General features: G+C 51.2%; 9 protein-coding genes across 15 annotated transcripts; 7 read left to right on the top strand and 2 right to left on the bottom strand.

Moving 5' to 3' along the window:
- The first annotated feature begins 3,969 nt into the window (after nt 1-3,969).
- LOC120642078 (dimethylnonatriene synthase-like) lies at nt 3,970-6,148 on the top strand. The gene is made up of 2 exons (XM_039918472.1): nt 3,970-5,149; nt 5,250-6,148. The coding sequence occupies exons 1-2, from the start codon at nt 4,091-4,093 to the stop codon at nt 5,934-5,936; spliced, it is 1,746 nt and encodes a 581-aa protein (XP_039774406.1). The 5' UTR covers nt 3,970-4,090; the 3' UTR covers nt 5,937-6,148.
- A 14,528-nt stretch (nt 6,149-20,676) lies between these two features.
- On the bottom strand, nt 20,677-28,514 carry LOC120642077 (protein RCC2-like). Its single transcript, XM_039918471.1, has 16 exons — nt 28,102-28,514; nt 26,526-26,587; nt 26,393-26,460; nt 26,093-26,214; nt 25,313-25,418; nt 25,123-25,174; nt 24,918-25,035; nt 24,807-24,837; nt 24,605-24,628; nt 24,392-24,516; nt 23,355-23,436; nt 23,065-23,187; nt 22,912-22,965; nt 22,763-22,832; nt 22,151-22,181; nt 20,677-21,316 (listed from the first exon to the last, which is right to left on the bottom strand). The coding sequence occupies exons 1-16, from the start codon at nt 28,331-28,333 to the stop codon at nt 20,979-20,981; spliced, it is 1,638 nt and encodes a 545-aa protein (XP_039774405.1). The 5' UTR covers nt 28,334-28,514; the 3' UTR covers nt 20,677-20,978.
- A 3,837-nt stretch (nt 28,515-32,351) lies between these two features.
- Nucleotides 32,352-37,510, top strand: LOC120642075 (serine protease HtrA-like). 4 transcript variants are annotated; one of them, XM_039918470.1, is made up of 11 exons: nt 32,355-33,021; nt 33,122-33,366; nt 33,445-33,579; nt 33,650-33,765; nt 34,625-34,903; nt 34,987-35,120; nt 36,185-36,302; nt 36,387-36,479; nt 36,579-36,656; nt 36,751-36,863; nt 37,140-37,510. In XM_039918470.1, exons 2-10 carry the CDS (start codon nt 33,351-33,353, stop codon nt 36,838-36,840), a joined length of 1,059 nt encoding a protein of 352 aa, XP_039774404.1. In that variant the 5' UTR covers nt 32,355-33,021; nt 33,122-33,350; the 3' UTR covers nt 36,841-36,863; nt 37,140-37,510. The 4 variants fall into 4 exon arrangements, with proteins under 4 accessions (XP_039774402.1, XP_039774401.1, XP_039774404.1 ...); XM_039918468.1 differs by having other exon boundaries at nt 32,352-33,021; nt 33,122-33,579; XM_039918469.1 differs by having other exon boundaries at nt 32,355-33,366.
- A 2,508-nt stretch (nt 37,511-40,018) lies between these two features.
- Nucleotides 40,019-45,485, top strand: LOC120642074 (GTP cyclohydrolase 1-like). Its single transcript, XM_039918466.1, has 2 exons — nt 40,019-40,400; nt 43,955-45,485. The coding sequence occupies exons 1-2, from the start codon at nt 40,163-40,165 to the stop codon at nt 45,133-45,135; spliced, it is 1,419 nt and encodes a 472-aa protein (XP_039774400.1). The 5' UTR covers nt 40,019-40,162; the 3' UTR covers nt 45,136-45,485.
- A 903-nt stretch (nt 45,486-46,388) lies between these two features.
- On the top strand, nt 46,389-48,197 carry LOC120642073 (flavanone 3-dioxygenase 1-like). Its single transcript, XM_039918465.1, has 3 exons — nt 46,389-46,860; nt 47,154-47,582; nt 47,678-48,197. The coding sequence occupies exons 1-3, from the start codon at nt 46,480-46,482 to the stop codon at nt 47,999-48,001; spliced, it is 1,134 nt and encodes a 377-aa protein (XP_039774399.1). The 5' UTR covers nt 46,389-46,479; the 3' UTR covers nt 48,002-48,197.
- A 13,906-nt stretch (nt 48,198-62,103) lies between these two features.
- Nucleotides 62,104-66,533, top strand: LOC120640376. Its single transcript, XM_039916206.1, has 3 exons — nt 62,104-62,694; nt 63,757-65,454; nt 65,505-66,533. The coding sequence occupies exons 1-3, from the start codon at nt 62,104-62,106 to the stop codon at nt 66,531-66,533; spliced, it is 3,318 nt and encodes a 1,105-aa protein (XP_039772140.1).
- Nucleotides 66,534-79,136: 12,603 nt separating this feature from the next.
- Nucleotides 79,137-80,294, top strand: LOC120643156 (auxin-induced protein X10A-like). Its single transcript, XM_039919673.1, has one exon. It carries the CDS (start codon nt 79,262-79,264, stop codon nt 79,700-79,702), a length of 441 nt encoding a protein of 146 aa, XP_039775607.1. The 5' UTR covers nt 79,137-79,261; the 3' UTR covers nt 79,703-80,294.
- A 5,119-nt stretch (nt 80,295-85,413) lies between these two features.
- Nucleotides 85,414-86,417, top strand: LOC120643155 (indole-3-acetic acid-induced protein ARG7-like). Its single transcript, XM_039919672.1, has one exon. It carries the CDS (start codon nt 85,470-85,472, stop codon nt 85,941-85,943), a length of 474 nt encoding a protein of 157 aa, XP_039775606.1. The 5' UTR covers nt 85,414-85,469; the 3' UTR covers nt 85,944-86,417.
- Nucleotides 86,418-87,529: 1,112 nt separating this feature from the next.
- LOC120642072 (5-methyltetrahydropteroyltriglutamate--homocysteine methyltransferase 1-like) lies at nt 87,530-94,317 on the bottom strand. 4 transcript variants are annotated; one of them, XM_039918461.1, is made up of 14 exons: nt 94,265-94,317; nt 91,283-91,636; nt 91,105-91,192; nt 90,406-90,533; nt 90,133-90,324; nt 89,830-90,029; nt 89,584-89,747; nt 89,379-89,459; nt 89,129-89,295; nt 88,945-89,050; nt 88,564-88,814; nt 88,396-88,467; nt 88,176-88,305; nt 87,530-88,098 (listed from the first exon to the last, which is right to left on the bottom strand). In XM_039918461.1, the coding sequence occupies exons 2-14, from the start codon at nt 91,306-91,308 to the stop codon at nt 87,730-87,732; spliced, it is 1,974 nt and encodes a 657-aa protein (XP_039774395.1). In that variant the 5' UTR covers nt 91,309-91,636; nt 94,265-94,317; the 3' UTR covers nt 87,530-87,729. The 4 variants fall into 4 exon arrangements, with proteins under 4 accessions (XP_039774395.1, XP_039774396.1, XP_039774397.1 ...); XM_039918462.1 differs by having other exon boundaries at nt 91,108-91,192; XM_039918463.1 differs by having other exon boundaries at nt 91,298-91,636.
- Between the last annotated feature and the right edge of the window lie 46,154 nt (nt 94,318-140,471).

Below are 140,471 nucleotides of genomic sequence, written 5' to 3'. Positions count from 1 at the left end.
TCGGCGCGAAGCCATCGAAAGATACAAACGCATTGCCACCTACGTGGCAATTTTCCCTGTCTTGGGGAGAAGCGCGCGACGAAGAAAGGCACCGAGCCCCTAGCTGACGCAACAGCGAGGCTGCTAGGGATGCGAGGAACAGTCCCCCGACCACACGGGTCCCGCAGGAGGCTTTCCTCGCGAGCCTTCTGCTAGCGTCTTCTCCACCGAAGACCACGCGGGAGGTCGAGCTGGCGAACAGCACCCTCCGCACCGTCTCCCCGAGAGCAACCTTGTCACCGGGGGGGACGAAGCGAAAAGCGGCCACCAGACCTGGCACCGGTGCCACGGACGGGCGTCTCCATCCCCCTTCAGGGTAGGGGACATCGCAGGAGCACGACCCCGCGGACCCAATGCTCTTCTGCTGATCCCACCTGACCTGAGGGATGGAGCGCACGCCCACTCCGGTCTTCCCCTACCGCTCGCAAGCATTCTTCTAGCGCCAAATGCCTAAAAAAGCCAGGCCACCCCATCTGGGGGCCGGTCACACGAAGGCAAAGGAAACATTAAAAGATCTAGGCAATGCTGGAAGAAAGAGTTGGGAGATTGGGCAAGAAAGGGAACCCCACGACCCCTATTTATAGCTGCACCGGGCATAAAGCTTCAAGCTTGTCGAAGAGCGGAGGCTTGTATCGCCCATGACGACGCAGCACTCCACGAGTAAAAGATGCCCTCGGTCACCGCACCGAGACACGACCGAACAAAATAAAGTGGAGCTGAGCCCCTGGACGCTAAGCGGCACAGCGTCAGCTCAGGCCGACCGCCCTCGAACGGCGCACCGCAAGGCAACCAGGGAAGGCAGGGCCAAGACCCTGCGTGCGGGACAGCATGATGAAAGCGCCAGCTGTCAAGCAACGGGCACCACCGTCGCCCTGGCCCCCCTCAGCGCGCGGACACGACTTGTCCTTCAAACGAACAAACAAAAGGGCGCGCGCCTCGAAGTACACCCCCCACGGGCGTACTACCCTGACCGGCGTGTTGTCGCATCCGCCGGGCTGGTGCTCAGGTGCGTCTGACGGATGCACAAGCACTGACTGATCACGTCAAAAGGGAAAGATCGCAGAAACACCCTTTGGCCGAATCCATCGACTCGACCAAAGCCTCGGGGGCTACTGTCGGGTGCCACAATTAGGGACACCCTAATTGGGGTACTAAGACCACTTTTAAAAACACAAACTCCCGATAAAACGACTGAGCCCACAAAGGCCCATGGCCTACTTCTCCCTCAGAGGAAAGGGAAGGACTCAAAGAAGCCCAGCATGCGGCCCATTCGCATCCCCCTCAAACCCGCGGGGCGATCTCCGCCTCGCTCGAGGGTCCCTCTCAGACCCGCTGGCCAATCTCCGCCTCGCTCGAGGGTAGGGGATCTACCCTCGAGCGGGTGGCCAATCTCCGCCTCGCTCGAGGGTAGCGGATCTACCCTCGAGCGGGTGGCCAATCTCCGCCTCGCTCGAGGCCATCTCTCGGCACAAGGGACAAACGGCCCCGCCGCCCAGCCGACCGCCGTACGAAGGCGTTAAAGGCCAGCCACTCCACCACGGCTCAAAGGACGGGCAGCGTCAGACTGCCACACCCGCAGTGGATGTGACCGGCGCCCCATTCGCAGACCCCGGTCACCGCTCAGCCACCCCTGTCGCTGTAGCAACACTGTGGGGCATTCAACGCGGCGCAAGACAAGGTGGCACCGCCCCCGTTACTGTTCTGCCGACACCCACCATCCGGACCCATCTCCCGCTGGGGGTCCGACGATGTCACGTGTCCTTCCGAAAGGGGCACTCAGCACGCACGGGCGAGACCCAGGACCTCCCCCTTATGGGGTCCGGGACTTCAATGCGCTCCCGGACTTTCTAGTGTGCAGGCCCGCATTCCGACCGGGGGGTCCGGGACCGTCCGGCGCCATCTCCGCGGGACCAAGGATGAAATCCAGGACGATAGCGACGCGCGCCGCCTTCCCACAGTACACTTCCTACAGTGTTCGACCACTGTACCCCGCGATTTAAGGGAAAACGACGACTTCCATAATCCCACTCATGTGCACCGCCCTTCCTTGTGACTATAAAAGGAGGAGGTGGGCTTCCTTAGGCCGGGTTGGAATCGGGTTATCTGATTTTACTCCTCAGAGAACTCTCAGCACTACTGAGCGCTCATCTCAACCGACTCCACTTCTAGCAGAGACTTGGGAGCTTCTCTCCCTCTCTCGTCTCGCTTGTAACCCCTACTACAAGCACCCCGAGTGCAAGATAATACAGTGCCCTCGCACACCCCCTTTGCTGGACGTACGGCCCCGCGGCTGGAACTAGGATAAAACCGTGCGTTACTGTGATTGCCTCTTGCATCACCATCTGGGACGAGAAAACACGCATCATTTACTAGTTGGGATCCGGGCCCCCGGGTCGGGACACCGACACCCCCGGACCTTCTGGTGCGCACACCCGCACTCCGACCAGGGGGGTCCGGGGCCGTCGCGCGCCACCACTACCGAGGGCACATGCAAGACCCTAATTTGTAGGGCCCACCGAAGGCCACCACGCCAAGTACCGTGCACCAGCAATGACTACGCCGCCTGCGGGGGGTGGCAGGTCGACCGCCGCAATCTTCACAGGACCAAAGACGATATCTAGGATGACTGCGACACGCGCCGCCTTCCCACAGTGTACTTCCTACAGTGTCCGACCACTGTACCCCCCGCGATTCAGGGGAAAACAACGACTTTCATACTCCCACTCATGTACGCCGCCCCTCCTTATGACTATAAAAGGAGGAGGTGGGGGTCTCTCCCTCTGGGGCTCGCTGTTTTTGGCTGGCTGCTCTCTCTAGCTCTCTGGTTTCTCTCTTCCAAGAGGACGTTCAGGGACTACTGAGCACTCATCTCAACCGACTCCACTTCTAGCAGAGACTTGGGAGCTTCCCTCCCTCTCTCGCCTCGCTTGTAACCCCTACTACAAGCACTCCTAGTGCAAGATAATACAGTGCCCTCGCACACCCCCTTTGCTGGACGTACAGCCCCGCGGCCGGAACCAGGATAAACCGTGCGTTACTGTGTTGCCTCTTGCATCATCATCTGGGATGAGGAAACACGCAGCATTTACTAGTTGGGATCCGGACCCCCGGGTCGGGACACTGACAAAGATATTGGAGGGTTTAAGGTTTGTACCCATCCTAGAGTCCTTTGGACAAAAGACATATTAATCTCCTTGGTTTTGGTGGGGGCATTGAAATTAAACAATTGATTAACTAAATAATTCACCAACAAGGAGTACATAAATCTTTTCTCTACCTCCATAATTTGTCTAAAAAACTCAGAGCTCCCTACATTTCAGAATCGAGGGAGTACTAGTCAAGTAGTTATGGGCAAGACACTCAGGCAGGAGCAGGACCAAGGTACCCGGTCCCCTCATTCTCATATGGCTCCTAATGCTAGATTCCATGACTCCCCATTCCATCGGTTGTCTTTCAACACTTAAAGCAAGATTAATAATACAGTCAGTTGCTGATGGTAAGAATCTTTGCACTCTATCTCTCAGCTCACTTGTATAGTCGTTAGTTTTTTTCTATTAATATATGGCCTACTTATTTCTCTTATAAAATTCCTTGGTTCAGTATCGAAGCCGGTTGTAAGTTTACAGCCTGCTTCTCGTCTCTCCCCTCTCCTTTTCTCCCCTCTACCTCAACATTCAGCCTGATTACAACCTTTTATAATATTTGCTCTTCGACCCGATCCGACACAAGTCAGCTGGACTCGGCTGACCAGACCTAGGATATAGATGGGTTGCTGGCAGAACCAGAACTACTAATTTTAGGCAACCGGAGCAGTGTATAATTAATTCGCTAATCTCCTCTCTGGATCGACACTACATCGTTGTCGCACGAATCGTAGCCACACATGTTGCACGTGTTTGGTAGAATAATACTAGGCCCAAATGTATCGCCTGCAACCCCGATCCACGTACGTACAGTCCACAGTCCACACACTGCCGATCTCAGTAGCGAGGGGCGTACAACGATCGACACCGACACCGGTGGCCGTAATCGAGCCATCACGGCCGGACGCATGCAAATCCAGATACCAGGCCAGCACCGATCCGAGTGTACAATGCCAGCTCCAATCATATCGAGCACCCATCGCTCTTCAATTTTGATGGTACACGCCCGTGTCCTGCATCCCACCCGACCGATGATGATGGAGCTACCAGCACCGTCGCCGACGACATCCTTCCTCGCCGTCGTGCTCGCCGCCGCTCTCTTCCTCGCGTCCATCCTCCGCCTCCGCGGGCGCGCCGCGCGCAAGTACAACCTCCCGCCGGGCCCCCGGCCGTGGCCGGTGATCGGCAACCTGGACCTGCTCGGCCCGCTCCCGCACCACTCCGCCCGCGACCTCTCCGCGCGGCACGGCTCGCTCATGTCGCTCCGGCTCGGCTCCTTCCCCGCCGTCGTCGCCTCGTCGCCCGACATGGCCAGGTTCTTCCTCAAGACCCGCGACCTGGCGTTCGTGGACCGCCCCCGGACGGCCGCCGGCAAGTACATCTCCTACAACTACTCCGGCCTCTTCTCCTCGCCCTACGGCGCGTACTGGCGTCAGGGGCGGAAGCTCTGGCAGGCCGAGCTCTTCAACGCGAGGCGGCTCGCGTCGCTCGAGCACGTCCGCGGCGAGGAGGTGCGCTCCATGCTCAGCGACCTGCGCGCCGCTGCTGCGGCGGCGGCGGCGGCGGTGGCGCTCAGGGAGCACCTATTCATGGTGAACCTCAACGTCATCTCGCGCATGGTGCTGGGCAGGAAGTACATCGTCGATGGGGCTGGCTCGCCGTTCACGCCTGAGGAGTTCAGGTGGATGATCGACGAGATATTCTTTCTCCACGGCGTGCTCAACGTCGGGGACGTGATCCCGTGGCTCGGCTGGCTGGACCCGCAGGGGTACGTCAAGAGGATGAAGAGGTTGGCCAAGATGGTTGATCGGTTCCTGGAGCACGTGCTGGACGAGCACAACGAGCGGCGGCGGCGCGAGGGCGAGGGGTTCCTTGCCAGGGACATGGTGGACGTGCTTCTCGAGCTCGCCGACGACCCCAACCTCGAGGTCCCCATCCACCGGGACTGTGTCAAGGGGTTCATTCTAGTAAGTATAGTCTATTTTCGCTCACCATGGTAACTAGTCCTAGCTGGTTATTAGTAATTGCCAATGGCGGCGTACGTACGTGCTCACGCACGGCACGCAGGACCTCATCGGCGGCGGCACGGATACCTCGGCGGTGACCGTCGAGTGGGCCATGTCGGAGCTCCTGATGAACCCCGACGTCCTTGCCAAGGCCACCGAGGAGCTGGACCGTGTCATCGGCCGCGGCCGCCTCGTGGAGGAGGAAGACATGCCGAACCTCCCCTACGTGGAGGCCGTCGTGAAGGAGACCATGCGCCTGCACCCTGTGGCACCGCTCCTGACGCCGCGGCTGTCCCGGGAGGACGTGTCCGTGGGCGGCTACGACATCCCGGCAGGCACGCGCATCCTCATCAACATCTGGGCCATCGGCCGCGACCCGGCCGTGTGGGAGGCTCCCATGGAGTTTCGGCCGGAGCGGTTTATCGGCCGCGGCGGCGGCGTGGACGTGAAAGGGCAGGACTTCGAGCTGCTGCCGTTCGGGTCCGGCCGCCGGATGTGCCCCGGCATCGGCCTCGGGCTCAAGATGGTGCACATGATCCTGGCGAACCTGCTGCACGCCTTCGCGTGGAGGCTCCCCGACGGTGTGGCGGCGGAGGAGCTGAGCATGGAGGAGACGTTCGGGCTGACCGTGCCCCGGAGGGTTCCACTTGAGGCCGTCGCCGAGCCGAAGTGCCCTGAGGCATGCAGATTTGGCTCACCTCTATGCTGTGCCCTGAGGCATGCAGATTTGGCCTCCACATGCGTATAAGACATGCATTGCATATGCCCTTGTGCTGATAAAACTTCGTCAAGACTCAAGACACCTCTATTGGCTCTATAGTACTAGTACTACTACTACTCTATTGTTGTTTTATGTGCTGTAGTGGATTACGTGTAGTTTCACTAAATTTATGCATCCTATGTATTTTTAAGCCAAGCTATTGATAAGGTTATAGAAAACATCTGGTTTGCATCCTCAAATTATCACAAAAGTTTAATTTTCAACTTTAAACTACCGGATAACAAAGACCATCCAACTATTAAAACCGGACAAAATAAATTTATCACCTTAGGTGGGTTTGAGGGTCGTTTTCCATTTTATGAGAATTCAAAATATTCTAATCTAAACTAAAAAATTCATAAGTAATTCATTTTAAATTAAAAAATGAAATGGGTATAAATTTTTTTCTAAAAATGTAACCTATCTATTGGTATGATATTTGCTAGTAATTCTACACCATGAGTAGATTCATAGAATAATAGACATTTATTTGAACAGGGATATGCATTCTGGCGCACTCAAATCGTCCACGTACCGCAGAGAAATGAATACAGTAGGAAATAAATAGCGATTAGTAGAGTGCATATGCACAGCCGGCTGACCAAATTAGATGCACAGAACAGTCCAAATAATACTGATCGAATGCAATAATTAACAACTTAAACTTAAACCACAGCTTCTGCACTTAAACCACAATTTCTGCACTCAACCAGTACACTCAGACTGCCTGCTGTAACCAGAATTAGAGATGAAAGTAGAAATGGAAAAATCCCATACCGACCAACACCATATCCCGTATATACCGACCGTTTACCGCATTTTCAAAAAAAATACGAAAACAAGAAAAAATACAGTAAAAATCGGCAAAATCGAAAACGAAATCGGTTGAGCTATTCTCCCAATCATATTTTCGGTTCCCGTATTTATCCGAGATATTCCCGTTTTATTTTACGGGAATTCCCGTTTTAATTGAGGCCACACATATGCCGCCCAGCTGTTTCCTCTTACATGCTCCCAGCTCTATTATATAGACCACCCCGAGCGTCACTCACTCTGTTCAGCAGCCTCTAGCTCAACAGTATTTTCCTCTTACACCGCTCCAGCACCATTTTCCAACCACCAGCCAGCCAACAATATTTTTCTCTCATACCACTACAGCTACCAGCTCCAGCTCCAACCCAGCAAACAGAGCGACTCTTGTTTAGCTAGACGAGGTGGGACAAAACTGTGTGCTGTGAGCAACCTGCCAACTTGTATAGGCTGCTGCTGCTACGGTGGGCCGCGATGGGCCTCTACAGGTGAACCGTCGGCCTTTTTTTCTTTCTTTGTGACAGGCCAGCTCGGGCTGCTAGGACTGCAGGCCGCCGGCCAACGTAAACACGGAATTTCTATCCATCTTCCGAAAAAAATAAAATTATACATCTTCCATTGTTGGAGATTCGTGCATAAAGTAATAGATGGTCAGGATCTAAACAGCTACGTGGTGACCGGGTGCGAAGTGGGCCGAGCCAATAGCGGACGGAGCATGTGTGTGTGTGGGAGGCAGGGAGGAGACGTTAGTAGTTGAGTTGGTACGTGAGGGCATGTCTACATCGAATCTCAAATTTCGAATGAAAATTTCTCCTAGACCATTCATCTTTTCTAAAATCTGTTTGAAGAATATTATTCGTTGCATTTAATGCTGCAAAATGAAATCCAATATGTTATTGTATTATTTAAGTTAGCATTTCAACATTTTAATAGACTAGTTCAATATTTCTACTATATTATTCCAACATTGATAGTATATTATTTCAATATTATTTCCAAATAGTTGAATTAGTTTTCCCAAAGTGTTGAATTAGTTGTTTCAAAATGTTGAATCGGTTTAGAAAATGTTGAATACGGTATTACCAGAATTAGAGTAGAAAAACAAAAGAAAATAATGGAAATAGAGCACCATGCTCATAAGTTCATGCCTAGGCAGCTAGGCCTTGCAGCAGCGTCTGTCAAGGCAGCGAAAAGGGAAAGGGGATTCACGGGTATTCTCAAGCATTCACGCATTGTTACTACCCGATTCGGCCATGATCTGGGCTATTTTTCATGGGCCTTGCGATTTCATGGACTTTCCTGTCGCACGAAAGGTGGAGCAATTGCTAATTGGACTTTTTTTGGAAGCTGATTGGGTTTAAAGATACATCTCTTATTTACCTTCCGGAAGCCATATAGGAGGACCCACGTAAACAGACCAGCAACGTTCATTTTTTTTATTTGTTTATATTATCTTTCTTTTTAGCTGTAACTATAAAAATATTTTGATATTTACTTCTCATTTAACTAATTATGCCTACTTGTGACGATCTGCAGGACAATGATCTGAACCTTGTCTAATGCATATCATATTCTCTTCTCTTATAGTTGTATCATATTCTTTATGTCGTAACCTGTGAGCACTATGGTACAATTTGCTTGTAACTTTTGAAGGGATTAATGATTCGTAATTCCTGCTTTTGAGTACCGGTTCCCGACCGTTACCGATATGTCTCCGATCGAATTGTACCGTTTTCGATATCCCGCATAACCGATTCTGTTTTTCCGACCGAGCTTTCCCGTTTCCGCTTTCATTTCCGAATAAAAATATGAAAATGAAAATGGTTAGGGTATTTTCCCGACCGCTTTCATCCCTAACCAGAATCGATTACACGGGAACTCTCGCCAAAAGACGAGCACAGGTGATTACAAGCAAAAGCAGAGTTCAAATTAATTTACTACAGAGTTTAACACAAGCTTCCGAAATAAATTACAATAAGGTTTTACAATCTAGAGTTACATTTCAAACATCAGAGTTCAAACACATCGGAAATAAAACAGAGTTTAAAACAGAGACCCAAAATACAATATGATAACTACCATCAATGACAAAAGACGAGCTTCACATCTTGCCCACTGATGTGAGGCCAATCTTCCCGTACTTCACGGAGAAGACGGGACCCACTCGACAGTCCAACCCGGAGGAAGAGACTGACCAATCTCAGACGCGCAGATCTCCTCGAAGTCTTCTGGATCACAGCCTGCTCAGAAGGGGTACAACTAAAACCCTGAGTACTCTAATACTCAGCAAGACTTAACCGTCTATGGACATACTTAGCCCATTACCTAGACATGCAAAGCTCTTTGGCCCTGGAGTTGTTTTGCGGAAAAGCTACTAATACTGAATCCTTACTTTCAATATTTTAGCTCCAATTGATTTGACAGCTACAAACTAGGTTCGCCTATTTCTCTAGAGCATACATGGTTGATCAGATTATCTTTTAGTAACATACAACTCAACATTTTCATTCCAGTCTCATTCCACTTCTTTACTATGATGTGACAGAGAGATGAAGGTTCTCATATCCGCGAGTCACGGCGAATCGATCCGATTTAACCTTGCAAGGTGGACCTAACTCACATGCCAAGTGTGACCCCATCGGGTCACACCGAGCAAATGTTACCACGATTACTCTGAAGCCTGAATCAAGCCCGCCAGCACCTGGATGATGCACCCCGCTCGTGCGAACACCCGATGAACCTGTGCACGACTTCACCATCCGTCGTCCCTACCCAGCACCGCAGGTTGAGAATCAGAGTTCGACGCAATTTAGGTAATTAGTTTACCGGTTTCGACTACCTCCTACTCCCGGCATGTGGTCAGTACTGTTCAATCCTCGATCAATAGTGCCAACAACGGTACAGTCCTCAATCGACATAGGTGGAGTCTCGGTTTTTCCTTTATTCCATAGTCATGTCCAACTTTCCTCCACCCGGTCTCCACTTTCAATCATACAATACTTTTTTCCCATAACCTTCTGAAATAACAACCCTATATCTCGCGGGTGACAGGAAATCACCCGTCTTCTACCGAATCTTATTTACGCGTAGCAGTGCTATCGTCCTGCACATACAAGTAGAGACACTGGAGTAATCTAGGGATTATGCATCTAGGGTTCCATACAACTCCTAGAAACTTAATGCAGAAGTACATAATTTAATAACACTTTGTAAATTTAAAGTAAGGGTTATGTTCCGGGGCTTGCCTTGCAAGTCAGTGGGGTTAACAACATCTTCCGGAGCTTGCTCAATGGCTTCCTCGATCTGCTGCTCTCCTGCTGGGGGCTCCTGGACCGGCTTAGCAACTAGCTCGTAGACGGCTTCATTCGTGACGTCTACACGTATGAAAAAGGATGTCATGCAATAATTAAAATGGTGCAACGAAATGATATAAGTGCTCATGATGCGATGCATTTCAAAGCAATGCAATACACACAAAGAGAGGCACGGACCAAACTTTAAAAGCATTTACGGAGCAACCTCACAACCATGGTTACGACAGAAATGGTTTAGAACTGATGTGCAGTCTTTGGTTCTAATGTCTTTTAGCCTGAAGTGTTTCCTATCAAGCAAAAGTTACTAAACCCGCTTCGAAGGATTAAACACAACCCTAGAACAACATGGGTCAAATTATCCAGGGGCTTGTTTTGTTACAAAAACACATACCTGAAAGAATTAACTAACAACAATTATAAAAGAAAAGAGCATAGTTAGGAGCAAATTAAAAGCAAGTACCTAACTTGCAGATATGATCAAGCCACAAGAATTTATCAAAATAACATGATTTTGATAAAGCATGCCACATATTTTTTCCAGCATTTATTTCTGATAGAAAGTATTTATTTTAGCTCTAGCAAGGTGTCGCGGGCTTTTGGGGGTACCCACAGCCGGGTGGCGGAACGCACCCGCCTATTCCCTGAGGGGGAGTACTCGGGGAATTGCCAAGCTATTAGGCCGATCTAGCTCGGGGGCAAGAACGCAAGAACACACGACATTTAGAGTGGTTCGGGCCGCCGGAGCGTAATACCCTACATCCACTGTGTGGTGTATTGCACTTGTATGAATGAGTCTATCCTCTGCCCCGTCGGGGGTTGAGTCATTCTCTAGCGGGCGTCCCCCTTTTATAGTGCAAGGAGGACGCGTACATAGGTGTTGGACCCCGACAGATGGGCCCAACAAGGAGGTATACTATACTAAATAGACACTAATGGTGCTACAATGATAGAGAATCTCTTGCCGGATTTGTTTCATCGTCCTGTAGACTCTCTGACCGAGGGGGTCTTCTCCTTTCCCATCGGTGAGGTGCCCATTGAGGCAGTGTAGGTTGCGGCATAGACTGTGGGTCTACCTCGTAGGAGTTATGATATTCCGTTGCCGAGCTGTTGTGTCTAGCTGGCGTAGCAGACTGATGAGCGTGGCGTGGGTGGCACCAGTGGCTGCACTGTGCGCCTTGGTAACGCACGGTCAATAGTATAGCCTGGCAAAAGTCACCTCGGGCTCTACAGCAGAGCGCACCTTCGTCTACCGCATTGAATGTGGTAGGTGGGCGAGCCTTCCCGGGGAAGCATCGCGGCCGCGCGCGCGTGCCGCCACCTGCGGACACGTGGCGGCTCCGGACCCCCCGGGTGGGGTGCATGTTTCCTCCCCGCTGAGGGGTCCGGATAGTATGTGGGGGTCCGGAACCCCGAGGGGGGGTCCGGGGGCCCCGGCCATTTTGCCCTGAGGGCTTTCTTCCCCGGGACACGTGGCGACACCGGACCTACCCCGAGCGGGAAGCGGGTTCGGTGCCGTTGGTCTGGTGAGATGGAGCCAGAGCCCAGGGGTCCGGCTGCTCAGCTTTTTAGGGCGTAGTTACTGATAACTACCCGAGTCTTGACACGGCAAGAGGGGGTACCCCAGTTCTGAGGTACCGACAGTGGCCCCCGGGCCCACCTTGGGAGAGGTACAAACCCGCATGTGGGGCCATTATCGCGACGCAATGCTGATTGCGTTGGCGTGCTCATGTCGAGAGCGGGTGCTCCGGACCCCTTCAAGGCCGTAGCACTTATCGGCAGGTTCAGGTACTAGAGTGCTTACCGCCGGAGCGGGCCACCGGAGTGGACTTGGAGCAACCGTGGCGAGCGGTCTCCGCCGGAGCGGGCCACCGGAGTGGACTTGGAGCGACCGTGGCGAGCGGTCTCCGCCGGAGCGGGCCACCGGAGTGGACTTGGAGCGACCGTGGCGAGCGGTCTCCGCCGGAGCGGGCCACCGGAGTGGACTTGGAGCGACCGTGGCGAGCGGTCTCCGCCAGAACGGGCCACCGGAGTGGACTTGGAGCGACCGTGGCGAGCGGTCTCCGCCGAAGCAGGCCACCGGAGTGGATTTGGAGCAACCGTGGCGAGCGGTCTCTGCCGGAGCGGGCCACCGGAGTGGTCTTGGAGCGACTGTGGCGAGCGGTCTCCGCTGGAGCGGTCCACCGGTGTGGCAGAACCGCCTAAATTATCCCGGTTCAAGTGCGCAGGCCATCACCATAAAGGCAATATTAGCTCAAACGCACTTCAAACGGAACAATTTTTGGTCTGTCGGGTAACGTCCCGATACAACCACCGATTCTCGGATCGAACAAGCATACCCCGCACGAAGGCGAGTCCAGAGATATTACAACTACAATTTTTACAACACAAGCATAATAAAGATTACAAACTGGTTCAAATGATTATTACAAAACCAACTTAAGTAAAATAGCTATACAAGCCACAAGTGTAAAGCTTCAGGGTTTAAACAGCGGAAGACGAAACACGACGACTACAACACGTCGCAAAAGTATACCAGGCTAGCCCAAGCATGGTTTTACTCGTTGTAGTCATTGCCGGTCGCAGACGTATCCCACTCTACGGACCAGCCAGGAGGCAACGAGCAAGGATAGGTCAAGCTAGCGATCTGATCCTCAAAAGTCATACCTGAAAAAGGGTTTCAACAGCAAGGCTGAGTATTCTAATACTCAGCAAGACTTAACCGTCAACGGGTATAAGTAGCCCACCTTAGCTAGACTATGCAAGGCTTTGTAAGGCTCTGGTTTTCCTTTGCTGAAAAGCAATAAAGAGTAGGTCCTTACTTTCAAGTTTTAGCTTTCAAGATTCTAGTAGATTAACCATTCTATGTAAGCAACTATCATCCAATCATGGTGGAACTTATAAGCAAACATCAAGATTGATCATATTATTGTTGCTCTTATTACTCTGTGTGGCAGATCAATCAAGCAGTCTCATTTCATCGTGAGAGGCGGACGATTCTGAATCGAAATTCAACCTTGCAAGGGTAACCTAGCACACACGTCTGGAATACCGTCGGGTCATTCCCAAACAACTGTTGACCTTTCTTTCCGGCTTATGGATAGTGCCACTCTCCCCGACTACAGGGCTCCAAGGCCGAACCTTGTCCCTTGAAGTCGTAGTGTTGTGCAACATAAAATAAAACCTATCCCTAAGAGAGAGTGGGAGGTATATCCACTCCCCGGTCCAATCGGCTACTAGGCTTGCCGCGTACCATATTTACGGCATGAGGCTAGTACTTTCAAAAACTTAATCGGCACTACCACACACCGTGACCTTAGCAAGTTCATCAATACAGACGGGGTCTCACATAAGGTCATGATATCGAACACAACCCCGTCCGTTGTCCTTACATTGATAACAGAAAGTAAACAGGCAATTCCTATAAAGCTCGCGAGTGACAGGCAATCACTCGACTTTTATCGGTCCTATAAGCTTAGCAAGTAGTCGAACTTAGGTCTAGTGTTCAGTACATAGGTTCCTAGGATCATGCATCTAGAGTTTCAATTCAAATCCTTTGAACTGTAAATGCACAAGTAAGTAATACAGTAAATGATATTAATTTGAAATATAGGTTATGTCCGGGGCTTGCCTTCTCGGTAGTTGCTAACTATTTCAGCTCTAGGCTCTTCCGAACTTTGGTCCAGGGCTTCAATTAGTTCAGCAGTGTTTACTTGAGCTTCGAGATCACCTCCGTCAGACTCCGGAATCAACTCGTACGTCCCGTCCGATAAGGCAGTCGTGTCTATATGTAATGCAAGAACAACATTATAAACATATATGGGCAATCATTTATAGAGTAGTTAAATACCAAATTTAACTACACAAGGCATCATGATCAACAGCACAAATGAAGTTGACTAACTTCATAAACAAGTGGGGGTGATTTCCTATACAATTAAGTCATGGTTTGCAAATAAATCAACAACTCAGAGTACAAATAGTAATAAATTCTACCAAAATTACACTAAACAGAACATGAATATACTAAGCTACCCTGCAAAAATCATGCCAAGAAATGTAGCCATTTAATCACAACAAATCATTTATGCAGGCAACACCTAGCACAAGCTTGAATTATACAGGTCAAACTAGAGCAAAAAAGAAGCTAAAAATTTAACAGGAGTTCTACACAGGGATGATTTATCTACTGTGAATTTTTCATGATTTTATCAACATAGAATTAATTCTGAGAAAATAAACAAAACAGACATCAGTTTAGAAAGATTCAATTTTAGCTCCTGTTATATTCATGAACTAAGGCTAAAACTTCCTGATCAAGCTAATATACTCCATATGAACACTCAGGAATATTATCAGGATTTAAAAAGAATAGAAACTATTTATCATGAATAACGTATACTAAACAAGGATTAAATCAAATAAATAGCTACAGCAAAGAACTGATCATGAAATTTTTATACCAAAACTAGTGTAACATGATTCAACCACCACAAAACTTTCAGAGCAATACAAGCTTTCAAGCATCAGATAAGAAAAAGATTAAAGAACAAGTATTTATATACCTAGTAACACAAAACAAAATCTACAGCAAAAACTTGCAACTAAAGCCTAACATATTATGGTTCTACTGCATAGAGCTCTTCAAGAGGATTCCAAAACATCAAGATTTGCTATTTTATGAATTTCCTATGAATTAATATAGAATTTCAAAGTTTGCAGCAAACTAATACAAACAAGTCCCTGCGGGCACTATTCCTATGAGTCACTGACTACGCAAATAACCCCCTGGGGTTTTTCAAATTCAAACCCCGATGTCCCTGGCCGGGTCAGAGAGGGGAGGCGGGGTTTGACCGGCCGTCACCCGGCGAGGGGGTCGCCGGCGGCGAGGGGAAACAGGAGTGGGGGCTAAAGGAGTCCAAGGCGCACCTCTGGGTGCTTGGAATCGAGGCTAGGGTGGTCGGAGATGGGGTGTCGACGGCGAGTGGCGGCTTGCGGGCTCGGAGCACGGCGGCGGGGTGGCTCTGGTGGGGTTCGGGTGAGGGGAAGTGGCCTGGAAGTTGCGCGAGGGCGAGGTGCGGCTAAAGGTGGGGGCTGTAGGGGTGGAGCGGGCCTGCAGTGGCGGCTCCGCGGCGGGGTGAGCTCGCCGGTGTTCCAGCGGGGCGGCGGCGGTGTTCTGCGGTGTGGGAGCGAGGAGAGAGCAAAGGAGCGAGTGAAATCGACTCCTGGGGTTCTTGTAGGGCTCGGGCGCTCGCTAGAAGGGCGCGGCGGGCGCTGTCCAGGGCTATCCACGGTGGCGTCGCGGTGGCGGCCGTCGGGGTGGCTCTGGAAGCAGCGGGGCGCGTGGCTCGGCTAGGGAGGCTCCAGCGCGAGGCTAGAGGGCGGTGGAGGAGGTCGTCCGCGACGCGTGGGTGCCAGCGCACGGCGGATTAATGGCCGGAATGGCCGGGAAGGCGTCGGCGGCGACGCTGTCGGTGGCGTCGGCGGCGAGAACAGAGCAGGGAGGTGGGAGATGGTGGTAAGGGCCGATTTGAAATTTCCAAAACTTCCAGGGACTATTCTGTAAACCAGCGATAACTTTTAAACCAAAGCTCAAATGGAAAAGTGCCCAACATGAAAGTTGTTCAACTTTTCAAGATATACAACTTTGATGTTGTGAAAAAATTTATTTGACCAAAGATTCAAGAGATAAAATTAAAATCATTGAAGGGATTTTGAATTCTAGGAAATTTGTCTTTTTCAAAGCAAATTCACTTCAACTCTAGACTCAAAAGCAAAAATGGCTGCCATGCAATAAATGCACTGAATTTTGCAAAAACACCCTCCACTAAAGCTATAATTGCTCGACCTATTCAACACAACTGCAGAAAGGACCTTGCATAAAATCATAATTACACATATAACCTTTATATTTACAAAAAGATCCTTTTGAAGTAATTCAAGCACATGATGCATAGCAAACATACACAATTACTGTTCAGACACCCAATTAATTACTGTGCAGACACCCGGGGTGTTACAACCGGAGTGGACTTGGACTGTCGCTATCGATCCATCGAGATACGTATCCGGACCTGGCGGTATGGTACATGAAACCAAGCCTTATACTAGAAAGGAGCCCGGGACACCTAGGAACAGCAGCCTCGTATACTAGGGGACTCGTAACAGGGCAGTGAAGTACGCAGGCTTAGGGTACATTACCAGACTAAGCTGCGCGGAGCTTCTCTTCCCCAGGATACGAGCACCACTTCTCCTGAGCAGGTCCCTAGGGGTCCGAAATGCCTTTCAGCTAGAAGGGGCATTCCAACCTGACCACTAGCCATCAACTCAATTTGGATCGTTAGCGAATAATGCAAGCTGATCAGGCGAGTGCTGCTAAGTTAATGTAAAGATAGGACTGAAGACGCAAATCTCCTTTATTTCTTGATTCGTGGTGTACATCAGAGATTGGGATTACGAGGGCGGACCTCTACCGCTCTGGACCACTTGCTGGTGTCGCCTGTTCATGCGATAAAGCCAGAGGTCGGGTTTACAAGGGCGGACCTTTACCACTCTGGACCACATGTAAGCACCATATTATTATAAAGGAGAAATACATTCAATCCTATCTAATGTTAACCTTCAGCCGTCGCCCTGTGAGGCATGCACGCCCCTGGTCGGAGTGGAACTGACACCTTGGAGATTCCTCAGTTGTTGGGCGAAGGCGGCCTGGACGTGCTTATACAGCATCATCCAGCATCACCTCGGGCCCTCCTTTGCCCAAGAACTGTTTCATGCTTAGTTTGCATGAGAACAAATTCTTTGACTTTGAATGGGAGTGGCCCTGCTGTTGCCAGCTGTCGACCGGGGCCAGCCTGACTCCACAATCGCAGAGGATGGACGGGTGCTCGTTTGGACGAGCACGGAGCGTGGAGAAGGGCGGTCGTTCGCCGGCTCCTCCTTGGTGCTGGTCGAGGGCCCCCGCGCTTTGCGGTGGGGGCTACCGCCTGTCTGCAGCAGCTCCAAGGGAGGCCCGAGCCAGTCGAGAGAGAAGGCGACAGACATCCTTCCTGAGCCACAGCAGTCGGCTCCGGCTCCATCTTGAGAGGAAACCTTGAGCCGACACCATGCCACCGCAGGGGGCCCCCGGTGGTTGCTTGAGAGAAAACCTTGAGCCGACACCGGGATACCGCAGGGCGACGCGTAGCAGGCGCCGCCCCTGCGCACCATCATGCCGGCCCTGAGGTGTCGCAGTGGCGACACACAGCAGGCGCCGCTGCCGTGCGCCACCGCATCGAGGACGCTGCTGTCTCGGCGTCAGGGCTTGCGGCGCAGGCAACACCGTGCCACCCTCTATCTTCTCGTCGTCGTTGCAGAGGATGAGCTCAACCTTAGAAGCTAGAAGGTGGGCGAAGATCTGGCCAATGCTTGCGCGCATCCCCACGGACGGCGCCAAATGTCGCGGGCTTTTGGGGGTACCCACAGCCGGGTGGCGGAACGCACCCGCCTATTCCCTGAGGGGGAGTACTCGGGCAATTGCCAAGCTATTAGGCCGATCTAGCTCGGGGGCAAGAACGCAAGAACACACGACATTTAGAGTGGTTCGGGCCGCCGGAGCGTAATACCCTACATCCACTGTGTGGTGTATTGCACTTGTATGAATGAGTCTATTCTCTGCCCCGCCAGGGGTTGAGTCATTCTCTAGCGGGCGTCCCCCTTTTATAGTGCAAGGAGGACGCGTACATAGGTGTTGGACCCCGACAGATGGGCCCAACAAGGAGGTATACTATACTAAATAGACACTAATGGTGCTACAGTGATAGAGAATCTCTTGTCGGATTCGCTTCATCGTCCTGTAGACTCTCTGACCGAGGGGGTCTTCTCCTTTCCCATCGGTGAGGTGCCCGTTGAGGCAGTGTAGGTTGCGGCATAGACTGTGGGTCTACCTCGTAGGAGTTATGATATTCCGTCGCCGAGCTGTTGTGTCTGGCTGGCGTAGCAGACTGACGAGCGTGGCGTGGGTGGCACCAGTGGCTGCACTGTGCGCCTTGGTAACGCGCGGTCAATAGTACAGCCTGGCAAAAGTCACCTCGGGCTCTACAGCAGAGCGCCCCTTCGTCTACCGCATTGAATGCGGTAGGTGGGCGAGCCTTCCCGGGGAAGCATCGAGGCCGCGCGCGTGTGCCGCCACCTGCGGACACGTGGCGGCTCCGGACCCCCCGGGTGGGGTGCCTATTTCCTCCCCACTGAGGGGTCCGGATAGTATGTGGGGGTCCGGGACCCCGAGGGGGGGTCCGGGGCCCCCGGCCGTTTTGCCCTGAGGGCTTCCTTCCCCGGGACACGTGGCGACACCGGACCTGCCCCGAGCGGGAATCGGGTTTGGTGCCGTTGGTCTGGTGAGATGGAGCCGGAGCACAGGGGTCCGGCTGCTCAGCTCTTTAAGGCGTAGTTACTGATAACTACCCGAGTCTTGACACGGCAAGAGGGGGGTACCCCAGTTCTGAGATATCGACACAAGGTAAACTAAACATAAACATATGTACTCAACAGTGCACAGCACCAGCACATGAAATTTTTACGGTGGATTACACATACAAGGAATGAACTACTGCCTAAATTTCACGATTTTTGGAGCAACAGAACAATCGATACAAAATAAACCAGCTTAAGCACAAATCAAAATTTTAGCAGGGGCAAAACTAACATTTAACAAGCATGAGTATTTTTCCTCTAAAGATCTTGATTCAAGCAAACTAATAAAATTTAGTTTACATTTTTAGCATTTTTCTACATTTTTCTGCAAATTTTCAAAGTTTCAGCAAATTAAACTAGAAAGAAATAAAGGAAAACGAGGTCATATTGCATATAGGCCCTTAGATCTAAAACTTTCTCACATCTGGGTCCCTGAATCTTTCACTTAACCCCCTACTCTCTTCTCTCTCTCCCCACGCGCGCACACAGAGGCCGGCGGACATGGCTTGCCGTGGCCCTGGGCGGCACCCGGCGAGGCGGCGCTGCGCGGGGTGGAGGCAAGCCGGAGGGGGGGGTCGGGAGGTGCGGGGCCCACCCAACAGCGACAGCCCGGCAAGGCGGCGGCGGCGCGTAGGGCGGGGCGGCGGCTGGCATGGCGGTGGCGCGGCCACTCCGGCCAGCGCAGGGCCAGGCGGCGGCGCTGTGGGGCGGGGCAAGCACCAGCGCGGCCGGGCGGTGCCAGCGCGCGTGGTGGCGCGGCCCGGTGCCGCGCGAGCACTGCTCGCGGCGTGTGGCTGCGGGAGTAGGGGCGGGCCGCCGGCGGCGCGACGGCATTCTGGCGCCGGTAGCACAAGAACCCGAAGGGAAAGGGGTTGGGGAGGATGAGGGCGTCGCGTCCGAGCTCACCGCGGCCTCGATTTAGGCGGAGGATGGCCGGAGGACGAGGATCGACGGCGGGGCGGAGCTTCGGCGGCCAACAATGGCGGCCGCGGCGGCACAGGGGCCGATTCGGCCGTGGATTGGCTCGAACGGGCACGGGATGGGGCGGAGGTGGAGGGCAAGGCAAGGGAGGTCGGGGTGCGAGGGGTCGAGCGGGGGCGATGAGGTTTGGCCGGAGGGCGGCGGCGGCGAGCTTAGCTCGTGCTCGGCTCGGCGTGAGCGCGAGGAAGGAGGGGAGGGGAAAACGAAGACTGCACCGAGAGGAGATAAGCACGAGCTCGCAGCGGAAGGGGTCGGGGTGCGATGGCCGACGCATGGACACAGACGTCGAGAGCGGCGGCGTGCGGCGCCGTCACGGCGTGAAACAGAGAGAGGAAGGAGGAGAGATTGTGTAATGGCAATTTCGTAATTAGATCAAAGTTCAAAATTTCATTTTGTAAACTCAATTTTTCTCCTATTTTTTAATGGAAACACGAAAAATTTTGAACATGAAAGTTGTAGTGAATTCGAAACTCTACCACTTTCTTTTCAAGCACCACTCCATTTGAGGCTTAGTTCAAAAGTCAAATTTGAATTTTTGAAGAAAGTACTTTGTTATCCTGTTCATGCTTGAATTTAAATTTTTCCTAAATTTTTGTGTAGCAACTTGAAAAACCACCAACATGAAAGTTGTTCACAGTTTAAAACTCTACAACTTTGTTTTTAGGCAAAAATTCATTTGAGTAAGAATTTAAAAGTTATTTTCAAAGCATTTTTCATTGGATTTGAAAACTAGTCATCATTTCATGTGTTAACAACTAGCAAAAATGTAATTAAATGATTTTATGCATGCAAGGTTAGTGTTAATGACGATATCAAACACACGATTAACTCTAACTACAGGTGATTAACACCTGGGTTAACACCTGGGGTGTTACATTAGAGGCCTAGTACCGGTCGTCAGAGAATAAAGCAGGTGAGGGACAGGCCAACAGCGTCAACAGGCTCATCTAAGCCCAGACTGGGGCACTACAAAAGCTAGGACAAATAAAACCAAACCCTCTTCAGAAGTTCAGATCAAGCAGACACTAGAACGTGCTTTGTCATATCCACACAATGACTGAACATAGCAAGATCATGTGACCGGATATGACAGCCTTGGATTCTTCATGCTTCGTTGACCGCCACAAGACAGCCTCAAGGGCACAAGGTACTGATGCTTAGCCCAAGGGACAGTATGATTGAACAGGATAAATCACTCTATTGATGGGTCCATAATAGCCTAAAACCAAATGTGAGATTAACATCGACATGGAACAGATGTACATGTTAAAGCATTTCTAGACTTACAATCAGATGGAACACTCAATTTGGAAAAAGGGGGCAAAAAAGAGATGAAGTTTTTGAATAGCTGCAATTGGCGAAATTGAGGTACGGCGGAGGCTTTGCTACCAAAATTAAATCTTCAATGGTTGGATCACATCAGGTGTTAGAGATCACTTGATCTGACTTCAACACCACCTTAATGCAGACCATATGATCACTTCCGGGGTCTCCCTCGTTTTCCACCACGTCCACCTGAGCTTCCACCTTTCTGAGCAGGGCTCTCAGTTTTCTTAGGGCGGCCTCTACCTCTTCCAGATGGCTTTGCCTCAGGAGCTGCCTTTTTGCCTCCCCTGACTCTCCCCCTATTAGAGGGTTTGTGGCCACGCCTACCCTTGGCCTCTTCTATTTCTCCGTTCTCATCATCCCCACTTTCATCCTCATCATCTTCCTCTTCTGATTCAGAATCATCCTTGGTTTTCTTGCGCTTGTTGGCACGTGAATTGGTGCTGGCAGATGCCTTCTTGGTTGCTTGCACCTCCACCTTCTCCTCTACTGCAGTGGTGAATTCAAAACCATCCATAAGCAAGACAAGGAAAACAGCAAATGATACCAGCGAACCAAGTTTGAGTAGGTAAATAGGTGTATAGTACTCCATCCGTTCATTTTTAGTAGGCATATTAGAATCTGAAATTTTCTTATGAGGTATACTTTGACCACCAATTTCTCTTACAATATATCAAGTGCTAGAAAGTTAATGTCATATTTAAAGATATTTGAAATAAGAATATATTCATATAACTTTTATACACTATAAACATGCATATAATTTGACTCATCGTTGGTCAAATTGATTAAGTTTGGCTTTTTTAAAATTCTATAATACACCAACTAAAAATGGAGGGAGTATTATACAATTTGCTCTTGAGAACATACGGTTACTATTTAATAGTATTTCATCGTCCTAGACATGAGAGCAACATGAAACAATCATAAACTTGGTATCTTTCATTAAATTGTTTTCAACTAATGATAGCTCAGGTCCAAGTGACTATTTGGATCCAAAAATAGGCAACGCACAATACAATTCAAATGGAAAATGGGTAGCCAGTTGGCCTCCATGTTCTCTTTTGTAGTAGTATAATTGCGATCTAGGGTACTGGGGTAGGTCTTCATGGTAAACAGGTTGGCCTGAACCCAGTGTGCCCTTAAATAGATGCCACACGGGATAATGTTCAGGTTCAGGGCAACTAAATTGATAATTAAATTCACTTACATGCAGAAAAAACATTAATGATTTACAAGGTTTACAGCAATACCCTTCTACAGTCTATTTTAACCAGCATTAAAATGTCTGTGTTATTCCAAAACAAATGAGGGAATACAAACCTTCAGTTGTATCACCATCATAAATCTCCAGCTGAGCATCAAAAAAGATGTGTATTAAAATATAACAATTTAAAACTGCAAACACCAAGCACTGAAGGATACAAAAGGCTAACATGACATCTGCATTGCAAGGTAATAAAAGAGTGCTCGATGTTGAAACATGTTACTATAAATCCAGGTTGACCAGGTAAACTTGCAATCTCATCCCATATGCTTCATCTTATTGCTAAAGGATATAGGTCATTCGGGAATATATGACTACAAATTTCTCATTAGGAAATAATATATCAAATAAAAGCCATGTTAAATAGACAATATTTGCAAGACCCATTCATTCAATTGTGAGCTCCAAGTTATCTCTAATTTGTTATTTGATCGATCACATTTTGATTCAGTCGTTGAGCAGGAAAAAAAACTTGTTTACAATCAGATTATCCGATGGACAACTCATCATAGGTGGAAACTGTGTTGATGCATATCTTTATGGAAAGGAGTCTAAGGACAGGTGGTGATTCAGACCCATTTCTTGTTGCATGATCAAACGTTCAATTGAATGTGTAGCCTAACATTAAGCAACTGAAAAGTCCATGCAACAAAGTGTTCTTAAGTTACCTTATCAAGTCGATCACCAATATTTGCCCTGTCCACAACAATTAGAGACAGTCCATATCCACAACCGACACTGGAGAAAGTGTTCTCAAATCATTATAGACTATAATGTCAACAGGGAATGAAAACTGACATTCATTTAGTGTAATTACCTTGTAACATGCATTCCCTCAAGAATGTCAACCTTTTTGGGATTTGCAGATGACCTACAGTACAAATATATGGAACAGCAATGGCCAATTAGACCAGTATAATGAGTGAAGGTTTTTGTACAATCAACATATTCTATTTTTATATAGACATACTTCTGCCCATTAGGCCCATAACCAAGTTCTCCATTCTGGGCAACACCCCAGCTTATGCATGAATCATCAGCACCAACAACATGGTGCATGTTACCAGAAGCCATGCAGCGAATATTCCAACCACTGAAGCAAAAAAAAATCATAGATTAAGCAGATAACTCAGGATAACAATGTTACATCAGGCAGCTAACTGTGATAAATAACTAAACAGCCTCTCAAGAAAAGACATGCAATAACATAAAGTGGTAGGTTTTGGAATTCTGCATTATGGTGACAAGTGTGTAAGGAACCTTAAATCCATTACAGGCTTCGGATACATCCAATCATCGCCTGTATTCTTCATCTTTCCCCACATGTACAACTGTCCACCACCTAGCAATCAAACCAAATAACCAGAAATTAATAACAATGTTATAGATTATAGGTTTTGCAATACAACCAGGATGTTCCTAGTTAGCAGAGTTCAAACTATACAGACAATGCTTTTCACAAGCAATGAATAGCAGCCGTATGTGAAAGAATTTTTTCATCAAACAGGCATAAAATATTAAAATCCAACATGGTTTAAGTATAGACCAGATTACTTCAAGGGTAATGTCAGATGCCTCATGGTGCAATTGACACTAGAACCAAGCACAAGTAGAAACATTAGGCCTGAATAAGCAAAACATATACATATGCCCTGCATAATTCAAAAAAATATTCACCATAACATGATATAGCATAAAAGTCATTAAACTACAATCATGACAGTTAACCAGAGGCTCACAAGTCACATAGTGTCACAAGATTCAATAGGCTTGGAATAAATAGCTTGATCAGCAAGCAACCTGATAAGCATTTTATTTGCACTCCTAAATAAATGGAACAATGGGTTATATCGGCCGCTGTAATTAACAAGATTTTTATTTCCCTATTTTATTGCAAGTGAACTTTTATATTTAATACAACAACAAAACCATTTTTAGTCCCACGAAAGTCAGGGTATGCTAGATCTGAAGCAACATGAGCCACCACTAAAAAAAGGAAAAACTATGCATAGTGTAAATTCATCAAGTAACCAAGTATTGAGAGCAATTGTTCTACACTTCTACTACAGATTTCCATGAGATGAGCACTTACATGTATGTTCAGAAAAAGAAACTCAGGTTTAAAGGCACACACATGGAAAGTTATGGAGACACGGAAAATTCCAAAATATGATACATGAAAAAATGCTAATATTACCAGCACTTATCATTTATGATAGTTCATGCAAACAACCAAGATAGCGCATAAACCTATTATCCCAATGGTCCAAATAGCATCAGAGCTAGCTGCGCCATACCAGCTGTGCATGCAGAACTTGCAGAACCAGCTGAGACAATAGCATTAGGAGGCAGAACATTGTGCTTCTGGAAGATTTCTACAAGACGAGGTTGCCATTCATCCTTCTGTTCCCTGTGGCCCAACCTAAATAAAAAAGCAAGATGTTATATGAACCACCTTGGTCTTGGACAATAACATTGCTAAAGTAGGATGCATGCCCATAATATCATACCTTCCATATCCACCAAAACCCCATCTGCCAAACACACAAAAAAAAAACACAGTAAGGGAAAAAATAGAAAACCTCAGAACTGGAAAAAAAATGTTATATCCTGCACATATGTGGACTGCATACAGCATATACAGAGGAACTCATGCCTCTTAACTACTTCAGTTTTGAAAATGTGTAAATAAGTGGTGAATAAAACACATACGTGTAAACAAAGCCACTGGAATCAACTGCGACTGCCACATACAAGTAAAAGAAATAGGGTTGAATCAGTGTTAATCATGATGACTCGAAAGAATGAAAGAAGAAGAAAAACCTGTATGATTAGTTCCGCATGCAACTTTGACTACAGTTTTCCCAGAAAATGTAGCAATCGCTCGTGGGCGGGGCTGAGGATCATACGTCAGCTTGACAGACGAATCTTTAGCATTGTACTGAAATAGCATAAATCAAATCATAGTGAATAAATAATAAATTCAAAGAATAGTCAACCTGTGCAAAAAAAGGGAGTAACAGCTAACCTCATTATCAGTTCCATGCCCGAGTTGACCATATTGGGGAAGGCCTGCTGTACTGAATAGCAATATAGCATAGAAGAATAAAATACTGCCTCAAAAAAACTGACGAACAACACCCACTAACTACAGCCAAAGCAGATATTAATCAAATGAGGTTCAAGATTTCTAGTTTTGAATTTCCAGTAAGACATACAGTATAGAAGAGCCTTCCACTGATGACAACCAGACTGTAAAATCAGCTCCACATACAGCATTTGTTGCTTCGGAAACGATACAGGGCACTGGCGATGACTCAATTTCTGCAGCAATCGTAGGAACCGCAGAATAACAGCAATATGTCAAATTGATGCCAGAGAAAATGTTCACAAGATTCTCAAGACTAATTAATGGCATTGGACAATTGTCTTACAAACAGGTTATTAAAAAAGTTAACTGCAATAATTAGTCATTAGGGGTAAAAGGAACATATGAAATGTCATTCCGAACATGTTCCAAGATAAATTTGAGTTCACATGAGCAGTGGCAGAGCTAAGATTTGAAATCAGAGTATGCCTTTTGTGGCCACCGCCACCCGGGCACCGGCCAATAGTCCGTCGCTCCTCAGGAAACATTTTTAACTAATGGGCTGGTCCGATTCTTGGGTATGCCAGGGCCAACCTGGCATACCATGTAGCTCCATCACTGCACATGAGACGCTACATCAAAGTACTAGCGGCGCATCAAACAGAATAGGGAAAAAAGAATTTCGGTTAACATATTTAAATGTAAGCAGAGATTTAAAACACATAACAATCCTTCAGAACCAAAATGGTATGTGCAGGTACTTCTGTGGTTACTCATAACAATCCTTCAGAACCAAAATGGTATGTGCAGGCACTTCTGTGGTTACTCATAACAATCCTTCAGAACCAAAATGGTATGTGCAGGCACTTCTGTGGTTACTCAGAGATAAATAAGAAGTAATGGTACCAACCATTCCTCAAGGAGCCCGTCCCTAACTGCCCATGCTTATTGTGGCCAAAAGAGAAGGATTTCCCATCATCAGCTACAACCACTGTATGGTTTCTGCCAACGCTTGCTTTGATGATTTTGTATCTGCAGGTACAACAAGTGTATGTTAACGTATTGGAACACAAAAAGACAATATTTAACGCCTTCAAACCACTCATATTAATCATACTTCCTAATCAGGTCATGAGTCTACCAACACTACACACAGCTGTTAGCAAGAAAACTGCAGGTAAAGAGTTCACTTTTGTACGCAATATCTTACTTTGATAGTTGTGAAACAACAGTTGGCAGGTTACGCAGAAGAGTATCCCCATGCCCTAGCTGTCCCTTCTGCTAGAAAGCAATAGTGTTAAGTAATACGGGGCACAAACGCAACTATCTATTCAGATTTATACCTCATTGCGACCCCATGTATAACATCTGCCTTCAGCATCCAAAGCAACACAATGGCAAGCAGCTGGGAAAATGATAAAACAAGTTGTTAGCAAAGACTGAAAAGTCTATCAAGTTATTAAGCGAAAAATACACAGCATGGTAAAGTAACATATGTGTTAATGTAGAAGAAATATAATGTCACAATTCACAATACTGCCTTAATTATTCACCAAACCATGTGTGAGGTTACTTTTAGAAATGAACAGTAAATTAGGGTTTTCCATCTTAAGAAAATTCCACGCCGCGCTGTTACAATACACCCCAACCCCTCCCAATATTGACCCCTCCTCTCCCATGCCCCAGGTAGTGTCAAACCTCTTGCGCCACCAACAAGCACTCCTGGCCAACTGGCCTCCCCATGCCACCAGTGTTTTAAAGGCGAGGCGAGCTGGGTCCGCCTGGACGCCTAGGCGACGCCTTTGAAACACTGCATGCCACCTCTGGTCCATCCCTCCAAGTGCACAGAGGGCTAGGGGAGAAAAGGATGTAGAGGAGACAAAAGGTGTTGGGGGTAGAACTGGGGCACAGGGCCCCGACTGTTTGGGCTTCCATCACTTCACCACTTGTTTTTGGTCCAAGTAGACCGACCGACCCATATGTATTTGTTCACCTCCTCATCCCGTGCGCGCATTGTTTTTCTGGGCAGCTTTTAGTGCTTCCACCACTTCACCTCTTGTTATCCAAATTGATTTCTGCCCCTACCCCGTGAACGCCTTTTGTTTCTTTTGGACAAAGTAAGCCTACCGAACCCCCCCCCCCCCCCCCAAACCCCGCAGTGTCCGTGCAGGCTCATCATGGGAAATACAGGAACAAGTCACTGCTGGTTAGTTCTTAACACCTTATAGTCCTAATCGAATCCAATTTGCTGCTATTTCAATTACAGCTTTTGATGAAATTACAAGGTTAAAGGCTTTAACTCCTCATTCCTTTTGCACTTGTTCCCTAAACTAATCTTGTCGAATGTTCATAATTATTCCCTAAGAAGGCAATACTCTATTGGCACATTATTTTTATAATTCCAAGCAGCTGTGCATGCCACCCGATTGTTCAAGTAACTGGCTAGAATTTTTCAACATTTTCCACACATGACTGATGATTGAAATCCATCAAAGGGTTGTATCTAGGTTCACTGCATTATTCGATTCAATATGTGCCAAAATTACGAAACACCAACTAACAAGTTCTTTTGCACTGCCACGTTGGTGCCACTAAGGCTGTACTGAAAAGTTCGACCTATCAACTATGATGGGACTGCAGTATCATATTTTTGCGGCCATTTCCTGTACATTTGTTAAAACGAGGCAGGCTAACTTTTCAGCGTGAACTCATCCAATGATCCAACCACTGAAAGCAACCACCAACTCCAAACAAGGGACACAGATCAACTCGATCTGCCTACGTTTGATTGCATTTATCATCACAAACTAATCTAAACATTTCTATGCATCAGCTGGTTCCAGCTCCTCCATCCCGCCAAAAAAAAAAGAACTAGCGCACACATCATCTCAAACGCGGGCAAGGATGCCGGGAACTCACTGCAGCCAGAGCCGACGAAGCGGATGTCGACGCCCATCAGCGGCCGCAATCGCGTCGGGGACACCAGGTTGCCCTGTGCCCCGCCCACCACCTTCCGGCCCATGGTGTCGAAGCTCGTCCCACCGCAGTACAGCAGCTCCCAGCCGGAGGCGCTGCCCTTCGTCTCCGCGTCCTCGTCGCCCTCGGCGGCCGCGGCCGCGGCGTCCTTCTCGGGCTCGGCACTGGCCGACATTATCACCGGCGGTGGCGGCGGAGGCGGAGGATTTCGATCGGAAACCCTAGATTTGGTACGAGGAAGCGGGGAGGGGAAGCAAGGGATGGATTTGAAACAAGCGACACTCTAGATTGAAACTTTCTGCGAGCAGGTGGGTGCAGTGTGGATATATAGTACACTCGGTTTGGCCAGTGGAGCCGGGCTAATTAAAGAAGACCGAGAGATATTTCAACGCTGCCATCGGCGAGCATGACTTGTGGGCCAATACTAGTTGGTGGCCCACTTGTCATCGATTTTGGTTCTGTTTTCCTCCATCTATGGTTGATTCTTTCACATGCCCATGGTTGAACTTTTTTTTTCTTTTTCCTTTCTCGGGGTTTATCCCATATTGTTTCCCTGTACGAACACTAGAGGAGCATATTTGCTTCGTTCGTTTTTAATAAGCATCTTAGGGTTCTAGAAAGTCAAATACCATAATTTTTCTATCATCAATTATATTTTAATTCATCATTGATCTTGGAGAAATTGTCAGTATATTATAAGACACATTTGATCAAAGCATAACTCGAAGGACTTTTTCAAACTATGACATGCGGAATAGAGATAGTAGCTTTTTGTTCATTCCATAGACAATGAAAAACGAAATTGGCAATAAGTTAAAACTGTAGATTCAAGAGTTTTTCTAGTTTATATAGCGTCTTTCAGATGAAGTTTATCCTGATTCCTAACTGTGGTTGTCGGCATAAAGACAAGATGAATGGATGGATGATTGGTAGTTTGGATGATGCTGGTAAAGGAATGTGAAGAGATGATACGTTAACGTAGCGGCGATTAGAACTTAGAAGACACAATACAAGTCCTCGCCGAGTCCTATGCAAGGTTAACCTAACCGGTGGGAACCGGTCCGGTTTGACCGGTTACCGGTCAAACCGGTCCGGTCCGGTTCCGGTTCCGGCCGGTACCCAACCGGTCAAAATTCAAATTTTAAATTTGAATTCAAAAAATGAAAAATTCCCAAAAAATTTCTAAAAATACTTCAAGGTGTGATGAATCTAATGGTGTCAAATTTTCTCAAAAATTCATTCATTTAGTACAGTTTGTGAGAATTTAAAGTTAAATCAAAAAAGAAAAAAAAATGGGTCGGCCCATGAAGGCCCACCGATCAAACCGGTCAAACCGGCCGGTAAACCGGTCAAACCGGTCGGTAAACCGGTAAAACCGGCCGGTAAACCGGTTGCACGGGAGCGTTTGAATTTCAAACCGGTCAAACCGACCGGTAAACCGGTAAAACCGGCCGGTAAACCGGTCAAACCGGCCGGTAAACCGGTCGGAACCGGTTGCACGGGAAAATTTGAATTTATTTGAATTTGGATTTGAATTCAACCGGTTTCCACCGGTTACCGGCCTAACCGGTCCGGTAAACCGGTACCGGAGGGCGGCGGTAACCGGTTTCCGGTTGGGAAATAAAACCCTGGTCCTATGGCGACAGCATAGTCTTAGATGAGGGTCGCGAAGTTATGGAGATGACGGAGGAGGAGAAACAAGGAAAGTTAAAAGAAGAAAAGAAAATAGTACTCATTTTATTTTAAATTATTAGTTATTTTAACTTTTCTAAATTTATACCTTTGTTATGCATCTAAATTGTACTAACTACCGTGAAATTAAGCCGATGAGCCATACGATGAAGCTTTGGGAGAGGGTTATCGAGCATCGCCTAAGAAGAGTGACAAGTGTGACCCAAAACCAATTTGGGTTCATGCCTGGAAGGTCAACCATGGAGGCGATTTTCTTAATACGACAATTGATGGAGAGATATAGGGAGCGGAAGAAGGACTTGCACATGGTCTTCATTGACCTTGAGAAGGCATATGACAAAGTAACGAGAAATGTCATGTGGTGGGCTTTGGAGAAGCACAAAGTCCCAACTAAGTACATTACCCTCATTAAGGATATGTACAAGGATGCGACGACGTTTGTCCGGACATGTGATGGCAACACCACTGACTTTTCTATTAACATAGGCCTACACCAGGGGTCAGCATTGAGCCCTTATTTATTTGCTTTAGTGATGGATGAGATCACAAGGGATATACAAGGTGAGATCCCTTGGTGTATGCTTTTTTGCTGATGATGTGGTGCTAGTTGACGAGAGTAGGGCAGGGGTTAATAGGAAGTTAGAGCTGTGGAGACGCACGTTAGAGTCGAAAGGGTTCAGACTTAGTAGGACCAAGACCGAGTACATGATGTGCGATTTTAGCGCGACTAGGCATGAGGGGGGAGACGTTAGTCTAGATGGGCAAGTGGTGGTCCAGAAGGATACTTTTCGATATTTAGGATCGGTGCTACAAAAGGATAGCGACATTGATGAAGATGTTAGGCATAGAATTTCAGCTGGCTGGTTGAAATGGCGGCAAGCTTCTGGCATCCTTTGTGACAAGAGGGCGCCACAAAAGCTAAAAGGCAAATTCTATAGGACAACAATTCATCCGACGATGTTATACGGTGTTGAAGGTTGGCCTAAAAAAAGCGACATGTGCAGCAACTGAGTGTAGCAGAGATGCGGATGTTGCGGTGGTTTTGCGGGCACACAAGGAGGAATAGAGTCCGGAACGAAGTTATTCGGGATAGGGTCGGGGTGGCACCAATTGAGGAGAAACTTACTCAGCATCGGCTGAGATGGTTTGGACATGTCCAACGAAGGCCTCCTGAGGCGCCGGTGCGTAATGGGGTTCTTGAACGGGTCGATAATGTAAAGAGGGGTAGAGGTAGACCTAAACTGACGTGGGATGAGTTGGTTAAGAGAGACCTTAAGGATTGTAATATCTCTAGAGAGATAGCTTTGGATAGGAGCGCTTGGAGACTAGCTATCAATGTGCCTGAACCTTGAACTTATTTCTTCCGGGTTTCATCTCTAGCCTACCCCAATTTGCTTGGGAAAAAAGGCTATATTGTTGTTGTTGTTATGCATCTAAATATAATATATATGTAGATAAAAACTATAAAATTTAGAAAATTTAAAAACGATTAATGATTTGAGATGGAGGGAGCACTAAGACCTTATTTAGATGCGTGTGTAATGCTTTTGAAATGAAATCTTTGCACGTTTGAAATACTAAACATAACTAATTACAAAACTAATTATAAACTCATCTGTAAATTACGAGACAAATTTATTAAAACTAATTAATCTGACATTAGCACATATCTACTATAGCGATTTATTGTCTAATCTGACCCAATTAGGCTCGTTAGATTTGTCTCGTAATTTACAAGCAAACTATGCAATTTATTTTTTATTTTATCTAGATGTAATACTTTATATATGTCTGGCAAGATAATTTTGCATCTAAATAAGGCCTAAGATAATTTTGTCTCGTAATTTGTTATGTTTTTGAACTATATTTATTGTTCCATTTATGTGTTCAAAAATTTGATGCCACGCATAAGATTTTTTTTAACTAAACATGGCCTAAAGTGTCGAAAATCCTTGCGTGTGTCTGTTAATTAGCAGCAGCGATGGAGACAGCTGCTAGAGTTTTTTGCCCTTGCATTCCCCTTCGAGGCTTCGGCGTTCCTACTTCCCCACGCGATTTGCCCACCTCCGGCATTGCGCTCTCCTCTGGCATAGGAGCTTGCTCCGGCAGCCCAAGACCCCCACGCCCCGACGCGCGTGGGTCGCCGCCTGCCCGCGGGCCGAGGCGCTTTGCTATGGAGCAACAAACGGAAGGAATTAGGCTAGAAAAAGGAGAGCTGGGATTCGTGTCGGTGTCGGATTCAACTTCAGGTCCGGTTTGTGCTCCAGCATACTTCAACCAGGTATGCTCTCTCTGTCTCTCGCTTCCATGCTCTGATCCAACCCACGGCGGCTCGAGCGGCAAGGAGAGGGGGAGGCCACCAGCAAGGCAAGGCTGATCTCCGCTAATGGCGGCGAGGAGAGGTAGTCCGGGCTCGCTGGCGGACGCATTAGAGCACCACCAGTAGAACCGGGGCCCACTCAATGGTGGGCTCCACACATGAAAGGACGCGTCCTGTTCTATGTGTGAGACCCGCACAACAATAATTTCATTTCCTCAACTACCTTCCTCTCCCACCGCACGGACGGCCTACTTCGTCTCGCACGGAGTTCGCCGCCGAGCTTACAAAAAAAAAAAAAAGAGTCTGCCGCCGGACCTGCCATCCCCTGCCTCCCCTCGTTCCCCGTCCCCTGCCTCCTCCGGCCTTCCTCGCGCGCCGCAGTCTGCTCCTCCGCCCTGCTCCTCCATGCCTGACACTGTCGTTGTCTCGCGTCTGCCCCCATCATCCGTCCACTCTCGATCTGGATCTCGCGGTGGAAGTCCCGTGCCTCCCCTCCGCATGAAGGAGGCAGCAGCAGAGCGGCGGGCGCAGCATCATCTGTCGGCAGCGAGGCCGTGGCGGGCGGGAGCGGCGGCGGCGGTGACCAGCCGTCCTCGTGGTCGCGACCGGCGCCGACGTTGTCGACTGCGTCACGGAGTACGCGCGCCGCCAGGGCCGCGGCGTCTGCGTTCTCCAGAATCGCCCGAACTCCGATCTCCGCTCCGCCTCCTACCTCTTCCAGCCTTCCTCTCGCGCCGCAGCCTACTCGCCGGGAGAAGGAGTTGGGATTCCAGACTACGGCGGGAGCACCAACGGCGGGAGAGAGAAGACGATGGTCCCTGCGAAGGAGCGGGTTCGATCCAAAGGAGCAGGTTCTCCATCGATCCAAGCCCCCAATGTATCGTACTCAGTTCCATCCTCGTATTAATTGCATCGACCCGTCGTCGAACCGCACACTGCGGTTGCTCTTAGAAACAAAACAATCGGGAGACCAAGGGCCGGTTCCTAATAAGAGGATGAAGATTGAGGCGGCGGCGGCGGAGTTGGTGGGCGGTAGCACCACTACTGCCTCCGAGGCGAAGCAGCAGGGGGACACGGCGGCGGCGGCGGCAGCAGCAGCAGACAGCTCCAGTGCCTTACCTGCTGCATCCATTCCTAATACCACGTCGCTTCCTCCTCGCTGCCAGCCAATCCACATGTCATGCGTCCTGTAAAAGGTCACTTCTTCTCAACTGAAAACCCGGAAGTGTTCCTACTGCACAACTGACTCATGCTGCATCTTTTGTTGCACCTAGATCCTCGTGGAAATCTTCCTACTCTGGTGAAACTCAAGGACCCGGATACTGCTGAGAGTGTCGCCAGCTCAAGAGACAAGGCGCTGGTTCGGGATGCCGCACGCTCAACCGTCAGCGTCTCCTCCATTGCGCTTGGTAAAATTGGGTGTGGAACATGTACCTGATTACCTCCTAACTTTATGATAACGTTCACATCTGTTTGCAGATGGGAAGGTCACTTACCGAGGGACTGGCATCTTCATTGGTTGGAAGGAGAACAAGAAGTGCGCTAGAGTATTGACTTGTTCTGAAATTGTACATGGACTTAATCCCAACAATAAGGTAGTGACAAAGCTTTCTATGTTCAATTTGTGGAGCTTACCTTAAACTTTACAGATTAGTGTTGACTTTCACTGGTTGTGGCACAATGGCAGACTTCTGCATAATATATTTATACTCAGTTATCACATCTGTCACGTTCTTTCTCCAATCTTTGACATTTCTTGCAAAATACATACTAGTGTAATCCAACCAATGCTCAATTCTTTGTCAAATGATGTTTTCTACTTTGCACTGTAGTGGTTGCAGCCTGCAGTTAATAGTTCATTCTCTTGTGCTTAAGATGTACGTCCCTGTCACGTGCCTCAGCTTGCCTTATAGAATTGAGATGTTTTGTGCTGTACACTAATTTAGTACCTCGCCTGTATGTGTCCGCCTTGATGGCTTGAAGTACCAATTATGTTCATGTTTTCCTGGTATTTGAATACAGTAAAGACGCCCACAATTATATCATCTGTTCATTTTCGTTTTAGATCTCAATCCTACTTTTTCATTCTAATTTTTATTTTCTGATGTATTGCCATTCAGATACTATGATGTCCATGTAAATATACTTGCATGCCTATGTCTTGTTTTCTTTTCATTCTTCTGACATGTTAGGTACAGTTTACACCACAGTTTCGTTATGCTTACCTCCTATTGTCCTTTCGTGCTCTCTTTCCATTACATGGACACACTACTACTGGATTCAACACACTTCCTGTGCCCCAAATTATGGAATCATCTGCTTATTGTGCACATATTAAAGCTATGTGTTTGTTTCTCTTTATGCAGTTATTTTTTTGCATGGTACTTATCTGATCGGCTATTTTCTTGATCCTGTAGCACTGTATTCTAATCAAAGCTCATTTTACCCTTTCAGCTACACATTTGCTTGCCAAATCGGAGCATCTTTGAGGGGCAACTTTTGTTCTTCAATAAGCATTATGACATTGCTTTATTGGAGATCTCGTCAGATTCAGACTTACCTTTGCAGCTCCCCACTTTTGGATGTAACCCAAACTATGGTCAGGATGTTTTCATTTTGGCTAGGGGCGAAGAGTCTAATCTGATGGCCAGGCATGGGAGGATCTTGTGGTCTGAAGATCCAGAAAATTTAAATCGCAACCACCTCATGCTTCTTAGCTGTGAACTTCCTGAGGTAATAATTGTGTATTATTATTTCCCAGCACTGTATTCTTGTTTCGTCACGCAGCTTTCTTAGTAGTATTTTTTTCTATGCAGTATGTCACTGGAGGACCAGTGATTGATCATGAGGGCAGTGTCATTGGGATGACATTCGATAATGTTGGTTCACATGCTAATATTTTTGCCATCTCCACCATCCTCACATGCATTGAAATGTGGCTGAAGTTCAGGTTCGCTAAGACGCTAACCTTTTCTCATTGTTGCACTGATGTTATAACTTGGCTAATATCTATAACATCTAATTGGTTTTAAAATTCTACATATTTTTTTGAGTTATAAGCAGTGATGCAGCAATTTGTTTGATGTTTATAGAGGTTTGCATTTTAACACTTTACTCACTTAGCTGAGCAACTTGCCCCTTGCTCCATGTATAAATATATGTTATCATGTTTAATGATTTACTTCACTTAGCTGTGCAACTTGCCCCTTGCCCCATGTAGAAATATATGCTATCATGTTTGAAAGTGGGAGCTTGCATACTATCGAAAGTTGAAAAAGCTGCACGAGACATTGCTGCTAGCGTGCTAGGTAGACAGGAAAATTGGCTAGTGGCATTGCCGTCATACATGCACAAGCTTGGATCTGTTAAAACCCATCTATCAGAATCATTAAGTATAATGCCATATGCTCAGACTTTGGACAAGTACCAATGTTATCTGCATTACCTGGTATTAAGTGCAAACCTGCTATTGGCTGTATCCACTTGAACAAATGTGGTCTGTTTCCTGGAGATTACTGAATTTGTCTTAAGTTGCTAATGCCTTCTGAAGTCAAATCTAACATGAGGAGCTCGAATGGTTGCTTAAAAATGGGTCATCCATATTTAGTCAACATAAGGGGCTATCTGGGGAGAAAATCAATTTCAATTGGTTCTTATAGACAATCTGCCTTGTTTTGAATGGTGCCTGGTTAAAGCTCGGTTAGTGAAAGCCATGGGAGAAAGAAAATAAACATATCCTGTTTTTAGAATTATGACCCTGAAGTATTATACTAAATAACCATTTTTCATGCACAAAGTTGTTGCCATGTATGATATTGAACTAGAATTAGTGGTGTGCCCTTAATTTAGTAGTGGAAATATCACTTGAAAACCAGTAGTATTTTCAGACAGATCGAATGATCCTTGAGCTAATATATCGTTTAAGTGACAATGACATGGTCTTATGGAACTGCTGCCTTTGGCTTCTTTGTGGTTAAATTTTGGAGCTGATTGATCGAGTACAACTTATTTCAGTCGTATTGCTCGCCCCGTACATGATTTGAGTTTAAGGACTGTGGAGCTGCTGGATGTGTCGCTCCAGGAGGTGATATCTCTTGATCACAACATCAACAATGGCTACATTGTAGATGAGGTATGACTCTTATGTTCAGTGTGTATGGAGCTCTATTTAGACTATATATACAGGTTAACACTATAATTCTTTTAACCTGTCTAGGTATCAATTGGTTCTACTGCTGAGAAGCTTGGCATTAGAAATGGAGATGTGATTGTTTCTCTTGATGGGCTGTGTGCTCAAACTCTACCTCAGGTGAAAATTGCATCTAATATTTGTGGACCCCCTAATATTTGTGGACCCCTTGCATCGAGAAGATTATCTATTGCTAATACGTTCAAATTTTGTCTGCAGTTGGAAGATTATCTTCTCTCTCTTGGTTGGGATTTCTTGCAGGGAAGTACTGATTCAAGCTCCACTGTAGATCTCAAGGTATGTTTGAAAACATGCAATGTAGAAATGTTGAATGTTCATATTAATTGAAACTAACAAGGAGTATTAATTTGTGTTCCTTTGGTTCTTGTAGCTTGAAGTTTATGATCTCCTCGAACGTGGTACAAGAAGCATCTCCTTGCCCGTTGAATTCTGTGATGCTTCAGATTCAGAATCAGAATGAGAAAAATACGAAACCAGCATACTGTAAGTGCTTTCTAAACTTTTTTCTATCATTTTCTTGTGCACATTTTGCCCTCAATCACTTAGTCGTGTCATAAGCAAATAGCATAGCTTTATTCTTGATACTGCTCTTGGTATTACATGGCTACAAGCATATGCTGGGGCAAAGTGAGGCCAAGGCTCCTGAGGTGCACGATGTGCATCCATGTTCTATGTTGTCGAATTTTGATGGTTAAAATTTGTTTATATTAAAAGACTGGCATGGAATTATTTTGCGATATCTGACATGTGGGATTTCAGGTTTATCAGTGCCGAGGACTTCATATGGTGATGCAACATAGCGATGGAACCTTCCCTCTGTCTCATATTTCGCTGCAAAAATATCATCCCTTCTATTTATATCCTCCTGGGGATGTATGGATAAGGATATTAATATTGGCGCACTGTGAACTTATTGACTGTGTAATGCAGTAATTAACTCACTGTTTAGCTAATCTCTCCTACATTAGTCCTGCTGGTTGGTATGTTATAATCTCCGGCTACGGTTCTTTGTCAATGTGCTCATTTGTAAATAAAGTTGTGGCCATGGCTACCTGGCTCCTATTTGTTCTTCTGTCAGTTATAGGCCGGCTGTTCAATCCGGCTTCCTATTGGTGAGTAATTGGAATTGATTTGCTGGCTCATACCTTCCTCCTAATAATAGCTGTGTGCTCGCAGGAGTACATGCGAGTGCCAATAACAGCGGCAGTGTGCAGCTACTCTGGTGTTTTTTTAACTCCATCCACTTGACAACAGGATGCTTTCCCTCAGTCTCAAATTTTCAGTGACAACCATGCATGCTTACCCTAAGCAAAGGCAACGGTTTAACTTTGTTCGTTCCATCGTCGGTGTAACTTTGCTGCGATTACGAGGATGGCACACGACTACTCTGCTATCACGTGCCAAGTTAGGTTCGCACACGTGACATGTGCAGGCAGCAGATCGAACGATCGATGCGTGCGTGCGTGTATATGCATGTGCCAATAACATGGCCATGCTGGCATGTTCAGTCGCCTCCAATCTTGTCTTCGTTGCAAGTCCCGCTCTATTAGTCAAGGCTGTAGCTAGGCATGTTTGGTTGTTGTCAAACTTTGGAAGCCGATTTGACACAGCGTTTTTCTTTTATGCCCGCTATGCTTTGTCCAACCTTATATTAGCTGTTGCAAGGTTAGGTGCCATCCTAATGAACATGCTCTTTGTCCTTTGTGTTTTACTTTCTCTGGTTCCGAGAATGACTTGTGCACACATCAATTAGTTATCATGAATTGAAAAAAAAATCCACTTTTACTACTAAAGTGAAAAATGTTTTTGATTTTTTAAATGGCCTTCATATTCTCTGCTCCAGGACAGAAACAAGCTAGGATGGTTCTTGCCTATACCCACACACTCCCATGCCCAATCGAGTATCGCTCACGTCCATTAGGTAGAGCTACATATAGATTTGCATATGTATATATTATTGATCCAGTTGCCAATTTTCTTCTGCACATCGATCGATCCACATAGAGCACCTCAGCACCTCTAAAATAATTGAACATTCATCTGCATTTGCATGTATATTATATATTGATCGAGCTGCCAGCAATTTTTTCTCTGTGACACCTAACACCTACATGGCTCCCAAGATTTCAGGTGAGCGAATCATGCAAAACTGTAGAATTCTCTCAAATGAAACAAATTTTGCAGGATCTGTACATCTAGCCGGGCATCATTTTCACAGTATTCCTTTTCGCCAAAACAGGCATATATGCGTCTCGCGCGGTGACCGATCAGGCGATCACTCTCCGAGCGACGGAGCGAGCCTCTAATAACCTGTTAGTTGTTGAAAGGAGAACCGACAACAGAGGCCACCCACAGCTGCTGTCATGATCAACCCGATTAGAGCAAGGGTAGTAATTTAGCCTGCTGCGGGCTAAATGCAAGTGTCATATTATACATTGATCATAAAATAGCCAGCTCATATAATAGCTTGGCTATAGATTATCTAAAAGTAGAAGTAAAAATGCATTAAAGAATCCATCACCTGCTCCTTGCAGATGTTGCCAGCTCCACCTACCTTGTTTTTGTTGGGTACACAATTGTTTCTTTGTTGTTAGATGCGATTCAGTCGGACGCTTCAACATCCGCCCACTCTATTTTCTAATTGACGTGGAACCCCTCTCAACCTGCTGACAAGGATCCATAATACTACTGGTCTTGGGTCTTGCTTTTAGACTTTCTCCAGCGGTGAATTGGACACAGCCCGGTATCCTATTTTAGGGGGTGGGAGCACCCGGGATGTGCTCCAGCGGCGCACTGGGGAAAGGATCCGGCAAATATGAGGGGAGGAGAGAGAAACGCCATTTGTAGGGGGTGTACGATCGGCCTGTATCCTGCGCGCTGTCGGGCCATCAACGCTGACGGAGGCCAACGGCCATCCTTCGCTGCCGACGTGTTGAGGAAAAAATAAATATAATATTAGATAGTGGGGTATAGAGGGTGTTGTATGGAGTATATTGTTGAAGAGAATTTTGATATGAAGTGCGGAATCTATTTAGAGGAGGAGAATATTCTTTTTAGAGGTGGATTTTAGAGGGTAGCGCTGCAGACAGTCTTACGAGCGCCATGCCGCAGCCGAACCTGCGGCCCGTCGCCGGAGAGCAAAACCCGGCGATGAGTCGCCAGTCGCCACGTCCACGTGATCTGCGAGACAGCTACGATGACACAGCGACCGCTTTGCCGCACTCATTTCCAACCGGCGGCATCTCTCACTGCCTCTGGGCCCCACGTCCCACGAACGGGCCCATTTTCGGCCACGAGTCGCCACGTGGTCCGCGACAGCTACGATGACGCAGCCATGCCTTGCCGGTTGCCGACTTGCCGCACTCTTCGCCAACCGGCGGCATCTCTCACTGCTTCTGGGCCCCGCGTTCCTGATCGGGCCCATTTTCCTCACCTGAAGGGCCACCACCATCCCGTTATAAAATGCGCCGCGCTTCCCCGGATTGGGCAGAAAATCTTGGGTTCGGCCCATTCCACCACGATCCGGAGGCCGAAAGTCCAAAAGGTCAACAAGGAGGCGAGATCCACCACACATCTCGAGGCCCGGAAGGTGGCCGCCGTCCTCCACCCGCTCCACACCCCCATCGCTTCGTCGCTACGCAGTTCGGTCCACCTACCGACTCCTCCTCACCCCCCAACCCCCACTTTTCCTTTTCCACTTTGCATTTTTTTTTTGTTTCTCGTCGCTATATTTCGCGGCCGCCTCCTAATAATAGTCGCCGCGGGCAGTGGATACCACCGCCATGGGAGCGCTCGAGGAGGCACACCTCGCCGCCGCCGTGGCCGCCGCGTGCGCGTGCGAGGAGGAGGACGATGACCTCGAGCTGCTTGGCGGGGAGGCCGAGCCCGCGGCGGCGGCGGCCGACGCCATGGAGCCGGCGGTCCGCGCGCTGCTGGCGGGGCTCGGCGAGGACGAGCGCCGCGAGGGGCTGCGCCGGACGCCCAAGCGCGTCGCCAAGGCCTTCCGCGACGGCACCCGAGGTACGGCCGCCTCCCCCTTCCTCTCCAGTTCGCCCGCTCCCCTGGCTCCCTCTCCGTGGATCCATTCGTAACCGTGCCTGTGTATTGTGTAAAAAATGGCGTCCCGTCCGATCTAGTTCGACGCTTGTTGCTATGCTCGCCGTCGCGGACGACTCAGCAGCTCCCATGCTAGAGCCGAGAGCTAGGGAAGAACAACGCCGTGTCGCATTTGAATACTTGTGGTTTGGTTCGGATCTCATAAGCCTTGCGATGGACCTGGGATTATTCCCTGGGAAATTCCATCGCGGGAGGTAGCAGAGTCCACACCTAAACTGAGTGCAGTTTGGTGCGAGTGGTCGTTCGCGTCTGTCGTAATCCTTATGCTGGTAAGGCTTCACTAGTCGGCTACTAGATTGCGGGTCTCGCGCTTTCAGTTCTGGTATTTTTTGACAATTGACAGGCCACGGTTTGAACATTTAGCTATCGACCACCAAACACCCTTCTGACGTTAGTACATTGAGGACTTGGGTTGGTGGCTGCTGCACTATTACTAGTACAATACAATGGGCATGCTTGTACTTGGCAGTCTGAAGAATTGTCAATCTTTCTTATTGCAAATCTGAAATGGGCCCATAAAGTGATCTTATTCTGGCTTCTAGTCCACTTTGTCACAGGCTACAACACTAGGGAATTTTGTAGCTAACTGTTATGTCTTTGCCTCTTTGGCCTATTTGTGGGAGTACTTCTTTAATTAAGATTTAGGATAGTGATGTGTGGGAGTTCAGTTGCCACTAAATGGTCGTTGACTATTTATTGGTTCTTCTCAGGCTTCTCCACATATGATCGCCATGTATGATCGTCCACTTTCATGCCCATTTTTCTTCAGAACAGCAGCTCATCTGACACATTACTGTTGTGATTGAATTGTACGCTTACATGCATTTATTCATTTCTGTAATGTTAAGTTTTACCATTACTTGATATTGTCCCTTGCTCACTCGTCGGGTGCACTACCTTAACCAACTACTGATTATTAGAGATTTTTGTCAATTAAATTATTTCCTAGTTTGCATTGTATTTTCTTCAGGCATATATTATTTATCAACCACCCATTATACTATTTTTGTTACTATTTTTAATAGTTTTCCTATATTTAAAATGAGCCTAGATATCTAGTTGTTTATGGTATTATATATTTCCTTAACCCTGATAGATTTTGTAATTGATGATTACCTGAGAATCAGCTAGAAGATTGATAAATTCAGTCATTGAATGGTCTTTAATCTAGATATAGGTCTAGCCTATTTAAGAATGATCTTCTGTGTTGTTCCTCGGAGTTTCATTTTTGCTACAGTTGAAAGAGTAAGAGTTACCTCTAGAAGTATTTGAAAGAAAATCATTTTATTTTTTTCTTCTATGACATCTTCCATTAGACCATGGTGCAACCTTTTTTTAATCTATTATTATGTAGTCATATGAAACATGAAACCTTTTACCTGTGATGGCAAAGGGAACTCCTGGTGTTCTTTATAGTCCTATATATTCTCTACTGACCATTTGACCATTGCCAGCTATGTAACATTTGGCTTTGTTATTTTGACTACTGTTTGTTTCTTTGGAAAGAAGCACTGCCTTCTGTATTCAATTATAAAAATATGGACCTACAAAAAGCTCATCACATTCCCCACTAACAAATTGTGAGTTTGTGACACTGAACAAACAAGTCAAGGTTAGGACTAGTGAGCCGCTGCCTCGTCTCCAAAGCTGTACACAGCTGGAAATGCAACATATTCAAGTTCTTTAATTTACATTTCTGCTATAGGTTTTAGCTTCTAGGGCGCGATATCTCTCTGGTACTATAAAACATTAGATTGAATGGAATTGAACAATCTGATCGACTAGCAATGCCCAAACCTTACTATGGAGCTGATAGATCCTGCCTTTGTTGGGACAATAAATCTTTCTTTTGTGCTTTACCATTCTTCACATGGGTGCAATCATAGTTCAGCTAGGCGGCGCCTAGGCGGCGATTAGGCGCTAATCGGAGGGGCACCACGTCGATTTGGGGCTAGGCGGGCTCCTAGGCGGCGGCGTCTTGTCGGCGGCGCCGGTGGGGGAGGTGGAGGGGTACCACGGCGCCTGGCGGAGGTTGCTGGTGGGGGAGCAACTTCAGACGGGCTTGACATCGGGCGGCGGTGGCGGAGGAGGAGGAGGAGGTGGAGGTGGCAGGCGCGGCGGCGGAGGAGAAGGAGGCGGCTGTTGCATCTGCGGGAGCACGGACTGGCGGCGTCGAAGAAACCGGGGAGAGGGAGAAGTCATCGTGTGGTGGGTTCCTGGTTGGAGGAGGATGGCCGGATGGATAAGGTGGGATGGGTGGATAAAGTGGGCTGCTGGGCTTTCCTGATGGGCTTTTCTTTAACTTTGGGTCCACAGTTCTCTTATTTTTTCTTTTATTAAGGTAATACATATATAGGTGTATAAAAATTAAAATGCCTAGAAAAACGCCTAGCGCCGCCTAGGAGCGGTTAATCCCGCCTAGGCGCTAGGCAGTGGGTCGGCGCCTAGAATCCGCCTAGCGCCTAGCTGAACTATGGGTGCAATTGACATGTCAGTCTTCTATTATGCTCATAGTTCAGCTAGGCGCTAGGCGGATTCTAGGCGGTGACCCTTAGCCTAGCGCCTAGTCGGGATTAATCGCGCCTAGGCGTTCCTAGGCGGTTTTCTAGGCGATGATCAATACATGTTTTAATTTATTAATACATACTTAAGTACTTGAAAGAAAAGAAAAAATAGAAGATCAATGGTCATGGAATAGGGAGAAAAGAGAAGAAAGGCCCATAAAAACAGCCCAGCCCACCCTATCCACCATAACAATGGCCCAGCCCATCTTATCCACCTTATCCCTTCCTCCTCCCACCCCTTGCTCGCGCACGCACCAGCGCCCGCCCCTGCGCCCGCCGCCGCCCGCGCATGCGCCCGCGCCCTCCGCCGCCCGCGCCCTCCACTGCTCGCGCCCGCGCCAACAGCCGCCCGCACAAGCCTGCGCGAGCGCCCGCCGCCGCCGGCAGCTCCTCCCCCACCGGCGACCTCTGCCAGGCGCTCCTCCACCCCCACCGGCGCTGCCGACGAGCCGCCGCCGCCTAGGGGTCCGCCTACCCCCATAGGCGAGGCGGACACCCTCCGACTACCTAGTAATCGCGCCTAGGCGCGCCTAGGCGAGCGCCTAGCCGAACTATGATTATGCTATTTTCTTCTGAAAATGAAAAGGTTGTCTTATCTTAAATTCCACAACATGACTACATGACCCACATTATGTTTATTCTACTAAAAACAAGTCATGTGAAATATGTAAAATATCCTCATGCAAGTCATTTTTAGAAGAGGTTGTCATGGTATTCTTCTTAAAGGAGAGAGAGCTGTTTATCCCGCGACTAGAGACATTGTAGGGGTGTGTTTTCCTTTATTTTGTACGACCTCTTGTTTCCAGATATTTGAGGACTCTTCGTCTTTACTTTTTTTAAATCTGTAATGTAGCTGCTTCCTGGTTTGTATTTGACCTATATCTAAAACTGCAGGTTACAGGCAAAAAGTAAAGGACATTGTGCAGGGTGCTCTGTTTCCAGAGGTTGGTGTTGACAAAAGGACCGGGTCTGCTGGTGGAACTGGAGGGCAAGTTGTTGTTCGAGATATTGAACTTTTCTCATACTGTGAGTCATGCTTGCTTCCATTCAGCATACAATGCCATGTTGGGTATGTGCCTTCAGGTGGAAGGGTTGTTGGGTTAAGCAAGCTTTCTAGAGTATCAGATGTCTTTGCCAAGAGATTGCAAAACCCTCAAAGATTAGCTAACGAAGTCTGTGGTGCACTGCATGCTAGCATTCAACCTGCTGGTGTGGCTGTTGCTCTGCTGTGCTGGCACATCCCTTTGCCAGAAAACTTGGAATGCAAGACTTTGCAAGGTTGGATTAGAACTTCACATTCATCTCGCTCCGGAGTTTTCGAAGGTGAAAACAGCACTTTCTGGAGTGACTTCTTGGCTCTTCTTAAGCTTAGGGGCGTAGACATGGAGGTGGATAACCATTCTGCCTCTATTCCTTGGTGCCCCTTAAGGTCTCATGAGGTCCCACTCTCTAATGGGCACTGCAAGAAAAGCTCGACTAATGGCATGGTTTCTGCAGTTACCTCGATGCTCTTATCACTTGGAGAGGACCCCCTCAGGAAAGAACTTTTAGGCACTCCTCAACGCTATGTGCAGTGGCTGATGAAGTTCAGAGCATGTAATCTAGATGTGAAGCTGAATGGCTTTACACTTGGTAATGTCAGCATATATGAGAGGCCAGGTGGAGGCACGGTAAATCATGGAGCAATCCGGTCTGAGCTGCATTTGCCATTTTGTGCTCAATGTGAGCACCATCTTCTGCCCTTCTATGGAGTAGTGCACATTGGGTATTTTGACAGTGGAAGCGGAGAAGGCATTGATCGGTCACATTTTCAGGCATTGGTTCATTTCTATGGGTGCAAGCTTCAGGTTCAGGAAAGGATGACAAGGCAGATAGCTGAAGCAGTTTATTCCGTTTCACACAATGGGGTCATGGTGGTTGTTGAGGCCAACCACATTTGCATGATCTCAAGAGGGGTAGAGAAAATAAGGAGCAACACCGCAACAATTGCAGTGTTGGGCCAGTTTTTGACCGACCCTTCTGCCAAGGCATGCTTCTTACAGAATGTTTTAGATACAGGTGGTCCTGCGGTTTGAGTCGTATGACCTAGCGAAGAAAAATATATATGGTTGGGAGTTACTACCTAGTGATGGCAATGCTTGCCAATCTACGAGTCTGGTGTCATTACCATTTTACCATAGAAAATGTCCGTTGCTTGATGGGTGCAAATTGTTGCCCGGAAGATTGATTGTACCGAGGATATGAGAAGAAAGCACCAAAGGGGGTTTGGTTCTCTCATGTTGTACCATGTTACATGTACGGCACTTTAAATAAATAGTAATAGTTACGTCTGTGCCAAGAAAGATATGTAGTTACTCAGATTTGTTTAGATTGTTTTCAAACTTACCATTTGTTCATGAAATTTTGGTGGAGGATTGTTCGAGCACTTGTTGTACAGTTGAGTTTGCCTTCCGATGGCTGACAGGTTGTTCGTACGTTCTTGCAATCCTGGCGGGATCATTCCACCTTCTGTTGCAGGTTGAATTGGCTGCTGTGTTTGTTGAGCAAGATAATATTTACTCGGGTATGTTTCCATAGATGTTTGACATCTCATATGTTGCTGTGTAATTTTTGGCGAGATCTTTCCAGTTTCTTGTAGAGTTGAACTAGATTCAGGATCTGAAGATCCAACTCCACGAGCTTTGGGAGCCGGCGGTTTCTCTCACCTGAGTCATAGTCACTGCCAGAGCAGTGGTCGCAAATTTTCCATCGTTTATCCCACACCACCATCAAACGGAGCCGTCATCTAGCCTGTCGCCGCTCCGTCCTCCGTTAGTTACTCCTATCGCTATCCTTTCGCCCTTTTTTGCTCGAAGCTGGGTCGGCCTATAGTTGGTCCACGTGTTCGGAGTCCCGGACGGGGACACGCAGGCAAGCTCCAGCCATCCATTGCAGCTACCCTTCAAACACCCGCGCGCTCAGCCGCTCACCGGACAATTTGCACGCGACGTGCGGATGGGAGCTCCGCGGCGTGTCGGTTGCCCTCGGCGCAGTCGTGGATGCTTGGACGACGAATGGTAGTTGGTAGTTGCACGCGCGTCACGAGTCGGCAGTTGAGCATGAGAGTTTGGCCCGCGGTGCAGCCACCGGTGGCCATAATACAAATTAAATATAGTAATGCTACTACAGCACATCTGCACATGCCTGTGACCGTCGGTGGATGTTAGCTAGGAGTAGTAGCTTACGTGTGCCTGTACACTCTAGTACTACTGTACCGTGCAATCTGCTAGCTGCGCGTCGCGTCGCCTGCTCAGCCTTCCGCACGCTATATATGCTGCTGGCTATATATATATAAATAACACGCTTCTGCCAAAGCAGGGTGCAGCGTACAATACCACCACCACCACCAGCAGCAGCAGCAGCGAGAGGCGGCGGCGCAGATGATGGCCCAGGTGAGCAGCGCGGTGCCGTTCCTCCCGACGGCGGCGCCGGAGGCGACGCTGCGCCCGTCGTTCGTGCGCGAGGAGGACGAGCGGCCCAGGGTGCCGCACGACAGCTTCAGCGACGAGGTGCCGGTGATATCCCTCGAGGGCATCGACGGCGGCGGCGGCGAGCGGCGGGGCGAGATCCGCGCGCGGGTGGCCGCGGCGTGCGAGGGCTGGGGCATCTTCCAGGTGGTGGAGCACGGCGTGGACGCCGCGCTCGTGGCCGAGATGACGCGCCTGGCGCGCGAATTCTTCGCGCTGCCGCCCGAGGAGAAGCTCCGCTTCGACATGTCCGGCGGCAAGAAGGGCGGCTTCATCGTCTCCAGCCACCTCCAGGTACGGTACCTTGATCGGACCAGCCATTTCGTTCCATGGCGGGCTCGTTGTTAGATTGCGCAAAAATTAAACTAAACATCGAAAATAAATATGATGAAGATGCACGAAACATTCTGTGATCCCGATGCATCCACACACTTAATTAGCTAGTTTGCCAAGTACGTGTAGGCGTGATACACCTTCACGTATTAAGCGTGGCCAACAGATGCGTGGGGCTGGGGCAACTTAAAAGAGACGAACACGCAAACCAGAGAACAACTACTCAAAATTAAAAAAAAAATTGGCAAGTGCAGGGGGAGGCAGTGCAAGACTGGCGTGAGATCGTGACCTACTTCTCGTACCCGGTGGAGGCCCGCGACTACTCGCGGTGGCCCGACAAGCCGGCGGCTTGGCGCGCGGTGGTGGAGCAGTACAGCGAGCAGCTCATGGGCCTGTCCTGCAAGCTCCTGGGCCTGCTGTCCGAGGCGATGGGTCTGGACACGGACGCGCTGGCCAAGGCGTGCGTGGACATGGACCAGAAGGTGGTGGTCAACTTCTACCCCAAGTGCCCGCAGCCGGACCTCACGCTGGGCCTCAAGCGCCACACCGACCCCGGCACCATCACGCTGCTGCTGCAGGACCTCGTCGGCGGGCTCCAGGCCACCCGCGACGGCGGCCGGACCTGGATCACCGTGAAGCCCGTCGAGGGCGCCTTCGTCGTCAACCTCGGCGACCACGGCCACGTGCGTGAGCTAGTTTGTTAAACTTGCAGCTGCAGCACGGACCTATCGATTATACTGAATAGTAGTGCTTACGACGAACGCGTGTGTCCGTGCAGTTCCTGAGCAACGGCAGGTTCAAGAACGCCGATCACCAGGCGGTGGTGAACTCGGAGTGCAGCCGGCTGTCGATCGCGACGTTCCAGAACCCGTCGCCGGACGCGACGGTGTACCCGCTGGCCGTGCGGGAGGGGGAGGCGCCCATCATGGACGAGCCCATCACCTTCGCGGAGATGTACAGGCGCAAGATGGCGCGCGACATCAAGCTCGCCAAGCTCAAGAAGCAGGCCAAGGCCGAGAAGCAGCAGCAGCAGCAGCAGTTGAGCGCTAGCAAGGAGTTGGCCGTGCCCAAGCCCAAGTCTCTCGACGAGATTCTTGCCTAAGGCAATTAACCGATCCATTTATCTACTATTATTGGTGCGTGTGCCGTGTGGTGTGGTTCGTGTAAAAGTATGTAGTAGCTGTGAGCGTATGGGAGTAATAAGGAAAGGGTCATTTTCTGTTGTTCAGACTAAATCTAAATCCTCGTATGGTCATTTACTTACAATTTTGACCAATTGATGACATCCCTTACTAGTACCAATTTTTTTTGGCCCTGCCTCCTATAGTGCTCACCTCCTCCTCCCGACTTTTCTTTATGACCTATCCTTTTCCGATGTTAAAAGCAACAAATGATGTCTTGACGCGTACACAGCAAGCAATAAATGCGTACATGTCACAAAATTTTTGGATTTCAGAATGTGATTAAAATTAAAAATAAATCAACAATTTTCTCATAGTTTTAAATTTTTTTCAACATTTGTTTTCTTCACAGAGAATTTAGTGTAAAAATAAATAAATATTGGTTGTTTTCTAAATTAAATGAGGTTGTTTGTTTGTGTTGCATTCATCCTGCAATGCATTATTTTATTGTTTGTTCAATTTGAATTTGAATTCTCTAAATTTAAATTTGAATTGAATTGTTTGGATCTTTTGTTTAAAAAAAAGGAAAAGAAAACCTCTCTCTCCTTCATTTCTTTTGGCCCAGCCCAAATTCCATTTCCTTTCTTCCTTCTTTCTTTTTCTTTCCCTTTGATCCGGCCCAGTTCGCCATCTACCCTTTCTCCCTCTCTTTTCTTACCTGCGGCTCAAAACCCACCGCCGGCCCATCTCCTTCCCCAGCCCAACCCGGCGCCCCCTTCTCTCTGCCGCCGACAGGCGGGCCCGCCTGTCGGGGTCATCCTCGAGCTCGGGACGAGCTCGGACTCTCGCAAAGTCCGGCCGCTGCCCGCCTCGCCCGGCCTCCCTTGGCGCGCACGCCAAGACGCTCCTGCCCGCTCTATAAATAGCACCGTGTCCCCTCCTCTGGACCCCTCCTTCAACCCGTAGCATCTCCTCGCTCAAACCGTAGCCGCCGCCGCCATTGGAGCTCGGAAGCTCGAGTCGCTCGCCGTGCCACCGTTCCGACGCCCCATCTCGACGTCCAAGCACCGCTGAAGCTTCGTGTTGGGGTAAAGATCTGCATCAGCCCTTTTTCCCCTTTCTCTTGCCTCCCCTCGCGCGCTATAGCTCGTCGTCACCACAGTGCCGCCTCTCGCCGCCGAGCGTGCCCGCCGTCGCGTCTGCGTCCCGAGCCGACCCTCTAGACGCGTTCCCCGTCGCGCGTTACCTCTCCCAGGCCAATCCGAGCTCGAAATGGTGCCCGGACGGCCGTTTCGGCCTACGCCAGCGATCTGCCGCCGCCCAAGCCTCACCGCCGGCGCTAGCGCCACCGCCAGCGCCGCCCGTTCCGCCCCGCAAAACCCTAGCCCTTGGATCTCCATCCAATGGCCCAGATCAAATCTTAGCTGAGTCAAACAACCCTATACCGATCAACCCTTTGAAGTTTTGCAAAAGAGACCCTCAGTTTTCTTGAAATCGACCCGCAGTCCATGCTAGTTCAAAAGTAATCGCAAAACAACTCTTTATTTTATGTTTTGACCCTTGGACTTTTCTAAAATAGAACCCGCCGTCCCTGAGCTGCAGTTTTGCCAGCTAGCCCCTGCATTTAGTGTTTAATTATGTTTTAGGTCCCTGGTTTCTTCACCCAGAGCCCCTGTTCTTTCAAGACCTTTACAATTAAGCCCCTAGAACCATGTTTTAGCCATAACTTCTTCGTTATTGTCTCGTTTTCATCAATTCTTGGGCTCACATGATCCTTGCAACGTTGTGTAGTAGCCTTATCACCTTGTTATCCTCTGTGATCACACTTTGCTGTGTCTCACAAATGTTTTTTGTTAGTCCTTAACCTTTTGGTTAATCGCAACTAGGTCCCTGAAGCACCGTTTAGCCCATAGAATAGCTGTTTCTTTTCAACCCTAGCTCCGTTTTCTGCGTTTCTTGCGCTAGTGTAACCGTAGCAGCAAGCCCTACCCTTTAGTGCGCTCTTTTAAAGCTTGTCTTTTATTTTGGTGTATTGTTCTTAGATATACTTGTTGTTTGTTTTGTATGTTTGCTCCATAGTTGCTCCGAGTAGAAGGATCGCCGTTCGAAGATTGAAGAATCAAGAATTCCAAGTGAGCAAAAGCTGAAGAGCACTAAGAGTAACTTTTTGTTGGAGCAAGGCAAGTGACCCTAATCATACTTCTATCTATACTTATTTACAAGAGTATTATGAATTAATTGGAGCATGGAGAACCACCCAAGAAAACAGTATAACCACAATACTACATGGTTCTGGTCTTGGCTAATTAATTAGAGACTCTAGCTTGTGACAATCTTACCGAAAGGGCAAGAGGGGATGCATCGATGGGGTATAGCTCGGTCCTCTTGGGGCAATTGGTATTGTTTAATGGTCCTTTAGTAAGGTACCACCTCATTAAGACAGTGTTATGACCACTTTGACTTGAAATCTTAGCGGATTGTCATAGGTTAGAGAATCTTTGTAAATGCCTCATAGCGTCCCTATGCAATCACACCTCGGAAGTGTGGTATTGTGCCTAGCTAGCACATTGCGTGGTTGGGTTCAAAATTATTCGGAACTTTTACGCGAATTGTGGTGAAAGTGTACAACCACTGCAGAGTGTAAAACTGATATATCAGCCGTGCTCACGGTTAAGACCGGCTTGGACCCTCACATGATTAATTTAATTGAAGATGGACTTAAATTATATTCTGGTTATTTCTTGTGGCCTTGCTGAGTACCAACCATAAGTGTACTCACCCTTACTTACTGCTGCTCAGAAGAAGAAGGTATAAAGTTTTCGAAGATGATGCTGAGTTCTAGGCGTACGCGGCCCCCAGTCGATTGCCTGTGAAATTGAAGTCTTCGTTTTCAGGATAACCTGTATAACTATGATAGTTTTTTATAATTATTTTATTTATTTTTTCGAGTTATTGTACTGATTATTCACTATTATTTTCGCTATATGTATAGAACTTGATCCTGATATATATATATATATATATATATATATATATATATATATATATATATATATATATATATATATATACACACACACACACACACGCATTCGGCTTCTTTTTGAAATCGGGTGTGACAGTACACCACCGTCGTCCTCCCCGTAGCCCACTGGCGCCACGAACCTCCGTCGTGTCGCTGGCTCGCTGCCGTAGTGCTGCAAGATTCTCACTACGTGCGTCGATGGCCACCGTGCGAGCGAGGTTGCTCCGCGATGTACGCCAGAGTTCACGTCGATGGCCACCGGATCCACGCCGATGCGAACACGGGTGGTAGGTACTCTGATGATCAGCGGCAGGAGCGAAAAGACCACGCGTTATCCGGCATGCGCGACGGCGAGCTTTGGGCGGCGCGGCGCCGGCATATTCGGGAAGCACAGACGGCAAGCATCGGGCACGAGGACCTCGCACTAGAGGCCAGGGAGGCGTGGTTGCTATCGATGGCGGCGGTCACGACACAGCGAGGCTTAAGGGGTGGTGGGTAGTTGAATTGCTGTCCGGGTGTGGAGGTGGACGGTAAATCAAATACCGTCCGACCCTAGGTCTCTCGTTGCCGTTGTATCGGATCTGCACGGCCACGATCGACGTGGATGTATCCCATTATCCGGCGATGCGACGCGGGGTGCCCCGGCGGTGGCCCGTTGTGTCCCCAAGAATGGATAGGTGGCCGTGCACTCTCCTGCCCAAGAAGGAAGCGTCCGATGGCAGAGCTCTGGGTTCCCTTGCATAGAATGGAGAACTCGTCGAGCACTCGTGTTTTTTTAGATTAAGGAATAAAATCCCAGCCTCTATATCCACAAGTGGATATATACGGCCAAAGGTTACACGACACGAGAGTACTTAGACTCTAAACCTCACACCGAGGTAAATCAAGAAACATGAAGAAAAACACACTAACAAAAAGAAAAAGGAAGACTAATCTTCAATCTTCTTCTCCGTCCATGCTCCAAACAAACCTCGAACCGCTCACCAAACCACTCCTCCACAGTTGAAGCCGATCACTTGATTTCCAAGGCAACACCTCCAAGAAGTATACGACGTCGAAGCCGCCGTCGCCGCCCCTCCGGTTAGCCGAGAAAGGTTTTCACCTGGAAAATCAAAGACCAAGCAGGGAGCCCCTCAACCAACGCCTCCACGGAGGTTCACGACATTCGAAGATGCCGCCGTTGCTGACCCCGACACCAGCGCCGGGATAGACTTTCGCCCGAAGCTCCGCCCAATGCCGGCCCGTCGGCGAAGAACAGGTTGAACCACAACTCTGGCCGCAGTCGCCGCAGTCGCCGGTAGCATGAGGGACGAGCACTTAGGCTTCTCTCGACCTGACCGCTGACGAACGACACGAGAGTCGTGACACCCTGCTCAGCTCACCGGCGCACCGGTACAGACTGGTGAGGCCCACCTCTTCACACGTGGACGTCGAGGATGAAAGCAACCCGCAGCCGCCACCGCCACCGCCACCGCCACCGCGCTGCCGCCGGCGGACCTCCGCTGCACTTAGGCCTCGGGATAAATCCGCATGCTGGAACGCGACGCCGGTCGAAGCCACCGTCTCCCACATGCCACCTCCGAACTCCCTCCGGGAACGATCACCGGCGTCCAAATCCTTCCCCAGAACTTAGTCTAGGCAAGGTCGCCACCCAACAGCGAGCCATCGCCGCCCACGCCGCCACCCACCTTGAGCAGGCCACGACTCCGTAGATCTGAGCATCCCGACCACCGTCTACTCCTTCCATGTAAAAACTCGGAGAGGTCCGAGATGGCCCTAGCGCCGCCGGACAGAGCAGCCAGCACTCGTGTAGGTGCCTTGCAAGGCGGGAGAGCACGACGCGGGGTGGCCGTGGCTCCGACCCTTGGGGCCCTCTCCTGCTCCGTCCGTGCGATTGTTGGCACTCGCCGCGCGCGTGATACCCAGCACGACGAGCGGCCGCGGCCGCGCTCTCGTCGTTCGTGCAAGAACGAGCTCCCTCGCCGCCTCGCGTGCCTGGCCGCGCGCTGCTCGAGCCGGCTCAACCAACAGTTCCGGGCGTGCCTTGGTGCTCGCCAATCGGCTGCGCGTCCACGAGCACCCCCTGCGCTGCGAACGCCGGAGATCCGCTCTCGCTGACCTCGTATAGCAACTGCGACATTGCAAGAGCCTGTGCAAAGAGAATGCGGAGCTCGATTCGTCGATGGACTCCAGGGGGAAGAGGTTACCCTATTCTGTCTTCCATAGTTCCATTGAGTGGAGCAAAGGGCATTCAACACTGCTGTGCCCAGTGGACGCCGCGGCGGCGGCATGGTTTGAAGCCCGCGCGAGGCGCATGCGCAGCCGCGTGCTGGTGGAGCCAATCGTCCGTGAATGGTGCGCCGCCGCCGGATGACCACGGCTTGCTTCCTCGACGTCATTCGAGCGCCGTGCGGCGCATGTTCAGGACGAGACATGGAAGGACGGTACTGCTCGGCGGCGCGCGCGCGAGGGGACGGCCGCGCCTGGCGCCACCGGCCTGCGCACGGCGTGGAAGCGAACGAAGTCACCCGCGGCGCCGCGCAGCTGCCGGTGCCGGCGTGATGCTTGCGGATGTTTTTTTTGAAAATAAGATGCTTGTGGATGTCGCTCGCACTCTGGCAGCGGATGGCGGCAGGCAGCAGGTTGGCGCGGACTGCGTGCGTGCGCGCGCGAGCGAAGCGGAGGGACGGAGAGGGCCTCAGTCCCCGATCCAAGTCAATCGCGACCGCACATGTCCGATCTAACGTTCGGGAGAGGCTCAGGGTGTGGACGGTATTTCATTTGCCGTCCCTTGGCAACATGGCCGCCATACCCCGCCGTCCAGGTCTCCGCCGACCGGTTCCCCAGCCCCTGAATAGTTCGCGACGAGTTCCAGCTTGCCATGGATGAGGTGGCTTCGTTGTATCGACGCCGTGGACGCCGTCGCGGTGCGAGCGACTCTGCTCCGCGACGTACGCCGGACTCGCGTTGTCGGCTGGGACGCCGACGCCGGCCGATCAGCGTCCGGGTGGTGACTTATCCGGGATACGCGACGGCGAGCTGTGGGCGCGGCGGCGCTGGCGTCTTCGAGAAGCACAGACGAGGAGCATCGGGCACGAGGGCCTCGCACTGGAGGCGGCCAGGGAGGCGTGGTTGCTGCCGACGGCGGCGGCCAGGTGGGCGGGCAAGCAATCTTCCATCAGATTTTATGTATTCCTGACGACATACAAAGGATGCACAACGCTGCCGCAGCAATTGCAAGATTAATCTGTGTCATTGATGCATCCTGGAACTTGGAAACTCGAAATTGATGGCAAAAATGGCCAGGGTTACCCATTTGTGTCTTCCATTGAGTGGATCAAAGCGAAAATACCAAACCATAAGACACTACTGTACCCAGTGGACGCCGCGGCGGCGGCGCGGTTTCAAGCCCGCGCGCCGGCGCATGCAGCCGCGTGCTGGTGGAGCTAATCGTCCGTGTATGGCGCGCCGCCGCCGGATAAACACGGCGTGCCTCCTCGACGTCATTCGAGCGCACGGTCAGGACGAGCCGACGACGCATGGGACGAAGGGACATACTGCTCGGCGGCGCGCGCGAGGGGACGGCCGCGCCTAGCGCCACCGGCCTGCGCACGGCGTTGAAGCGAACGATGTCACCGGCGGCGCCGCGCAGCTTCCGGAGCCGGCGTGATGCTTGCGGATGTCGCTGGCACTCTGGCAGCCCTTCGTCAAAGGGGACGACGGCAGGCAGCAGGTTGGCGAGGGCTGCGTGCGCGCGCGCGAGGAAAGCGGAGGGACGGAGAGGGCCTCAGTCCCCGATCCGAGTCGATCACGACCGCCCATATCCGATCCAATGTTCTGGAGAGGCTTAGGGGTGGACGGTATTTCATTTACCGTCCACCCCGGACGGTAGATGAAGTACCGTCCACCCCCGGGTCGGCGACACGTACGGCCGCCATGCCCCGCCGTCCAGGTCTCCGCCGCAAAGTTTCCCGGCCGTGGACACCGTTGGCGCGCGGTGGATCTTGAGAGGGCGGCGGCACGGCAGCAAGCACCACAGAGAACACCGCGTCGCGGCCGTGCTACGAGGCCCAAGGCATGCGGCTGGCTTTCTGATGCGCACGCGAGGGCTTCGAGAAGGGTACCTCACGTCGCAAGCCGGAACGCGCAGCCTCTGGCCACCTCCGTCACATTGAACTCCAGAGATCTGTTACGAAACCGGTCTGCCGAGGAACAAGCTCGGTGCTTCCTCTCCATCCACGGAGAAGGGTCGACGCCGCGGACGGCGGCGGCGCAGCCAGAACGTCTCGCCGGCGCGGAGCTTAACCTGCTCTCGATTGCAGTTCGTGCAAGCCACGGCTGCGTAATTGACGGACAAGCTTGTCGCATGAACACGTGCCGAGCTAGCTTGCGCACGATTACTATCTGTATCTTTGTTCTTATCTCTGATTAGCAGCTAGTTTGTGCTTGGACCAAAGTCTTTGAAATTAGCCAAACACAATTGCATCTATTCATGGCCTAATTTTCTCTGGGTGTTGATGATTTCCTGAATTCCTGTCCATATATCCTATCGTGGCGAGGTGCAGTAGCCAGCGCCTGCTGGTCGAGGTAATGGCCCAGGTCAACGGGTTCATCGATGGCACGAAATCAAAGATGAGCGCGGCCGCCTGATCACCACACGGTGTGCTTCCGCGACGGCATCCGAGCGGGCATGGAGGCGCACGTTCACGGCGAGGCACCGGAGGAAGCTACTGCTCGGCCGCTCGGTGCGCGCGAGGGGACAGCCGCGCGTGGCCCCAGCAGCTTGCGCACGGTGTGGAAGCGAACGAAGTCACCGGCGGCGCTCTCGTCGTCCGTGCAAGAAGTCAAGAACGAGCGCCCTCCGCGGAGCCCACCGGTGCCACGATTGGCAAAATCTTGTTCCCCGCATATGCTGGCGCCGGCTCCCATTGGCATCAAAGGGCATTCAACACTACTGTACCCGGTGGACGCCGGCGCGCGGATGCCGAGGCGAACGCAGCCGCTTGCTGGTGGAGCTAATCGTCCGTGTATGGTGCGCCGCCGCCGGATCACCACGACGTGCTTCCTCGACGTCATTCGAGCGCCGTGTGGAAGGCGCACGTTCAGGACGAGGCATGGGAGGAAGGTACTGCTCGGCGGCGCGCGCGAGGGGACGGCCGCGCCTACCGCCACCGGCCTGCGCACGGCGTGGAAGCCAACGAAGTCACCGGCGGCGCCCCGCAGCTTCCGGTGCCGGCGCGATGCTTGCGGCTGTGGATGTCGCTGGCACTCTGGCAGCGCTTCGTCGAAGGGGACGACGGCAGGCAGCAGGTCGGCGCTGACTGCGTGCGCGCGCGAGGAAAGCGGAGGGACGGAGAGGGCCTTACTACCCGATCCGAGGCTCAGGTCTGATCCAACGCTCGGGAGAGGCTCAGGAGGTGGACGGTATTTCATTTACCGTCCACCCCGGACGGCAGATGAAGTACCGTCCACCCCCGGGTCGGCGCCGTTGGCAACACCGTCGCCATGCCCCGCCGTCCAGCTCTCCGCCGCCCTGTTTCCCAGCCCCATAATAGTTCGCGACGAGTTCCAGCTTGCCATGGATGAGGTGCCTTCGTCGTATCGACGCCGTGGACGCCGTCGCGGCGGCGCGCGGCGCGGCGGATCTTGAGAGGGCGGCGGCACGGCCCGGCAGCAAGCGGCATGGAGAACACCGCGTCGCGGCCGTGCTCCGAAGCCCAAGGCATGCGGCCGGCTTTCTTATGCGCACGCGAGGGCTTCGAGAAGGGGTACCTCACGTCGCTAGGACGACGTACGCCATAGTATGCTAGCCGTCGCCTGGCCTGCCCGCGGCATTAACCATCGCTTTTATTTGCCGACCAATTTCAATCTTCGTCTGCTGCAACTGCAATGCATCCTTCCCTCGTCAACATTCTTGCATCTGTCTTGTCGACACGTGCACCTCTGGGGTCGATCGGCACGCGCGCGAGAGAGGACGGCGCGGCGAGGCCAGTCCCCCAGTCTGCGAGGGGAGCTAGCCAGGTTAACGGAAGGGAGCGTGGCAGTGCTGTGCCTTGGAGAGCGAAGATGGAAGGTCTCCTCTTCCGTTCCCCGGAGAGCCAATCACGAACAAATGTCAGCAGCAGCATCCGTGGACGCGAACAACAAGCCTCGAATCCTCGATCATCGGCGGCCATGGGCGCGCATGATCAAATCGTATCCAATCCAAGGCAAGGCAACACATAGCGGAAGCAAGCTCAAGCCCGTCTCCGACGCTGCCTGTACGAGTGCACGGAGACCATGGTCGCTCCGAATCGGAACCCTCCACCTGCCGCGGAGGACGTCAGGACGACGACGACTCCACGACGGCACTGATCAGCGCGAACGCCCTGGGGCGTAGGCATCATGTCTGCCGCGAGAGCCAAGGGGGAGCCGGAGAACATGGTGGACGCACGCATGATGTAGCAGCGGCGGAGGACTCTCTAGGACGGCCGAGACGCGGCAGCGCTCCGGCGAGCGGCGGATGGCGACCCCGGGAGCGGACGATACCGTCCCTGCCTCCCTGGGGTGGACGGTGTTTCAAATACCGTCCACCCCTGGGTTCATCCCGTCCGTCCAATATGGACTGTGCGGTTAGGATAATTCAGAAATCGCCTCCTATCTGCTCCCTTTCCCCTTCCCTTGACATCCCAGCGACGAGACGACCATGCGTGGCGCCGGCGAGCCGCTGGTGACAGGCTCAAGCGATGCAGCAGAACGGGGTGCTCGACGGAGCAGCCACGAGTTCTCTACACGGCGGCGCGCCGGCGGAGCCCTGCTCGCTGCCGTAGCTGCGTCGGGCCGTCCTTGCCGTGTCCGGGGGGCACCACAGTCGCCGTCGGCCAACCTGCCTGTGAAACCACCCACCGTTTTATCAGACAGAGCAGTTTCTATATCTGCAGCTCATCCAGCCCTCACCGAGCGAACAACGAGCCTCCATCTGCCTCGGAGGACGATGACGACGACGACCCCACGACGGCACTGAGCGCGAACGCTGCGTGGGGCGTGGGCATCAGGTGTGCTGCGGCGCGCGCAGACAGGCAGCACAGCAGAGCCAAGGGAGAGCCGGAGACCATAGTGGACGCTCGCATGCTGTAGCAGCGGCGGAGGACTCTCTCTAGGAGGCGAGGTGGACGGCCGAGATGCGGCAGCGCTGCAGCGAGCGGCAGAAGGCGGCCCCGGTCCATCCCATCCGTCCAATGTGGACTGTGCGGCTGGGATAATTCGGAAATTTTCTCCTTTTTTTTGAGGGGTAACGGGGGAGAGAGTCCCCACCAATATATTATCGGAGCCTTTGCGGCAGGCTCATTAAAACTTGAGTTTCAGCAGGTTACAGATAAAAACAAGGGGGGATTGTTTTTAGAGAGTGTGACTACATCTTTGAACAAAAGGAGTTACACCAGGTCTCCGTGATAGCTTGGTCGTCGTGCGGCAGTCGGCACCGCCAGAGTCGTGCTTCCGCCTTGCAGCTTAGAATCAACCGTAGATGGGAGGGGGTTTCACCTCTGAACACGACATCATGTCTATGTTTCCAAAGCTGCCAGGCGCATAGCAGCAGGTATGTCGAGTAGTGGGCCTGTGGCAATGCCGCTGGCTTCCTCAGTTGCCATAGCTGTGTAACTGACGCATTTACTGGGATGCAAAAACCCAGTTGTAGCCAAAAACGTTTGGCAAAGGGGCAGTGGAGGATGAGATGGTCAGGGCTCTCCATCTCGGTCGTGCATAAGTTGCATGTTGCATCCTCTATGATGTTCTTAAGCAGCAGGTTTGTTTTGCATTGAATCTTCTCTTGGACCAGTAGCCAGGCAAAGAAACGTACCCGCGGGGGGGGGGGGGGGGGGCATGGTTTTGCCATACAAACTTGTAGAAAGCGCAGTCTCCCATGGATTGCGCATGTTGCGCTGCACGATACACAGGGCCAGCTCGGAGGATACCGTCTTGCGCCGCTAGTTTGCATCTTCTGTTGTCTGGGCACAATGTCAGCACAATATCCTCTGTGATCTCCTCCAGCGTTGCTAGCTCAGCGGCTGCTGCTCGGGTCAGGCGCGGGGCAAAATGCGCGCGAAACTGGGAGGACAGAACTTCAGCTACCGAAGCATCCTTGTGCAGGGAATGGGTGTAGAGAGCTGGAAAGACTTCCATTAGTATTCCCGCAGGCAGCCAGCGATCCAGCCAAAAGGATGTGCGTACACCATTGCCAACATCAGTGACTGTGATTGCTCTGTACACCGGCATGAGCTCTTTCAGGCTGTCCCAGTGGTTTCCGGCACATGCCCCACGTAGGGAGGCGAGGTTGACTTGATCCGCCATCCATTTTGCCCAGGCCGACTCTTCCGGGTGGTGTAGACGGTGGAGAAGTTTGAGAAGCAAGCATTGGTTGAAAGAGCGCAGGTCTTTGATCCCCAGCCCACCTTGCTCCTTTGGCAGACATGCTTTCTCCCACGCAACCAAGCATTGGGCACCGCTGGTTGTGCTCTCGCCAGACCACAGGAAAGCTCGTCGTTTCCTGTCCAACACATCGATGATCCCTCGGGGGAGCAACATGGCAGAGCAGATGTAGATTAGTGCACTATCCAATACTACATTAACCAGCACTGTACGCCCCATACTGTTGAGCAGTGAGCTTTGCCAGCCCCCAAGGTATTTATCCATGCGATCAATAAGTGGAGCAAAAGCACTTAGATTCAGCTTGACGTTGGACAGTGGCATGCCAAGGTAGGTCTGTGGGAAATGATCCTGACGGCAGCCAAGAATGTTGAGGAGCGGTGGTATGTCACATTCTGGAACATGCATGGGCACGACTGTGCTTTTGTGGAAATTGATCTTGAGGCCGGTTGCTTCTGCAAATTGATCCAGGAGGAGTTTGAGTCTGCTGGCATCTTGCACTGCTGCCTTGAGGACAATCAGTGTATCGTCCGCGTACTGGATGACCGGGCATGGCAATTCATGGTTTGCTGGGTGGCGAACATTCCCATCAGTTTTGATAAGCCGTTGCAATACGTCTGCGACCAGTAGGAACAGGTATGGCGAGAGCGGGTCTCCCTGGCGGAGCCCTCTCTTGCAGTTGAACCAGCACCCAGGGCATCCATTAAGTAGTACAGCAGACTTCGACGTGGTGAGCGTTTGGCTGATCCAGGAGCACCAGGTTTCAGGGAAACCTCGGCAGGCCATGATGGTCAGTAGGCTGTCCCAGTTCACAGAGTCGAAGGCTTTGGCGAAATCCAACTTGAGGACGAGGGTTGGCAAACGGCATTTGTGACAGCTTTGGACCAGCTCCAGAGCATAGATGAAGTTCTCCGATATAGAGCGGCCCTTGATAAAACCGGTTTGGTCGATGTCTATCAGCTTTGGAATTTTCTTCTGCAATCTGGTGGTCAACATCTTTGCTGCTATCTTCAGTGAGCAATTTTGGAGGCAGATTGGTCGGTAATCTGCAGGCGAAATGGCTCCTGGCTTCTTGGGGAGTAGCACAACAAAAGCTCGGTTCAGTCTCTCCAGGTCTGCCTCACCGGCTGCAAAAGCATTGACAAAATTCATCACCTTTTCTTCCACTGTGTCCCATGCTGCAGTGTAAAAACCTGGGCCGAAGCCATCAGGTCCAAGTGCACTGTTTCTGTTCATCTGCCGAACAGCCTCTTTTGCCTCTGTCACACTGAAAGGGACAACTAGGCTGCTAAGATCAACTATAGGTACATCTCTGTAGACGTGCTCCAGGTTGAACTGCCACTGCGGGGTGTGGGACTGCCCCAGGATGGAGGAGAAATAACTAGTCACAGCTTCAGCTTTGGCATCATGAGCTGCAATTTCACAACCATCTATCATCAGGGTCTTGATCTGATTTTTTCGGAATCTGGCAGTTGCATGGGCGTGATGAAAAGCTGTGTTGGCGTCTGCTTCCCTGATGGCTCGGAATTTCCCACGTTGCTTCCAGTAAGCCGCACGTTCCCGGACGGCCAGCTGCAGGCGATCAGTGCATGCGAAACGGAGGTAGGATTCTCCTGCAGAAAGAGCTCGGTATTCTTCGTGCAGATCAAAGAAGGCAATGATAAATTTGCAATTTTGAATGATATGCGGGGGAGCTTTCTTACCCCTGGACCAAACCTTTGCTGCATACCTCGACGCCTTGAGAGAGCTCACGAGATCACCAGCAGCGTCGGAGACACGGGGCGCACCGTTCCAGGCAGGGAGGACCGTTGGGAGGAAATCAAGTTGCGCGAGCCAAGAGTTTTCAAAACGAAAGGTGTTCGTTTTTGGGATGGAAGTGGACAGGGTGATAACAAGGGGCACATGATCTGAGGTGGTTCTAGTGATGGAAGTGAGAGAGGAATTTGGGAAGGTTGTGCTCATGGAATTATTGAAAAAAACTCGGTCAAGACGGGCAAGAGTGGGTGAGTTGCGGCGGTTTGACCAGGTGAAAAGACGGTCTAGCAGGGGCAGTTCGAGGAGTGCTAGAGAGTTTATAGTGTCATTGAAGTGACTAGCTAGGTTGTGATCAAACCTATCATTGTTCTTGTCATCACTAGAGCGCACAAGGTTAAAATCGCCAGCGATCACCCAAGCCCCATTGATTTTTGGCACTAGCTCGTGAAGATCTTCGAGGAACGAGGCAGAATCTCGATGATCAGATGGGGCGTAAACATTAGTGATAGTGAAGCTCAGGTTTGTGATCGTGGAAGAGAAAACAGTAGTGAGCGTGTGCTTCCGGGTGATGAAGCTGTGCAAGGTGAGGGAGTTGTCATCCCAAGCAGTTAGAATTCCTCCGCGGCTGCCGCGAGCGTCAACGCAATGGAGGTTCCTAAAGTTTGAAGGGAGAAAGGATTTGGCTTTGGCTGGGGAGGTGGAGTGGAGTTTGGTTTCTTGAAGGCAGATAACAGTGGCGCGATCGGAGCATAGAGCGTCCCTAACAACATCGCATTTGCTATCATCACCAAGACCACGAACATTCCACGACACCAACTTAAACACACGGCCGTTTTGATTCATCTAGGCAAAGCATACACCCAGAGGACATGGAGACAGGTTAGAGGCTCATGCCATCCCATGAGCATAGCAGACAAACTAGAGCTCCCAGCAACTATCAGAACAACACGACCCATTAGCATCAGCCTACGGGGACAGACAGGGCGTGACCAACTAGCACAAGTAGTGCAACACCGAGAGAAAGCGCTACTGCTCCTGACTTGGCATCCCAACGACGCGCTTCCGCACACCGCCTCGCCGCCACCTTTGGCGCCGCGAGCCTCGTCGCTGCTGCCTGTGTCGCGCGTCTCGCCGCCGCCCCCCCCTCCCGTGCAGCGCGTGCGCCGTCGCGTTGCGATCGGCGGCGCCGGGACGAGGAACAGCGAGCGGATCGCCGCCAGGGACAGTGGCAAATTTGTCTGTGCCGCGGATAAAGCGACTCAGTTGAAGGCTCTGAAGAACAGCCTGTCGCTCTGCTCCAAACCTGTCCAGCTCCATGTCACGAAGAAGAAGCTCCTGCAGAAGACAAAGAAGCCCATCGGGAGCGAGGACCTTGCCAAGCTCTCTGACGCCATTGGCCTCGGCGCTGCCACTGCCCGAGCGCTGGATCGGGCGATGGTGATCGGAGACGCCACCACTCGTGCTCTGGATCAGGTGCTCGACCGCCGCAATGTCTGAGCGCCATGGCGGCCGCGCACTGACTGCTTTGCTGCCTTCTGTTAGCAGTAGTGCATGCCTCCGTTCTTATTTTAGCTTCTTTCCCGCTGCGTCGCGTAGTGTTGTTGGTGCTTCACACCAGCTGCGTCGGTCTAGTGTGTGCCTGGATGTTGCCCGTGTCATGCGTTGTTGGCTCCTCGGGGGAGTTGCGAGCAGCGACTGGGTGGTCGTCGCTCCGGTCTGTAACCAGGTGACTCCCACGTTTCAATGAATGCTAACACGGTTCCCCTCTTGATCGTCTCTTGGAATGTTCGAGGTCTTGGAGTTTCTGATAAGTGCAAAACCATCCGGGACACCCTTGTCTCGGCGCGTCTTGATGTTGCTTGTATCCAGGAAACGAAGCTGAGCCGCACTGAACCTGCAAAAGCTCGCTCTTTCCTTCCCCCCCAACTCTCCGATTTCTCTTGTGTTGACGCAAATGGAGCCCGCGGTGGCTTGCTGACTGCATGGAACCCTAGAACGCTCAGCATGACCTCGTTCATCAAACGGCAGCGCACGCTTACTATTTTCTTCACCTCTGCGGCCTCTGACTTGGAGTTTGCTCTCACTAACGTGTATGCGCCGGCCGGCCACCGGGATTCGCTTGGGTTTTTGGAGGATCTGGCTGAAGTTGCCAGCCACGTCCCTGCCTGCTGGGCGTTGGCGGGTGATTTCAACCTCACCCGGGGAGCAGATGAGAACAGCAATGGCAATGTTCACCAACACCTCGCTGACGCTTTCAACGATTCCATCCACTCTCTGGGTCTGATCGACTTGCCCCTGCTTGATCGACTCTTTACTTGGTCAAATCACCAATCCACCCCCACTCTGGCTCGGCTGGACAGAGTTCTCCTCAACACCCCCATGGCCGCCGCCTTCCCCAACTCATCGCTCACCTCCCTCCCAAAACCCACCTCGGATCACACCCCAATTCTCCTGTCCCTTTCCACCTCTATCCCCAAACCAAATGTCTTCCGTTTCGAGAACGGGTGGCTCAAACACCGTGATTTTCTTCCCTCCATTCTCCCTGCCTGGTAGGCGGCGAATGGCCGCGATGCCGCTGCGGCGCTTGTTGGGTCGCTCAAAGCGGTCCGTGGCGCGTCGAAGGCTTGGGCGCGGAGTAAGCGTGCACCACCGTCCCTCCACCTCAATTGCAAGTTTGTGATTTATCTGTTTGACGTGCTCGAGGAGGCTCGTGTCCTATCTGCAGGTGAGACCGTGCTGCGGCAGGCATGCAGGGATCGCTTGGCGATCTCCCTGCGTGAACGGGCGGCGTACTGGAAACAGCGCGGTAAACACCGTGCGATCCGAGAAGGGGACGCGAACACTGGCTTCTTCCACGCGCACGCCAGCCAGCGCCTGCGTCGTAACCAGATCAGGGCTCTGGAGATCGACGGCGTCGTCCTCTCGTCTCACAACGCCAAGACCAGAGCGCTCACCGCGCATCTGCGCGCTCTGCTGGGCTGTTCGGTGCCCACGGACGCCCTCGACGTGGAAGCGTTGTACGCGGGGGCGACGCCGGTGAACCTGGAACGCCTGATCAACCCCTTCACGGAGGCGGAAGCGAAGGCGGCGGTCCGGGCCATGAACCGCAACAGCTCGTCTGGCCCGGATGGTTTCGGGCCCAGTTTCTACACCGTGGCGTGGCCGGTGGTGGCGGGCGCCGTGATGAACTTCGCGGCGGAATTCCACCAGGGCACGGCGGCCCTGGAGCGGCTGAACCGTTCCTACATCGTCATGCTGCCGAAGCATGGCGCGGCCCTCCGCCCCCGCGACTACCGGCCTATCTGCTTGCAGAACTGCTCCCTGAAGATTGCGTCCAAAATGCTCACGACGCGGCTTCAGCAGGAGATCCCCAAGCTGATCGATGTGGATCAGACTGGCTTCATCCGCGGCCGTGCCATCTCCGAGAACTTCATCTACGCCATGGAACTGATCCAGTGCTGCAACCAGCGGAAGCTGCCGACCCTGGTATTGAAACTGGATTTTGCTAAGGCCTTCGATTCTGTGGATTGGGGCTGCCTAGCGGCGGTCATGCTGGCGCGTGGCTTCCCGCAGAAATGGTGCCAGTGGATCGCCGACATCCTCGCTACTACCAAGCTCGCTGTTCTTGTCAATGGGTCTCCGGGCCCGTGGTTTGGCTGCAAACGGGGGCTCCGCCAGGGGGACCCCCTTTCCCCCTACCTATTCCTCCTGGTGGCCGACGTTCTCCAGCAGATGATCAAGCTGCAGGCCGGCATCCGTCACCCAGCAGCGCCGGACTTGCGGTGCCCCGTTCTGCAGTATGCAGACGACACACTGATTCTTGTCCGGGCGGAGCGGCAAGATGTGGAAAATCTTAAAACTGTTCTTGACCAGTTCTCCGCCGCTACCGGGCTCAAAATCAACTACGACAAAAGTACCATGGTCCCTATGCATACCACGGCGACGACGGTGGGCGCCCTGCAAAGGATCCTCGGCTGCCAGATTGGGAGTTTCCCTCAAACCTATCTTAGACTTCCTCTGTCGGACACCAAGCTGCGCTTGACGGCGTTCGCTCCCCTGATCAGTAAATCAGACAAGTATCTTGGGGGATGGCAGGCGACCTTGCTGAACGCCATGGGCAGGGCGGTGCTGGTGAACTCCGTGCTGGACAGCCAGTTGATCTATGCAATGTCAGTGTTGCAGCTGCCGCAAGGGACACTGGACGCCCTGGATCGTCGCCGGCGCGCGTTCCTCTGGTCGGGAGATGAGCAAGTGCATGGTGCGCAGTGCTGGTTGCATGGGAGAAAGTGTGCCAAGAAAAGGAGCAGGGCGGCATGGGGATTAAGGACATCGCGGCGGGAAACAAATGTCTGCTGCTCAAGCTCCTACACCGGCTGTACAACCCCGGCGACTCTGCGTGGGCTCGGTGGGTGCGGGAGCGCGTCGACTTGGCGACATTGACCGGCGATGTCGCCGGCCCGCACTGGAGGGGCCTGGCGGAACTACTACCTCTGTACCGTGCCATCACTTCATGCATGGTCGGAGACGGGGCCTCAACCTGCTTCTGGGAAGATCGATGGCTGGATTGCGGGAGGTTGAAGGAGATGTTTCCCCTACTACACAGCCATGCCATCAGCTCGGAGGTGTCGGTGGCATGTGTGCTACGTGATGGCGTCCGGGCGCACCTCATGCCGCGCCTGACCGCCGGCGCGTGGGAGGAGCTTGCCAAGCTCTCCCCGCTCCTTGATGATGTACTGCTCTCCGAGGAGGACGACCGGCGAACCTCGCCGCTCTCCGGGCCGGAGAACGTGCTGCGCGCCGGCCCCGTCTACAAGATGCTGATGAAGACGACAGGTGCCCCTCTGTGTGCGTTCTCCACCTTTGTCTGGCAAAACCGCGCGCCGCCGCGGATTCAATTCTTCGCTTGGCTCCTTGTTCAAGAAAAGATCCAGTGCAAGACGAACCTCCTGCTGAAGAACATCGTCGACAATGCGCGATGCGAGCTATGCAACCAAGGGGATGAAACCTGCGACCACATCATCTTCACCTGCCCTACTGCTGCAGAGGTCTGGTCCGCACTTGGGGTGAACACAGGCGGGTGCAGTGTGGCCCGGCTGTGGACTGTCCCTTGCCCGGCAACGCTGCCAGCCAAGCACTCCTCGGTTTACATCCTCCTGGTGTGTTGGCAACTGTGGAAGCAGCGTAACAACCTTGTCTTCAATGGTGTGCCGCCCTCCATCTCGCGGTTCTGGTTCGTTTGCAAAGAAGATGCGCAGCTGTGGTGCCAACGGTGGCCGGTGGCGGACCGTGTCTTAGCGGATGTCTGGTGCTCCACGTTCTCTTCAATGTAAATCTTGCATCAAAAAGTTGTTTTCCCCCTTAGGTTTAAACCTCAACTTCTGAAATGTAACTGTTGTACTGGCTTGTTGGCTTGCAAAAAGCCTATCAATATATTCAGGTGGGGATGCTCTCCCCCCCGGTGACCGTCAAAAAAAAAAAGCGCTACTGCTAACTGAATGTGGCAAAGCAGTCCGCGCGCGACACCATGTCGTGGTCTTCATTTAGCACCAAGCAGCACCTGATCCAGCTCCGACACAACCGTGGAGCCAATTCCTGCTGCTTCTGCGAGCTTGCGCAGATCGGCCCCACCCAGTGGCTTCTTCTTCTTCCTCAGGAGCCCTCTCTTCTCGACCTGATCCTGCAGGTCCCTGGAGCACGAGGTCAGTGTGTTCTTGAGCGTCTTGAGCTGCGTGGCCTTTGCTGCCATAGAGATGAAGCCTCCAGTTTCCTGAGCTGCCAGCCTGGAGCTTGGTTCGCGGCGGGTGGTGAGTTGGCGTGTAGGCGCGCGGCGCTTGTGTGGAGCAGGTGGCTGAGCCTTCTCTAGCGTCGGCTCAGGGGAGGTGATGGGGGATGGTGGTGGTGGAGGGGGGTGTCATCGCTGTGCCAAGTCAGCAAGGGGGTAGAGCAATGCACAGCACGGTTACTGGAGCAGGCAGTGGGTGGGGTGTTGATTATGATTGGCAGATGCGGCAGGCGAGGCATGGGGTAGGCGTTGATGAAGCCATGGCAGAGGATCGCCGCTCCGGGGAAAGCAGTAGGATGCAGTGGCGCGCGCACGGCGTCTTGGGGCGGTGCAGGGTCAACTGGCGGTGACGGCGGGCCGAAGTGGGGTGGTGGTGGAGGTGGGGCGTTGTCAGCAGCCGCAGGTGGGGGTGAAGGGGGTGGCACGTTGGGCGGCGACGGTGGCGGCCCGTTGGCTGGTGGTGCTGGTGTTAAGTTGGCAGGTGGCGGTGGCGGTGGCGGCGGCAGCGGAGGGAAAAACGGCCTGAGGTTGCCATCTTCGTCCAGCTGTTCTGCACGGGGCCAGAATCTCCTCTTGGACACGTTGACGATGCTTCCATTCCCGTCATCGGCATGCACCCACACATCACCGGAAATGTCACAGCGAGCTTCCACTGCCACAACGATGCGGAGCGAGGAGTAATCGGAATGGTTCAAGTTCCTTGGGTCGATCTCCACAACTTTCCCGAAACAGTGGAAAGCTTTTTTGATGGGTTTCTCGTACCTCTGTTCGGGGGGGAATTCTCTGATGGAGAGGTATGCCAGGTAGTCAGTTCTCTTGAAGAACCGGTTGGTGGACTGTTCACAGCGCTCAAGTACCATGTGAGCCCCTTCATGGATGATGGGCTCGTGCAGCATAGTAGCTTCCCTGTCCTCTTGGCTCTGAAAGCGCAGCATCATGACACCTCTAGAGGATGGGAGCAGCTCAAACTGCAAACGGGGAACAGCACTGTGCATGGCCTCAAGTATGAAAGTAGCAGCATTGGTGGCCGCGAGAGGAGGCAGAAACACATATGCCAGGCGCAGGGCGTCAGACCAGTTACCAGGTGGCAGCCAAATCTCACGGTAGTCTGGCCCAGAGAAGCTGTTGGTGCTGACGGGAGATGGTGTCCCCCTCACTAGTGTACTCCTCGTGCTGGTCGTCGTCGCTGTCATCCCGGCCTCCCCTGCTGCAGACAGGGCGGACGACATGGGGAGCATCCACAGCGGCAGGCGCGCGAGCAGGCTGTGGAGCCCGGTGCACAGGGGAAGCCACAGGTAGCGGAGAGCGCGAGGTGACGAGCGGCCCGCGGGGAGGGGGAGGCGCCGCTGGTGAGGTTCCTGCAGATTTGCTCCCGACAGTGTAGAAATCCCTTCCAAGCGGCGGCTCAGACCCGCGCTCGGGAAGCGGTGGATTTGAGCTTGGGGAGGCGAGCATGTTGAGGGGGTCAAAGGCGGCAGTGGAAACTGGGATCTGTAGCGGCGGGGGGAGTGGGGGGATGCGTGGTGACGGCGGTGGTGGGGCGGCGTGCTCGGTGAAAAGCACGGGGTGGACAGCCCGGCGAGTGGCGGGGATGGGGATGGTGGGCCGGCCGGCCGGGTGCGGGGTTTGCTCGCGATCGATCGGCATGGTGCACCGGTAGCTCCGGTGGCCGCTGCCGTGGCAGCGCCTGCACCGAACGGGGTCCCGGCAGTCGCGCACCAGGTGGTCAGTGGCGAGGCACCGAAAACAGCTGGCAGAGGAGGAAAGTGGCGGGAGGCGGCGGCGAGGGGAGTGGTGTGGGGCGGATGGGGTGAGCAGGGCAGCGAGGTAAGGTTTTGCGGAGGGTTTCGCGGGGTTGGAGCGTTGGGGTGTAGTCAATACAGATTGGACGTCCAAGCGGACTTTGTTGGTGGGGGTCGTCGCCACAGCGTTCAGCCCGCGACACCTGGCTGTCTTGGGAAAGGGGGGTAGCGGGGGCAGCGGGGCAACAGTTGTGAACGGATACGGGAGGATCCCCGCAGCTGCTGCGGCCAGGTTCTCCAAGCTGGCGGAGTGAAGGTCCCTCTGTCCTCGAGCCCAGCGCTGCCGGCCCAACTGTGGCGCAGTAACTCTGCTCTGCTGTTTGGCCCGCACAGGCGGGTGAGCAGTAAAGCCGTCTTCAGCCCCAGGTTGGAGCTTCTCCGCCTCAGCAATGGCGACTTCTCGAGATGCATGTAGCATGAACGCAAGACCATTGAAATGGAGGTAGCCACGAGCGAGGACCAGCTTTGCCACATTCGAGTTAACCAACGTAGCGCAGAACACAAAAGGACAGACCTCAACCACACGAATCCTACTCGGAGACGCAGTTAGCAAGTATGTAACCAAGTTCGAGACGTATGCGAGGTTAAAACGGGAGGATCGAGAGGGGGGGGGGGTCAGCCAGATTGGAGCGGGGGGGGGGGGGGGGGTTGATCGTGGAAGGGGCAATGGCACCTGGGACAGCGGTGCAGTGGTAGTCGCAGAGGAGGAGGTGTTCGAAAGCATCTCCCGGCCTGGAACTGAGCTCCCGAGCTTCGGAGCCACCGGCGGTCGGTGAGGTCGCTGGCGAACGAGGGGGCAACGCCGGCAGGTTACAGGGGTGGGGGTGGCCAACCTTTGCCGGAGCGGCAGAGGTTGCGGCGGTGGCGTCGGCCGGGGGAGACCGGCTGGCGGCGGTGGGTGTGGGGGCGGCGGGAGGTGGTTCGCCCGTGTCACCAGGAGCGAGACGAGCCATCTTGCTTGAAATTCTTCTTCAAAAAATGACCATCAACACGATGGAATTGACAGGAGGAAGAAGAAGAAGAGCAACATGCTAGGAACTTGGCTTAGAATTTTCTCCTTTTTAACATCCTTTTCCCCTTCCCTCGCCATCCCAGCGACGAGACGACCACGCGTGGCGCCGTCGAGCCGCCGGTGATAGGCTCGAGCAATGGAGCGCGTGCACAGAACGGGGTGCTCGACGGAGCAGCCACGAGTCCTCTGCACGGCATCGCGCCGCCGCCGACGGCGGAGCCCTGCTCACTGCCGTAGCTGCGTCGGGCCGTCCTTGCCGTGTCCGGGGGGCACCACAATCGCCGTCGGCCAACCTGCCTGTGAAACTAGCCATCGTTTTATTAGAGCAGTTTCTATTTCTGCAGCTCATCCAGTCCTCACCGTTATTGAAGCTATCAGTGTCTGATGCTCTTTGTCTTTGAGGATTTTTTTTTTCTGTCACGTCACGAGCGGCATCGCCAGTCCTTACTCCTCTGTTCATGGAGGAGAGAACGCGGGCGCACAACTCAGATGAACAACGATGCATTTGAAATGAGGGGGAGCCGGGTTTCTCAGAAACTTTCCCCATGATCTCGGCTAATCGTCCGTGTATGGTGCGCCGCCGCCGGATCACCACGCCGTGCTTCCTCAAAGTCATTCGAGGGCCGCCGTGTGGAAGGCGCACGTTCAGGACGAGGCATGGGAGGAAGGTACTGCTCGGCGGCGCGCGCGAGGGGACGGCCGCGCCTGGCGCCACCGGCCTGCGCACGGCGTTGAAGCGAACGAAGTCACCGGCGGCGCCGCGCGGCTGCCGGTTCCGGCGTGATGCTTGCGGATGTTTTTTTAAAAAATAAGATGCTTGCGGATGTCGCTCGCACTCTGGCAGCGCTTCGTCGAAGGGGATGGTGGCAGGCAGCAGGTTGGCGCGGACTGCGTGCGTGCGCGCGCGAGCGAAGCGGAGGGACGGAGAGGGCCTCAGTCCCCGATCCAAGTCAATCGCGACCGCACATGTCCGATCTAACGTTCGGGAGAGGCTCAGGGGTGGACGGTATTTCATTTGCCGTCCCTTGGCAACATGGCCGCCATACCCCGCCGTCCAGGTCTCCGCCGACCGGTTCCCCAGCCCCTGAATAGTTCGCGACGAGTTCCAGCTTGCCATGGATGAGGTGGGTTCGTTGTATCGACGCCGTGGACGCCGTCGCGGTGCGAGCGACTCTGCTCCGCGACGTACGCCGGACTCGCGTTGTCGGCTGGGACGCCGACGCCGGCCGATCAGCGTCCGGGTGGTGACTTATCCGGGATACGCGACGGCGAGCTGTGGGCGCGGCGGCGCTGGCGTCTTCGAGAAGCACAGACGAGGAGCATCGGGCACGAGGGCCTCGCACTGGAGGCGGCCAGGGAGGCGTGGTTGCTGCCGACGGCGGCGGCCAGGTGGGCGGGCAGGCAATCTTCCATCAGATTTTATGTATTCCTGACGACATACAAAGGATGCACAACGCCGCCGCAGCAATTGCAAGATTAATCTGTGTCATTGATGCATCCTGGAACTTGGAAACTCGAAATTGATGGCAAAAATGGCCAGGGTTACCCATTTGTGTCTTCCATTGAGTGGATCAAAGCGAAAATACCAAACCATAAGACACTACTGTACCCAGTGGACGCCGCGGCGGCGGCGCGGTTTCAAGCCCGCGCGCCGGCGCATGCAGCCGCGTGCTGGTGGAGCTAATCGTCCGTGTATGGCGCGCCGCCGCCGGATAAACACGGCGTGCCTCCTCGACGTCATTCGAGCGCACGGTCAGGACGAGCCGACGACGCATGGGACGAAGGGACATACTGCTCGGCGGCGCGCGCGAGGGGACGGCCGCGCCTAGCGCCACCGGCCTGCGCACGGCGTTGAAGCGAACGATGTCACCGGCGGCGCCGCGCAGCTTCCGGAGCCGGCGTGATGCTTGCGGATGTCGCTGGCACTCTGGCAGCCCTTCGTCAAAGGGGACGACGGCAGGCAGCAGGTTGGCGAGGGCTGCGTGCGCGCGCGCGAGGAAAGCGGAGGGACGGAGAGGGCCTCAGTCCCCGATCCGAGTCGATCACGACCGCCCATATCCGATCCAACGTTCTGGAGAGGCTTAGGGGTGGACGGTATTTCATTTACCGTCCACCCCGGACGGTAGATGAAGTACCGTCCACCCCCGGGTCGGCGACACGTACGGCCGCCATGCCCCGCCGTCCAGGTCTCCGCCGCAAAGTTTCCCGGCCGTGGACACCGTTGGCGCGCGGTGGATCTTGAGAGGGCGGCGGCACGGCAGCAAGCACCACAGAGAACACCGCGTCGCGGCCGTGCTACGAGGCCCAAGGCATGCGGCTGGCTTTCTGATGCGCACGCGAGGGCTTCGAGAAGGGTACCTCACGTCGCAAGCCGGAACGCGCAGCCTCTGGCCACCTCCGTCACATTGAACTCCAGAGATCTGTTACGAAACCGGTCTGCCGAGGAACAAGCTCGGTGCTTCCTCTCCATCCACGGAGAAGGGTCGACGCCGCGGACGGCGGCGGCGCAGCCAGAACGTCTCGCCGGCGCGGAGCTTAACCTGCTCTCGATTGCAGTTCGTGCAAGCCACGGCTGCGTAATTGACGGACAAGCTTGTCGCATGAACACGTGCCGAGCTAGCTTGCGCACGATTACTATCTGTATCTTTGTTCTTATCTCTGATTAGCAGCTAGTTTGTGCTTGGACCAAAGTCTTTGAAATTAGCCAAACACAATTGCATCTATTCATGGCCTAATTTTCTCTGGGTGTTGATGATTTCCTGAATTCCTGTCCATATATCCTATCGTGGCGAGGTGCAGTAGCCAGCGCCTGCTGGTCGAGGTAATGGCCCAGGTCAACGGGTTCATCGATGGCACGAAATCAAAGATGAGCGCGGCCGCCTGATCACCACACGGTGTGCTTCCGCGACGGCATCCGAGCGGGCATGGAGGCGCACGTTCACGGCGAGGCACCGGAGGAAGCTACTGCTCGGCCGCTCGGTGCGCGCGAGGGGACAGCCGCGCGTGGCCCCAGCAGATTGCGCACGGTGTGGAAGCGAACGAAGTCACCGGCGGCGCCGTGCAGGCACTGACAGTGCCGGCGTGCTGCTCGCGGATGCCGCTGGCTGCCACCTCCGCGCCACGCCGCGTCGTCCCCAGCTCATCTCTGAAGCCGGGTGCTGCGGTTCGACGCCAGCACGGGCGCCGACTGCGCCGAGCTTCGATGGCAGGCAGCGCGTCGCGCGACTGCGGGCGCGAGGAAAGCAGAGAGGGCCTCGCTCCAGGCTCCCTATCCGAGCCAATCTCGGCCGCTCATGCCCGATCCAACGTCAGGGAGAGGCCTGGGGTGGACGGTATCTCATTTACCGTCCACCCCCGGACGCGATACCGTCCAGCGTCCACCCCTGGGGTCCGACCCGGCCGACGCCGTTGTCAACACGGCCGCCCCGCCGCGCTGTCCACTCGACCTGTTGGGCCCAATAATAGTTCGTGACGTGTTCCAGCTTACCAGGGAGAAGGTGCCTTCGACCATCTTTGTCGTACCGACGCGGTTGACGCCGTCGCAGCAGCGCACGCAGCTCGCCGGACACCTGGACGGGTCATGGACGATGGGCTCCGACCGGTGGGCGGCGGACACGGTGCGCTGCGCCGCGGGCGCGACGGCTAGATTTCGGCGCCTAGACAGGTGGCCGGAGCAAGCCGCGCGCGCGCAACGGAGTATCCAAGTATAGCGGAACTGCTATGGACGACGGCCTTGGCGACCACGCCGGCGCGAACACCGCATCACCATGCCGAACACCTTCAGTTGGGTTACTGGGGTCCGGTTCGTCGTGCACGGCAGCTCCGGCAGACGCTGTGAACTGGGGGCCGATCGAGTCGATGAGTCTGGGCGTCTGCGACGACCGAGGGGAACAGCCGCGCCGGCGTCCTTCGGCCGATGAGTGCGCGCGAGCGCCTTGGCAGCGGGTAGTGTTCGCCGAGGGCTTCGGGAGCACGCTTTGGAGTCAACGGTGGAGTGGTTGCCGTGGATGGTGGCGGCCACCTGGACGGCGGCGCGAGGCAGACTGGGGCAAGGGGTGGACGGTAAATGAAATACCGTCCACCCCCTGGGTCTCTCGTTGCCGTTGGATCGTTCTGCACGGCCACGATCGACTTGGGAAATTGGCAGGCAGCGAGGTCCTTCTCCTTCCTTGAGCGCTCGACTGGACTGCTGTTCCCCGGCGGTGACGAAGCGCTGCTCTGAGGGTGAGCTCCGGTGGCTCGTCGACGCGGAGTGGTTTCGATTCCAGCGGGCCTCGACTCCTCGAGGGTTGGTTAGGATCGGCGGATCCTCGACGGCCTGGCGGGCCTCCTGCTCTCCGCGCTGCGACCGCGAGCGTGAGCCTCGCACACGCACTCTGGAGTGTGTGGCGTCCACGGCGGCGCCGCGATGCTCGGCGTCCGCTACAATCCCACGTTGCCATTTTCTCCAAGGGCCAAGGGGTAAACAAAAATGAACTTTGATTTTGTCGACCAGGCACTGCTGTCTTCTGAGGTGTGGGTTTTCTTCCGTATATGAATAGAATCAGCATGAATGATTCCTAGAATCGGCATGACTATGATTCCATTACACTTTAGCAGGCAGAAACTTTGTTCCAAATGCGCAAAAAAAATTCCCTGCAGGAGGGCTGTAAACGCAGCTCGCTTCAGCCCCGCTTCGATGTCCTCCACTTGTCCATCCGACAGCAGTAACGCAAGGCGGCTCGGCTTCTGGCTAGGACGTACGGGAGATGTAGCGACTCGCGGCTCGGCTTCCAAATGCGGCCACGGTTCTCGATCCCGGACGTCGCTACCACCATCGCAGGAAGAGATTGCTCCAAGAAGAATGCCCCAGCCGCCGGGTGGGTGGTAAAGGGCCCAACATTTTGAACTAGAAAATCTAATGACCGGATCCTAAGAAGATCGGGCTCTAATCTTATAAAATTTTGAACTAAAAAATTTAAAGATCTTGTTGGACTGTGAAGAGGCCACTAGGGCCATGGCCCATTACCACCCCTAGCTACAATGTAGTTGCCGTGGAAGAAGCCCGTGAATCCCAAGAGGGTGCAGCCGCGAAGCCGGCGCACGAGCTCAGACGCAGCCGCCCCACCCCGGAGACGAAAGCGACGCAGGCGGTCGAGGCAAGCGGCCAAGGGCCGGGGGGCTCGATCGTCCGTGGACGTCGGAGAGAGAGAGCGCGCTGTCGCGGCGCCCTCGCGCGCAGGGCAGCCATTGCACGCGGAGCGTACGCGCGCGCGGCCGTCACGCGCCCCCGAGCTCGCGTTGCGTTGCATCCGTGCGGCCGCGGCCGCCGGCCCGTGAGCCCGTGGCACGGGTGGGGCAGTATGTACGCGCTCCCATGCTGCGGCACTGTTCCGTCCGTGCATGGCAATGGCAAGCTCCCCCCGCCCGGCTTCTGACCTGATGATCTGTGTGCGCGCAGAAACCGGGCGAAGCTTTCCGGGCTGCACGCTCAGATCATGCATGCACGGAAGAGCTGGACCTGGTCCATTGCCAATTACTACTAAATTGAATTTATTATCTTTGGTCCAAAAAACCGGTGAAGATAGGAGAAGCTAGCTAGCGTTGGGCCGGTAGATGACACCGCGACAAGCTGGCTGCTGGCACTAATAATTTTCACCAACTATCATTGCTCGGATAAGGCGGCAACTAGCAAGCGAGGCAGCAGGGAGAGATCGATGGTGGCGGCGCGGCGCGGCTGATGCGTGCGCGGGAACGCGCCACGACAGCGCTGCGTTCAACTTGAGGAGTTGGGGTACGGTCTCCCAAGAGTGTGGGCGGTCGTCGTGCTTGCCTGCGCCCCCGGAAACCGTGAGCCCGACTAGCCTGCTCGCACCGGTTTCTTGGCAATCTGTTGGCTGCTCCCAAGCAGCTGGTCGATGGATAGAGGCGGCGGAAATCGATCGGAATCGGGCATGGCCGCATGTGTCCTTCGAGCTCCGCTCATGTCGCTGCCGCGACACATGTGTTGCTGATGGCGAGGCCCCAACGGTCTGCTCGTGACGTTGACGTACGTGAAAGCCGTCCTACATCGGTTTCTAGGAGCCTAGGACTAGGATCACATGCACCTGAGCTGGCCGACGAGCGATCACCGGCGGCGGACTCGTACACATGAGCTCACCACGATGACAATGTCCTTTAACACCGCCACGGCACCGGGAACAGCGCATGTTCGTCGTTGTTTACCCTTTTCGTTCCGTCTTCCTCTTCCACGATCAACCTTAGCACATGGTCCACGCTGCAGCGTCCAGGATTTCCTCGTGGTGAATTCACCCCGGCTCCATTCCAGTGGGCTCGAGCTAAGCTGCCACCGATCGATGTAGCTGGGCCTGGTCGTGGACAGTGGTCACTAGCAAGTCAGGGCAGATCAGACCGCACTACGTTTCGTCGTGTCACTGCCACATCAAGTAAGAGATGAAGAAAACACTTATCCAATCCTCGTGGAAACGCGTGTCGTTGCATGCGTGGGTTTTTGCTTCCATCGATCACGCATTGCAAGTTGGAATTGCAGCATGGAGACATCGAACGATCGGGGTGGCGTCCTTGGCCGGCGCACAGCATTTGGGAAGGCTATCTATCTATTATTTTATTATTTAGCCAACAAACGGAGTCTCCACGTTCGCTCTCAAGGCCTAAAATTCCCACGTTAATCGGAGAAAATAGAAAAATAAAAATTATCCACCACTGTCATTACAATAAAAATTAGTCTAAAATACCTCTGTGCCTAATTAAAAATCACACACCAATACCATTATGAAAAATTAAATATAAAATACCATTTAGCTATGTATCAATTACAAATATATATTATTAATAAAAACTAAAGCTAAGAACAATCAATCAAAATAAAATGAAAATAAGAATAATTATCCGCATAATATTATTAAAGCTCAACTAATCAAATTGTTTTTATAGGTAGATCATAGTTGAATTGTTTTAATCAACAATAAGACATAATTTACGATAATGAACATGATGATGTACGGTAAAAAGTTAGTATAACTTTTAAGTAAGGATACAACGACATGCAAATTTTTGAATTTTCAATACTAGTCGCGCAAATACGCGGGCTATACGCCTAGTCTATATATATGGCGTGCCAACCGAGAGGGGCTCGGCTGAAGATGCATAGAAATTCAGAAATCCACTTCGATGGACATTATCAAAATTCCACCTTGGAGATGGCCAAATGGGGACCCAAATTAACATTACTACTTATTTTGAGTATTCAGAGTGTCGATACCCTGTAACAGGGATACCCACTCTTACTGCGGGAAGACAGGACCCGCGTAGTTATCCGTGACTGCGCACACATGACGGAGTAGCTAGGCCCCACGGGTCAGGCTCTTTCCTCACCAAGCCAATGGCCCCGGACCCGTCCTCCGCCGGGGTATGGGTCCAGAGACGCCACATGTCCCTAAGGAAGGGAAACTCCGAGCTGACAGCCGAGGCCTCGGACCCCCCATAGGGGTCCGGGACCTCCTGTCTCCATCCGGACCTCCCTTACCGCGTGGAGGTCCGGAGCCGCCACGTGGCCCGGAGGCACGGACGCGGACTCGTGCGCCAGGCAACGCTGGAAGACTCGCGCACCCACCGCATTTAATGCAGATGGTTGAGGCGTGCTCTGTCGCCACAGCACGCGGGACAGCCTTTGTCAGGCCTCACTGTGCACCGCGTATTACCAAGGTACACAGTGTAGCCGCCTGTGCCGCACCCGCGCAGAGCCCGTCTGCCGCATTAATTGGATACGACGGCACGGCACTTTTCCATCATGCCTCCTACGCCGCAAGCTACGCGGCCCGTTCAGCTACGTGGCAGGCAACGCCGCTAGCTATGCCTGGCGCCGCTCCGACAAGACAAGCGCCTGGACACACCGGACGGAGGATTCCGGGAGCAGGCAATGGAATCTAGAAGAGGGATCTCCTTCGCCTGCGACGCCATGATTATGAACAGTACGTTAACTTGTACTGCATCGTTGGGCCCACCTGTCGGGGTCCCAACGGCTATATACGCGCCCCCTTTGAGATATAAAAGGGGGGCGCTCGCTGTACAGGAGGGGGCTCTCTAGACACACACAAGCTCTCGCGAACTCTCTCGAGGCAAGACAATACAACAAACAGTGGACGTAGGGTATTACGCTCCAGCGGCCCGAACCACTCTAATCCCGCTGTGTTCATCGTGTTCTTGAGCGAGATCGAACTGGGACTAGCTAACCCCTGAGTACACACCCTCTGGGCTTAAGCGGGTGCCTTCCGCCACCCGGCTATGGTTTGCAGCACTACGACACAGAGTAATTTTAGAATAACTTTTAAATTCCAAAGGTGCTTACAAATTGATATTTTCTGTAGAAGCTGATGTGCAAGAAAAATCTATTAGCTTGAAATCGTTTATACTGAATGAAAATAGCAATAAGTCTGATCGATCTAGCGAGACAGGGTCCTCCTCTACCAATGGAAGAGTCAAGGGCTTCTGGGAAAGTAGACGAAGTAGTGTACTGTGCAGTTGTGCACCCATGCCTTCGAGTTGGCATGCCTGGTGCCTGGACATATATGGCATCATCTGTTCAGCACAAGCATACACGGTGTCCTTTTCTTTCACTGTTACGGCATGCCTTGGCGTCTGCAGACAACACAGGCAAGACCAGATATTCAGAGTGTGAACTCCTGCGACTAATCTCGCCTCATCCGCTTGACTGATGTGGTCCCGCTAGTGTGTGCCCGCCCGGCCAGTTCTCAGTAACCGGCAGTCCGCTGGCGTTATGATTTCAGCACCGTTCAGGCATCCCAAAACAGTAGGAATCAGACCAGAAATCTTCAGGCAAAACAAAACACAGGTGCTAAAGAGATGCTGTCTAGTATGTTTCTGGCTGGATGTTCACTAGAAAGAGAGAGACTCGTTTATTCATACAAAAGAAAGGAGCATGTGTAACCTGTGAAGAGGAAAATGTAACATCACCAGTCACAGGCTTCACTTTCTCCCACCAATAGTGCTATCCGCCTATACTACAGGAATCCAGGGCCGAGCAGCGGCAGCACCCAGAAACGACACAAACCGCTTACCAGTTACCGCCACCGCAGCAGAGCTGCCAGAGCACAGAGCCACAGCGCTGCCGGCCTCACCAGGGAAGCAGAAGCGCTGCGCGCGGCGTCCCGGTCCGGTGCATGCACACGACACACGCACGCACGCCACGGCCCAGCTCGGCAGCTCCGCACACCAAAAACGACGCGCCAGCGACGCCACCCCAGTGCCCGATGCCCGGCGCCGCGGCTATATATTGCCCACCCCGTCGCCGCCCAGCTCCGCACCCGCACACAAACAACTCCAACTCGATTGCAAGCGATCGATCGAAGCGCCACTTCTCGAGAGGTTAGCAAACCGCTGCTCGCTCGCCCGTTCCATCCCCATCGCGGCTCTCTTCTTCGATCCAGTTCGGCCGCCTCAACCATGTGCAAGATCGCGATCACGATCCCGTCGCTCGTCTGCCTGCGCCGCGCCGTGCGGCGGTGGCGGTCCCGCGCCGCCACCGCCTCCTCGCGCTCCGGCGAGGGAGCGGGCGCCGCCGCCGCCGCGGTGCCGGCGGGGCACGTGGCGGTGCGCGTGGAGGGCGGCGGCGACGGGTGCGGCCCGAGGCGGTTCGTGGTGCGGCTGGCGCACCTCAGCCACCCGGCGTTCCGGGACCTGCTGCGCCAGGCGGAGGAGGAGTACGGCTTCCCGGCCGCGCCCGGGCCCATCGCGCTCCCCTGCGACGAGGACCACTTCCTCGACGTCCTCCACCGCGTGTCCTCCTCGTCCTCCGCCTCCTGCTGCGGGCCGGCCCTGCGCCATGGGCGTGGCGACTCGCGGCCACTGCTGCAGGGGATGGCCGTGGAGAAGCTCGTGTGCTGAACTGCTGATCGATCGATCCGTCATCGCCCTGCCCTGCTGCAACCGTCCATTGGTGAGCAATGGCGACCAGCTGATTCATTCGTCTGCCTGCGAGACTGCAAGAGCGAGCACGCAAGGAGCTCGCCGGGAGCGGCCGCCAGGGCGAAGGGGAAAAGCGAAAGCGACTGGCCCCGGCTGGCGCGCCGCGCAAGGTCACAGGCGGCAAGCGCCGCCGGGTAAACCGAAAAAATTGCAATATTAGACACTGAGCACTCGTGAATTTGCCACTCCCAATGAATGACATGAATGACACGGTGGGACCATCTGTGCCTATAAAATGTGGGGCCAATGGCAAAACTGCAAAAGACAATGTTTGCGGTCCCATTTTTACAAATTTCTCGGGTAAACCCGTGCTCTGCGAACGTAAAGGGGACGGCCGTGGGGGCAACTGGTGAAGACCCGGACATTGTTAACAACAGCTGTATATGGATTTAGCTAGAATTGTACTAGAAATTTATGGATCCTGATCCCGTGCTCTCTAACTGTAAGAACTTGGTGGATTCTACAACTCAGCTCTATGTGCCAGAATAAAGAAAGAACTTGTTCCCTGTCCTGATACAACTGTTTTGTCGTGATCATCACATGATCATGCATGCATGTGTTTGTGATGAGTTACTGGTGTGCCACCTGTCATCGTCAATGGATCATGGATGTGATTAACCATTAAATTATAGTGCATCTAATTATATACGCTAGCAACTTTCATTTGCCGCTATTCACAGGCCAATAACCTGCGGCCGCAAAAGAAAACGAGACCTATAGGTACATGGTCACATCAAGTGTAACATAATACATGATATCAAATACTTCTCAATTGTTCTTTACAAAGGTCCAACTGTTATTATTACTATTATTTTCACAATTTTTTATTAAATGGTTCACGATTTTCTAGTCTAATTTAAATATTTCGGAGAGCGGAAACAAACTCAACCCATGCTTCCCAATCAAACACACCACCAGCAACCTGATAAATAACAGATTGCCTTAATTTGACTAAAAGGCCTTAAATATTTGAGAAAATTATAACAACATTAATATCACCCGCATTTGAAAAAAAACACTTTTTTGTGATGAAAAAAATAATCTTGAGAAAACTTGAAAATTACGGCGATAGCTTAGGATATAAAGGCTGCAGCAAAATTATGCAAACTGCAAATGAAATGGTGATGCGCATGAATACTTCTCAGCATAGGGGTGAGCTGGGGAAAGGAAAAATGGATTGGGTCCGTGACTAGGATGGCACGGCAGTGGAACAGATCGTTTGTATAGTAGAGAAGTGTTTTCAATGTGTATTTCATTTATACATACAAAAAAATAAACAAGGTACTGGATTTAAAACTTTGGTCAATTATTCCTTCTATTATTTTAAAATATATTTTTGAGACTTGCAGTTTAGACCTTGGGTGATTGGGTCCCGCATTTAACTCTGCATTTGACAGTCATGTTTAGTTCAGAAACTACTACCAGACCCCTGCTGTCCTGGATGGCTTCGCCTAGGCCAACTCTCAGAGTCTAAACCCTTGACGTGGCCATAGCTCATGTTCAGGAATCACCGAATCAGGAGATATATAGCCTATCCCGCTTGAGATGGGATGATGAAGCTGCTCGTATCTAATCTAGCAGTAGTAGGCTAGCAGCTCATGTGCCCGGCCGACAAATCTCCAGTGATGTCTCACAGATGTCGTGTCAGCTATCGTTTTTCGAGCATTGTAGTGTCAGCTATCGTGAAGCCACGCAGGTCATTCTAAATCCACATGCTCCAGGTACTGTCCCCAATTCCCCAAAACTCATAGCATCAGATGCACGCAGGTGAAGCGGAACAGACGGAATCGTTCAAAAAAGAAACAGAACAAACGGCATGTGGGGGCAGGTCCTGAACCTCTGTGGAGTCATAGCAAGGCAACACTTGGCGTCCCGGCCGGCCTTCACGGCTTCAACGACGGCCAGACGCGCCCGCCGATTCGCCGCACGCGTGAAGACGATCCAGCCATCGCCACGTCGCGGTACAGCCAGGAGGAGCGAGGTCGTCAGCGCGGCCAGGGCGATCCCGGCCAGCTACACTGCAGAGTCTCTGCGCTCCTCTGTCCTCTGGGTTCCTAGCCCCGGCTAAAAATTTCGTTGGGTCGCCGCGGCCTGCAGCATTGATCTCCGCTCGTGCACGACGCCGGCGACGACTTGCTGCCGGCCGGAGTGGCCGCGGCGCGGCGAAGCTCGCAACGCATGGCGATCGATATGGCGCGAGTCCGACGGCGTGCGATTGAGGTCGTAGATGACAATCTGGCCGTCAGGCTGCTTGTGACGGAACCGCCAAATTAAAACTCTAAATTAAACGTAATGATCGTCATTTGAACACATCAGGTGCATTAGTTTAATAGTTTAATTTGGCGATCTTTTCTCAACCAACGGCCCGATCAAAACAACATGGAAGTCCCACGCGAAGGCGGGCGCAGATGGTATAAGCACGACGAATACTTGAAAATACAACAACGCGACAATAATAGAAATAACCATCACTTTTACAAAAGAGTTCAATTACAATAGTTTTACAAACTTGGTTCAAATACCAACATAAATTACAAGTGTTACAACTATCAACTAGAATTTGCATCCAAACAACGACTACACTACACTGCTGCCCACTCACAGCCTAACACCACCGGTCAGACCGGCCGAGGACTACCGGTCAGACCGGCCGAGGACTACCGGTCAGACCGGTCCATCAGACCAGTCGCAACAAAACAGAGAGGCTGCACGCTCAGCCCGCAAGCGTGCAGCCCGCCAACGCCCTAGTCCAGGGGGTCTTGCTCATCCACCTTCCACCCCTCTGCACTGCGGCAGATGAACTTAGCACACAGGGGCAGAAGTCAACGTCTTGGGCTCCTGAAATAATTTGGGTAGCAACAAACCCTGAGCAACTAATACTCAGCAAGACTTACCCGACCAATGGGTATAACTTAGCCCACATATCTAGACATGCAAGGCTTTTGGCTGGTGGTTATTTTGCAGAAAAGCGACTAAACTAATTTCTTACTTTCAGTATTTTAGCCCTAGATTCTATACAAATTAACTCTATTCTAATATTTGCATGAATCAACTATAGCAAACATGGTGGTGCAATCAACAATAATTCAAGGTGTTCATCATCATATGTATATAAATATACTCATCATCTCGTCATAACACTACGATGCGATGCAGTAATCAAGGTGCTCATATCCGAGAGCGACTGACGGCGAATCGATTCGATTTAACCTTGCAAGGTGGACCTAACCAACACGGCACACGTATGCCCCGTCGGACCATACGCACCAACCCTTCCCCTCCCCGCCTTGAACTACAGAACCACCCCACCTTCATATAGTCAGCCGAGCTCAACGTGAGACCACCAAAAGTAAACATATGCATCCCGTTTCTCCGCGACTACTCGACTCTCCCTAAGGAGAGGTGATGCAGTTCTGTACTTTCGAAGCGAGGCAGTACTAGGCTTACCGGTTTCGACTACCTCCTACTCCCGGCATGCAGTTAGTATAATTCAAACATGATCAGCAGGGCCAACAACGGTAGGGTCCTCTGTGTAGTTCTCTCTGGACTGCTCTAGTTCCCCAGATCATCGACTCGGACGGGGCTAAGAAACCCAGGAACACTGTCTTGCTGCCATACATATACATCATCGTCATTCCCCGTCCGGTCTCATATTTCCATGTCAATTTCAACAACTCAGGTACTGTAGATAAGCATATAACCTATATCTCGCGAGTAACCGGAAATTACTCGACTTCTAAATATCCTATATCTCGCGAGTGCAAGAAGTCACTCGACTTCTATCGAGAACTATTAAGCATAGCATTTCTATCGTCCTATACATGCTAGTATAACTCAGGAAAATCTAGTGATCATGCAACTAGGGTTCCAATCAACTCCTGAAACGTAATGCACAAGTAATAAATACATATATAGGTGTCATAATTTCAAATAATAGGATGTGCAACGGGGCTTGCCTTACGTCTACAGCTCAACACCTGGGTCCACTGGGCCCTGGGCCTGGTTCTCACGCCTCTCCTCCTGCTGGGCCTGCTCTAATGGCTCCGGGGGTTCCGCAACCACCTCCGCAAAAATTACAAGTAATCAACAACCAAATTAATTTCTATCCAATTGTGCCAACTAACCCTAATTGAACCCTCTCAGCCCTGCTAGCACCGGTCAGACCGGTCTGGCCTGTGTGCGACTCGAGACCAAAAATCCGGAGTATCCGGACGTATTCTCAGAGTATCCGGACTCCCAAGTCCGGAGAATCCGGACCTAAACCCGAAATGTCCAGACTACCACAAACCCGGAGTATCCGAACACATGGCCGGACTGTCCGGACCCCTACCGGTCAGACCAGTCCCTCCGACCGGTCAGACCGGTCCAACCCAGACCAAAAGCTGGAATCCTTGGCGCGGCGAAAATCGCCCACAAATCCTTAAACCCTTCTAAGCACTAGTTCAGGTATACCTTTAGAGGTTTTTGACCAGAGGAAATCACCTAAAACTATCTAGAAAAGGAGATCGGCCAACACAAGCATTTATACCTTGAGTGAGCTCCTTTGTTCACAAGAACTTGAATCCCATGCACCCCAGGGAGGGAATCGTGGAGAGGAACACATCCCACGCCGATTTGATCTTTTTCTCGGCCTTGGAATCAAGTTGGGGTGAAGATTTGGGACTCTAAGGCTTGGGGAGAGGGGTGAGCTCGGGGAAGGTGAGTGAGAGAGCTGGGGAGGATGAGTGAGTTGTTGGGGGAGAGAAAAGAGTGGTTTAAATGATGTGGGCTCAAAAAAAAATGGTTGGCCCAGCGTCCACCGGTCAGACCGGTCGCCCCTACCGGTCAGACCGGTCGGGCCAGACTGATAAAAAAAATGCTAACTTATGGTTTATTATTTAGGTTCGAAACTAATGACCTTAATTAGTTTAATTGTAGTGAATTAATAGCTGAGTGTTACACTGCTGCCATAGCAGTGTTTCCAACTTGGGAACTCCGAGAGAGTGGGCGATCATGCCTGTGCCCCCCGGAAACCGCGAGCGCTGAACGACCTGGCTCACGCTGGTTTCTTGCAATCTGTTGGCTCCGGGTCGATGACAAAAGGGGTCAGTACATGAACGTGTTGATGGCGATGCCCCAACGGTCTGTCTCTCAGATGCGACAGCCGCCGTAGGCTTGAACTCCAGCTACGATAGAAGGATCACATGCACCTGAGCCGGCTAGTCGGCATCACCTGGCCTGGCGCAGCATCTGCACGGAACGCATGGGGCATGCCTGAATTCGCATTCTATCATGCGTTGCCACAAGTCTGAACTTCATCGTGACGGGGATTGCCTGGATTTGGGAGTGCTCTTGGCGTTCGGTGCACTGCAGGGGTCAGGGGACAGGCGCGCAAGACTCATGGCCGGTTGGAGCAGAGACCCAAGGCCCGCCCCTCGGCTGGAGACGGGGCACCACGTATGCTGACGGTGTCCCGGCCGGTCCGGTGCACGCACGGCACGACCGACCCCAAACGCCCAGAACTACGCACCCCGATCCCATGCCATCCCTGCAATTTCCGCCAACTCCAGTGGCCGATGCCCAGCTCGAGCTCTATAACCCATCCCCGCCCAACTCCACAAGGTTGCATTGCAAGCAAGTCCCAAGGCAAAGCAGCAAAACCACTCGACCCATCGCCGGCCGAAGTCGCGCACGCAGTCAAGCAACCATGTGCAGGGTCGCCATCACGATCCCGTCGCTCGTCTGCCTGCGCCGCGCCGTGCGGCGGTGGCGGTCCCGCTCCCGCACCGCCGCCGCGCGGGCCGCCTCCTCGCGCTCCGGCAAGAATAATGGAGACGCCACGGTGCCGGCGGGCCACGTGGCGGTGTGCGTGGGGGGCACCGGCGGCGGCGAAGGCGAAGGCTCGACGGGGCCGAGGCGGTTCGTGGTGCGGCTGGCGCACCTCACCCACCCGGCGTTCCTGGAGCTGCTGCGGCAGGCGGAGGAGGAGTACGGCTTCCCGGCCGCGTCCGGCCCCATCGCGCTCCCCTGCGACGAGGACCACTTCCTCGACGTCCTCCACCGCGTGTCCTCGGCCTCACCGGCCTCCTCGTGCTGCTGCGGGCCGGCCGTCTCGCGGCGCGGGCGCGGCGACGCGCGGCCGCTGCTGCAGGGGATGGCCGTCGAGAAGCTCGTCTGGTGATGACCCACCGTCCATCGGCGAGCTGCTGGTGATTCGTTCGAACTGTGCAAGACTGCGAGCGCACGCATAAACAAGCAAGTCGGCAGCGGCAGCTAGCGCGCGGGAGAAAGACGAAAGCGACTCGTACGGCTGGCGCTGCCGGGAAGACCGTGCGCGGGCGGACAGGCCGCAGCAAGCGCTGGGGCATCGGAGAGTAGAGGCGTCCTCCTCCTCCTCCCGTGCTCTGCGTAAAGGCGATGGCCGTGAGGGCAAATGGGGAAGGCACGGACATTGTAACCAGCAGGAGTTCTTGACTTCTTGTACGGATTGTTTAGGAGCAAGTAGATGAGTAGGAATTGGTTGAAGAGGGCAATTTTTTTTTTTGGTATTCTTCTTGTCTCTGTAATAACTCTGTCGATTGGGAGTTAAAAAAACACTGATCGATTGCGCAACTCTTTACCGGTAATAAACAAAGAAGTGTTTCTTTTAGAACCATGCTGTCGTCGCTTGTTGTCATGCATGTGTTGCTGATGCTGATAACTCCACATAACCATCACCTCTAATTGATTCCTCTAGCGGCAGCATTGGTCGTGATTTACATGCTCAATTACCACCGATAGTTTTTTTTTTGAAAAATGTAGACAGGTGTTTCCAATGCGGTTTTTCGTCTATATACAGGGGCAGAATACAAGGCCAGATCATCCTAGCTTGAAGACTAGCGTTTGTGTCAAGAATGTCCAAACTTTAGTTCATAATAATCATATATTAGAGCACAGCCCTGTTGTTCTGGATCAAATTCTAAGCCTGGCGTAGTGACGTGGCTACAAGTATGATCAAGCTAAGCCAATCCAACCTCGACCTGACATGACTGCAGCAGAGCCTGACGTGCTCATATCTTGCTGCAGAGCATGTCCCAGACTAAAATCTCGAGCAATGTCTGACAAATGTAGCCATTCGACTAGTAAAACTCATATGGTCGCCATGCCAGGCACTGCCTCCAACATTCACGCCATCAGACAGAACACACAGCATGTGCGGCCAAGCTCTGAAGTTCTGAATCCTATCAAGGCAACACTTGGCGTTCCTGCTGGCATTCAAACGTAGACGTTCAAACGCACCATATCTCTTCACCGATTCGCCGCACGAGTGGGCGCGATCCTCCCGTCGCCACGTTGCGATGCAGCCAGCTAGGGATCACCGAGATCGTCAGCGGGGCGCGCTCCGGTGAGCGGATTCCGGCTAGTTACACTGCACTCCTCATGGCCACGCATGGGTTTGTTATCGCGGCGGTTACCCTGTCCGGCTACTAAAATTATTAGGCGATGTCCATACAAAATTTACCAAGAAGTGACGACGATGTAAATGAAACTGCCGCCAAGAACAATGATGACGATGATGGCAAGGGTGAGAGCAAGAGATGGTGGGAGAAGATCAGAGTTCTCCATGATCTTGGCTTCGTTCTCGTCCTCGCATTGGTGGGTGTTGGGGCCACTATCCTGCACATTGTGTTGCTGTGAAGAGTGTGCAACAGTTTTGTTTAAATGTATCATGTGCAAATGCAACAACATGGCAATGCTCCTATAAAGGAAAAATGAAAGGTGGCAAAGTAGCTGGTGATGCAATTTGAGGACAGCATATTTCATTTCTGTTTACACCCAAAGCTCACATGCCTGAAAACAACATAAAAGAAGACACACCAAACTTAGAATACAACTATAACAACATATCATACCAATGAGACTAACCTAGCCATGGAACAATTGGCCCTATTGGCTGTGTTCAACAAACCGTGGAGCTAACAAACAACTCATTTCGCGCTGGCAAGCTGGGTGCGGATGAGCTTGGTGGCAGAAACCATGTTGGTCAGGGCGGGCTTCACCTCCGTGTACTTGCGGGTCTTGAGACCACAGTCAGGGTTCACCCATAGGATGTTGGTGTCAAGCACAGCAAGCATCTTGTTAATGCGGTCAGCGATCTCCTCGGTGGTGGGGATCCTAGGAGAGTGGATGTCATAGACACCTGGGCCGATGCCAGCACCGTACTTCACACCCTCATGGAATACGGAGAGGAGCTTTTCATCAGAACGAGAATTCTCGATGGTGATAACATCGGCATCCATGTCGATGATGGAGTGGATGATATCGTTGAAGTTGGAGTAGCACATGTGTGTGTGGATCTATCCAAGAAAAATGACCATCAGGAGCAACACTAACAAAAAAATCCAGATATCCCACAACATTGAAAGATGGTTACCTGAGTGGTGTCCTGGACCCCACAGTTGGTGATTCTGAAAGAGTGGACAGCCCAGTCCAGGTAGAATGCATGCTCTGACTTGCGCAGGGGCAAGCCCTCCCTTAGAGCCGCCTCATCGATCTGGATCACCGGCAAAGTGCAAGAAATGTGTTGTAGCACATGGACATATTGATAAAATAAGAACTAGAGAACCAACTTATATTAGTATAAGATACAAACCTGAATACCAGCAGCCTCAAGATCCTCAACCTCCTTTTTGATTGCAAGAGCTATTTGGTAGCATGTCTCAAACCTGTACACCAAAAAAACATAAATAATTACTCAATTCCAAATGAAGGAGCAAAAGAGCAAAACAATATTTGGAACTAGAATGTAAGAAATAACGAACCTCGGCTGGTCGTTCCTGACAAATGACCAGTTGAGGATTGTGGCCGGGCCAGTCAACATTCCCTTCATTGGGCGAGAGGTCATGCTTTGTGCCATCTTGGACCAGAAGACAGTCATGGGGTTGGGGCGGCCGACATCACCATAGATAATGGGTGGCTTCACACAACGTGATCCATAAGATTGCACCCATCCGTTGTCAGTGAATGCAAAACCAGACAATTGCTCACCAAAGTACTCAACCATGTCATTCCTCTGTAAATACATAATAAGTAAATGTTGCATCTTATAGCAAAGTAATACATCAAAATATTGTGGTCCATTGAGAAAAAAAAGCTAATGTAAATACCTACAATGAACAATATTAGTACTAAAGAATACTCACCTCAGGCTCTCCATGCACAAGCACATCGATGTCAAGCTCCTCTTGGATCTTGACAACCTTGCTGATTTCTTCCTTGATGGCACTGACGTATTCCTCCTCAGAGATCCTCCAACATCACATTTCATTTCAACAACCAAAAAAAAAATGAAGACATGACAATAATAATATCTCTGGAGGCGCTTACTTCTTTGCCTTGTACTCACGGCGGACCCTCCTGAGCTCCATAGTCTGAGGGAATGAACCAATTGTAGTTGTTGGAAGGACAGCAAGGTTGAGCTTTTTCTGCTGAGCATCTAATCTAGCAGAAACATTGGTAGCACGGCGGTGGTCAGAGCCCTTCAAAGCAGCTACCTGTAAGAAATGTATTTCAGCTTTAGAATTAATGTGCACTAACATCCAAAGCAGCATTCATTGAGTAAGGCTCTGTTACTTACCACCTTCTGGACCTCCTCATTTGTCACTCTAGGTGATGACTTCCTTGAGGCCAGAGCAGCAACATTGGCTGCAAAGTAAGCCTATATACAAACATGTCAATATTATATTACAAATAAAAAAATAATTTTAGATACAGAATGGGAAAATTACTCTGCTAAAGTTAAAAGGACTCAGAAGAACGAAGGGTAAAGAACAGTGTCAAACCTCGTCCTTTTGACCTGCCAAAGCCTTGGCAAGGGCATTAACCTCAACCACCTTCTGGGCAGCAAATGCGAGCCATGATTTGATCTCATCATCGAGCTTAGCCTCGTTAACAAGATCAACAGCAGTGTGCATCAGCGAGCAGGAGGTTGACACCACAAGCTTGTCTGACCATCATGTACATGGTTATTGAATAACTTATGTCGTATATGAAAGAGAGATAACAACAATATATCTTTCACTACTTACCCTTGCCAGCAACAGCCTCAAGAGACTGAAGAGTGCTGAGAGAGGCAGCAAGATCATCAGCCCAAATGTTCCGCCCATCTACAACTCCAGCAAAAAGGTATTTTCCAGAGGGAAAGCTGCTCCTAATAAGATCAAGTGTCTTTGCCCCACGGATAAGATCGAAACCATAAGCAGTCACACCACTCAAGGATGTGAGGGTTCTGCATTTGCAAAAGAAGAGTGTTAGTGTTTTCTTTGTCAACAAAATTACTTTGAAAGGACATCATGGTGAAGAAGACAATGTATTAATACTTGAAATCATACTTGTAGGATTCCGCAGGAATATCTGCAAAGTATGTCTCGATAAGCACATTCAATCCAGAGAGTGCTAACTCTAGTTCAGCATATGCTGAAGCGAATGCAGCCAATTCGTGAGCATCAAGGTCCTTAACAAGGGTAGGCTCATCAAATTGAATCCATGAAGCACCGGCTGCCTTCAGCTCAATGACAACCTCCCTGCATTTTAGAATATACCACATTATCAACTAAAGAGGTTCGTTGGAAAAAAAAGTTAGCCTTTTTAATGTGGATGCTTACTTGTAGATGGGAAGGATGCTACCAAGAAGTGAAAGAAGAGAGAACGATTTCTCCACACCCTTGGCAGGTTTAGAGAGCAACAAGTAGGAGACTGGTCCAATAAGCACTGGGGCAGTATCAATGCCAAGCTGCACAAGGGGCAAAAACATGCAAGTGAGCAGGCAATATTTTCAAAGAAAATAGCATGCCCCTTTCTTTCCAGGGTAACAATCACCAATAAATAAAAAGCACTCTGGATGGTCCTAGTGTATTACTATAATGCAATTTGGAATGAGTAATTTTATATGGAAATTACGCACTATATGTAGAACTACTGTTATATGGCAATTACACACTGTAATGCAGAACTATTGTCTTCACAATGGCAAAGTTTGTCTGTTACAAAACTGTCCATTTTTGTTCTTCAGATAAGACTTACAAAGGCCAACTACAGTTAAGTTACAATTTACTTCAATGTTGTAGAATGGCCATATATACACTGAAGGCATCAAACTAGTAAAGGACTCAAATAATGACTTAAGGTCTGTTAACAAAATAGACATGCTAAACTGACAATGTATGCTAGAGTCAGGTCATATTCAGATAGCTAGGAGTTAGAATGGTGCACTTTTTTCCCCTTGCATTACTAAATCATACGGGCATACAGTATATAAACTAAATTACAGCAAGGGAGACGACACTATGGTTACAGGGACATACCACCTTTGCCTCCTTGTACTCAGAGACAGCCTTGTGAGAAGCGTATGAAAACTTGGTGCTCGGGCCAAGTTCAGGGACAATGAAGTGGCTGCAAAGCGAAGGGTAATAACAAAATGTTAGATCAATACCACAAAAGGCCACATGTCGGTAAACATTCAAGAGATGGGAGTTGACCTACTAGTTTGTGTCAAACCACTTGGTCATCTACATAGCAGGAACAATGGCATTTCCCCTGGCCATTGAGAAGTAGGTGCTCAGGCCAATCTCACCTCCGGTCCAAGAGTACCGCTCTGGGACAGCGCCAAGCATGGCCGTCGTATCAAGGACCTGGTCATAGTATGAGAAGGTGTTGCTGGGAATGTACTTGATCCCAGCTTCTGACATTTGCTTCCAGATGCTAGACCTGAGGTCAGTGGCTACTTTCTCCAAATCCTCGGCGCTGCTCTTCCCATCCCAAAAAGACTCCAAGGCAAACTTGAGCTCTCTCTTGGGGCCCATGCGAGGGTAACCAACAATATGGGACGTCATCTTTCTATACAAGTGAAAACTAAAAATCAGCTTGATTCACAGCAACAGGGAAGATAGCTAAACACTGTTGAAACTAGCAGCAAAATAGGCCAAAACGTATTCCTGTATGTTCCAATAGATCGTAACTAAAACTTGGTTCTTCTCCTATGGCATTGTTTCTACAATGATATTCGAATGCTTCAGCGCACAGAAATACCTTTGGTTAATCAGAGCCATTTCTCTAAATTGGGCAGGGTTAACCATACCATGGAGCGATGATATATGCACTAAGCTCCTTCATTTTGATTGCAACCTACCCTTCCCAAGCTGTGGGTACAGCAGAGCTAAAATCGGTCGGAAGGCAAGTACTGTCCCTCTCAGACATGAAGGTATCATACTACAAATAACAGTCGTAAGAAACTATAATTCGGAAATTTTGACTAACGAGTAGGTAATAAAGTGCGCGTTTCTATGGGAAGCACGCTAAGTGAAATAAATTCATCAGTATAAAATTACTGCTACCCGCTCAGAGATCCAACCAATGTAATATCAGATCGTATATGCATAAACATAAGAAATTATGAAGGTATATCAGATCTAACAAAAAATGTAAAGACTACGAACCCGTTCATTGGCTTCAATCAATATAAAAATTAATGGCCCATTCTGCTGCTGACAAAATTCTGTGATCTGAGAAGCCAATCCACTCTAATCACGTCAAAACACCTAGATAAATTCCAGCCAACCCTTACGATCACAACACTAAAGCATCACCTCAAACGCCAAAATAGAAGAAATTCGCTATAATCTAGTAACCCAATGATCTCAACGACATACATACGCATAGCAAACCCCACCAAATAATTCAAATTCAACCAACCATTCCCCAACCAAAACCGCCAAACCCAGTCTCACACCGAGCCGCAGAACCCTAAATGGAAGGAGACAACAGCTACGGATCTAGACGGCTACCAGGAAAACACAAGAAACCGCTCGTCGGACCACTCACCATGCACCGAGGCGATCCAAGAGGCGTTGAAGAGGGGCGAAAGCGAGGGAATGGGGGAGCGGGCGGGGGAGAAAGGGAGAGGAGTTATATGGAGGGAGGGAGTGGTAGGGAGGCGCGCTTACCCTTGGACCATGGAGCGGGGGAGTAGCGCCGGGGGATGAGGAGGAGGTCGTGGCGGATGGGAGGAGGGCGAGAGGTGGGTGGTGATGATGAGCACGGGAAATCCGAGGGGTTTGGGGTTTCATTTATGGGTCTGTTTTCTTGTCAAGTGATTTATTTTTAGTTATGTGTAAGTCAATGTATTTTTAGATGACACAGGTGGGTCATCTATGGAAAGCACGCTAAGTGAAATAAATTCATCAGTATAAAATTACTGCTACCCGCTCAGAGACCCAACCAATGTAATGTTAGATCGTATATGCATAAACATAAGAAATTCTGAAGGTATATCAGATCTAACAAAAGATGTAAAAACTACGAACCCGTTCGTTGGCTTCAATCAATATAAAAATTAATGGCCCATTCTGCTGCTACCAAAATTCTGTGATTTGAGAAGCCAATCCACTCTAATCACATCAAAACACCTAGATAAATTCCAGCCAACCCTTATGATCACAACACCAAAGCATCACCTCAAACGCCAAAATAGAAGGAATTCGCTCTAATCTAGTAAGCCAGTGATCTCAACGACATACATACGCGTAGCAAACCCCACCAAATAATTCAAATTCAACCAACCATTCCCCAACCAAAACCGCCAAACCCAGTCTCACACCGAGCCGCAGAACCCTAAATGGAAGGAGACAACAGCTACGGATCTAGACGGCTGCCAGGAAAACACAAGAAACCGCTCGTCGGACCACTCACCATGCACCGAGGCGATTCAAGAGGCGTGGAAGGGGGGCGAAAGCGAGGGAATGGGGGAGCGGGGGGGGGGGGGGGGGGGGTTAGAGAGGGAGGGGGTTATATGGAGGGAGGGAGTGGTGGGGAGGCGCACTTACCCTTGGACCATGGAGCGGGGGAGTAGCGCCGGGGGATGAGGAGGAGGTCGTGGCGGAGGGGAGGAGGGTGAGAGGTGGGTGGTGATGATGAGCACGGGAAATCCGAGGGGTTTGGGGTTTCATTTATGGGTCTGTTTTCTTGTCAAGTGATTTATTTTTAGTTATGTGTAAGTCACTGTATTTTTTTAGTGCGTGCATACATACATACAACATAGGTGGGCCATCTATGGGAAATACGCTAAGTGAAACAAATTTATTAGTATAAAATTACTGCTACCCGCTCAGAGACCCAACCAATGTAATCTCAGATCGTATATGCATAAACATAAGAAATTCTGAAGGTATATCACATCAAAACACCTATATAAATTCCAGCCAACCCTTATTATCACAACACGAAAGCATCACCTCAAACGCCAAAATAGAAGAATTTCGATCTAATCTAGTAACCCAGTGATCTCAACGACATACATACGCGTAGCAAACCCCACCAAATAATTCAAATTCAACCAACCATTCCCCAACCAAAACCGCCAAACCCAGTCTCACACCGAGCCGCAAAACCCTAAATGGAAGGAGACAACAGCTACGGATCTAGACGGCTGCCAGGAAAACACAAGAAACCGCTCGTCGGACCACTCACCATGCACCGAGGCAATCCAAGAGGCGTGGAAGGGGGGGGGGGGCGAAAGCGAGGGAATGGGGGGGAGGGGAGGTTAGTTAGAGTGGGAGGGGGGTTATATGGAGGGAGGGAGTGGTGGGGAGGCACGCTTACCCTTGGACCATGGAGCGGGGGAGTAGCGCCGGGGGATGAGAAGGAGGTTGTGGCGGAGGGTGAGAGGTGGGTGGTGATGATGAGCACGGGAAATCCGAGGGGTTTGGGGTTTCATTTATGGGTCTGTTTTCTTGTCAAGTGATTTATTTTTAGTTATGTGTAAGTGTTGTCAGTCGAAACCCACCGGCGAGCAGCGACGGGCAACATGAAGAGCCGGGAGGTTGCTGGGGCGCTGGCAGGCACTGCTCCCTCGTCGACGGCCCGCAATTCCGTCACGCGCCCGGAGGATGTGTGAAAACCGGGCGTGCCACCTGACCTATACCCGATCAGGAAGGTGCAGACGTGCTCCAAACAGTTTCCTGCATACAAAGACACGTGTAAACGTAAGTCCGAGCCGTGGTCGGCTCCCCGGGACGACTCTTGCATCGGCTTTAAAGAGCCGATCGAGTCCCGGTGTCAGATGAAATCTGATTGTATCCAGATATGATAAATAAAGCAAATAACTATAAAACTGCTTCAAATAAATCTAATTGATCTAATCCACGATGGTAACAGCTTCGCTACTAGATCGGAACATCCTACACGTGACTAGGCCTAATGAACATAACAGACAACTAAACCACAACCCAAAACAGAGGCCTAAGAACTAGCAAGAGCCGATTCCCGGAACAATCTCTATCTGGGCTAAGATAAAGCATCTATTACACCACCGGATCATCCAATCCGTTTGCAAGGCCTAACCTAGCAGATATTACGCCAACTCTTAAGATAAGAGCAAACCATAACATATCAGATCTACTAGACATAAAAGAAGCAGGGTGTTGCCTCTGTGCAACTAATTCTATGCGACAAGAACTAGCATGAGATTGAAACGTGACTGCACAGAGACAACATGATATTCGTAGATGGTAAGCAATGAAGCACAACAGATCTACTAAAAGCCATGCTACGAACATCAGGATAACTAGTACTACTCGCCATCAAAAACGCTTCAGTACGAGTAATACCAAGGTAAAAGCAAGAACAATACTGCCCTGATCGCAAGAAGCGATCAGGGCAGCATGGCACTTACTTGGATGAAACCCTAGGGTTAGGGGTGGCGATGCGCCGAGAGTTGTTGTTTGCGAGTCGTGATGACGCTCTCCTTTTACAAATGTCATAGGGTACATATTTATAGTCCGGAGACTTCTTGCCGTGCAAGGCAACCTCTAAACTCTTTCCTAAACGAAGACTAGAGATAGATTACAACTCAATAAAGACTCGAAGATTAGATAACATGATCTGGACTCTTCCCTCCACCAGTCCAGATCTTCATGAAGCTTCCAAATATCAGCCGAAACATGCCGTATAACTGTGGCAGATTCTGGTCGTCCTATTGTTTCGGCAGTTCCCGTCGACTCCGAGTGAATCTGGATGCGATTCCAGTTGTATTGGAAAGTTTATCTCCTTAGCTTTTCATGCATATCTAGAATGTCCAAAACGGAGTCCATATGTGGCCTGGGCGTCCATTTTTGTGCGGCCTCTTCCTGCAGTCCGAACCAGCCTCGCGAACAGACTGGGCTTCAACATGGATTAGGCCCGTGACCATCTCAGCTTGACCCTTGAGTGCCCAATTATCATTGTATTTGGCCAAACTTATGATATAAGCCTGGCTAAGTGGACTCCTTTACCGTGGGCTTCTTCTGACATTTGGCCTACCAATCCTGGTCAAATTCTGGCGGTAACACATGCCCCCCAAGTTTGGCCAAATATGACAGAATCTTCTAAGCGCCAACCGTAAACCAAATAAAAACATCATCTCCTCAAATTGTCTTCTCATGCTACTGATGGTCTTGCCCCCCGAGCCGATAGATCGGCTATTAGCCAACTGACTTTTGTGACCGATTGCTTGAACCGGCCTCACGCCTTCCTTGACCAATCTCAATGTTGTTGCAGACCAGTCCTAGTTTTCATATTCCATGGATGGCGCTGACTTACGGGATCATCCTCATGCTTCATCAGCTCAGCATCAACATACTTGGCCTCTTCTTGATGATCGTTGATCGCCAGGAGTTGGTGAAGACATAGATATTCAATAGGTAGTCGATTCTCCATCGAATAAATAATAATGTGGGCTACATGGATTACCTGCAAAACAATCACTTGCCGGACCGGCTCTACAAAGATCATTGTGAATCGGCTAAAAGCCGATGGATCATAATTAGTTAGGCAAAAGTCATGCAAGCCGACCCAACATCAAAAAATCTCTTCCCCCACAAAAATATGCTATGTCATGCAAAGGGTGAGTGTGAGCTTCCAAGTATGTCTCAAAGCATTTACAAGTGCTAGCATGTATATACAGTGAGGGTATAGCATAAAGACACCGCATAGAAAAGCTCAAAAGAATATATCTATATTAGAACATGAGCAAGCAATTTTTAGGATTTTCAAAATAAAAAGCATCACCACTTAGCCCAACCAACTAGTACATTAAAGCATGACAAGCAAAAACCAGCAAGTACCTACACCAGTGAGCTCTCTCCGATATAAGGATCTTTTAACAAGCTTGATTACTCATGCCCTCAGATCTTGCAGGTTAAAACATATTGCATTTGAAACTCAAACAAGCCTTTTGTTTTGTGCCAGGGGTTATTTGCTTATCAGGCCACTTCTTACCAACCAATGCTAAGCCTAGGTCCGTTGAACCATCAGAAGCTTAAAGCAAGGTTTTGGTCATTCACAGCCTAGTCCAAGTTCATGCTAAAGTGCAATAGCAAGCAGTCTCGAACTAGATCAGTGAGACAAAACAAACCCACCTGGATCTTTTCATTACAGCACAGCATGGACATCATTCAGATTTTAACGTAATTTAGCACAAGATTATCATATAAGCATTGAGACTCGAGCTGCATAAATGATTCCAAGAAAAAGATATAGCTACCAGGCATGTACAAGATAATAAAAGCAAAGTCAGCCTACACATACTAGTAGCCAAGTAAAGCGGTGACCATATTTCAGATTTTCAAAAGAATAAAAGCCATGCTCGGTATCAGATATTCAACATATTCAAATGAGCCTAACCACACATGGTCACCAGCATCCACACCTCAAAATATATACACGAAACATAAGTAGAAGCTACTAAGCATACAAGGAAGCTAGTGCAAGTGATAAATGCATATACTGTATGATGATGCAATGGTGGGTTTGAATATTACCAATCAAATTGGCTGTTGACGAGCCGATGGTTAAAATCCCGCCTGGTCCGTACTTGCCATAATGCATTCTCATCACAACTATCGGCTGTTAGAAAGACGAACATCTGTAGCCTAAAGTCCAATCAGCACATCTGTTGTCGTAGAGGGCTCTTCAAATGCTTTGTCGACGTGGATGAAGTAACCGATGTTGATCGCATCGAAGGAGCACAGAAGCAGAATCAGCCGGCTGATGTGACGAATGCCTTGACTCTCTATCCGCGGGGGTCGGGCGAGACGGACCCGTCCGTAGGCGACGAATGCCCTGACCCCGTAGGAGCCGCATTCGCCGATGTTGATGGTGTCGCAGGAACAGGAATAGCCGATGACGATGACGATGCAGAAGTACTGTTGACCGGATCGATCGGCTAATGTATCAGACACTCCCACGCCCACATGGGAGCAGAAGTAGCCGATGTCGATGGCCGGAACTGCGAAGGAGCGGAAGTAGCCGATGGTGAAGAAGCTATAGGAGCACCGACGGTAATTCTTCATCCGGACGAAAATTTTTGTATGGGTCTCCATATTTCATCACCAAATCTTCGCTTATGCCCCCCGAGCCAGATCCTTCATGTATTGGAGGAGATCGGCTCTCCAATCGACCGTACCCAATTCACTATGAACCAGAGAATTCAGACGTTTTGCCACCGATTGCTGGAATCGGCTGTGTTTGGGGCTGATCTGCCCATCGGCCCGGACTCAGATATTAGCCATGCAGCAAATTTGTTCTGCTACTATTTCTTTTGACTTTCTTTTTCTGGCATCGCATCGGCTGGGGCCGATTGCTTAGATCGGCCACTACAGGGCATGATCCCGTAGAATTCATGAAGTGGTGCCAGAATGTGTTTATTCTATGAGGCCAGTGGATAAGACCAGCCTCAGCCCATTTTTTGTCGCTTCGATCCGATAACAGTCTTCCAGCATGATCCATGAGATCGGCTCTTGCCCTTCCGCGTCCCAGGTGTTCATGTCTGCGAGCGAAACCTCGCTGGAGTCATCTGCACGGACCACCTCCACTTCATTGCCATCCCATTGGACCAAACACTGGTGCATCGTGGAAGGAACACAACAATTGGCGTGAATCCAATCCCTCCCAAGCAGCACTGTGTACGTACTCTTACTGTTGATGATGAAGAACGAGGTTGGGACGGTCTTGCGGCCAACTGTCAACTCCACATTGAGGACGCCCTGTGCCTCCGAGGACTGGCCATTGAAATCATTGAGCATCACGTTCGTCTTGATAAGATCAGCAACAGAACGACCCAATCGGCGCAGTACTGAATACAGCATTAGATTGACCGCGGCGCCAGTGTCGACCAACATCCTGTTCACAGGCTTGCCGTCGATGAGGCCCTTGAGATATAATCCCTTCAGGTGCTTGTAGCTTTTCTCCTTGGGCTTCTCGAAGATGATTGGCCGTGGGCCAAGATCCAACTGTGCAATAGGCAAATCTTCTGGTCGGGGTGCCCGAAACTCCGATGGGAGCACGAATACCATGTTCACATCAGCCGATAGCTTCTCATCGGCTTTTGTCTACTTGGGGCGCCACTCTTTTCTCGGAGGGCGTCTCTCCTCCCTTCGCGGTCGCCTGATTTGCTCCGCGAGATCCGGACACGCTTTCCTCAGCACATCGAGGTACTTTGCTTCTGCCTCTTCCAGATTGCGCAAGCGCTGCACCCTGCGCTTCTGCGAGCGATTGAGCCCATCAGGACACCACCGTGGGCAATGGTACCTGTCTTCTTCTTCTTCTTGCTCGGAATCGCCCCTGGTTGGCCTCTTCATACGGTCATCATGACGTGTTCCGGGCCCCAAGCGCCGGAACACTGATGTCTTGTCCTGCTGGTGTCCTCGAGGCCTGCACTCCAAGCAATCATCTATAGTAGGTAATCGGCTCATGCCGGAATTCCAACAGTACCTGAAGAACAGACAATGCCAGTGATCGCGTATAGCCTGACGCTTCCCCAGTGTCCTTCCTGAGCGGTGCTTGTACTCGTCTTCTTCCGATTCGTATCGGCGGCGTAGCTGGTACTGGTACTGGTATTTTTCCAGAAGCCGATTAGAAGCAGGAAGCTGGTTACGGATGTGACACACTTGCTCTTCAGTAATATACTGTCACCCTGGTTCATCTCGACCCTGGGGCCGTTTGCCAGAAACGGCCTCTCTCCTTTGCTCGTCACGACGGCGTACGGGCCCCGCCATGTTGATCTGGAATGAAAAATTCTGGCCCGTAGGAGTGAAGTCCAACAACTCTAACACGTTGGCTTGTGGGAAGGGCTTCGTGTCGACCTTCATCGTGTGTTGCGCCAAAATTAATCGGCCTTGCTCGATAGCCGATTGGATCTGTCGACGCAGCTCCTTGCATTCACCCGTGGTATGAGTGAACGAGTGGTGCCATTTGCAGTACAGCCTCCCCTGCAGCTCTTGTGCAGTTGGCAGCTTGTGATTCTCTGGGAGCTTCAGCTGTTTTTCTTTGAGGAGCAGATCAAATATCTGCTCTGCTTTGGTCACGTCGAAGTTGAAGCCCTTCACAAGCCCCTGCTGTTTGATCCATTTGCACGGGACGGGGTTTGCCCCCCCCGAGTCCACTCTGCCACGGCCACTTCTTGCTCCTCGCCTGAGTCATCAGATTCACCTGCTTGGGCCATGTTCACATGACGCTTGAACTTGTCCTGGTACAGCTCAGGATGGTAAAGCTCATATGCCGTAAGCTTCTGCACCAGGTGCGCCAGAGATGTGAACTCCAGCTGGAAAGCCATATCCTTAATCGGCTTAGCGAACCCCAGAACAGCCAAGTCGACTGCCTCCTTCTCTGTGATACGCGATGAGTAGCATCGGTTCTTGACCTCTCTGAAGCGCTGTATATACTCTGACACAGTCTCTCCTTGCTTTTGCCTGACTTGGGCGAGGTCGGCAATTCCAGCTTCAGCAGCCTCTGAGTGATACTGGGTATGGAATTGATCTTCCAGCTGCCTCCAGGTTCGAATCGAATCTGGAGCCAACGACGCGTACCATCCAAAAGCTGGGCCTGTAAGAGATTGGCCGAAGAACCGGACCCTCAGCGAGTCCGATACTGAGATCATCCCAAGCCGCGTTAAGTATCGGCTTACATGCTCGATGGAGCTGGCTCCTTCTGACCCGTTGAACTTGGTGAACTCAGGGAGCCGATACTTGGGTGGCAATGAGATCAAATCGTATTCACTTGGATATGGCTTGGAATAGCCGATCGCTTTCCTCTTGGGCAGTATGCCAAACTGGTTTCTCAGTATTGCACTGACCTGCTCCACACTAAGGACTCCTGGGGCCGATGGCTCAACACTCGGCCCAGTAGCGTACTTTGCAAGCCACGCTTGTTTCTCCGCTATCTGGGCTAAGATAAAGCATCTATTACACCACCGGATCATCCAATCCGTTTGCAAGGCCTAACCTAACAGATATTACGCCAACTCTTAAGATAAGAGCAAACCATAACAGATCAGATCTACTAGACATAAAAGAAGCAGGGTGTTGCCTCTGTGCAACTAATTCTACGCGACAAGAACTAGCATGAGATTGAAACGTGACTGCACAGAGACAACATGATATTCGTAGATGGTAAGCAACGAAGCACAACAGATCTACTAAAAGCCATGCTACGAACATCAGGATAACTAGTACTACTCGCCATCAAAAACGCTTCAGTACGAGTAATACCAAGGTAAAAGCAAGAACAATACTGCCCTGATCGCAAGAAGCGATCAGGGCAGCATGGCACTTACTTGGATGAAACCCTAGGGTTAGGGGTGGCGATGCACCGAGAGTTGTTGTTTGCGAGTCGTGATGACGCTCTCCTTTTACAAATGTCATAGGATACATATTTATAGTCTGGAGACTTCTTGCCGTGCAAGGCAACCTCTAAACTCTTTCCTAAACGAAAACTAGAGATAGATTACAACTCAATAAAGACTCGAAGATTAGATAACATGATCTGGACTCTTCCCTCCACCAGTCCAGATCTTCATGAAGCTTCCAAATATCAGCCGAAACATGCCGTATAACTGTGGCAGATTCTGGTCGTCCTATTGTTTCGGCAGTTCCTGTCGACTCCGAGCGAATCTGGATGCGATTCCAGTTGTATTGGAAAGCTTATCTCCTTAGCTTTTCATGCATATCTAGAACGTCCAAAACGGAGTCCATATGTGGCCTGGGCGTCCATTTTTGTGCGGCCTCTTCCTGCAGTCCGAACCAGCCTCGCGAACAGACTGGGCTTCAACATGGATTAGGCCCGTGACCATCTCAGCTTGACCCTTGAGTGCCCAATTATCATTGTATTTGGCCAAACTTATGATATAAGCCTGGCTAAGTGGACTCCTTTACCGTGAGCTTCTTCTGACATTTGGCCTACCAATCCTGGTCAAATTCTGGCGATAACAGTAAGTCACTGCATTTTTTAGTGCATGCATACATACATACATACATACATACATACGTACGTACGTACGTACGTACGTACCTACCTATAGGTACGTACGTACGTACGTACGTACGTACATACAACACAGGTGGGCCATCTATGGGAAGTACCATAAGTGAAACAAATTTATCAGTATAAAATTACTGCTACCCGCTCAGAGACCCAACCAATGTAATCTCGGATCGTATATGCATAAACATAAGAAATTCTGAAGGTATATCAGATCTAACAAAAGATGTAAAGACTACGAACCCGTTCGTTGGCTTCAATCAATATAAAAGTTAGTGGCCCATTCTGATGCTGCTACCAAAATTCTGTGATCTGAGAAGCCAATCCACTCTAATCACATCAAAACACCTAGATAAATTCCAGTCAGCCCTTATGATCACGACACGAAAGCATTACTTCGAACACCAAAATAGAAGGAATCCACTCTAATCTCGTAGTAAACCAGTGATCTCAACGACATACATACGTATAGAAAACCCCACCAAATAATTCAAATTCAACCAACCATTCCCCAACCAAAACCACCAAACCCAGTCTCACACCGAACCGTAGTAACCCTAAATGGAAGGAGATAACAGCTACGGATCTAGATGGCTGCCAGAAAAACACAAGAAACTGCTCGACGGACCACTCACCGCGCACCGAGGCGATCCGAGAGGCGTTGATGGGGGGAGGGGGGGTGAGGGAATGGGGGAGCGGGCGGGGGCTATATGGAGGGGGGCTATATGGAGGGAGGGAGCGGTGGGGAGGCGCGCTTACCCTTGGACCGTGTAGCGGGGGAGTAGCGCTAGGGGATGAGGAGGAGGTCGTGGCAGAGGAGAGGAGGGCGAGAGGTGGGTGGTGGTGATGAGCATGGGGAATTTGAGGGGTTTGTGGTTTTATTTATGGGTCTGTCTTGTTAAGTGGTTTATTTTTAGTTATGTGTAAGTCGCTGTATTTTTTAGTGCATGCATGCACATAATAAAAGAAGTAAATTTGTATATTTTAGGGGAAACATAATAAAATCCTCGAGCTCACTCATGCACCACAAAGCCAGAAACATGGATGCATGCATCTGTCCGGCCTTCTGGCGCTTCGTTGTACTAATTGTGACTGCCAAGTAGTACTCCACTTGCTAACTTGATTTGCTTGGGTCCAACGCTCTTTTTTTTTTGAAACACAACGCTCATTTAAAAAAAATACAATAAGAGGAGCCCTACGCTGCTGCTCGTTTACCTGCTGCTATTTTCGAAGGGAACTGTATCTATTTCCATCCAACTAAGCTGAAGAAGAAATGTATATGGCCATGAGGCATGTTTTCTATGATGTAATAAATGGTTTAAAATTGGCTAGAGGTCATGAGAATCTAGTGTAGAATATGGCCATGCAGACTCAGCAGCCACATGCTCCCTGTGGCGGAACCACCCAAAACTACCGGGCCCGGGTGCACTGATCTTTGTTGCTAATCAACTCTGACCCAAATCGGCACGCACCGGTAGTTCCTCGAGTGAAGCCTCGATTAAAGCCATGCTATTCCAGAATCAGCAGACAATACTCACACGAAAGTGAGCCCAGAGATTACAACACAGAACATTTCATACATCTCAGAGTGATTGCAGCGGAAAAGAAATTTATTACAAACCAGATTCAGAATAGTAAAGTACTACAGAGTTCCATCTACTCAAATTATTCAAGTTTCATTGTTTAGCGGAAGCATTAAAAGATAACTAGCGAAAAGAAGTGACACATCGATAAAGCCCATACGAAAGCGTCACTCAGCGGGAGGGTGGTCAGCACCAGATGAAGGGCCATCCCACTCAACAGACCAACCCGGAGGCAAGGTACACTGCCAAGTAAGACTTGCAAACATATCCTCGAAGTTAGTACCTGAAAAACAGTGCCACAAGCAAGGCTGAGTATACTAATACTCAGCAAGACTGACCCGTCTCCGGATATATCATAGTCCGATAACTAGACATGCAAGGCTTTTTGGTTGGTGGGGTTGGTTTGCCAAAAACGCTACTAAGAGTTGGTCCTTATTTTTAGATTTTATTTAGCCATCTTCCAGTTGGATTAACCATTCTAAGTTTGCATCTAACTCTATGCAAACATGGTGGAGCCACCATTTAATCAACCAGCAGTATTATCATCATCATGTTCCACTTGTTACTCTGTGTGACCGAAAATATTAAGCAATCTCATGCCATGAGAGGCGGATGATTCCGAATCGAATTTCAACCTGGCCAGGAGAACCTAGACCACACGCATGGAGATCGACTTTGCTCCCGCCCATGCTACTTTTTCCCTTTCTTTCCAGTCCGTGGATCCGGAACACCCTCCCCGACTACAGAGCCTGACGTCTCTGCACCCGTACGTCGCGACAAAAATATAAACCCTACTTCTACCAGGAGGGTGCGAGATCATTCCACTCGCCGGTCCAATCAGGTACTTAAACTTACCGATTATCATATTTCTCGGTATGTGGCTAGTACTTTCAAACGCTTAACGAAATGAGCCACACACCGCGACCTTAGCCATTTTTGACTACACCAGCGGGGTATCACAACTACACAACCCCGCCCGTTGTCCTTATATTTCAGCAGGAATTAAAGTCAGTCAAAATCCTATTTGCTCGCGAGAGGCAGGAAACCCCTCGACTTCTACCGTACCTAATCAGCATGGCAACTAGTCGATAAAAAGATCCGGAATCAAACATAGGTACCTAGGGATCATGCATCTAAGGTTTTCGATCAACGCCTAGAAAACTTAAATGCAGAAAGAGACTATTACAGCACATTATAAATAGTTAAATGAATAATAACTCAGAAAATAAGGCATAATGCACCGGGGCTTGTCTTCTTGGGCACTGTCAGGCAGAAAAGCCTCTGGGGCTTGGCCCAGGTCTTGAGACAAGTTAGCATAGTTCAAATTGATCTCCTGATCCACACGAGAGTCCGCGGGCACCAATTCGTAGTCCCCGTCCGCGAGATTAACCGTTTCTATATGCAATGCAAGATTATGAGTTATTCATGAATAATGATTTCTTTCCTTCACGATAAAGTTGTAGTTCAACAAAAGTTAATTTAGTGATGATTTCCATATTTCATTTCATGGGCAGTCATTTATAGAGTAGTAACCACAACTATGTTTCTTCATGAATGAGTGGGGTTTGGTTTTCATTTTCAAATTTAAAACATAGCATGCTTTCATTATTTTATAACAACAAAACTACTCATGAGCTAGTGATGAAAAACTAAAGTAACACAAATCCAAACTTAAGCATTTATGGTAAAAATTTCAGCATCTAACCATAAAGCAATTAACCATAACTATTCATGTAAGTAGATTACTCTAGTTGATTCACCTTTTTGCACAAAGCATTTGACATAGTTTCAAGTGCTACAAATTTTATGGGAGCATCTTCCAAGCATATACTTAGTACTGTAATTTATCCAGATTTTATTAACTTATACAGCAGATGTGACAAAAAGAACAAAAATAGCAAGCCATTAAATAAGATTAATTCTACAGAGAGTTATACAAGGAATGTGGTTCTCAAATTTTTACCAGAGTCTAGTCATGAGCTTAGCATACTCCAGAAAAATTATCAAGCCTTATATCAACACGATAAATTAGTTATGCAGTTAACTTAACATGAGTTAGCATAAATTTCTCAAAGTTCATTTGACCAGTACTACATGTGAGCTTTTTATTATAGCTAGCACGTACTCTAAACAAGAATATGTACAAAAATCACGACTAGATATGGTGTAGCTTACTCAGAATAAAAATGGTAAATCTACCCATAAGATGCTAAGCATGATTTTTAACTAAAGCAAAACTCAGTAACTACAGCTCAAAATTTATAGGAAGGAAAACAGAACTAAAATGAGACTTCAAAAATAAATATAGATTTTTATGAGGACAAAAACTATATATTATGAATTAAGTTGATTTAAATCTGGTAAATCTGAAATTTATGGATTAACAAGGTTTCAGTTACAAATGCATGCAGTAAAAATTACAGAGCAAGTTCATGTATATGTTTTCCAGCATTAATTCAGGAAAGTCAACAACAGATTAGAGAATCTTGATTGTTCCAACATGATAACTGTTTTTGTTGGGTGCCATATTTTTACTGTGAACTTAATATTCCATTAGTGATAACATATTCAAAAATCAAGGTCATTTGTTGAGTGTAACTTCCTGAACATGCATAGGGTGATTTTCTTATTCTTTTTCACAGATTAAATTTGGTAGATTTTCTGTAGATGTGACTGTTACAAAACTTGTAAATCTTGTTACAAGGATTCCAGATCAGTTGAGTTTACAATTTTACGATTTTTCTATGATTTGTTTTGCATTTTAGAATTTCACTGCCATACACTAGAATTCTTGCAAACACACCCTTGAACGAAAAAAAGAAATTACAACTGGGCCCTTCGCTGGCTTTCTACGCCGTGGCATCTTGCCGGTGGTGTTCTGCTAGGCAGGGCTTACTGGGGCTGCCACGGGGAGGCGCGTGGGAGAGTAGAGATCGAGGAACACCTACCCTTGTAGCCGTTCGGGTGGAAGAAGGTCGGAGGGGAGCTCGCCGGCGCTAATGGCGGAGAGGATGTTCGGGTCGCCGGCGTTGTAGGCGAAGAAGGGCTCGGGGTGGAGGAACGTGGCGTGCACGAGCACCGCGAGAGCGTGAGGATGCTCCTGGGGTAGCTGTCGTGCTCGGTCTCCCTCTGGGCTGGCCGGTCTGCGGTGAGCCCGAGCTCGCCGGCGGCGGCGCAGAAGGGGAACGGCTTCGGGAGAGGGTTTGGGTTCGATTCCGCGCGCGTGGAGCTCAACTGGAAGGTGGAGAAGCTTCTGGGGTGGTCGGAGGGAGCAATGCAGGGCTGTGGTAGCTGGTCCGCGCGAGTTAGATCTCGCCGGCCATGGCGGACGGCGGGAGGAGGAAGAAGGAGGAGAAGCCGCGCAACGGCGGGGCTCCAGGGCTACTTATAGGCCAGAGAGCACCTGAGCGAGTGGAGTGGCATCTGGGGGAGGCTGATTCGGTCCGGGGTGGCTCGACGGCGGGCTGGCGGAGCGAGCGGGCGGCGCTGCGCATGGCGGGGCATCGTGTCGGCTCGGGAGAGCGTCTAGGACGCGTGTGAGCGTGGGAAGGTGCCAAGGGGCGGGCCAGGTGGCGCTAGAGGGGTTCCCCGGGTCCATTTGGCCGCGGGCGCGCCATGGACGAGGTCCACCGGCGGCGTACGGCGGGCGGCGGCGAAACAGAGCACCGGGAGGAGAGAGATGGAGGTGAGGGCATATCTGCGATTTCTGAAAATCCAGGGACCTCTCGGTAAACTAAAAATATCTCCTACTTAGAGGGATCAAATGAAAAAGTGTTGAATACCAATTTTGCATAACTTTTCAAGATCTACAACTTTTGTGTTATGCAAATTTTCATTTCAAACTCACATTTTGAACTATTTGTAAATTTGCAAATTTGCACAAAAGGGCTTTGGTTTTATTCTATTTTTGATTGATTTTTGGCTGAAGTTCAATTGAGCACATGTCAATTGAAGTACCTCTCATGAGCCAACTAAAATTTTGTGCACATTTTTGAATTGAAATTTGAGTAGTTTTTCACTCATTTTTCTTTCTCCTTTAATTTCTTCTGTATACTTTGACTTTTATTTGACCCCTTCTCTTTGAATTAACTCCCCACATTTTTATTTTAAGTTTAAATGGGTACAGTGATTGTATTTGAGTGTACTGACACCCGAGGTGTCACACTCCCCTCCCACACCACCACATGTGTTACCATTTGGGTGATCATTGCAAATTCCAGGGCATCTACACCACTATAAAAAAGCAGCGATGGCCTCTCAATTAAGTGTGTCCTTAGCATGAGCAGATGACACGTAGAGCATCTAGGAGAGGCACAGGACAAAGCTTGATTTGGTGCTATATGATTGGCAAATTAGCCCGCTTATTTGGCTTATAAGCCTACATATAAATCTCCTCCCTGTGTTCCCTTCCCACCTTTTCTAGTGGAAGATCGGAAGGAAGAGAGAATATCTGTTCGGTGAAGCACTACGGAATGGGCAAAGACTAAAGGGATAAATATATCATTAGGTTAGGTCTGGTTAATCATTTTGATCAATCATTTATCGTCAACACAAGGTGCTAGTTAAAGACATGAATCATTTTAAATGTGCACCTCTCGGTAAGTATCTATAAATTAATTAAGATAAAGGAGACTAGTCAGGAGGAGTTAGCCTGTTTGTACCAAAAAAAGAGTTGAATTTGGTGTCACTTCAACTAATTCTTTTTCCGAGGGAATCAACACCATTCTGAACCCCTCTTTTTACTTGCCAACCGGAACAAGTGAACATTGGCACAACATAACCTATTTGGCCATTCTTTTTAGATATATCTAATAAAATTACCTAAAAAGTGTTTCTCATGGAAAATACTAGTTTCATTTTTTTTATGGCACAAACATGATCTTTTTCTTTTCCAATACTGGCTGGTGTTTTTGAAGCTTTACCATACACATCTAAAAACTAGATCAATTTGTTGACAACAAGAGCGAAATTTACGGAATAGAATAAAATTATAACTGCCAGTAACCGGAAGAAGAGTTTGCACTGAAACTAATCTCATTATATTCAAACATTTTTTTAACACAGGGGAAAGAAAGAACCTGGCAGTTACCTTGGGAACAGGACAAAGAAGTTCATTAGCAACGAGACATATCCGGATGTTTGCACGAGCAGGAGCTCGTACGTGTTAGCCGTTTGGATATTGTGGAGTATAAGTAAGCAACAACCCCTAATGGGATACATCACGAATGCATCTAGACAAAATGACACTCTGTCTGATCAGCTAAAGCAAGAACCCTAGCTCCTTTCAGATTAGACGTTTACAAATTCGAGTACTATAACGAAATCAGTGTACGGTGCACTTAAGCTGACCAGTGTAATGATGTTTCATCTTTGTTTTTGTTCTATCTGCTTTTGCGAGCTTCGCTGGCAGAAAAGCAGAAACGATGCAAAGGCCTCAGCGTCGGCTGCTTTCGTTGCACGCTCACCCGATCGTTTCTTCTTTGGAGCTGTCTGATAAGTCCTTAGATAATGTTAACATAAAAGGTTGGAAGCATGTACTAATGATGCCGTAAACCACGTACACTAATCCATTCACTGAATTAAATTACACCATTTCGTTTGTTTTGGTCTGTAGAGGCAATCTTTGCCGAAGGCTCGGTTGAGATGGAAGAGAGAGAAATGTAGGAGCAGATAAAACTCCTGCAGTGCTGAAGCTGACAATGCAAGTATCCTGATCCGTATGAAGGGGAGTACTGTCTGCCTTGTTGTACATACATTTGAAATTTTGATTCTTTCTGTTTTGGCGTTCTGCGAGAGGTGTCATTTTCAGAGGAGAAACAAAGCTTAGAACATGCTAGCAAATAAAATTTTTCCGGATGGTATCCAAATGTTACGAGGATTCCCCATTACTGTGGTTCTGTCTGTTCCCCTGAAATTAAATTTTGAGACTGAAGGTAGAAAAAAATTAGCAGATAAAGCTCCAGCAGAGCTCAAACTGACAAGTATGGCAGCTGATCCTTATGCAGGTGGCACTGTCTGCTTTGTTGCACAAAAGTCTGAAAATTTGATTCCTTCTGTTTTGGCCTTCTACGATATGTTCCATGTTAGAGGAAAAACAAGCCTAGTGGTTAGCAATTAAACATTTCAGCATGGAACAGTGACTCCTCTACTTGTTTCCCTCAAAATTAAGAACTGGAGAGGGAGACCAAACAGCAGAAATGTTAATGGTGAAAGCTGAAGCTCTCATGATCCCCTAAACCGTGGTCCTTGCTTTGTTGGCCTAGCCGTGCCGTGCGTGCACACACGACCGTGCATGATTACTTGGTTGACGACACTTAGCACTAGCATTAAAAACAATCGAGGGAAGTTAGGGTGTGTTAGGCAGTTGGTTAGGGCGCAAAGGCGAAGGAGAGGATAGGAAAGTAAGCCGTCGTCATCATCGCCGTCGTTCTCGACGGCGGCAACAACTGGTATAGACAGGGGCCGAGGTCTGAACAACTGGGAAAGACGAGAACCATTCAGTTGGTTCAGTTAGTTTCACCTTTTGTTGATACTTCTTCAGAAAAAACTAGCTGTCCAGCCTGAAAAGGCAAATGCTGATGGCATTTTTTAGAGCCCCTTTCTCAAACTTTCACCGACCGGGATGGGCGACGATCATGTAGGTTTGGGGCTTTGCGGTGGTTAGTTAATACTAATCCCACTTAGTTTTATGACCTCTGAATTGATTATGCAGAGTCGCAGGGGCAAGGCCAATCTTGGGTGCTAAACTGCTAAAGTACACTGTTCATGTCCTTCCGGGTACTACTTGCATTCTTCTTCCTATGGACTGGAGAAAGATCCAAAATTTGATCTAACTCCAGACCCTGCGACTTCTCATTTAAATCCCCACCTGAGTGGCTAAGAACTGCATCAAGACGACTCTCTCTCCTCATCACTCTCCTCTAAAAAAATTGAAGCTTTCTTAGGCTGCTTCTTTTGATTAGCTGACACAACCAGACTATCAATTTCTAAATTTTTAATAGCAACAGTTGTAGCTAACACAGAAGAGTTATCACTACCTAGGTTGATGCCTACCCTATTCAGGTTTGAAGAAATATGAGAATCTGAAAAGATAGTGAAAGATTTACCTTGGAGTTCCAGATTCTTTTTTTGGCAAACTTGCAAAAAAGCCAAAAACCCCTTCTAAAATTGTTATTAAATGAAAGGGGTATTCTGGAATAGCAGAGGTCTTGCGGACTTGGCTAAACATAGATATTTGGCTGACTTGGTCAAGGACGAGCAAATTAATTTTATAGCTCTTTCCGAGACTGGTAGAGATTCATTCTCAGATAATATTCTAAAAACACTGTGTGCTGGCCGGGATTTCCTCTGGCATAGTATGGTGCCACACGGTAGATCTGGGGGGATTCTTCTTGGGGTTGATCTTCTTGTTTATGACATTGGAGCCATTGTAGAGGGAGATTTCTATGTGAAATTCACCCTACGATGCAAAAGTGATGTTTCAAATCTGCGCTATTTGTTGTCTATGGACCAGCGCAACAGGATCATAAACAAGAATTTTTAGCAGAGATGGCCAATACATGCTCGAAAGAATCTCTACCGTATATTATTGGTGGAGATTTTAATATTATGAGACACCCACAGGATAAGAGTTCCGGGGTTTTTGATTTTAAGTGGCCTAATCTGTTTAATTCCGTTATCGAGTCGCTGGATTTCAAGGAGATTGTTATGTCCGGCCGCCAATATACATGGGCAGGCCCGGGGGATGACCCTCTCTTTGAGAAACTCGATAGAGTCCTAGTTAGTACGGATTGGAAAGATAGATTTCCCCTATCGACGGTTGAGGCTAGAGATAGGAATATTTCTGATCATACTCCCCTTGTTCTTAGTACGGGTTCTTCCACACATCAGAATGGCCAGAGGCCCTTCAAATTTGAGAGGGGATGGCTTATTCGTGATGGTTTTTATGATATGGTTGTTCAAATTTGGCAATCAGAAACCTTCGAAAGTACTCCTTTGGAGAGATGGCAGAATAAAATCCGTAGGCTTAGGCAACATCTTCGTGGCTGGGCCCAACATATCTCTGGGTCCTACCGGAAAGAGTAGAAAAAGTTGCTCTCTCTTTTAGATAGCCTGGATAAAAAGGCAGAAAGTGTGACTCTATCTAACCAAGAGATTAATTTTAAACACTTTCTAAAAGAGAGGTTAGTTTTTCTTTTGAGAGAAGAAGAACTCAAATGGTATGAAAGAGCCAAAGTGAAGACACTATTAGAAGGGGATGACAATACCAAATTCTTTCATATGGTAGCTAATGGCAAGCACAGAAAGCAACACATCTACCAACTAGAAAATGAACATGGGGTTCTAGTTGGAGATGATCAGTTGAAAACGCATATCACCCATTATTATAAGGGTCTTTTTGGATCACCTGAGGAAGCACATATCTCTCTCATGGAAGATCGAAACCATGATATTCCTCAGGTGACTCAGGAAGAAAATGATGTGCTTGTAGCTGAATTTACTGAAGCCGAGGTTAGAGAGGCGGTGTTCCAATTGGAACATAATAAAGCGCCCGAACCTGATAGTTCCCCTGCTGAATTTTATCAGGTCTTCTGGTTATTAATTAAAGATGACCTTATGGCCCTTTTTTCGAACTTTCATAAAGAGGAATTGAACCTCTTTAGCCTTAATTTTGGGATTATCACTCTCGTCCCGAAAAGTTCTGAAGCTACGAAAATTCAGCATTATAGACCTATTTGTGTGCTTAATGTCAGCTTTAAAATTTTCACTAAAGTTGGCACAAATAGGCTAAATAAGGTAGCTCAGACTGTGGTTAGTCCGACTCAAACCGCCTTTATGCAAGGGCGGAATATCATGGAAGGTGTCGTCATCCTCCACGAGACCATCCATGAACTCCATACCAAGAAAAGAAACGGGGTCATTTTCAAAATTGATTTTGAAAAGGCCTACGATAAAGTAAAGTGGTCATTTCTCCAACAAACTCTACGCATGAAAGGATTTTCTTCAAAATGGTGTAGATGGATTGAAGAAATGATTACGGGAGGAAGCGTAGGGATTAAAGTCAATGATGATATTAGTCCTTACTTTCAAACTAAAAGAGGATTACGCCAAGGGGATCCGATGTCTCCAATCTTATTTAACATCGTGGCTAATATGCTTGCACTCATTATTAAGAGAGCAAAGTCCAATGGACAAATAAGTGGGGTCATTCCTCATTTAGTGGATGATGGTCTATCTATTCTCCAATATGCGAATGACACCATCATTTTTCTTGATCATGACCTAGAACAAGTAAAAAATATGAAACTTTTGCTTTGTGCCTTTGAGCAATTGTCTGGGTTAAAGATTAATTTTCACAAGAGTGAAATCTTCTGCTTTGGTGCTGCTAAAGAGATGGAAGATGAATATAACACCCTCTTTGGTTGTAATGCTGGAGAATATCCCTTTAGATATTTGGGGATACCTATGCACCATAGACAGCTGCTCAATTCTGAGTGGCATAAAGTAGAAGAAAGATTTGAGAAAAAACTCTCTTGTTGGAAAGCTAAGTACCTGTCTTATGGAGGACGATTGGTTCTCCTAAATTCAGTGCTTAGCAGTCTTCCCATGTTCATGATGTTCTTTTTTGAAATTCCGAAAGGAGTTTTAAAAAATCTTGACCATTTCAGATCAAGATTTTTTTTGGCAAGGATCTTTCGAAAAACATAAATATCGGCTTGCTAAATGGGACATCCTTTGTCGCCCTAAAGATCAGGGTGGCTTAGGCATCTTGGACCTCCAAATACAAAATAAATGTCTTCTAGCAAAATGGATTGTAAACTTGCTTAACACTGATGGTATGTGGCAAGATTTGCTGAAGAACAAGTATTTGCGGTCCAAATCTTTAACGCAGGTTAAGGCTAAACCGTATGATTCCCATTTTTAGAGGGGACTTATGAAGATTAAAGATGAGGTCTTAACCAATGGCACCTTTTTTATTAAGGATGGAAGTGCCACGCGGTTTTGGGAAGACACTTGGGTAGGCAATATGTCTTTCAAGGAAAGGTATCCATCTCTTTATAATATTGTGAGAGATCCTCATGCGACGGTGGCCAAAATTATGGCTTCTCAACCTCTTAATATTTCTTTTAGGAGAACATTGCTGGGACCTAAACTGAGAGAATGGTCGAATCTTGTAGCACAGATAGCACCTTTTAATCTAGTGGATGGGTCGGATTCTTTCAGATGGAACTTAACCAAATCTGGGTTATTTACGGTCCGCTCTATGTATCTGCATTTAATTAATACTCATACCCCTTTTAGACATAAGAAAATCTGGAAGATTAAGGTTCCTCTAAAGATTCAGATTTTCCTCTAATTTTTACAAAAAGAGGTGGTTTTAACTAAAGATAATCTTGCTAGGAAAAATTGGATAGGCAGCCAGAAATGTGTTGGCTGTAATTTGGATGAATCAAGCCAACATTTGTTCCTAGATTGTCATTATGCTAGAATGGTTTGAAGGATGGTGTATCTTGCTACGGGTCTAACTCAACCCAAATCCATTAGACATTTATTTGGTTCTTGGCTCTCTAATCAAAATACTGAGATTAGAGATATGATTTGGGTTGGGGTCGCTGCTCTATGCTGGGCCATCTGGAATACCCGCAATGACATTATTTTTTATAGAATTAAATATAACTCTATTTTGCAGGTTATTTTCAGGGGAATGTACTTGTCGGTGTCCTGACTCGGCGGTCCGGACCCAACTAGTGATGATGCTGTGTGTTCCTCGTCCCAGATGTTGACGCAAGAGGCAACACAGTAACGCACGGGTTTATCCTGGTTCCGGCCGTGGGGCCGTACATCCAGCAAAGGGGTGTGCGAGAGCACTGTACTGTCTTGCACCGGGGGTGCCTGTAGAAGGGGGTACAAGTGAGGCGAGAGAGGGAGGGAAGCTCCCAAGTCTCTGCTAGAGGAGGAGTTGATTGAGGCGAGTACCAATATCGGAGCTCAGAAGAGCGTTTGGGCTCTGTGAGTTGCGCTGAGTGTCGTGTTCTACCGGATGGCCCGACGCCCTTAAGGGAAAGCCTGGCTCCTCCTTTTATAGACACAAGGAGGGGCGGTGTACATGCACAGGGGATCGTGGAAGTCGTCGTCTTCTCAACGAATCGCGGGGGTGCAGTGGTTGAGTACTGTAGAAAGTATACTGTGGGGTATGGCGCCTGGCGTGGCAGTCGTCCTAGGCATCGTCCTTAGCCTTGCGGAGATCGCGCCGGCATCCTTGCGGCTCCAGCGGGCAGCGTGGTCATTGCTGTAGGGGGTACCGTCCTCCAGGCGTGGCGTGGCGACGTTCCGAGGGTCCTGCAGGCCAGGGTCTTGCCCCGGTCAAATCCAGAGCCGCCTCCGAGGGTCATGCCCATGCCGTTCAAGGGATCCGCGGAGGGGAAAGTTTGAAGGAGGTATGGAGAGTTGGCAGCACAGTGGCTGGAGCAGTGCTGAGCATGTCTTGCACTGCGTCGCATATTCCCACAGTATCGCCGCAGCGTCCGGAATGGCAGAGCAGTGACCGGAGTTGGTGGACGGGACTCCGGTCACAGCCACTATGGGGAATGGCGGCCTAACGCCGTCTGACCCGGGCGCTGTGGAGGAGTGGTTGGCATTTAATGCCTCCGTGCGACGGGCGGGTGAGCGTAAGGGTCGTTTATCCTTTCCGTCGAGGGGTGGCCTCGAGCAAGGCGGAGATGATTCGCTCCCCCGAGGGTAGGTTCTCTACCCTCGAGCGAGGCAGAGACGCTTGGCGCAGTCGAGGGTCTCAGTGGGGAGCCCTCGAGCGAGACGGAGATCGTCCCGCGGGTTCGAGGGGGTGCGGATGGGCCACACTATATACGTGGGCCGCGTATTGGGCTTCTTTGAGTCCTTTCCTTTCTTCCAGGCTGGAAGGAGGTTGTAGGCCTTCGTGGGCCCAGTTTGCCTAACATGTGTTTGCGTTTTTAGGTCGATTTTAGTCCCATGACTAGGGTGCCCCTAATCATGGTACCCGACAGTAGCCCTCGAGCCTTTGGTCGAGTCAGGGGATTCGGCCAAACGGTATTTGGCATCCCCCCTAATGTGATCGATCGGCGTTGCGTTCCCACCGGGCGCGTCCGGGCGCTTGCCTGGTGGACATGACAACTCGTCGGTCGGGGTAGTGCGCCTGCAGAAAAAGTACTCCGAGGCGCACGCCCTTCTTGTTTTGTTTTGGGTGACGAGACGCGTCAGTGTGCTGGGCAGGCTAGGGTCATGATGGCGCCTGCTGCTCTGCAGTCGGTGCTAATGTCGCGCTGTCCCGTGTGCAGGGTCTCAGCCCTGCTTTCCCTGGTTGCCTTTAGACGCGTTGTTCGAGGGCAGTCGGCCAGCGCCGATGCTGCGTTGCTCAGTGTCCAGGGGCTCGGCTTTGCCCTGTCTTGTCACGTCTTGGCACGGTAACCGAGGGCATCTTTCGCTCGTGGGGTGCCGCACCGTCACGGGCGGTCCAAGTCTTCTCCCTGCGACAGGCTTAAGGCTTGGCGCCCGACGCAGCTATAAATAGAAGTCGTGGGACTCCTTTTTCTCTCCAACTTCCCTGCTCTTACTTCTAGCTTTGCCTAAGTCTCGTAATGTGTCCCTTTGCCTTTCACGGTCGTCCCCCAAATGTGGTGGCCTGGCTTCTTTAGGCTTTGATGCTAGAAGAATGCTTGCGAGCGGCAGGGGAAAGCCGGGGAGGGTGTGCTCACCGTCCCTCGGCTTCAGTGGGATTAGCAGAAGAACATTGGGCCTATGGGGCCCTGCCTCTGCGATGTCCCTCTGCCTGAAGGGGCGTTGATATGCCTGACCATGGCGTCAGCGCCAGGTTTGGTGTCCGTTCTTCGCATCGTCCCTCTTGGCGGCAATGTCGCCCTCAGGGAGATGGTGCAGAGGGTGTTGTCCGCCAGCTTGGCCCCCCGCAAGGTCTTCAGTGGAGACGCTAGAAGAAAGCTTGCGAGAAGGGCATCCCCTCGGACCCGTGTGGTCTAGGGGCTACTCCTCGCAATCCCGAGCAGCCTGGTCGTAATGTCGGCCAAGGACTCGGTGCTCTTCATTGGCGCTCGCTCCTCCCCAAGACAGGGAAAATTGCCACGTAGGTGGCAATGCGTTTGCACTTTTCGACGGCTTTGAGCTAGTAACCCTTTGTAATCTTTGTTTTTAAAGAGCAATGAAGTCTCCTTCTTCCTCACAGAGAGGATGACCGAGGGTGCAAGGGTGAGCATCAGCCCTGCAGAGGCTTAACCCCTCGAGGGTGTGACTTGGGTACTGACCGCGGTGGCCTTGGTGTGCCCGGCGGGGGCGCAACGGTGCTTCGAGGAGCACTGTTGGAGGAGTCTGATCCAGGGTCGGGGTTTGTCGCTGGAGAAGCAGTGAGGTGGCCACCGTTGGAGGAGTCTAATCCAGGGTCGGGGTTTGCCGCTAAAGAAGCAGTGAGGTTGCCACTCCGAGTTGCCTATGCAGGTCATAGTCGCCTCGAGCACCATGGTGCCGCCGCTGGGCATGTCACCGTCGTGCTACTGAGGGCATTCGAGCAGGCCTGCAGAGGATTTTGATCCTCGAATGTGTGAAGTTTCCTCCATGGGGGCGCGTCAGCGCACCTGCGGGTGTAGCCCCCGAGGCCTTGGAGGAGTGTTTGCACTCGTCCAAGGGCTATAAACATCACCCTGCTTGGTTGCTTTACTGGGGTGGCCGTCCAGCGTCTTTTTCAGCCAGCATCGGCATTCCTTTCAGCCGGCCTCGGTGTTTTTCATGCTGGTGCAGTGACTCAGAGTCCTTCTAAACCATCTGGCGGGCGTGCGTTAAGAGTAGGGGTTTTTGGCTAAACACGTGGAACTTCACAATCGACGGTTGTCGATCCATTCGAGAGTGCGGCCTGAGCCGCAGTGTGCGAGGAGCCCCCGAGCCCTGGCCTGTGTGAAGGTGTTCAGGGGACCCTCGACTTTTATTACGACCCTCGTCGCCCTTCCGCAGGGAGGAGGGGTGAAGCACACCATGCTACCCATGCCCGGGCCGCGAGCTATGGCTGCTTCGGTGAGCTGTTATCGGGTGGTTCAAGTGGACGTCCGTGCCCCATTCAATAAGGGTCGGCTCGTGGTCCGTGGACACGTCACATAAAGCGCTTGCAAAGGTTCGCTAGGCGGGCCTCGGACCCATTTGATAGGATCCGAGGGCTCGTTGCTCTCCCTAGATGGGATCCTCCTGCTAGGCACCCTCGACTGGCCTTGAACACTGCGTAGGATGTCTCGAACTCCGCATTAGAGGGTAGCTTGTATGACACATCCATGCAGCCCCTGACTCTGGTGATCTGGGGCGCCTGTCGAACCCTCGATGGGCCAGGCTTCGAACCCCTGATAAGTAAGGCCTCAGAATAAGGTTCCTTTGAGGGTGAAGAGCCCCCGAAGGGAATACTCCGTCACGGTTTGCAAATGGCGCGGAGGCGCGGGTCATGCACACGGGTCTTTCGCTGGTCGTGGGCGACATGGCCCGGTACGTTTGGTGCAGTGCGGGCGCGCCTTTTCAGGCGGCTGCCTCGGGTAGATGAAGAGACGTGGGCGGCGGCTGACGGATAGAACACTGCTACAGTCGGGCCGTGCCCGTCGGTTACCGCACCGTAATTATTGCCAACTGCACGCATGGGGGGACTCCGTGGTCATGGGGCCCAGCTGTCGGTGACAGCAAAATCTACCACATTCAATGCGGTGGATTTCGGCCACGGCGGCGAATTCGTCCGTCTTGATGGATAAAAGCGAGGAAGGGGGATTGTTTGGTCTCACCTGGCCACTTTGCCTTCGTCTCCCCTGCTTTCTCCGCCTCGCCTGCATCCTGAGCCCAGAGCCGAGAAAGAGAGGAGGAGGAAGGAGAGAGCGAGAGCGCACCTTAGCCACCGTAGAGCTTGCTTCTCCGCATCGCCCGGCGGTTCGAAGCGATGTCGGATGTCCAGGAGCCGTTGTCGTGGGGGAGGTCCACCGCCACCGTGGCGGTCTTGGAGCAGCTGGTCGCCGAAAGGCTGCTGCCGGTGAACATCAACTCGGAGCGGCCGGCGTGGATTTCCCCGCGGCCGGATGAGACCGAGCCGAATATCCCTGAGGGCTACGTCGTGAGCCTCGTGCGGCTCCACGAGCGGGGATTCGGCGTCCCCGTCAGCAGATTCATGTGGGCGCTGTGCGAATACTACGGAGTGGAGCTGCACAACTTCGGCCCCAACTCCATCTCGCAGGCGGCGGTCTTCATCGCCGTCTGTGAGGGGTATTTGGGAATCGAAGCGCACTGGGACCTGTGGATCCATTTGTTCCACGGCGAACTCTTCATCGAGAATGTGCGGGGCCAGCCAAGGAGGTACGCTCGCGCCGGCGGTCTGATGCTCCCCTTGCGCCCAACTCGAAAGAATTTGTACATCCCCAACAGGATGACGACGAACAACGCCGGGTGGACGCGAGGGTGGTTTTACCTGCGCAACTTCGGCAACCGGCGTTCACCAACAAGGTGCTCCAGGAGAGGCCGGAGAAGGGGGACTGGGGGGGTATTGCCCCCACCGCATCAAGCCAGGCTTGAGGTGCTCACCAATGCGTTGCGGCATCTGGCGAGGAGGGGGTTGACGGCGGCAGCCGTCATCGCAAACTTTCATCGGCAGAGGGTGATTCCTTTCATGGAGAGGAGCCTGCCAATTTTCGAGCTCACCCCCGAGGCCTCGAACGCGGGCTCGAGGACATCGTACGTACTGCTCCCCCGCGACGTCGCTGCCCGGAGGACGAAAAACGCGGTGGCGGAGTTCCCCGACAACCCAAACGATCTCTGGGAGATCAAGATGCGCCCCGAGATGGGGTACCTTCCTGTGGTAAGTTCCAGTTTCAACTTGTGCTACTCCTCTCCCCACTCCCTGATTCTGACTTGGTTGCGTTTGCATGGGGTGAGCTGCAAAGGCTACACCTCAAAGCCCCCGGTCCCGGAGGAACGCAAAGTCAAGCGCCTACACGCAGAGGCGGTGAAGAAGCAGAAGGACGCGGTGGAGGCGGCCGCCGCCAGGAAGAGGAAGAGGAAGGAAAAGCACGAGAAGGTGTGCAAGATTGCACACACGGAGGGAAAGCCGCGGCCCGCCACACCCGAGTCCACCAAGGAGGAGGAGGAGGACTCCTTGGACGCCGAGCTCAATTTCTCGGACGAGGAGGAGGCGGCGACAGGCACAGGTTTCCCGCCGATCTATCGAGGAGCTGGCGACGAGGATGTGCCAGTGACGCTGGGTGAGGCGAGGCTCACATCGGGGTCATTGGTGGATCCGCCCCACGCAGGGGCGAGGCGGAGGTCGCCCACGCCAGCGGCGGGACGAAGGTCGCCCACGCCGGCAGCGGGCGGGAGATCGTCTATGCCCGTGACAGGGCAGAGGTTACCCCTGCCGGCGACGGGTGGGAGGACACCCGCGCCTGCGGTGTCGACGGGTGGCGGCGGGTCCGCGGCAAGCGCGGAGACGTCCACACAGACGGCCTCGAGGCTCCAGGCAGATCCAAGGACGACACCCTTGGGTCAGTCGTCGAGAGGCATCATTGTGCCGTGGGCCCGAAGGAGCGGCACGGGCAAGCGTAGCATGAGCGCCCGGTCAGGGTAAGTGATCTTGATTTCATCCTTCACATTCGTTTAATCGACCCCCAATCCTGCTGACTTCAGCGTTTCTTCCCCGATTACCTGCTCCGGGGCCATCGCCAAGGATGCGGCCCAGCTTGCGCCGACCAAGGCCCTCAAGACCGGGGCGCGCGCAACGCCGCACACGGCGCCGCAGCCCCTGCCCGTCGTGGACATAGTGGCAGAGACCGCGAAGCTCCAGGAGGTGATGGCTCGAGGGGCCCAGAAGGCCCAACAGGCGCTGTAGCAGCCGCTCAGGCTGACGCCGAGGGGGATGTCGGCCAGGGCGGAGCAAATGAAGCCACCCAACCGGACATCGAAATCGAGGCCGGTCGGGGTGACGCAGATAGCACCACCCAGCCAGCGGCAGGAGAAGGAGCTGGAGGGGGCATGCAGGAGCGCCCCGCCAGCCAAAGAGAGGAGTTGACCCTCATCCTCGAGCCCCCAAGGGCTGGGGTCGAGAGCGTCACGGAGGAGGAGTCGGCGCCCTTGGCGCTGGCAGTGGAGGAAATCTGCACCCGGAGCCTGCAAGGGCCGGGGACGAGGGTGTTGTTGCAGTGGCAACATCGTAAACGGCGCCAGAGAACATGGTGCCGGTGGTGCAGCTGCCGGAGAGCAGCGAGGAGTTTGGGGTCTCGAGGGACATCGACCCTGTTGCTGCTACTAGCGCCGCTGACCGGATTGCCGAGTTCGTGTCGGCCCCCGAGGAGATGCTCAGCGCGGGGACGTCCGAGGGTCCCCGTCATGGGGCGATTATCTAGTCCGGGGTCCCCTTGGAACTTCTTCGCGATGAGCAGGAGGAGGAAGCCATCTAGGAGGCGCAGTTCCAGGTCGGCTCTATGATTCTGGACCACCTCGACCGCGCCGTGGAGCTCCATAGAATGATGGATTTCCAGATCAGTCAGGTAGGTGGCTCCCTCCCGGGAATTTCTCGTGTTCGGTTTTGTTTTCGTGTGCTTTACTCACGCTCTTCCACTTGCAGCGGCTGAGGGACATTTCGCGCGAAAAGAGCGCTGAGCTGACCCGGCTGTACTGCCAAATGCACTGGCTTGGGCAGTACAACGCCGATTTGGTGCTCCGGAATATCGACGCCAACACCCAGTTGACCAGTCTAGGAGCGCACCAGCGCATGCTAGAGGAGGAGCTGGCGCGGATTGCCGGCGAGCGCGACGTCCAGAGGGCCGCGGTGGAGTAGACAGCTCAGGAGGCCGAGGCACAGACTGCCGAGCTGCAGCGCATTAGGATGGCGCTCGAGCAGAAAGAGGCCGAGCTCCAGCGCAAGGAGGCCGAGCTCCAAGGCAAGGCGGCCGAGCTCCAGCGCGAGAGGACGACCGTCGCCATGCTCACCGGGACCCTCGAGGAGAAGGGCAAAGCCCTCGAGGAGAAGGAGGTCATCGTGCGGAATGCGGAGGCCGCCCTCAAGGAGAAGGAGGACTCCTTGTCCTCGCTCGAGGAGGCCACCCGAGTCCTGCAGGAAAAGGCACAGAAGAATATCGCGGGTGAGTGCTCGAGATTTCATTGTCGTTCGATCTGAATTTATCGCAGCTTACCTTGGTTCCTCTAGTCAGATCTGAGGTAGAAAGTGGCGGATGAGGCTGCGGCGAAGGAGGCGGTCAACATCGCGCTCATGGCGGCGCAGGCTGAATACGCTGACCTGGAGCGGACCGCTGTGAGCGTGTGCCAGGAGCTCGAGGGGGAGGGCGCCGTGTCTGGTAGCTCAGTGATCAGCCGCCTACGAGCGCTAGGTGCCCGGATCGCCGAGCACGCTAAGAGCACCTTCCGCCTTGGTGTCCTGCGAGCCCTCGCCGTGGCCTCGAAGCACTACATCATGGACCTCCAGAGAGTGTCGTCGGGGTACGTGGTCCCAAACGATGCCAGCCCAGACACTGCGTCGGCCATCATGGACGACGCTGACGCCACCGTCGAGGGGTTCGCCACCGTCCTGGCCGGGAAGCTTGAAGCTGACATCCCCCCATAGCCGAATTCGATGCTGTTGAAGACCCACAAGGGGGGATGATAACCCGTAGGAAGTTTGGGCCTCGGAGCCCATGTAAATAAGTTAGTACTTGTCGTAACAGCACTTCTGGATGTAAGAAATTGGTTGTTGTAAATCGACAGTGTGGCCCATCGAGGCCTTGTGCATTCGAGCCCTCATTTTCTTTGCTCTATTTCCGTGTTCTCGTATGCGACTAGGTAAACTTCTGCGAGGAATTTCGTGTTCATAAGCGACTTAGGCGTGAGGTGGTGAGGGGGGTGCCGTATCCCGGAGGCGTAGGCGGCCCCACGACTCGGCCGGCCCCGTACCGTAGTTGCTCATGCCTCGCGTCCGTTTTTTTCCAAGTATACGAGAAACTTAGAAACAGGAATTTTTCGAAAAAAACATTGGCGATTTTTGGGGACGTTCGGGGGTTCCCCCCGTAGTAGCCCCCGAGGGAGGCTTGGCTTTGCCGAGGGTAAAGCCAGGCGTACCTCAGTGTTCGTTCGCATCCGAGCCCCCGAGGGTTCCGGAAGGTTCCCAAAAAATAAACAAGTAAAGCATATTCCTTTATTGTTTCGGGAAATCGTAAATACGGGTACAAACGATGTACAAGTAGCTTGGAACTCTAAGGGTAGAAGCGACATAGCTGCTGTATGTTCCAAGCATTGGTGAAGACTTCGCTGTTTTCGTTCACCAGCTTGTACGTGCCGGGCTTGAGCACCTCGGCGATGATGTATGGGCCTTCCCACGGTGGTGAGAGCTTGTGGCAGCCCCTGTTGTCCTGTCGAAGCCTCAGCACCAAGTCCCCTTTGTTGAGGTGTCGGCGCCGAACTCGCTGCACTTGATACCTTCGTAGGGACTGCTGGTAACGCGCAGAGTGTAGGAGCGCCACGTCTCGAGCCTCATCCACTTGATCCAGCGAGTCCTCGCGGGCTTGCTGGTTCTATTGCTCTTGATATGCCTGGAGCCTCGGTGACCCGTACTCTAGGTCCGTGGGCGCCATAAACGAGGAAGAATGGGGTAAAACCCATGGCTCTGCTTGGGGTCGTCCTCAGGCTCCAGATAACCGAGGGTAGCTCTGTGAGCCACCTCTGGCCAAACTTGTTCAGCTTGTTGAAGATTCTTGGCTTCAGTCCTTGAAGGATCATGCCATTGGCACGCTCCACTTGCCTATTCATCTGTGGGTGCGCCACAGCCGACCAGTCCACGCGTATGTGGTAGCTGTCGCAGAATGCCAAGAATTTCTTTCCTGTGAACTGGGTGCCGTTATCGGTGATGATCGAGTTCGGGACCCCGAACCTGAAGACAGTGTCAGTAAAGAACAAGACAGCTTGCTCGGATCTAATCTTGCCGATGGGTCGATCTTCAATCCACTTGGAGAATTTGTCGATTGCCACCAACAAGTGGGTGAAGCCCCCGGGCGCCTTCTGCAGCGGGCCTACGAGGTCCAATCCCCACACTGCAAATGGCCACGTGATGGGGATGGTCTGCAGAGCATGGGCCGGGAGGTGCGTCTTTCGTGCGTAGAACTGGCAAACCTCGCAGGTCCGCACGACGTCGGTGGCGTCGGCGACCGTGGTGGGCCAGTAAAAGCCTTGTCGAAACGCGTTACCCACGAGGGTGCGCGGTGCGGCATGGTGACCGCAGATGCCAGCATGGATGTCACGGATCAGCTCCTTGCCCTCGGGGATCGGGATGCACCGTTGCAAGACGCCTGAGGGACTATGTTTGTACAGCTCGTCGTCGATTAGAACAAAGGACTTGGCCCGCCTAGCGAGGCGCCACGCCTGAGCGCGGTCCGAGGGTAGGATCCCTCGAATCATCCAATCGAGGTACTGGGTGCGCCAGTCTCGCGAAAGGGGAGCCTCATCGATCTCCATTGCTTCGGCCTCGTCCATGGAGGAGGTCTCGAAGTCAGTGCCCATGGGCTCGGCCTCGTCCGCTGAGGGGTTCCTGCCGGGGGGCTCGGCGCTCGAGGGGCCCGGTTTCGCCGAATCCTTGAAATCGACGGAGGGCTTGGCGATGTCGCGAGCAAAATGTTCGGAGGGACGGTGGTCCGCCTTGACGCAATCTTGGCTAATTCGTCGGCATCCTCGTTGTACTTGCATGGAACGTGGTTGAGTTCTAGGCCGTCGAACTTGTCTTCGAGGCGATGTACTGCGCTGCGGTATGCCTCCATCTTCAGATCGTGACAGCTAGACTCCTTCATCACTTGGTTGATGAAGAGCTGAGAGTCACCGCGTATGTCGAGGCTCTTGACGGTAAGCTCGATGGCGATGCGGAGGCCACTGAGGAGGGCCTTGTACTCCGCCATGTTGTTGGACGCAGGGAAGTGCAGGCGTATTACGTAGCGCATGTGCTCTCCGAGGGGTGAGATGAAGAGGAGGCCGGCGCTGGCGCCGGTTTTCATCACCGACCTATCGAAGTACATGGTCCAGCATTCAGCTTGGATTTGTGGCGGGGGCAGCTGAGTGTCCGTCCACTCAGCGATGAAGTCGGCCAAGATTTGGGACTTGATCGCCTTGCGAGGCGCGTAGGTGAGAGTTTCACCCATCAGCTCCACGGACCACTTGGCAATTCTACCCTCGGCTTCCCTGTTGCGGACTATCTCTCCCAGAGGGAAAGACGAGACCACGGTAACGGGATGGGCCTCGAAGTAGTGGCGTAGCTTGCGCCAAGCCAAGACCACCGCGTATAGCAGCTTCTGGATCTGCGGATAGCGTGTCTTGGTTTCAGATAACACTTCGCTGATGTAGTACACCGGCCGTTGGACAGGCAGAGTATGGCCGTCCTCCTGTCTTTAGACAACGATCACCGCACTGACCACTTGGGTCGACGCAGCCACGTACAGGTAGAGGGGCTCGCCGTCTATGGGTGGTGTGAGAATGGGAGCATGAGTGAGCAATGCCTTCAGCCTGTCGAGGGCTTCTTGAGCCTCGGGGGTCCACATGAAGCGCTCAGTTTTCCTCAGGAGTCAATACAGGGGCAAGCCTTTCTCGCCAAGGCGCGAGATAAATCGGCTGAGGGACGCTAGGCATCCCATGCTCGTACTCTCTGCTATAGTACCTTGGGCGTTCCGTAACGCCAAGGCTCTCCAGGGCGTTGATCAACAGGCTGGGGAAGCCAGGTGCAGCTTGGCAGTCGCCCTGGGTCCATCGTTCCTCAGCCATCTGAAAACAAAGAGAGGGTGAAAAACTTGCACAATTTCTTGGGGTACACCAAAGGAGTAGATGACATTTATTATTACAACACGGTGGGGTACAAACTTCATGGTACACGATTATTAAGACATGGTCCAAGCCGGGGTACTACTCCTATCATGGGGATTCTTCCTCGATCCTAAGGGGGCGCTTCTTCAGTGGGAGATACTGATCCATCATGTCATCCTCGGTCTGAGTTCCTTTCTCCCAGTGGGTTTTTTCGGGTTCTTCTTCTTCAGTCTGAGTACCAATATCCCAATGGGTTTCCATGGGTTCTTCTTCCTCAATCTGAATGCCTACATCCCATTGAGCCTCTTCGGGTTCTTCTTCTTCGTCTTCCTCTATCCACCCACCTATTCCCCAGCGAGCCTCGTACCTCCGCATCCGAGCTTGGAGAGCGGCTAGCGAATCCTCGGCGCGTGTGGCTCTTGCCTTTTGCTCTTCCAGTTCTGCCTCTTTTTCATCCATTTGGACTTGGAGGGCGGCTAGGGAATACTCGGCGTGTACGGTTCTTGTCCATTGTTCATCCAGCTCCTGGGTTGCCTTTTCCGCTCTGTGGACTTGTTGCTTCAGTTGTGCTGCTTGCTCGCGGTAGAGCTCATCCAGGCCCGTGAGATAGATGGATAGGTGGGATACTGTGTCTTCCAGGTCTTCTTCTTCCTTTCCGAGTCCTCTCATCCGGGCGATCCAGGTGCGTCCTCTTCCTTCAGTTGGCGGGAAGAATCCCATAGGAGTCCGCTGTAGGTGATGCTTGTAGATCATTCGGAGCCGTCGCAGGGCCTTACGGGCGGCTTTCCGATAGGTATCCGGGAAACGGAATCCAGTGGTGGAGATGAACCAAGGGTCCACATCAGGGTAGCGGGTGCTCCTTGCTATGAAGATCATCAGGTCACACCGAAGAGTGCCCTTGGAGTCGTACTCCCGGTAGAGAAACTCTGGTGGATCCACAACTCCGATGCGTTCCAGGCTGAGTATAAGCAACTTAGGAAGGCCGGGCTCTGCGTGACAGATTCCGCCGATCCATCCATTATCAGCCATCTGGAACAGGGCAAGAACCAAAGGTAAGTGTTTGTGTCAAGAGAGGGTTATGGATAGAAAAGTCCTAAGGTAAAGGGTCTGAAAACGGGTTTCGCTCCTAGGGTCACGTCCTACGGCCAACCTACGGCTCTGATACCACCTGAAGCGTCCCCTCATGAGAGAAGACTTAAATGTGATACAAAACACCAGTCCCAGGAGGCTGGTGCCACATTTATTACATCAGATGGTTCAAAACCGTACAAACCTTGGAGGACACTCGATACAGATAATGATAATAATTAACCAAGCTACAACATAACACCAGACCGCAAACCACATGGGGTCTAGCACGGGCTCAGAGTACTGCGACAGCGGAGGCATCTAAACAAGGCCGGTTCCACAGGCAAGGTTGGGTGTAGAACGATAACCCTACTCAGTGTCGTCTGGCACGAAGTCTGGGTCTTCTTCTGTAAAAAGTAAGAGTGGGGTGAGTACAAATGTACTCAGCAAGTCTAACCACACCCACGGAGGGGGGTTATAACAGAATAACATGCATAGGTAAATCAAGGATATGGTTGCGGTTTGATTTGCAGAAAAACGATATTTTATGCAGGGGTTTATTTAACAGAAAACCTTTTTGAAATCAGTTTTATGTAGAAACACGGAGTTCAAATTTTAAAACTGCTACCAGACTCCCCGTCCGTCGTAGCACACGGCACAACTGCCGGACACAATTTCAAAACAACTCACACCAGCCCATCCCTATGAAACACTAGTTATGTGACCACACCGTAACTCGCCCAATACCGTGGGCACGGCTATTCGAATAGTTTTTTAGCTCTGCAGAGGTGTGCAACTTTACCCACAAGTAGGATACCACAACTCGAACACCGTCGTGTCGGTGTAGATCCCAACATAGCCATTACCCACCTTAGCTAAGCCTGACTAGCCATCACGGGATGCACCACGGGGTCATCGACCTAACTCTGAGGTATAACCGGGGTATAAGTCACACCGAACATATCCCTTCTCCTTGGGCACCCGTTGCTCTCAGCCCTCCTGATGGCTATCACACCAACTAGTGGGATTTATGCTACGCCGTTGCCCATTCAATGGTCGAGTGGTTTGCACGATAATGGAGTTAGGTGAGATGACACACCAACTCGGTCCTTAGACACGACAAGATGGATATCTCCCTTCTTTGCCCTGCCACATTGGCACGAGCACACCAAATGGCAAATCCGTAGAAATGCCATCCATCCCGTCTACACTTTCTTTACAAAAACACCACATTTATCCCATCCCACACGCACACATTTTCTTTATAAAATAAATAGTATTATGAGTAAAGTCCTAAGCGTTCTAATATCGATTAACGTCCAAGCAAAATCAGACATTAATCTAGGTCGCCAAGGAATGGTCATCACAAATCAAGGGGTGGCTATCCAACCGTGTTTTCATGCAAGCAAAACATATGCAATTTTATAAAACAGGCCATTGGGTTGTGTTTATAAAAACTAGGACAGAAACATGCATCAAAGGATGGGATTGAACTTGCCGTCTTCGAAGCCTTCGGGGAAGTCCTGTCCTTCGGACTCGGGGTCGCGGAACTGGTCCTCGTTCTCCTGCTCACAGTACTGCTCATTGACGGGCTCTCCTTCGTTCACTCCGCGGTCTACAGCACACACAACAAGCATCCAATCAAAACAAGATCTATCGTTGAGCTCGAATCGGAATCACATAAAATATGGAGATAGAAGTGGCATTTTTGAGTGGTTTCTTAATGGTAAGGCCAAAACTTGGTTGAGTGAGGCGTGGTAAAGTTCCGGGTTGTTTCGGGGTCGTTTGGTACATGAAATGATAGGTTTAGTAAAGGTTCAGGATCGGATAAAGGGTCAGGGGCCTAGTTGTAATTAATCTGGAGGAGGTAGGGGCCTGGTTGAGATTTTTGGAGATATCCGGGTTATTCTGGAAAGGTCTAGGATGTAATTAGAATTTTGTTTATATGGGAAAAGGGTTTATTTGAGAATAGAAACTTAGACAGGGTTTCTTTCATAAAAAGACAAAAAGGTGGGAGGTCCCTTTCAGGAATAGAGGAAAGGGGAAGGGGTTTTTGGCAAAATTGCCATCCCCTTCCTCCCTCCTCCACGGGAAACAGAGGAGGCGGCCCAGGGGTGTCGGCGGCGGCCAATCCGGCCGCTCTGGGCTCCGGGGGTGGCCGCGGACCGGGGGAAAAGGGAGAGGGTGGTACGGGGGACCGATCCCCGGCCTCACCTTGAGCTAGGGTGGCGCGCAGAGGCGGCTCGGCGAGAGAGGGCGGCGGCGGTTGGGGGATGGCTGCGGCGGCGGCGCTGCGGGTTAGGAGGAGGGGCTAGGGCCGGTGAGTGATGTTATGGGGGTGGCCAGGGAGCTCGGGGCTCTTTTATAGCCGAGCTAAGGCAGTGGAGCGGCGTGGGTAGGTGAGACGCGGCGGTGGCAGCCGGCGAGCGGCACGGGCCGGAGTAATGGCGCTCCGGCCGCATCCGTTCGTCGTGGAGTGGCGTGCGGCGGTAGCGCGGGCGACGAGGCGGCGAGCAGTGCCGCACTGTGCAGCCGGACAGGGCAGCGACGGGCGTCGCGTGGCGCGGCCTAGCGCGCACGTGGGCTCGGCGGAGCTCACGTCGCTGCGGCCCGGCGCGTTCGCCACGGCCCGGTGCTCCGTGCGCGCAAGCGGGGCGAGGCGTAGCGGGGTGGCGCGAGCGGCGAGGCGGCGGCGCGCATGTGCGGGCAGCCTGGCAGCGGCGGGCGGCGCGGCGGTGCTCCGAGCACGCGGTCCACATGCATGGACTGGCTCGGCGGGGCGTGCAGTGGAAAGTCCGTGTACTTGCGGGCGCGCGCGCGTGGCGACGCCACGGCTCGGTGGTCGTGCGCGTTCGGGCGGCGGCTTCGCGGCTCGGCGTGGCGAGTCCGCGCCTGCGCGTGCGTGAGCACGGCCTGGAGTGGTCGGGCGCAGTGCGGTGCGCGGCCAGGGCGGTCGTGCAGGGCGAGCGGGAGGCGGGGTGCGGCTCGGGGGCGAGCGGGGGAGGGTGCCGGCCTGGCGGGGCTCGAGGCGAGCGGGAGTGAGGCAGAGGAGGGAGAAAGGAAGGAGGGAGGGTGAGAAAAGGAAAAGGAAAAAGAGAAAAGGGGAAAAAGAAATGGGAAAAAGGAAAAAGAAATAGAGGAAAAGAAAATGGGAGGGAGGGAAAGGAAAAACGAGGGAGGGGGGCGGTGCGCGCCAGCGGCGACTGCGGCCGCGGTCGGCCACGCGGGTGCGGGCCACGGGAGATGGGGCACGCGGCCAGGAGGGAAGGAGAGAGGGGAAAAGAGGGGGCGGGATTCGCGGCGGCCGGTCATGACACGTCGCGTTGGATGGGAAATGGATGGGACGTGAATTGAATTCGGGTGTCGGGTTGTTCAGGAGAAATTCTGGGACTAGGGTTCAGGGTTTAAGGAGAAGTCGAGCTCAACGACGAAAAACAATTTTAGCGCACGATTTAATTTGGTGAGTTTTTGGGATGTTACAAACCTACCCCACTTAAAATGAATCTCGTTCTCGAGATTCGGCTGATTCCTAAAAAGATGGGGAAATTCCTTCTTCAGAGCATCTTCGCGCTCCCACGTCGCTTCTTCTACTCCGTGTCTGCTCCACTGGACTCTGCATATCCGTACTTCAGAGTTTCTGGTCCTCCTGGTGACAGTATCGAGAATTTTGACCGGTACTTCTTGATATCGTAGATCTGGCTGTAGATCTATCGTTTCTACTGGCACATGCTCTGCCTCGGGTACCCTCAAACATCTTCTTAGCTGCGAGACGTGGAATACTGGATGTATATCTGACATTTCTTCTGGTAGATCCAAACGGTATGCTACTGCTCCAACTTTTTTCAGAACTCGGTATGGTCCAATGTACCGAGGGGCCAATTTTCCTTGTATTTGAAATCTTCGGGTTCCTCGAATGGGTGATACCTTGAGATACACGAAATCTCCTGGGTTGAAACTTATTTCGCGTCTCTTCTTGTCGGCGTAGCTCTTCTGTCGGGACTGGGCTGTTTTCAGCTTTTCTCTAATCTCGGCAACTCTTTCTTCTGCTTCCTTTATGAGTGCGGGCCCAACTAGGGCACGTTCTCCAACTTCCGACCACATCAGAGGGGTTCTGCATTTCCTTCCGTAGAGAGCTTCGAACGGCGACATGCCCAAGCTTGCTTGATACCCGTTGTTGTATGAGAATTTGGCATAGGGTAGACTCTGCTCCCAATCTTTGCCATAAGTGAGGACACATGCTCTCCACATATCTTCCATAATCTGATTCACCCTTTCCGTCTGGCCATCTGTCTGTGGGTGATAAGCGGAGCTAAAGTCTAGCTTGGTGCCCATGGCTTTATGCAAGCTTTTCCAAAATCTAGAGGTGAACTGGGTCCCTCTATCTGAAACAATTCGGCTGTGTACACCATGCAATTTCACTATATTTTCCACATAAAGCTTGGCTAGCTTTTCTCCGCCATAGTTGGTTCGTACGGGTATGAAGTGAGCCGCTTTAGTGAGTCGGTCCACTATTACCCATATGGAATCGTGTCCTTTCTGGGTTCTGGGCAAACCTACCACAAAATCCATTCCTATTTCATCCCATTTCCAAACCGGAATGGGTAGGGGTTGCAACAATCCTGCCGACTTCTGGTGTTCAGCTTTGATTCTCTGGCAAGTATCGCAATGGGCGACGAATCGTGCAATATCTGCCTTCATCCCATTCCACCAATATTTCTGTTTTAAGTCCATATACATTTTAGTGGATCCTGGGTGAATGGAGTAGGCCGAGTTGTGGGCTTCATCCATGATTGTTTGCCTGAAATCTCCTTTCTGGGGCACACAAATTCTATCTTTATACCACAACGTTCCCCTATTATCCACTCTAAAGTCTGGTGCCTTATTTTCTCCGGTCTGCCTCCGGATTTCCATCAGTCCCTTGTCCGATCTTTGGGCTTTCCTGATTCTCTCTTCTAGAGTGGATTGAACGTTCAGCACTTGGCTGGAGCCTCGAGGGACAATGTGCACATTTAATCGTGCCATTTCCTCTCGCAAATGGTCATTCTTGAGCCCGTAGGATTTCCGACTGAGGGCGTCGGCCACTACGTTTGCCTTCCCCGGGTGGTAATGAATTTCCAAATTATAATCCTTGACTAATTCTAGCCATCTTCTCTGCCTCAGGTTTAAGTCTGGTTGGGTGAAGATATACTTCAGACTTTTATGGTCGGTAAAGATTTCACACTTATTTCCAATCAAATAATGCCTCCAAATCTTAAGTGCGTGCACTACGGCTGCAAGTTCCAAATCATGGGTCGGGTAGTTTTGCTCATGAGTCCTGAGCTGACGGGAAGCATATGCAACGACCTTCCCATCTTGCATCAGTACACAACCCAATCCTTGTCGGGACGCATCACAGTAGATGACAAAATCCCGATGAATATCCGGTAGGGTCAGCACTGGGGCGGTCGTCAATCTTCGCTTCAATTCCTGGAAACTCCTTTCACACGACTCCGTCCAGGTGAATTTCTTCTCCTTCTTGAGTAGTTCTGTCATGGGCCGGGCTATCTTGGAAAATCCCTCAATGAATCTCCGGTAGTACCCAGCTAATCCGAGAAAACTCCTGATCTCACTGACATTGGTTGGTTGCTGCCAGTTGGAGACTGCTTCGACCTTCTCGGGATCCACTGCTACTCCTTCCGCGGTTAGAATATGACCAAGGAAAGCTACTTTCTCCAGCCAGAACTCACACTTGCTGAATTTGGTGTATAGCCTATGCACTCTCAGCTTTTCCAAAACTACCCTCAGGTGTTGTTCGTGCTCCTGAATACTCTTTGAGTAAATAAGTATGTCGTCAATGAAGACTACGACAAACTTATCTAACTCGTCCATAAACACTTTGTTCATGAGGTTCATGAAATAGGCAGGTGCATTTGTCAGCCCGAAAGACATCACTGTGAACTCAAACTACCCGTATCGGGTGACAAAGGCTGTCTTCGGGATATCACTCTCCCTGATCTTGAGCTGAAAGTATCCGGACCTCAGGTCGATCTTGGAGAAGTACTTAGCTCCTTTTAACTGATCAAAAAGATCATCGATCCTGGGAAGGGGGTACTTGTTCTTGATAGTAACTTCGTTCAGTGCCCGGTAATCAACGCACAACCTCATACTTCCATCCTTCTTTTTGACAAATAGGACCGGGGCTCCCCAAGGCGACGAACTTGGCCTGATGAAGCCAATTCGTTGCAACTCCTCTAGTTGTTTCTTTAATTCTGCCAACTCGGAGGCTGCCATCCTATAAGGTCTCTTGGCTATAGGGGCAGTTCCAGGGACAAGGTCAATAACAAATTCTACGTCCCTATCTGGTGGCATACCAGGAAGTTCCTCCGGGAAGACATCTGGATACGCGTTCACTACTGGGACTTCTTCCAAGGTCTTGGTTTCCATGCTGAATACCATCGGGTTCGCTCCACTTTCCCGGGTGTGGCAGGTCACTCGGACTCCTTCTGGGTTTGTTAGGTGTACTACCTTGTCCGTACAACCTATGAGGCCATTATGTTTGCTTAGCCAGTCCATTCCGAGGATCACATCTATCCCTTCTGACTTAAGTACTATTAGGTCTGCTAGAAACTCTACCCCACTTAAATTGATCCTCACCCGTAGACAACCCAGTTGACACCTGATGTCTCCTCCGGGCGTCCGGGTTAACAGGGGTGTTTTTAGTAGTACTGTAGGTATTTTATGTTTCTCCACAAAACTTGAGGATATGAATGAGTGTGATGCTCCAGAATCGAACAGTACTGTTGCAAGGGTTGAGCTGACTAGGTACTCACCGAGTACTACGCCCTGAGCTCCTTGAGCTTCCTGCGCGTCGATGTGGTTGACGCGGGCTCGTCCGAAAGACTGCTGGGATTGCCTCTGCTGATTGTTGTTGTTGTTGCTGTTGCCACGGAGGGGCACTCGGTTGGCACCCGTCAGAACTGGCTTGGGTCCGTTCACAGTGTTGGAGAAAGCTGATGTAGCCGGCTTGTTCTTGGCATAAGGGCAATCGGCGATGAAGTGACCTGTCTCACGGCAGTTGAAGCAGGCCCTCACGTTGTTGTTGCTGTTGGTAATTTGACTCGCATTACTCTGTGGGGCCATCATGGTGTTCTGGCTTCTAGGCTGGGTATTAGGGGCCCGTGGTCCTGTTGCTTGCGACTGAGTTCTGTACTGCATTGGGGCTTGGGACTTTGGTGCATTGTAGCTGAAGCTTCTGGCCTTCTAGGAACGATCCTGCTGGCGGGCCTTGCTCTCCAGGAACTTGCGCTTGTTATCTTTTCTTTCATCACTCTTGGCCTTCTCAGTGAGGATTGCTTTGTTCATCAAGGTGTTGAAGTCAGGATAAATCTGAGGGGTGAGCAGGGTCCTGAGTTCTGGGTTTAGTCCCTTCTTGAACATATCCTGCTTCTTCTCGTCGTCGTTCACTTCTTCTGGTATATAGCGAGCCAGTTCCATAAACTGATGGGTATACTCTTCCACCGACATATTCCCCTACTGAAGTGCGCGGAATTCATCTGCCTTGCGCTTCATGGTGGCCGAGGGGATGTGATAACGGCGGAATTCCCTCACGAATTCATTCCACGTGATGGCGGAGGCATCTCTGGCAGCAGCGCAGTAATTTTCCCACCAGGCTAAGGCAGTCCCGGTGAGTTGATGTGCTGCCAGAAGGACTTTATCTCGATCCTGGCACCCAAATGGCTCGAGCTTCCTCTAGATCACGCGGAGCCAATCATCTGCATCCAAGGGGTTGCTGGATCCGACAAAAGTGGGTGGCTTGGCCCTCAAAAAAGCTGTCAGCTTGTCATTAAAGGTCTGCTCTCGTGGCTGCCTGTTCACTAATGCATTGGCCAGTGTTTCTAGTATGAGAGTCTGGTTATGGATTATTTGTGCCAGGTCCGTGAAGGGTGGTGGTGGTGGTGGCAGCTGAGCATCATGATTTTCTCCTCTGCCCTGACTCACTTCTTGCTCTTCCTGAGGATGGTTTTGCCCGTTAGGACGTGCTCCTGCATCAGCGGCTGTAGGGTCCCTGACACAGGAGGCCCTCGTGACGCTTCGAGAAACCATCTGCAGATTGGGTAGGGTTTTTGTGAGATTGGGATTAGGTGATGTTTAAGTTGTTTAATTCATATTTTTGAAAAGGCAGAATTAACCTTCTGCCGGAGGGCACACACACAACAAGCACGCAACAAGGCAAACAAGCAACTTTTACTAAAGCGAGGCAGGGTACAACACGGGAACACGACTAGAACGCGTACTACACGTCCGGGTACAAGTTCAAACTTAGGGATACAACTTAAACCGAAAGGGCTAGAAGGGTACAACACTGGGGTAGGGTCGGACATTCTACTCGCGGGGTGAGCCTTCTCCTGGGGCGGGGTGTGCGAGTAGTCCGTGCTCGCTGTCCTCCAAGTTCCCGTTGTCTTGGGGTTGCACAACAGCTTCTCCTTCTCTGACAGCAGTAGACCCTTCGGGGTTCTCGGGTGGTGCTTGAGGGCTTCCAAAGAGCATTCCCCATCCAATGACGGGTGTCCCGAGTAGAACATGGTCTTCTCCGATGGCCGGAACTGGGGTCCCACTTCTGATCCGTTCTTGCATGCGCCGGTCTCGGGCTTGTCTGAGGCTCTCCTGTGCAACTGCCTCACTGCTGAATGCGGCTGCGGCTCTTGCCTCGGCTTGGGCTGCTCGGACCTGTTGGAGCCTCACCGCGAGTTCAGCTTGCTCAGCACGATGGGTCTGCTCCCTCAGCAGGTGGGCTTGTTCATCGAAGAGCTGATCCAAAGCGGCTAGGTAGGTAGCCACTTGGTACAAAGGGTCCACTTCATGGCGGCGCCGTTCCAGGCTTCTCATACGAGCTTCCCAAACAGGGGTTCTGATGGCCGGCGGGAAGAACCTTATTGGTGTGGGTGCTAGGTGTTCTTCGAAAATTCGGCATAGGTACCAAAGTGCCTTTCTGACAACCAAGGGATAGGTGTCTTGGTGCCTAAACCCTGTAGCGGTCACTCGCCAGGACTGGATGTCGGGGTGGCGTTCACTTCTGGCGATGACCATGATCACCCTGCAGCGGAGAGTGCCATGATGCTCGTACTCTCTGCTATAGTACCTTGGGCGTTCCGTAACGCCAAGGCTCTCCAGGGCGTTGATCAACAGGCTGGGGAAGCCAGGTGCAGCTTGGCAGTCGCCCTGGGTCCATCCTTCCTCAGCCATCTGAAAACAAAGAGAGGGTGAAAAACTTGCACAATTTCTTGGGGTACACCAAAGGAGTAGATGACATTTATTATTACAACACGGTGGGGTACAAACTTCATGGTACACGATTATTAGGACATGGACCAAGCCGGGGTACTACTCCTATCATGGGGATTCTTCCTCGATCCTAAGGGGGCGCTTCTTCAGTGGGAAATACTGATCCATCATGTCATCCTCGGTCTGAGTTCCTTTCTCCCAGTGGGTTTCTTCGGGTTCTTCTTCTTCAGTCTGAGTACCAATATCCCAATGGGTTTCCATGGGTTCTTCTTCCTCAGTCTGAATGCCTACATCCCATTGAGCCTCTTCAGGTTCTTCTTCTTCGTCTTCCTCTATCCACCCACCTATTCCCCAGCGAGCCTCGTACCTCCGCATCCGAGCTTGGAGAGCGGCTAGCGAATCCTCGGCGCGTGTGGCTCTTGCCTTTTGCTCTTCCAGTTCTGCCTCTTTTTCATCCATTTGGACTTGGAGGGCGGCTAGGGAATACTCGGCGTGTACGGTTCTTGTCCGTTGTTCATCCAGCTCCTGGGTTGCCTTTTCCGCTCTGTGGACTTGTTGCTTCAGTTGTGCTGCTTGCTCGCGGTAGAGCTCATCCAGGCCCGTGAGATAGATGGATAGGTGGGATACTATGTCTTCCAGGACTTCTTCTTCCTTTCCGAGTCCTCTCATCCGGGCGATCCAGGTGTGTCCTCTTCCTTCAGTTGGCGGGAAGAATCCCATAGGAGTCCGCTGTAGGTGATGCTTGTAGATCATTCGGAGCCGTCGCAGGGCCTTACGGGCGGCTTTCCGATAGGTATCCGGGAAACGGAATCCAGTGGTGGAGATGAACCAAGGGTCCACATCAGGGTAGCGGGTGCTCCTTGCTATGAAGATCATCAGGTCACACCGAAGAGTGCCCTTGGAGTCGTACTCCCAGTAGAGAAACTCTGGTGGATCCACAACTCCGATGCGTTCCAGGCTGAGTATAAGCAACTTAGGAAGGCCGGGCTCTGCGTGACAGATTCCGCCGATCCATCCATTGTCAGCCATCTGGAACAGGGCAAGAACCAAAGGTAAGTGTTTGTGTCAAGAGAGGGTTATGGATAGAAAAGTCGTAAGGTAAAGGGTCTGAAAATGGGTTTCGCTCCTAGGGTCACGTCCTACGGCCAACCTACGGCTTTGATACCACCTGAAGCGTCCCCTCATGAGAGAAGACTTAAATGTGATACAAAACACCAGTCCCAGGAGGCTGGTGTCACATTTATTACATCAGATGGTTCAAAACCGTACAAACCTTGGAGGACACTCGATACAGATAATGATAATAATTAACCAAGCTACAACATAACACCAGACCGCAAACCACATGGGGTCTAGCACGGGCTCAGAGTACTGCGACAGCGGAGGCATCTAGACAAGGCCGGTTCCACAGGCAAGGTTGGGTGTAGAACGATAACCCTACTCAGTGTCGTCTGGCACGAAGTCTGGGTCTTCTTCTGTAAAAAGTAAGAGTGGGGTGAGTACAAACGTACTCAGCAAGTCCAACCACACCCACGGAGGGGGGTTATAACAGAATAACATGCATAGGTAAATCAAGGATATGGTTGCGGTTTGATTTGCAGAAAAACGATATTTTATGCAGGGGTTTATTTAACAGAAAACCTTTTTGAAATCAGTTTTATGTAGAAACACGGAGTTCAAATTTTAAAACTGCTACCAGACTCCCCGTCCGTCGTAGCACACGGCACAACTGCCGGACACAATTTCAAAACAACTCACACCAGCCCATCCCTATGAAACACTAGTTATGTGACCACACCGTAACTCGCCCAATACCGTGGGCACGGCTATTCGAATAGTTTTTTAGCTCTGCAGAGATGTGCAACTTTACCCACAAGTAGGATACCACAACTCGAACACCGTCGTGTCGGTGTAGATCCCAACATAGCCATTACCCACCTTAGCTAAGCCTGACTAGCCATCACGGGATGCACCACGGGGTCATCGACCTAACTCTGAGGTATAACCGGGGTATAAGTCACACCGAACATATCCCTTCTCCTTGGGCACCCGTTGCTCTCAGCCCTCCTGATGGCTATCACACCAACTAGTGGGATTTATGCTACGCCGTTGCCCATTCAATGGTCGAGTGGTTTGCACGATAGTGGAGTTAGGTGAGATGACACACCAACTCGGTCCTTAGACACGACAAGATGGATATCTCCCTTCTTTGCCCTGCCACATTGGCACGAGCACACCAAATGGCAAATCCGTAGAAATGCCATCCATCCCGTCTACACTTTCTTTACAAAAACACCACATTTATCCCATCCCACACGCACACATTTTCTTTATAAAATAAATAGTATTATGAGTAAAGTCCTAAGCGTTGTAATATCGATTAACGTCCAAGCAAAATCAGACATTAATCTAGGTCGCCAAGGAATGGTCATCACAAATCAAGAGGTGGCTATCCAACCGTGTTTTCATGCAAGCAAAACATATGCAATTTTATAAAACAGGCCATTGGGTTGTGTTTATAAAAACTAGGACAGAAACATGCATCAAAGGATGGGATTGAACTTGTCGTCTTCGAAGCCTTCGGGGAAGTCCTGTCCTTCGGACTCGGGGTCGCGGAACTGGTCCTCGTTCTCCTGCTCACAGTACTGCTCGTTGACGGGCTCTCCTTCGTTCACTCCGCGGTCTACAGCACACACAACAAGCATCCAATCAAAACAAGATCTATCGTTGAGCTCGAATCGGAATCACATAAAATATGGAGATAGAAGTGGCATTTTTGAGTGGTTTCTTAATGGTAAGGCCAAAACTTGGTTGAGTGAGGCGTGGTAAAGTTCCGGGTTGTTTCGGGGTCGTTTGGTACATGAAATGATAGGTTTAGTAAAGGTTCGGGATCGGATAAAGGGTCAGGGGCCTAGTTGTAATTAATCTGGAGGAGGTAGGGGCCTGGTTGAGATTTTTGGAGTTATCCGGGTCATTCTGGAAAGGTCTAGGATGTAATTAGAATTTTGTTTATATGGGAAAAGGGTTTATTTGAGAATAGAAACTTAGACAGGGTTTCTTTCGCAAAAAGACAAAAAGGTGGGAGGTCCCTTTCAGGAATAGAGGAAAGGGGAAGGGGTTTTTGGCAAAATTGCCATCCCCTTCCTCCCTCCTCCACGGGAAACAGAGGAGGCGGCCCAGGGGTGTCGGCGGCGGCCAATCCGGCCGCTCCGGGCTCCGGGGGTGGCCGTGGACCGGGGGAAAAGGGAGGGGGGGTACGGGGGACCGATCCCCGGCCTCACCTTGAGCTAGGGTGGCGCGCAGAGGCGGCTCGGCGAGAGAGGGCGGCGGCGGTTGGGGGATGGCTGCGGCGGCGGCGCTGCGGGTTAGGAGGAGGGGCTAGGGCCGGTCAGTGATGTTGTTGGGGTGGCCAGGGAGCTCGGGGCTCTTTTATAGCCGAGCTAAGGCGGTGGAGCGGCGTGGGTAGGTGAGACGCGGCGGTGGCGGCCGGCGAGCGGCACGGGCCGAAGTAATGGCGCTCCGGCCGCGTCCGTTCGTCGTGGAGTGGCGTGCGGCGGTAGCGCGGGCGACGAGGCGGTGAGCAGTGCCGCACTGTGCAGCCGGACAGTGCAGCGACGGGCGTCCCGCGGCGCGGCCCAGCGCGCACATGGGCTCGGCGGAGCACACGTCGCTGCGGCCCGGGGCGTTCGCCACGGCCCGGTGCTCCGTGCGCGCGTGCGCGCAAGCGGGGCGAGGCGTAGCGAGGTGGCGCGGGCGGTGAGGCGGCGGCGCGCGTGTGCGGGCAGCCTGGCAGCGGCGGGCGGCGCGGCGGTGCTCCGAGCACGCGGTCCACGTGCGTGGACTAGCTCGGCGGGGCGTGCGGTGGCAAGTCCGTGTACTTGCGGGCGCGCGAGCGTGGCGATGCCACGGCTCGGCGGTCGTGCGCGTTCGGGCGGCGGCGTCGCGGCTCGGCGTGGCGAGCCCGCGCCTGCGCGTGCGTGAGCACGGCCTGGAGTGGTCGGGCGCAGTGCGGTGCGCGGCCAGGGCGGTCGTGCAGGGCGAGCGGGAGGCGGGGTGCGGCTCAGGGGCGAGCGGGGAAGGAAGCCGGCCTGGCGGGGCTCGGGGCGAGCGGGAGCGAGGCAGAGGAGGGAGAAAGGAAGGAGGGAGGGAGAGAAAAGGAAAAGGAAAAAGAGAAAAGGGGAAAAAGAAATGGGAAAAAGGAAAAAGAAATAGAGGAAAAGAAAATGGGAGGGAGGGAAAGGAAAAAGGAGGGAGGGGGGCGGTGCGCGCCAGCGGCGACTGCGGCCGCGGTCGGTCACGCGGGTGCGGGCCACGGGAGATGGGGCACGCGGCCAGGAGGGAAGGAGAGAGGGGAAAAGAGGGGGCGGGATTCGCGGCGGCCGGTCATGACGCGTCGCGTTGGATGGGAAATGGATGGGACGTGAATTGAATTCGGGTGTCGGGTTGTTCAGGAGAAATTCTGGGACTAGGGTTCAGGGTTTAAGGAGAAGTCGAGCTCAACGACGAAAAACAATTTTAGCGCACGATTTAATTGGGTGAGTTTTCGGGATGTTACAGATGGCCGAGACTTTCTCAGGGTTGGGTTCAATGCCCCCGCTGGGAGACAATGAAGCCCAAGAGCATGCCTCGAGGGACTCCAAATACGCACT

This window comes from Panicum virgatum, chromosome 7K (genome assembly GCF_016808335.1).
Source record: "Panicum virgatum strain AP13 chromosome 7K, P.virgatum_v5, whole genome shotgun sequence".
Taxonomy (NCBI): domain Eukaryota; kingdom Viridiplantae; phylum Streptophyta; class Magnoliopsida; order Poales; family Poaceae; genus Panicum; species Panicum virgatum.
Note: the sequence above shows the minus strand (reverse complement) of the source record. Positions and strands in the feature narration are given on the sequence as shown.

Coding starts and splice junctions, on each gene's coding strand:
- LOC120642078 (XM_039918472.1), top strand. CDS start 4,091: ATGCAAATCCAGATACCAGGCCAGCACCGATCCGAGTGTACAATGCCA. Junction 5,150..5,249: donor GTGTCAAGGGGTTCATTCTA/GTAAGTATAGTC, acceptor CACGGCACGCAG/GACCTCATCGGCGGCGGCAC.
- LOC120642077 (XM_039918471.1), bottom strand. CDS start 28,333: ATGTCGGCCAGTGCCGAGCCCGAGAAGGACGCCGCGGCCGCGGCCGCC. Junction 22,966..23,064: donor TATGGGCCTAATGGGCAGAA/GTATGTCTATAT, acceptor TTTGTACTGTAG/GTCATCTGCAAATCCCAAAA. Junction 21,317..22,150: donor TGATGGTGATACAACTGAAG/GTTTGTATTCCC, acceptor TCACCACTGCAG/TAGAGGAGAAGGTGGAGGTG.
- LOC120642075 (XM_039918468.1), top strand. CDS start 33,420: ATGCTGCATCTTTTGTTGCACCTAGATCCTCGTGGAAATCTTCCTACT. Junction 34,904..34,986: donor TTAGCTGTGAACTTCCTGAG/GTAATAATTGTG, acceptor TTTTCTATGCAG/TATGTCACTGGAGGACCAGT. Junction 35,121..36,184: donor GAAATGTGGCTGAAGTTCAG/GTTCGCTAAGAC, acceptor AACTTATTTCAG/TCGTATTGCTCGCCCCGTAC.
- LOC120642074 (XM_039918466.1), top strand. CDS start 40,163: ATGGGAGCGCTCGAGGAGGCACACCTCGCCGCCGCCGTGGCCGCCGCG. Junction 40,401..43,954: donor CTTCCGCGACGGCACCCGAG/GTACGGCCGCCT, acceptor CTAAAACTGCAG/GTTACAGGCAAAAAGTAAAG.
- LOC120642073 (XM_039918465.1), top strand. CDS start 46,480: ATGATGGCCCAGGTGAGCAGCGCGGTGCCGTTCCTCCCGACGGCGGCG. Junction 46,861..47,153: donor TCGTCTCCAGCCACCTCCAG/GTACGGTACCTT, acceptor TGGCAAGTGCAG/GGGGAGGCAGTGCAAGACTG. Junction 47,583..47,677: donor ACCTCGGCGACCACGGCCAC/GTGCGTGAGCTA, acceptor GTGTCCGTGCAG/TTCCTGAGCAACGGCAGGTT.
- LOC120640376 (XM_039916206.1), top strand. CDS start 62,104: ATGAGCATAGCAGACAAACTAGAGCTCCCAGCAACTATCAGAACAACA. Junction 62,695..63,756: donor AGGTGCTCGACCGCCGCAAT/GTCTGAGCGCCA, acceptor CCTGCCTGGTAG/GCGGCGAATGGCCGCGATGC. Junction 65,455..65,504: donor TCTGGTCGGGAGATGAGCAA/GTGCATGGTGCG, acceptor TGCCAAGAAAAG/GAGCAGGGCGGCATGGGGAT.
- LOC120643156 (XM_039919673.1), top strand. CDS start 79,262: ATGTGCAAGATCGCGATCACGATCCCGTCGCTCGTCTGCCTGCGCCGC.
- LOC120643155 (XM_039919672.1), top strand. CDS start 85,470: ATGTGCAGGGTCGCCATCACGATCCCGTCGCTCGTCTGCCTGCGCCGC.
- LOC120642072 (XM_039918461.1), bottom strand. CDS start 91,308: ATGACCAAGTGGTTTGACACAAACTA. Junction 90,534..91,104: donor AGTACAAGGAGGCAAAGGTG/GTATGTCCCTGT, acceptor CCCCTTGTGCAG/CTTGGCATTGATACTGCCCC. Junction 89,748..89,829: donor TGAGGCTGTTGCTGGCAAGG/GTAAGTAGTGAA, acceptor CATGATGGTCAG/ACAAGCTTGTGGTGTCAACC.